This window comes from Perognathus longimembris, chromosome 2 (genome assembly GCF_023159225.1).
Source record: "Perognathus longimembris pacificus isolate PPM17 chromosome 2, ASM2315922v1, whole genome shotgun sequence".
NCBI lineage: Eukaryota > Metazoa > Chordata > Mammalia > Rodentia > Heteromyidae > Perognathus > Perognathus longimembris.
Window position 1 is genome coordinate 81,529,654 of NC_063162.1, and position 144,179 is coordinate 81,673,832.

A 144,179-nucleotide genomic window follows, 5' to 3' on the forward strand; every position below is an offset into this window, starting at 1 on the left:
TCTAAAAAAAAACCCACTAAACTGTATAATTGGAAGTGATATTTGTAGTTTATTAAAAAAAACAAGCATTAGAAATAGAATGGAACTTTGTGAGACAAGTGTTGTAATATGAGTTTAAATATTTCCCAATTGGGAAAAAGCATTCATTGTCAATGAGTGTATCTGCAATTTGGAGCATCATAAAGCTGCCAAACAGCCTAGTAAGCCTGAAGAAATGGACAGAAGAGATTTTACAATAGGAAACCCCAGGGAACATATATAAGGATGAGGCCTATGGAAATTGTCCTACATATCCATAAAATAATTACAACAGAAATGCAAATTCCATTGCTTCAGCTTCATGTATAATGTACACAATCTACTTGTTTGTTACTTTTACAATCATAGATAAATAGATAGCTCATAGGTTATACAACATTGCTGTCATTTATATTAAATTTATTTTTGATTAATGCCAAGTTGCACATCATTTTGTTATAACTATAATGTTATTATATTATAATATGTTATTTTCTAAGCTGCCTTCCAAAGTTTTACAGATATGCAACAGCTCAGAAAGCCACAGCAGGCAGATGGGTGAAATGTAAAGCCCTATCTTTGGACAAACAAACAATATCTTGATAAAAAGTCATAGTGATCCTGAAGGGTATATCACAGCTCCTGCAATAGATGCATCTTTCATCCACTATTCTTTCTGTTACCCATTAGCTTCTCCTTTTGAATTTGGTAGGAACAAGTTAATTTTCCTCTCAGCCTCCCTTGTAACTCGCTACTCCGCGAGGAAGACCACATATCCTGGGCTTTGCATGAGAGCTGATGACACCTGACAGCCCATAACCTGACTCTTTGTTATGCACAGTTGACAGGAAGAGTGGCAGGGAGAGTGAAGTCTTGGGACTAAGGGGCTGCACAGTTAGAAGAAATTATACGACTTAGTGACACCATCCCTGTTCTGCATCATCCTTGTCCTGGCCAATGGGCTGTGATGTTGTCCAGGCATTAACTACTTTCTTCTGTGTAGCCTCAAATCTGGCTCTAATGGTGAATTTTTACATCAATTCATCTGTGAGATAATGAAAGAGATTCTACCTAGAGCCAATAATGAAACAGATGTTTTTGAGCTTACGTATTTATGGCAAAAAGGACAAAACTTTCCTTACCACTCCTAACCACTTAGGTTTCATGTATATCTACTCCCTCCTTTTGAAGTAATAGCAAGGTTTGCTCTCCCCACTTCTTGTGAGCATTTTAACCATCTTCTAGTATTGCATTTCCTTTCAGCATGACTCAGGAATGCCTGAAGAATGTCAACTCTTGGGAAAGAAATTAAATTATCATTAAACAAATAAAACCTTTGTGCCAAGTATATTGAGACGGCTTTATTTTGTCCTTGATAAAGTTATAGAGCAGAACGAAGATAAATAGTATGCAATATATTATACATATTAGCACACCCAAATGTCTTATCTTATAATTAATCAGCAGCAAAACACAATATCAACTTTTGAACCTTGTTTAAAAAAATATATATTTCCATTACAAATTCTTATTAAAGCAAAGACAAGCACAGTTAAAAATAATTCAATTTATTATAGAAAATATGTTCCATAAATCTTTGATTAAAATTAGGGCTGATGTGTTGAAATCAAATTATTTTGCACACAGAAAAAAACAGCTTAGCTATTTCAAAGTCACAAAAAAAGGAAAATAACATTTAAACAAACTTGTGAGCCTATTGCAACAGAGAGGAGGAAAGATTTGTTTTTATGGTCAGCCATGCTAGGAGCATTAGCCTGGTCCTCTCACCATGATGTGGGTAGCATAATGAGAACTTTAAACCTGCTCAATCACTGAGGTCCCTTTCCATAATTACTATAAGGAGCCTTTTTGGAGAAAACAGCAGACCTAAGGAGAGTTATCTGCATAACACAGTAAAATAGTGATGCTTGGAGGGCTGCTTGTCCACCATTAGTATTTGGTAAGAGAAGAGATTGCGTATTAGGCTCCTATAGAGTTTCAATATCATGTGTCTCATTGGCTGAACTTTTGAGATGAAGGTAAAGACCCACTTGTTATAGAGCTATAATCCAATCATGTCAGCTACACACAATAATTCTAAGAGAATTCTTCTCTCTAAGAGAATTCTCTCTATTTAAGAGAATAATTCTCTCAAAGTAGTATTTCATTCAAAAGGAGCCCCATCTACAGCAGTGGCAGAAAATGAGGAGAGGAAAAGCCCATATCTCCTCAGAGATAATGATAATCTTGAAAGGACCAAAACAAAGATCTATCAAACAGGCAAAGGGAAAGATTTATGCACTGTTGAAAATAATTTAATCCACAGCAGCACACAATAATTTCTGTAAGCTATTTTACTTTCCTAATAGATTAATAAAAAATATGATCAAGTATCTGTAAGAAAAAAATAGCATGAGATGGAAAGAATCTGAACTACAATGAATAAAATGTCACTAGAAGGCAGAGTTTGAAAAGGATATATATATATGTATATATTATATATATATATAATATTAGAGATATAGATAGATAGATGTGAAGTGAAAGATGATGTCTTATGTAGTTCAAGGACTTGAAAATTTACCTAAGAAAAGCAGAGAACTATAGGTGTGCAAATATATTTATGTTATCTTGTCTTGTAATATTTGAATAAATGTGCAAGAATAATGTGGCTGGGTCCTAGGGTTTCACTGGATCATTAGTTTTTGAGAAATCTCCAAACTGGCATTGCCATATTACTGATGATGGTATTTGTACAACTATTTAAAAATGAATAAATAAATAAATACATTTAACATAAAGCACAATAATGGATAAAAATCAAAACAAATGAAAGGGATCAAAAAGATGACATAAAACTTTGAAATCAGGAGACAGAAACGAAAATTAATATGAATACAGATCAAGTGCAAACAAAATATGAATACTGAAAATGAAAACAGTAAAGGGTGGAATTTGTGTATAAGAGGCCAAAGAGAACCTGAGAGCTATAATAAAATATACTAAATTATCCTTTAGATTTTTTATGTTTACTTATAACATTCTTAATATCTTAGTGCAAGAATGAATTCCATCATTTATTCAAATTTTACTTCATTAAACAATTTGAAAAATGCTTCTTACAAAATCTATTTTTTAATGTTATATGGCTTTTGTCTGGACTTAAAAAGAAACAAGCTGTGATAGCAATTTGTGCTCTGTAGAACTGTACTCTATAGAGTGTGGTTCCTGACTTCTGGAGGGGCTGTGTGCAGCCCTTCATAAAAATGTAGAAGGCACGACCTGAAAGCCAGCACTTGAGTGTCCATATCCAGCTTGCTTTTCACAGTAATCTTGAACTGAGCATCTGTGAGCTGCTGCTGCCCACTCAGAAGCAGTAGAGCATGAGGGAATTATCTTTATGCAAAGCCACTGAAATTCCTGAATGTTCCTTGCTACCTTAATTTAGCCTGTCAATGTCTGTGTTGGATACACAACCAATGAAAAGCAAGACAAAACAGGATGTATTTAAGAGGAAATGTACAGTCCTATCTACAAGTAATAAACTTCCTAAACATTTTGTGCATTTCTTTCTCCTCTTCATTTGCATGAACACAGATAGATGATAGATAATCTTTTAATTAAAATTCTGCTAATTGACTTTTTGTTTGTTGATCTGTATTGTCCAGCTCCAAGACCTTAATATCTGCCTAACATCTCATCACAAAAGTACCAATCAATTTACATGAAGAAAGAATTGTTTTTAGTTACTTTGTTTTGATGTGTGGTAGGAAATCAGCTTTATTGCCCTGAGAAGTGACTTGAGTGGGCAGATAAATTGCTGTTCCTCTATATAGCTGTACTTTAAGGGCTAATTGCTTAAATCCTGTGATAATTTCTTATTATCTTTGGCCCTAATGACCCAATTGTGACCCAGGGTCACATAGACCTTGCCACTTCCATGGCAGAAGTTCCTCCCCAAGCTAATCTTTACCCCTTTCAAGCAACATGTAAAAATATTTGGTTCCTTTCCCTTGATAGCCAATGTAACAGTAACTCATGGCAAATCCTCAGGGTCTCCATCTAATTCTGCTCCTGCAAGTTATTTCAGGGAAATGTGATAAAGCCCCTTTCTGTTTTTCCCTTGAGTTTTAAATGTGATGTATATAACTGCCATTCTGATTTTGTATTTCTGTTTAAGCTCTCTAAGGGAGTTCATTTTTGATGTAGTGTTGCTTGTTTACCCTTCCTCCATCATTCTCTCAGGTCTCCTTCTGCCTATGTCATAATCTCTGGTGTACCCTTCTAGTTTGGCTAGTTTTATTTCCCTTTCCCTAAGGTGGAAGTGGCAGATTGGTTGCAGAGAAAAAGGAAATAGTTCATTAATAAGTCAAGAGAATAAATATTTTATGTATCGCACATGAAATTCTTATGCAAATAAAATTATTAAAAATTTTATATATAGTTTTGAAGCTTCCCCAGGTTTCCTTTTAATTTTCTCTGCAGCACATTGCAGGTGTCCAGATGAGCTTCTTCATATATATTTCTAATTACTGCTACCATCATCCAGATGGACTGTAATATTCATTCCCATCTCTCTTTGATTGGCAATGAGAAAGACAGGCCATCCATCTTCTCTCTTGACACAAATTCATTCTGTCCTTCTTCCATTTGCCTGGAATCTATATTTGTGGATTCAACTAATAGAGAATCAGACATGTTCTTTGGCCTAAGATAACTGTTCAGTCCGGAGATGGTGTAAAGGTAGATAGAAGTCCTCTTATGGGACAAAAACCAATTTGTTCTTGCTGAAGTTGGTAGGGGACAGAGTAACTGCAGGTGTGGTGGCCATTTATAGCCATATTTGCCCATGTGTGTGTTCCCAAGGAAGGATTTCCTGACTCAAGTAATCCTATGCACTTGAGAGAAACAGTAACTGATGACAAATGATGGCATCATGCGATCAAAGATTATCCTGAACAACAGTTTTGCTTTCAGAAAACTGCTAGTGGGTTCATGAAATTGATCTTCTCTATGTGTTATTTTATTTATTTTTTTTTTTGGCCAGTCCTGGGCCTTGGACTCTGGGCCTGAGCACTGTCCCTGGCTTCTTCCCGCTCAAGGCTAGCACTCTGCCACTTGAGCCACAGCGCCACTTCTGGCCGTTTTCTGTATATGTGGTGCTGGGGAATCGAACCTAGGGCCTCGTGTATCCGAGGCAGGCACTCTTGCCACTAGGCTATATCCCCAGCCCCTCTATGTGTTATTTTTAATGTACATTAAGTATAAGCAAGTAAAGTAGTCTCCAAACACGCATGGTTCTCTGTGTGGTGTGTTTTGACAGGCTCTTTCCCCATCATCTCTATCTTCAAAAGGTGGAGTTCACTAAGGCCAGTCTTGCTATTTTGTCTCCTGCAATCCTGTGGCTCAGTACTGAGGTTATGTGATGCTTGAGGAAAGTGGGAAATATCAGTGGAGCACGGCTTGCTAGGCTGAGCCACATCTTCCCTTCTACCTAGACCCCACAAATTCTCCCTTACTTGACCCTTAGCCTATAAGAACTTGGGCTCTAATTGTTAATATATTGAGGTTGAAAAAAATCAGTATAAGACATCTTAAAAATTAAGTTAACTAGCTAAAGAATATGTAAAGATGACACTTTCCAAACACCTACTGGATGTTTTCTAAATCTACCATAAACAATTAAATAATTCATTTTGAAATATGATGAATCCCTAAATTTCAACATGATTAAAATTCTCTACATCTTTAGAAGTAAAAGCTACTGTTTGGAGCAGTTGAGGGTTATGTCATGTCATTAAAAAGTGAAGGGAATAAAAATGAAGAAGGGATAAAAGGAGGGAAGGATGGAAGGGAAAAACAAAGGAAGGGAAGGGAGGGAGGCCAGATGTGAGAGAGTTAACAGGAGAAAGGAAGCAGAAGCTAATAAGGGCAGGTGGAGGAAATTGAGTCATCCACAGTGTTGTTTCATTCAGCACTTGGCATATTCAAGAACCTTTTCCTTTTCACTGTGAGTCAATTCCATTAAGAAGAATAACTCTAATAATAAGACTGCAGCAAATCATAGTCCTTTCCACTATACTGGTTTGTTCATGGGACTCTGGCATCCTCTTCTTTGCTAAACCAGAGTACTTCTTCATATGCTCCTGGAGAATGTTGGCTTCTGTGTCATAAACACATATATAAAAAGAAAGAAAGAGAGAGAGAGAGACAGACAGAAAGAAAGAAAGAAAGAAAGAAAGAAAGAAAGAAAGAAAGAAAGAAAGAAAGAAAGAAAGAGAAAGAGAAAAAGAAAGAGCAAACAAGTTCCCTGCTGTGGACCTGCCCTAATTCCAGACATCTGCAGACCCAGCTGGGAGCACCTGTAATCTTATTAGCTGTAAGACTTGAAGACAGCACCTATAAACCAAAAGACAGAGTGTTGTGAAATGTAAAGCAGAGGAGCCCTCTAGGGAGTCATACTGCTGGTTGTTTGCAACATGCATATTCAAGCCCCCATAATATCAGCTCAAGCACAATGACTTGATTCAGAGGCTGCATTAGAGATGAAATTTTGCAGTTGAGACAACTAAAGAATCTGTGTATTTTCAGTGAAATTTCTCCCATTCAGTACACATGAAAAACAGAAGTATCCATGGCAGCTGTGGCTCAAAAATGAAAGACCACCAAAAGGATGATCCTTGAATAAGCTAAAAAAGAAAAAAGACTGGAACATCTTAGCCTTAGCAGTACCAAAATCACTCAGCTCCTGGTGTTGAAATTTGATAGTTTTCTTTTCCATACTAATCTTAAAGGAAAAAAAAGTTAAAATGCTATACAAGTTTAAGCTACAATGTCTCTTCCAAATGAAACCACCAAGACTCAAAACAAAACAATTTTCTAAAATTTTATCTTTTAATGTTTACACATATGTAAATATGTGTGAAAGAACAGATGGAAAAATTATTGAATGTGTATAACAGATTATCTATCTATCTATCTATCTATCTATCTATCTATCTATCTGCATTATCCATTAATGAGGAAAAGAGGAACATCATTAAAATAATTGTTCATAGCATGAATGTAAATTCACTAATACGTTATAAATAATCTTCAATATCATTAAAAAATTCCAACCTCACTGAAACACTGGACTTATTCAGACCAATCATTGAAAATAAGACTATTTTAAAATTTTTTATATAATTTATGTAAAGAACAGTGCACTTTAGAATGCTATTTTTGCTACAGATTGTTAGTCATTTACAAAGCATATTGACAAATCAACTTAAACCCCTCTAACTTAGTCATATGTTTGATGGAGCATTTCTGCTTGCAGGAAAAAATTTCAGGAAAATTTTATCTTCAATTGGATTTGTGGCTTTTTTCTTATATTTATTGAAGGAAAATGTTAAAAATCTAAGCCAGTAAGTACTGATTAGTACCTCCTTAAATCTTTCAAGATTATCATAAACTGTTCTTAAATAATATGATGGGTTTTTAGATTTCTTCACCAATATTGAAAACACAGTGATTTTTTTTCTATCCAGTACTGGGGCCTGAAATCAGGGCCTCATGGTTTTCCCCCCTCAGGGCTGGCACTCAGGCACTTGAGTCACAAATCTACTTCCAACTTTTGTAATTGGAGATAAGATTTCATGAATGTAGAATGGATTTATCCACACAAACAGACACTGAATGGCAATCATCAGATATCAGTCTCTGGAGCTAGGATTATAGGTGTGAGCTACCAGAGGTTGACCATAAAGCCACAATGGATTTTTAAAGAATAATCCCAATTCATTCACTTCTTTCAATTCATGTTTCCAGTCTATATTTGTAAGTACATGCAATTTCAAGATGGTATAAATTTAGCTGGTGGTTTTATAGGTTATCCAAATTATATCCACATAATTTACTTAATGAAAGTACAAAACAATTTACCATTTATATGACATGATTTTAGGGTTTCTAAAACAAGTCATCCAAATACATAGGCTTGATAACAGCCATTTTAAGCTTATTCCATAATTCAACCATCTTATACAACATCTAAGACTATATTTGGGAGTGAAATGGAGGTAATAGTGTCGAAATATACAGATTTGTCCTGGAATGAAATGGAGATGACAGTGCAGAAATATTCACAATTGAAATGGATGGATTAAGATATGACCATCCTTTTGTAAGTTCCTCACCTGATGAAAATGTAAGGGAGGGAAAAAGCTCTGTGGCTCAAGTGGTAGAGTACCTTGAGCAAAAAAAGCTTAGGGACAGAGCCCAGGCCTGAAGTTCAAGACAAAGGACCAGCAAAAACAAAAAGAAAACCTGTCTTTGAGGTGCCAGACTTTGAAGTCAGGCCCCACCACGTGAACCCCATTTTAGAATCGAACCCTGAGCCAATCAGATTTGTACCTGTGTTCTAATCTTGCTTGCACAGCTGATTGTTGTAACCTTGTTCTTTGCCTTTATAAGCCCTGTGTAATCACAGCTCGGGGCTTCCTCCTAACCTCCGCTGTGTCGGTGGGTAGGACGAGGCCCGAGTTGGCAGCTCGTTAAATAAAGCCTTGCCTTGCTTTTGCATTTCGGAGTGTCTGAATCTCGGTGGTCTTCTTGGGGGTGGTCTTGCAACTTGGCACAACATTTGGGGGCTCGTCCGGGATAGCCCCAGAGACCCCGAGATCCCAGACTCCGAAGGTAAGAAAACAGCACTGTTCATTTGTCTTGTCCTGTAATTTGTCTGTTTTGCTTTTGCTTGTAGGGCGCGAGTCAGTTTGGTTTTTGGCTGGAACTGACCAGGAGGACCTCCTAAACGAGACTCAACCCGCCCACCTTGTACTTGGGTCTGCTCCTTCTGCTTATCTGGCAGGAGGTTGTGGGCCAACTCGGGTCCACTCCTTCTGCACCCTTGCAGGAGGTTGTGGGCCAACTCGGGTCCACTCCTTCTTACAGGAGGTTGTGGGCCAACTCGGGTCCATTCCTTCTGCACCCTTGTAGGAGGTTGTGGGCCAGCTTGGGAGATCTCCAACTCGTAACTCGGGTCCACTCCTTCTGCACCCTTTCAGGAGGTTGTGGGCCAACTCGGGTCCACTCCTTCTTGCAGGAGGTTGTGGGCCAACTCGGGTCCACTCCTTTTTGCAGGAGGTTGTGGGCCAACTCGGGTCCACTCCTTCTGCACCCTTGTAGGAGGTTGTGGGCCAACTTGGGAGATCTCCAACTCGTAGCTTTTCTTGTTCTCAGGCCTGTGTGTTTTCCTCCTTTTGTAAAATGTATGTGTGTGTGCATGTGTGAGTGTGAACATGTTCAAGACTGCAGTATGATGCAAAACTAAGTTTAAATTCAAAGGTCTTCATGCCATGCAGTAACTGGGACTGAAGAAAAAAAAAAAAAGAGGCTCTTTTGAAACAAGCAGCACATAAGCAAAGGGCGGCACCTGGTTTCAGAATGCCTGTGAGCTTGTTTTTCCGATGCAGATAAAAGCTAAAGTGTTAGTGTTAAAAAGGCTTTGGAAATCAAGAATACATTTCTAGATAAGAAGTTTGGAAGTAAAATTGTCCTAAATAATTATTGCAAAGTGAGAAAGGGAGAATTATGGCTACCAAAATGTTTAATTGCCATTCCAGCTTCTTTGTAGGTTTTTTTGTAACAGTTTCCAGCAGGCCCACAGAGAAGCACAGGTGATTCCTACAAGTTTGTCAAGATCTAATACTGACCCTTAATAAGTTCCAGGTAAGAGAGCATGCTTAAAAACTACTCCTGTGTGGACCACCTTGTTGCTTATAATTGGAGTAAAGTGGCCCCTTATAAGACGCATTGATCTGAATCTGCGGTTCGAAGCCAGCCCGGGCAAAGAAAGGTCCCTGTGAGAGACTTGTCTGTAATCAGCCAGCAGAGTGCTGGGAACGGAGTGGTGTGGAGCTCAAAAGTGGTACGGTGCTAGTCTTGAGCTGGAGAGCTGAGGGACAGCACTCAGGCCCTGAGTCCAAGTCGAAAGTCACTCCTCCTGGGACAAAAGTGATGGAGCATCCAGAGGCAGTAAGCCGCTGCTTGGATGGCAGAGATGGTGTCAGATCCTAGAGTCACTACTGTTGGCCTTTCAAAAGTTAAAGCCGGGAAGTCCTAGAAGAATAGTTCATAAGCATGCCTTTCCAATGCCCATGTCTGTCTACTGGGCAGGAATTTGCCAGTCATCTGTGATAATGGTTAGTAAGGGTAAGTTTGTCAAATGAGAGGATAGCACTGGGGACAGATTGGAAATTGCATTGTGCTTATAGACCCCAGAGTTCAGGACAGGTAAAGAATGAATCGGACTCTAAAAGAGACCTTAACTAAACTGGCCTTAGAGACTGGCGCAGACTGGGTGTCACTCCTTCCTTTTGCTCTGCTTAGAGTAAGAAATTCTCCCTATCAGCTTGGCTTTACTCCTTTTGAAATAATGTATATAATTCTGCTTCTGTCCCTACCCCCCCCCCCCATTTATTCAGACCAGGGGACTGAAATCCTAAGAACCACGGTGGAAGGAACCCTAGACGGCATCGCCACTTGGGTTCATTGCTTCCACGCCAGGCCAGCTGACCCCTTTGCCCTGGATGACAACTACTGTGGTGGAACATGGGAGGTCTCCAAGCACCCAACTCAGCCGCTTCGCCTTCGCCTCAAGAAAAGAAAGTTAGACTGAATATTGTTATAATTTTCTTTTTGCCTTCTTTCCTTACTACCCTGGCTAGTGTTAATGTTATTTTGGCAGCTCACTCCAAAGTGAGGTGAATCCTGCAGTCCCTTGGTAAAGTAGACTAAGGTTATAGGTTCCTGGCTAGGTAAGGTCAACGCCCCTGAGTCAGCCTGAAGAAATTACAGAAGATGGATGATCTTCACCCATCAGCCCCCCTTTAAAACCGAGGGACCAGAGTTATTTTCGGATACTACTTTTGGCCCTACTGGCCCATGCCTTACCTCTATATCATCCCCTAGACATGCAAGCCATTGAAATGGACAGAATGGAGCCATGATTGGCTCCCAAGGTACCAAAAAGAAAAAGGGGGAAATGAGGTGCCAGACTTTGAAGTCAGGCCCCACCACGTGAACCCCATTTTAGAATCGAACCCTGAGCCAATCAGATTTGTACCTGTGTTCTAATCTTGCTTGCACAGCTGATTGTTGTAACCTTGTTCTTTGCCTTTATAAGCCCTGTGTAATCACAGCTCGGGGCTTCCTCCTAACCTCCGCTGTGTCGGTGGGTAGGACGAGGCCCGAGTTGGCAGCTCGTTAAATAAAGCCTTGCCTTGCTTTTGCATTTCGGAGTGTCTGAATCTCGGTGGTCTTCTTGGGGGTGGTCTTGCAACTTGGCACAACATTTGGGGGCTCGTCCGGGATAGCCCCAGAGACCCCGAGATCCCAGACTCCGAAGGTAAGAAAACAGCACTGTTCATTTGTCTTGTCCTGTAATTTGTCTGTTTTGCTTTTGCTTGTAGGGCGCGAGTCAGTTTGGTTTTTGGCTGGAACTGACCAGGAGGACCTCCTAAACGAGACTCAACCCGCCCACCTTGTACTTGGGTCTGCTCCTTCTGCTTATCTGGCAGGAGGTTGTGGGCCAACTCGGGTCCACTCCTTCTGCACCCTTGCAGGAGGTTGTGGGCCAACTCGGGTCCACTCCTTCTTACAGGAGGTTGTGGGCCAACTCGGGTCCATTCCTTCTGCACCCTTGTAGGAGGTTGTGGGCCAGCTTGGGAGATCTCCAACTCGTAACTCGGGTCCACTCCTTCTGCACCCTTTCAGGAGGTTGTGGGCCAACTCGGGTCCACTCCTTCTTGCAGGAGGTTGTGGGCCAACTCGGGTCCACTCCTTTTTGCAGGAGGTTGTGGGCCAACTCGGGTCCACTCCTTCTGCACCCTTGTAGGAGGTTGTGGGCCAACTTGGGAGATCTCCAACTCGTAGCTTTTCTTGTTCTCAGGCCTGTGTGTTTTCCTCCTTTTGTAAAATGTATGTGTGTGTGCATGTGTGAGTGTGAACATGTTCAAGACTGCAGTATGATGCAAAACTAAGTTTAAATTCAAAGGTCTTCATGCCATGCAGTAACTGGGACTGAAGAAAAAAAAAAAAGAGGCTCTTTTGAAACAAGCAGCACATAAGCAAAGGGCGGCACCTGGTTTCAGAATGCCTGTGAGCTTGTTTTTCCGATGCAGATAAAAGCTAAAGTGTTAGTGTTAAAAAGGCTTTGGAAATCAAGAATACATTTCTAGATAAGAAGTTTGGAAGTAAAATTGTCCTAAATAATTATTGCAAAGTGAGAAAGGGAGAATTATGGCTACCAAAATGTTTAATTGCCATTCCAGCTTCTTTGTAGGTTTTTTTGTAACAGTTTCCAGCAGGCCCACAGAGAAGCACAGGTGATTCCTACAAGTTTGTCAAGATCTAATACTGACCCTTAATAAGTTCCAGGTAAGAGAGCATGCTTAAAAACTACTCCTGTGTGGACCACCTTGTTGCTTATAATTGGAGTAAAGTGGCCCCTTATAAGACGCATTGATCTGAATCTGCGGTTCGAAGCCAGCCCGGGCAAAGAAAGGTCCCTGTGAGAGACTTGTCTGTAATCAGCCAGCAGAGTGCTGGGAACGGAGTGGTGTGGAGCTCAAAAGTGGTACGGTGCTAGTCTTGAGCTGGAGAGCTGAGGGACAGCACTCAGGCCCTGAGTCCAAGTCGAAAGTCACTCCTCCTGGGACAAAAGTGATGGAGCATCCAGAGGCAGTAAGCCGCTGCTTGGATGGCAGAGATGGTGTCAGATCCTAGAGTCACTACTGTTGGCCTTTCAAAAGTTAAAGCCGGGAAGTCCTAGAAGAATAGTTCATAAGCATGCCTTTCCAATGCCCATGTCTGTCTACTGGGCAGGAATTTGCCAGTCATCTGTGATAATGGTTAGTAAGGGTAAGTTTGTCAAATGAGAGGATAGCACTGGGGACAGATTGGAAATTGCATTGTGCTTATAGACCCCAGAGTTCAGGACAGGTAAAGAATGAATCGGACTCTAAAAGAGACCTTAACTAAACTGGCCTTAGAGACTGGCGCAGACTGGGTGTCACTCCTTCCTTTTGCTCTGCTTAGAGTAAGAAATTCTCCCTATCAGCTTGGCTTTACTCCTTTTGAAATAATGTATATAATTCTGCTTCTGTCCCTACCCCCCCCCCCCCATTTATTCAGACCAGGGGACTGAAATCCTAAGAACCACGGTGGAAGGAACCCTAGACGGCATCGCCACTTGGGTTCATTGCTTCCACGCCAGGCCAGCTGACCCCTTTGCCCTGGATGACAACTACTGTGGTGGAACATGGGAGGTCTCCAAGCACCCAACTCAGCCGCTTCGCCTTCGCCTCAAGAAAAGAAAGTTAGACTGAATATTGTTATAATTTTCTTTTTGCCTTCTTTCCTTACTACCCTGGCTAGTGTTAATGTTATTTTGGCAGCTCACTCCAAAGTGAGGTGAATCCTGCAGTCCCTTGGTAAAGTAGACTAAGGTTATAGGTTCCTGGCTAGGTAAGGTCAACGCCCCTGAGTCAGCCTGAAGAAATTACAGAAGATGGATGATCTTCACCCATCAGCCCCCCTTTAAAACCGAGGGACCAGAGTTATTTTCGGATACTACTTTTGGCCCTACTGGCCCATGCCTTACCTCTATATCATCCCCTAGACATGCAAGCCATTGAAATGGACAGAATGGAGCCATGATTGGCTCCCAAGGTACCAAAAAGAAAAAGGGGGAAATGAGGTGCCAGACTTTGAAGTCAGGCCCCACCACGTGAACCCCATTTTAGAATCGAACCCTGAGCCAATCAGATTTGTACCTGTGTTCTAATCTTGCTTGCACAGCTGATTGTTGTAACCTTGTTCTTTGCCTTTATAAGCCCTGTGTAATCACAGCTCGGGGCTTCCTCCTAACCTCCGCTGTGTCGGTGGGTAGGACGAGGCCCGAGTTGGCAGCTCGTTAAATAAAGCCTTGCCTTGCTTTTGCATTTCGGAGTGTCTGAATCTCGGTGGTCTTCTTGGGGGTGGTCTTGCAACTTGGCACAACATCTTCTTGGTGGATGTTGGTGGTTCACACCTGTTGTCCTAGATACCCAGAAGGCTGAGATCTGAGGACCACAGTTCAAAGGCAGCCCAGGCAGGAAAGTCTATGAGACTGTTATCTCCATAAAAACCTCCAGATGCTGTGGCTCATAGCAGTAGAGTGCTGGCTTTGAGCCAAAGAGCTCAGGGACAGCACACACACACACATGCACACACACACACACACACACAGTCACAGACACACACACATCATATATACACACACGCATGATGTGTGTGTATGTGTGTGTTTGTGTATATAAAATAAGTGAAATTCAATGTGTTGGATGACTTGCAGGAAGAATCTAACATTGTCTAAATATCTTTACTGGAAATTTATATAAGCAATTTAGAAGCTATCTTTATCATTCACACTCCACTTTTTGTTGATTAACAGAGGGAAATGTTTAGACTAGATTCTATGAACTTAGGAATTCTTGTTTCCTCTCTTGGGAAACGTATTATTGGCTTGGTAAACCAGGAAATTGGGAGACACATGTCACAAAATGATCTCCTGTTGAGGTCTCCACTCTGCTTGTCTCTATTTTGAAATGTTTCTGAGCCAGATGAATCTGTTGTAACAGGTTGAAACAGATTTTTAAAATGTGGTTCATAGGTAGCATAAAGTATTTCCTCCAGACCTTTCCTCACACCTGTGCTTTTCTCCCTCTACAGCGTGGATTGGGATGGCAATGACATTTTAGTGTTTGTAGATTCATGCTTAATTTCATGGTTTCATAGTATGGTCCTCTAAAACCAAGGAAATAATTTTACTGAAGGGATTATTGTTTTGGAGAGTATTTCCCTGTGTACCTATCCCCATTATGGTGTGTTAAATTACATCTCAATACAAGTAAACAAGTTCTTTCTGCTCTAAGTTGCCACAATGTAAGTCCTACCTTTCCACTGAAACTGATCTCTGAATTTAACATCTACTTGCTTTGTAGATATTTCCCTTTGTTCTAACCACCATGCATTGCAAATACTAAAATGAAAGCCCTATGAAAGGAAAAACCTGGCCTTGTGTGTGATTTGTGCCCTTACCCAACAGCACATGGATTTGGTTGATGGGTGTTCATTTAAGGAGGTCAACACATGCTTAGGTTCATAGGTTTGTTTGTCTAATTTAAAGTAACTGTAAGTTAAACCTGTGTTTTGCTCAGAACCTTGGCTTTTGAAGCAGAAGTACTTTAGATTTATTCACAGGATAAATCACTAGCCAGGAATTTATAAATGCAATGGAAAGTTCTATGTAATTTTATTTTCAAAGACCAGGGAATAGGCTTCCATTTTGCAGCCTGGATTATTTAATGAGAATTGTGGAATTATAGGCAGAATTTTTTAAATGAACTGAAATTATAGGAAGAAAATCTTACCGAGAAATCCTACTGAAAAGGTATTTCTGAGTAAATTGTACCATGTGTCCCAATAAAAAATATTCTGTATTCTTAGATAAATCACTCATGTTTCTATAATATTGTAGCACTGAAAAGAGATTTGTATTATCGCATCTAATCCAAATAATAAAAACTCCTTTTAAGAAACATTTTTAGATTTTGTTTCATAGTTAAAGTATTTCAGTTGGCTGCAATTGTCATTCATGCGATACATTATCATATTTTCATAAGAGTTGATGGATAAAATAATTACAATTAATAATGAAGTTATAAATAGGTTCCTACACTGGTAAGTAAAAGCGAATAATGAAGTCTCTATCTAACTTTAAGAATTTTCATGTGCTAGCCTATCTACAGGCAAGAAATTTCATGAAATAGTTTAAAAAGTAGTTTTGTAGATAGGAATTAATGAATTATAGTCCCTCTTTATTATTGTCTATTTTTTTGAAATAAAATTTTCACTCAGAAAATATTATTTTTGAAAGATTTGGAAAATATCTGTACACACATTTACATGTATTTTCCTAAATCATTCTTCCACTCATTCCAAGATGAAACAAGAAGAAACTACCGAAACTTCTCATCTGTGACAAATAGCATACAATTTTCTGAAAATGATTGATTTGCATACAAAAAGGGTAGTATCCTTAGCTAGCATTTCTTGGTAATATAAGTGTGCCAAGAATTCTATTATGGCTGGGAACAGTCAGCATCAGCCACCACAGCAAATAAATCAACAGCAAAAGAAAAATACCTATTTATTTTGACATGTGAATACCTGTGGTTATTTAATATGATGTGTTAGGAGTGTGTGTTTCTACAAATTTCATAAATTATACTTGCTATGACTTTTCCCCAACAACAGATGGTTTAGAGTAAACAACATCAAAATTAATATGTAACTCCAACTACACTCACACACTAAAATTTTAAATGATCAATCTGCTAATATGTAATTCAACAAACAGGGAGTCATTTCTGTACTATTATTAGATCTGGAAAAAAAAAATCTCTCCTAAACAAATGTTCCCCGATGTAGCTTGCGTCTCCCTTAAGATCATTTTATATTCTTCCATTTAATCACTATGAGGTATTAAACTAAGCATCAGTAGACAATACATCATAAAGGAATTTAACATAGTAAACTGCTAAACTATAGAGCACATGGGAGCACGGATTGCTTCCCTTGCCAGTCCCATGACTAAGGATGAATCTGGCTGTCACTCAGCATGGTAATAGAGCATTGTGCCATGAATTACCCATCTGTGATAAGATCAACACTCAAAATTCCACATACCATTCCTACAGAATGTGTCTCACTTTCACACCATCATAAGGGCAAGAGAGTATGACTCATGAGTGAAGAACTGTCTTGAAATAGTCTGGGTTGAAATGTTAAGGATTTGTTTGAATTGTTTGAGTTCAGCAGCTTAATTTTCCTTCTTATTTCTTATCATCTTTAAATGATTGTACAAGGAAGTTGATATATATATGTGTATATATATACACACATATACATACACATATATACAGAGATGATATCACTATAATGGATGTAAACATAGATTAAATGCATATCTATGTGTGTCTATAACATTCTAATATATGTGCATATATGTATGTATTTTTGATCCATTCATGCATTGCAGAGCATCTGGGTTATTTCTAACTTTATTATATTATTACTTTTTAGGAAAGAAAGACTCACTCAAGTAAAAGGATATATTTAAGTGAGGCAAGAACAATATTTCACACTTATGAGTATTGACTATGTTTTTTCTTTGAAAAATAGATTAAAAATAGTAGCAATTTAGTATTTTCTCAGTGAATAAATATGTTTGCATAAAAGTATACATGTCAAGCTTTTACCAGAGTTATTGACACTCAACAAATTCAATAAATATTAGCTTGTATCAAATGACACGTAGAGGAACAAAGGATGAATAAATGCAGCAGTGGTATTCAGTAGACACTATGCTGAAAACAAACTAAGTATGTACAGAATCGAAAGAGAAAAACTATGAGCAAATGAAGGGAGGGTGACCATTACCCAAAAAGAAATGTACTCGTTATCTGAATGATGAGATGCTAACTGCTCTGTACAATAAAACAAAAAAATGATCAACTGGGCAACTTTGTACATTTCTTTGTGTATTGCATTAGCAGGTCTATTTTGAAGTTGCTAAGGATGTTACCTTTAAGTATATTTGAGCAACATTAGTTTTAAAATATTCTGATAATGCCACTAGTATTAGGGAGTAAAGAAATGTCCCCAAGGAAAGGTCTAGTCCATCCAATTCCATTTTTAATTTAACATACATCTTTCAAGTATGTATTATATACTGGTAAACTACAAGAGTTGAGAGGATTAAAATATCTAAAACAAAATAAATAAATAAATAAATAATCTAAAATTTAGCTTCTCGTTTAAAAAAGTTCTCAAGAAAGTTCAAAAACATGCAACTAGGGGCTGGGGATATAGCCTAGTGGCAAGAGTGCCTGCCTCGGATACACGAGGCCCTAGGTTCGATTCCCCAGCACCACATATACAGAAAACGGCCAGAAGCGGCGCTGTGGCTCAAGTGGCAGAGTGCTAGCCTTGAGCGGGAAGAAGCCAGGGACAGTGCTCAGGCCCTGAGTCCAAGGCCCAGGACTGGCCAAAAAAAAAAAAAAAAAACCATGCAACTTCTCAGTTACAGTAAAAAATATATGCCACCAGAGGCTGGTGGCTCATGTCTGTAAACAAGCTACTCAGGATGTTGAGATCTGTTGGCTCATAGTCCAAAGCAAGCATGGGCAGGAAATCCCCATGAGATTCTAATCCCCAAGTAATGACCATAAAAGCAGAAGTAGTACTGTGGCTCAAAGTGGTAGAGTACTGGCTTTAAGCAAAAGAGCTCATGGATAGTGCAAAGGCCCTGAGTTCAAGCTCCATGATCACCAGCACCACTACCATATATATGTGTGTATATATACACACATATATGTGTGTATATATGTGTATATATGTGTATATGTGTGTATATATATGTATATACACACATATATATGGTAGTATATATATGGTATATATGGTAGTATATATGGTAGTATATATACATATGTGGTAGTATATATACATATATGTATGTATGTGTATATACGTGAGATTATATATACAAGATTATATATATACAATATTATATATATGGCATTACACATATACACAAGATTATATATATGATATATAGGTGTATATATGAGATTCACTGAATGTTAGGACTCCTAAATCTGAAGGCCATGAGTTTCAAAGCCTTAATTCATATGCATACCTTATTCTGTGAGTTTTTGTGTAGATTTTGATGTGTCTATAACTTTTAATATATTTTAAAAGAATACATGACGCCACAATAGTTTAACAATTTTCATGAAGTAATAGTTTAATAATTCCAAGAATGCAGAAGATAAGACACATTCATGGCACCAATGTAAGAATTAATGATGGGAGAAAAATCACATACAAACCATATCCAGTCCAGAAGTCCCACGCATCAGAGCACCCAGAAGGAGTAAATTTTCACATAAGAACAGACAATTGCAGACAAGGATGCTGAGGCAGGTCAGTATTATATCAAGCATATTTCTCAGCATAAATACTCTGGAGTTTAACCTAAGGTTAATGCCATCATTTGGTACTTTTCATAGAGTCAAATCCTACTTTATTTTTCTCTTTAAATATATGATTCTTGAAAGCATACTGAAAGTGGCTTAATGAAAAACATTACTCAGAATCCGTTTCAAAGAAGAGGAAGGTGGGACAAAGATGGAGAATATATCCAAAGGAGGTGTATGGATGTAGTACAAGCTTTTTCACATAGAACAATTTGAGGAAATAGAATATGTATCCAGCAGGTGCTCATAATTTGTGTTTTGTGGTCAAGAGGTTACTGAAGTCAGTGATTTGTCAGTGGTGAATCCAGTTTAATGCATGTAGTTAGGGACTAGGATGTGTACTTTGGATCAAGGTAGATTGCAGTCCTTCTTGACCTAAAAAGCCAGTATAATACTAGCCTTTCTCAATCCCAGATTTCCTTTTTTAACAAATAAAAACAGTCTTGTTTCCATTTATGAACCCAGATTTCCTAATAGACAATTAGGTATATGAATTTCAAAATCAAGGTAGGAAATATAGTTTGTAAAGAGAGTTTTTCTCAATATAGAAAATCTGAAGAAAATGACAAATAACATACATAGTATTTCTTCCATTCTGTTGCCACCTCATCATCACACTCGTGAGAGAAAATGTCCCATGATTCTCTTGCGTTTAGGATACATTGCAAGAAGAGCCATGCACTACTTTTGCTCTAGAATAATAATATAAAGTTTTTTATACAGCAAGTAGCCATGGAGGACCAATATAGAGTCTTCCTCCTGAACAAAGGTTAGGCAGGCTTATTGCTCATTATAAAAGATTTGTGTTCCCTAAGCTCAGGATTCCTCTATTGTTAGGTAGAAAATTACATGCATAGGTGTCATCTGGCTCCTCTCCAGTTGTCCTGCTGGAATCAAAGGTCAGACTGACAGCGTAAAGGTGCTAACATGCCAGGTACTATTATTGCTATGATTAATAGAATCCTTTGTTTAAAACATAGGGTATTTCCTGTCTTCTGCTAGAATACACAAAACTGAAGTAGGCTAACCATTTATTTTGCACATTGAGTAAAATCTCACAGCCTTCACAGTTCTTGGCATATTTTGTTTTTTAGCAATCAAAAGATGTTATGCTGCTGAAATGTTGGGGCCAACCTATACCCAAACCCTTTCTTTTCTAGCATCTGCGCTTAACAAAATATTCTTCTGGTTGATATAATGCTCTCAAAACAAATATCTATTCCTAGGGGCATATGTGTTTTGGCATTAGGTGCTTTATCTAATCTACTAGAGGTCAATAATCTGTGCATGAGATTTAGTTGCAAAACAGGACAAAACCAATCTTTTCCTGTAAATCACAAAAAAAGATTCTACTAGATTAGAAGCATTTCAATTTGAATAATTTCCCAAAACATAATTTTCTCATTTTAAGCCGAAATTTTCATCATACAGAAAACGTTTTCATCCTGTGAAAGCAAAGGGCAATTTTGTTTGAAATGATGGAAAACCACAAAGGAAACAAAATATGGAAAATATATATTAGGGTGATACATCTTTGCAATACAAGCTCCAGTTAATATAATACATGTAGAAAATCAGTTTAGCAGACCCAAAGTTCATACAAACAGTTTTAGAAAACTTGCTCATAAAATAATTACATATTTTCTACCTTCATTATCAGAAATGATCAGTGACACCCTTGGGCTCTTGTAACATACTACAGAATCCACAGTACAATATTTGGGCAATTTCTGACCATGTGATAGAGCTAAGGAATGAAATGCCTAGAGGTGCACAAACTGAGTGACATAAAAAGGGACATCAGTGTCATTAGTGCATGATTTAAGGAAAATCTGTGAACTTTTACTTTAGATTCTTTATGGTAATATGTGAAGGTTGAAGATTATGTATTTTTGAAATTTATACTTATATAATATTACATTAAATTTTGACTGTCATCTTTTTCTGAAATAGGTGTCTACATTTCTAAAACCTTAGAACAGTCTTCTATGTGCAAAAGAGCCTTTCAAGTTAACTATGCTCACTTGTTTTAATGCTGGCCCTGTGGTTCATCAACTTCATATGCCTGAGCATTTTGGCTCAAGGCTAGCACTCTACATAGAGCTACAGCTCCACTTCTAGCTTTTATGGTGGTGTATTGGAGACAAAAGTCTCCCAGACCTTCTTTGCCCCCACTGGCTTTGAACTGCAATCTTCAGATCTCAGCCTCCTGAGCAGCAAAGATTCTAGATGTGAGCCACCAGTGCTCTGCACTACCATGTTTACTTTTAACTCAGCTCTCCACTGTCTGAAGAATTGTGCCAGACAAAGGGAAGGCTCATTAAAATTCAATGACACCACTAACTACCTTTGTGCCATAGACAGAAATTATTACTCTCACATTTTCAATAAATATTTGTTATCATTGGAGACTACATTAACACATCTGCTTTCTTAGGGCTTTTTCTTAAATTTCATTTTTATTGTCAAGGTTATGTACATAGAGGTTACAGTTACACATGTAAGGTAGTAAGTACATTTCTTGTCAAACTTGTCATACCCTCCCTCATTTTCTCCCACTTTCCCTTCTCCCAACCCCCTCCCACAGTTGTAAAGTTCATTTCCAACATATTATCTTGTGAGTATCATTGTTGCATTGGTTTTCTCTTTGTTCTTTGTCTCACAATTTTGTTGTTCCCCTTCCCTTCCCTTCCCTAATTCAGATAAATGTATATCAATACCCAGGGTACCAAACTCAAATACGGTGACAACAGAGGAAAAATCACAGAAAAGAAAAGCAACAAAAAAAGAAATAATTTTACATAGTACATTAAAAATAACAACAATGAAAGACTTCTTGTTTCCATATTTTGACGTTCATTTCACTTCACATCATGTTATATGATCATATGTACATAGCTACTGAGCTATTATAATCCTCTGCTAGGACTATCCTAGACAAATACTATTACTAATGAGGGAAACCATGGAATCCATGTTTCTTTGGATCTGGCTGACTTCCCTTAGAATAATTTTTCCCAGGTCTTTCCATTTTCATGATCCATTCATCTACGGAGGATATCTTAGCTATGATAAATAATACTTCAGTGAGCATGGCTGTGTTGTTAGCTTTAGTATGGCTTTGTTTGTGATCATTTGGGTAAATGCCCAGGAATGGGATTGCTGGGTCATAAGGAAGCTCTATGCTTAAAATGGATAACCAAACAAGTCTCCTTCCATCTTTAACTTGATTTTATTTTAGTAATTCAAATACTTTCAATCATCTCCTTAGGGAAACAATAGAAACATATACCCTTGAAAACTACCACTGCATCAACTTCATAATTTATGATAAAACATGGTGTTTCAACTTCTGAAAATAATAAACTAAATATGAAGACTTCATAGATTGTGTTGATATTGTATGGAACAATGTAATTATAAAAATACTAGGTCCAGAAAAAATGTGAAGTAGATATTTTCATATTCCAACATTGACATGTCAGACCTATTGAATGTTTATAAAATAAGTAGAGAAAATTTAAACAAATTTACTCTAAAATTTCTCACATGCTAAGATGTATTTGCTTGAACCTATCCCCAAACAACAGAATAGAATATTAGTGTATCAATATACACAATAATTAATCTTTCAGTCCTTGCTTCTCTCCTTCCTTCCTTCTTCTTTCCTTCCTTCCTTCCTTCCTTCCTTCCTTCCTTCCTTCCTTCTTTCCTTCCTTCCTTTCTTCCTTCCTTCCTTCCTCCCTTCCTTCTCTCTTTCTTCTTTTTCAACCTCCTCTCTCATTTTATCAGTATTAACTTTGAGCTCAGGGACTTGTACTTGTTGGATAAGTTTTTAGTTTTACTACTTGAGTCACACTTCTGAGCTTTTTTGCCTTTATTTGCTTGTTTTAATGTTGCTGTTGTTGTTTACATTGAAGTCTCATGCCCTTTGCCCAGAAGGGTGATTTCCTCCCTCCACATTCTATATAGCTAGGGTTACAAATGTAGCCACACTTAACCACACATTGCACTTATTTATTAAGACAAATAGTCCCACTAATTTTTGTCTCTGCTGGCATCACCTGACAATCACCATATCTCTGTCTCCTAAACAGCTGACAACACAGGTATATACCATGATACTCAGCCCTTTTATAGCAAAATACTTCAGTGTGCACATCCTGAAAACAAGGATAAATGAATGTAGCCATAAATAACAACAAATTAAAAATCAAGAAGTTAATGTCTTTTTTCTAATATGAAGAGCTCCTTCATATGGCACTAATTGGCCTTTGGGTTATCCATTGTACCAGCATCCCCTGCACAGCAGAGGAAATTCTGGATTGTGTGCTGCCTTCCGTTGCATTGTATCTCCTTTTACTTGAATGTGTTCATCAGTCTAGTCTGCTACTGCTGTTGGTGTTGGTATTTTCAAGGAGGAAATAGGAATTATTTGGTGAACATGATCGCCATTTCAATGTGATGCTTTCTCGTGAGTAAACCCAAAGTTATGCCTTTTGCATTTGTATCAGCACCATAGCTTGAACTCAGCGCCTCATGTTCTTGCTTGGTTGGCTTCTTTGCTACCAGTTGGCCCTCTACTACTTAAGCCTCCAACCTAACAGTTGGCCTCTTCTACCTAGGCTAGCTTTAATAGTTGATTCTGCAGCTGCAATGCTAGTAATCGAGAGGCTGAGATCTGATGATCACGGTTTTAATTTAGCCTAGTCAGAAAAGTATTGTCTTCGGTGAACCACTAAAAATCCTGAAGTAGAGCTCTGCCTCAAGTAATAGATTGCTAGTGTTGATCAAAGCAAGCTCAGGGACAACATTCAGGCTCAGACTTTGATCCTTAGTACAAGAACAAAACAAAACAACAACAACGAACAAAGAAAAACCTTGATTCAACAGGCTTTATGCTTCTAAGTATACTGGATTACAGGCTTGGGAACTGATATTGGACTTGGATTATGTATTTGGGGCAAAAAATATTTGGATATGTATAACTTCTTGGTTAAAACAATATTTCTTGTGTCCCTATGTCGATATTATGGTTTTTCCCTCTCTAATTCCTAAGTCTTTTGGGGAGAGATATCACACATAAAATAATATCCTGTTCTCAATTTTTTTATTCACCACTGAAGAATTATGACTGGTTTATTTATTTCTCACATAGTATTAGGTTGTAAGATATCATAAAATGACAAAAGTATGCTAATTGAGAGAATTCTGTGTTGGGGTTAGGTAGTCAAGTAAAGTGTTAGTACATGCAGGTGGAAACTAAGTCCTGACCAGGAAGACACTGAAGAGCAAGCGGGTCACAGGATATGAAGCAATCCCACAAAAATGAGTAGCTTACATGGTGATTAATGATTGTTTTCTAAAGAACACAATACATAGATACCAATTCTATTTGTCTTAGCAAAACAAAGAAGTGACATAAAAAATAGGAGTATACTGCCATATGTTAGGGTACAGAACATTTCTTTAAAATGAAGCCAAACAAACATAATGGGAAAATTGATAAATTAGGTTTCATAAATTAAGGCCTTTGTTCACTATTACTCCAATAAGCAGCAGAGCTAGACAAAATATTGATGTGCATAAATTGAAGAAAAGACTATTCAACTGATGTGAAGAAATTCTATACATGAAAGACGGATTAATCAATACACAAAAGGATATATTCATTTGAAAATACCTTTTTAAAAAAACAGAGCAATAGGGGCTGGGGATATAGCCTAGCGGCAAGAGTGCCTGCCTCGGATACACGAGGCCCTAGGTTCGATTCCCCAGCACCACATATACAGAAAACGGCCAGAAGCGGCGCTGTGGCTCAAGTGGCAGAGTGCTAGCCTTGAGCGGGAAGAAGCCAGGGACAGTGCTCAGGCCCTGAGTCCAAGGCCCAGGACTGGCAAAAAAAAAAAAACAAAACAAAACAAACCAAAAAAAAAAAAAAAAACAGAGCAATAAAGTGACCTAAAGCATTTGAAAATGTACTGGGCTCATTCATTGTCAGGTCCTACCAATTACAAGTATTCCCCCTGCTGGGTGCCAGTGGTTCATGTCTGTATTCCTAGAAACTCATGAACCTGAGGTTTTAGGATATTTTGAATCAAGAAAAATATCTAATAGAATTCTACATGAAATAACATAGAAAAAATATCTCATAGTTGAGTTAATAAGCAAAATATTTTTCTTTCCTACAACCAGGTAGCATATTCTATGTTCTATTTACATAAAGTTGAAATGCAGGCAATTGTGATTCATGAAATGAAGGATGTGAGAACAGTGGTATTCTTTGCTGATAAGGAGTCATGGGCCTGTTGATGCAGGCACAAAGGACTCTCTCTGTGGTTCTATTCATGTCTATTTCTATGTAGGTGATGTGTGTGCACTTACCATTGAAATACAATAGTATAACACATCATATATGTACAGTTTTTATTTTCTTTGTGTTTTGACAAGATAATACTTCAATTTTTTTGGCAATTGTCCAAAACCTTTTTCTCATTCTCTTAGGAAACTGTTGGTAATATTATAACCCATTACAGGGTTGCCTCTTAATGTCAGGATCTGCACATGATTTGTGTCTCCCAACTTCTGTCAGTGTCTCTTCTAAAACACATGACTGGACACAACTTTAGTACTTTAGTAAATAATTATTAATATCGTTGTTGTTTTTCCTACCATCCACCTCTTTTACTCCCTCTTTGATTCTGGACTGAATGCTGATTCTAGAGAGATTAGCCTAATTAATTCTGTCTTCAGGGTGAGGAAGCTCACCCAGGTCTTCCAAACCCAACATGGATTATTATTGTTTGGTCTATTGTTTTGCTGAGTAGACTAAATTTTTCTCTTCCTATATGCTATCATATCAACTACCAAAAGTACACTCAACTGTCACCAGACTGTCCATAACAACCTTGGCTCCCCTATTTCAAGTACAAAATTTTATAAAAAAAAAAAAAAAAAAAGTAGCTCTGAAGAGTTTCACTTCTAGATTTTTTGGTGGGGAACTGGAGATAAGACCTCCATGGATATTCCTGACAGAGCTGGCTTAGAACCCTGAGTAATTGAGATTACAATTGTAAGCCACTGGTATCTGTTTAATTGCTAGTATATATTTTAAATGCATACTTTTAATAATATTTTTCTTATATTTGTGATAAAAATTCCCTTTGTTGAAATAAATATTATAATTAGTTGTTTTCATTTTAACGTTTCTTACAAAGCAAATCAGCCATCACTATAAGATCCACAAACTGTATTTCGATATGTTTATCACACTGATTTGAAATCTGTGTCCACATAAAAATCTCACACAAATGTTGACAACTGCTTTATTTAGGATCATCAAAACCTGTAAGCAACCAGCAAATCCTTTAAAAAGTAAATCAATAAACTTCAATGCAACATGCAGTGGTATATTTGTGAGAAAAAGGAATGGACTATGAAACTGCAAAGTTAAGGGCAACGGCTCAATACATGTCACTCAGTTAGAGAAGCCAGTGCAGTGGCTCCAACTATGACTTAAAACATGCAGACACAGATTTCTCAAGGGTCGGTAAGAAATAGAACTGAGTAAACAGAAGTAGTTAATACTTATAGGCAGTGAAAGTTTTATATATGGCAATGAAACTGTCCTATACATTATTATAATGATGAAAATCAATTACTACTAAATATTTCTCAAAAACCAACAGAATCACAAAAGATATAGATTACCTTAATACTCACAATGTCTTTAAAAATTATCCTGGAAGCCAGGAATTCCAGAACCACATGCAGAATATCACAGCACAGTATTACAATTATATGGAGAAGCCTCTCTGAAAGCAAACAGCAGAAAGTGTTGAGCTAAAGATCTGGAATACAATGGAGTCCAGTCTATAGGACTAAAGGCAAAAGAAATTGCACGATGCTCTGATTGCTTCACCCAGGGCACAGATTAACAGTTAAGAAATTATTCTGCATGCATAGAGGAATGAAACAATTAAGGAAGTGGAGGCAGATGGTGGGAGCCAGTTTTCTAACTGTTGGAGTTGGAGGTTATGGGTAGGATAGGAGCCATTGCAGAAATGGTCCATAAGACAGTAGATTTGAACTAGAGATGTCCATATGAACTCATGTTTTACTTGTAGAAATACAGATGGCCACGTGTAGAAATACTTACCACTTAGTGTAAGTGTATATGTCTGGGGGGGATTAGAAAACATAAATTTTGCTCTGCCAGCTAAGAATTGCCTAAACACAATGATATCCAGTAAGAACCTTTCACACTCAGATTTGTCCCTATAACCTGCTTCAGTCAGAGGAGCCAGAACCCCTCACAGAAATAATCAATTCTGGGGGCTGGGGATATAGCCTAGTGGCAAGAGTGCCTGCCTCGGATGCACGAGGCCCTAGGTTCGATTCCCCAGCACCACATATACAGAAAACGGCCAGAAGCGGCGCTGTGGCTCAAGTGGCAGAGTGCTAGCCTTGAGCGGGAAGAAGCCAGGGACAATGCTCAGGCCCTGAGTCCAAGGCCCAGGACTGGCCAAAAAAAAAAAAAAAGAAATAATCAATTCTAGGTCTGATTAAGAAAATATACAAGATGAACCGGAGCCTCTGGTATGGCTAGAAAGTAAGGAAGTGTTTTACCAACATCTGCAAGGGGAGACTTGAGACAACCAAAAGAGAACCAAATGCTTAATACTGGAGAAATCTCTGAAACAGAATAATTAAAATTGTGTTGTATAATCCCCATGAGTCTGAACTGATATAAGTGAGTGAAGAAATGCATTCATAACTGGAAGAGAATAGACACCCTATGTAAGAAAAAAAAAACAATAATTATCACAGATGCTCTACTTCAGGAGGAGTCCCTGCCCTGTACATCTGATCTGTCGGTTGTGTGCTTTGACCTCTTTCCACGACAAATGATATAAAAAGTGAAAAAAAATTCATTGGCAAATTCTGGAAAGTATTACATTAAAATCCATAGTGGATGGGGCTGGGGATATAGCCTAGTGGCAAGAGTGCCTGCCTTGGATACACAAGGCCCTAGGTTCGATTCCCCAGCACCACATATACAGAAAACGGCCAGAAGCGGCGCTGTGACTCAAGTGGCAGAGTGCTAGCCTTGAGCGGGAAGAAGCCAGGGACAGTGCTCAGGCCCTGAGTCCAAGGCCCAGGACTGGCCAAAAAAAAAAAAAAAAAATCCATAGTGGAAATTCATACTGGATAACCTTGACCCCACTTGGTGAAATGACTCTTTATTCTATGATCTTTCCCAAGATTTATAACCTCATTCAACAAAGCCTAATAGGGACACACTTGAATATTATCAGAAGGCCAGAAACACTAAATATTATCAAACTCATCAAGAGACCAGAATGGCTTAAGAACCTTATGACCCAGAAAATGCCTAAGAGACATGCTATTAAGAACATGACATGATCTTGGAACTGAAGATAGAATTTCACATGAAATTCTTTAATTTGAATAAAGTATGGATATTAACTCATGTTATATCAATATTAATTCTCAGTTATAACAAATGTACTCTATGAATATAAAATGTTAATACTAGGGAATATTGGGACTGGTTTTATTGCAATTCTTTGTGCTATCTCCAACTTTTCTAAAGATGTAAATCTAATTGCAAAGAAAAAAATTTAATTATTAATTGCCATCAACAAAGTTGCTTTTAGTGTTTTGTTTGTATGTATGTGTGTGTGTGTGTGTGTGTGACAGTACTGAAGCTCACAAATTCCAAGGCCGTCTACTCTTCCTTTTCTTTTTCTACTCAATGCTTATGCTATACCACTGAAGACATGTCTTCATTTCCAACATTTTGTTAGTTAATTGGAGATAAAAGTCCCTCAAATTTGGCTACTCAAGTTGGCTTCAAACTACCAACCTCAGAGTTTTACCTAGGATTACAGGTGTGAGCCATCAGTGCCTGGCTATTTTTTTCAGAACATTTTTAAACCTATATCTGTCATGCTTAAATTTCAGAACTATAAATTATCAAAATCTCAAAAATTATTAAAAACTAATATAAAAGACACTGAAATAGACACTTAGTTAATATATTTGAGCAACATAATCCCCTTTTCCTATTTGCATTCCAGTAACTATAGGAAGCAAATAAACTCCAGGAAATGGGTACTTAAGAGGTGAGGGTCATGAGGAGGAGATAGACAAGTGAAGAGAGGAAGGGGAAGAATGGAGTCAGAAAACTCAGTGCATATTCTATGAAATTAAGCAAGCTGAGGAAAGAGTTGGGATCTGGAAGGATGGGGGAGAATGCTGAAAGGGGGAGCACTGATCAAGACACATTGAATTCATAAACTGCTTCTTAGTTCAATGACCACTCCTATGTATAACTACTTAAAGATAACAACAATTAAAATAATAAAAATGTAAGCACATATATTATTCAAGATAATGCTGGACAAGAGGAGCAGTATAATTTAATTAAAAAGAAAAAAATTATGTTCTGATAGATTAATTAGAAAGGTTTCCCAGCTAGGACAATTAAAACACATCTAGAAATAATAGTGCTCTCTCAAGTGACAGTTTGCAAGAAATTTATTTTTGCTTGGGATGAGAACACTGATGACTTCATTCACCTACTCTTTCAAAAATATATACTTTAGTTTACATTCTACAATTTAGATTCTGTAATGCATATATTTTACCATTACATTAATTTACAATAGAGATTATTTTGCCCTGTGATTTGATTGATTGAAAAAAAAATGCAGGTAGAGTGGTACAATTAGGGTGATTCAGGCTAACATTCCAACAGGGAGATCATCAGTTCCACATGCCCATTTACTGGAATGCTCCCATGGGATAATCTGGTATAGATATTCAAATGAGTAAAATACCTCAATGCTATGGACACAGCTTTTGTTGAATTTCTTGAGTAAATATGTCAGAGAAGAACATGTTTCTCTTTGAATTTGGATTCCAGTTGGACTCCAGCAAAGCAGGTACATTCACTGCATGATTGCTCTCCACAGCCCAGACATTTCGAGGTTTCACTGAGAAGGCATGATAGACTAACTCACTCACCCTTTCCACATTAGCAATTGACTCAATCTCCAGTCCTATCCAAGGCTAGTGAAGGGCCTCAAAGTTTTAACCCTCTCATTATGTCCTTTCTGGAAGCTACCTAGGGACTAGCTGCCAGTAGGTTGACTTGACAGAGGGTTTTGGGAAGAGTGGATACAATTTACCTGTAAGAAAAATATCAAGAATATCAATCTGAGTGCTGACTCTAAGCGCTGCAAGTTTATTGTCAGTGCTCCACCTCAGAGGTCAACCTTTCCAGTACCAGAAAACATGACTGGCCCTAGGACTTGAGTTAAACCACTGATTGGGGTAAAAGTGATCCCCTGTGTCTTCTGGAACATGTTTCTTTGGTACTAGAGGTGCGTCTTGTAGGACCCCAGAGGCTATGGAGACTGAGATAAGCATACCAGGCAGAGATTTAATGGGAATGATCCATTTGGATCTTTCACTCAGAGCCAGTATCAGGGGCCATGTGACTCAGTCACCATGCATGTTCCCATGAATGCCATGTTTTCCCATGCCTACAACTCTAGCCAACACCAAACATCTGCTTAAGCCTGGTCATCCTTCATATGGGAGAATCATTAAGGGCAGGTGTCAGCTTCTACATACAGTGGATTGTTGTAACAATAACTGAAGTTTCACTCGTGCATATTGCCTGATATTGTGGAAATTTAAGAAAGTCAAATTACATTGAAAAGAAAATAGAGTTATGAAATCAAAAGTATTTTCAGGTTCTGAAAATTATGTGGAAACAGCTTTAGACAAAACCTACTCGAATAGAAAGTGGCATTTAAATTGCCAATCTTAGACAAGGAAAATTTGACATATCTATACTATAGCCAAGTGATCTTTCTTCCTCCCTCCTCTCCTTCCTTCCTTCCTTCCTTCCTTCCTTCCTTCCTTCCTTCCTTCCTTCCTTCCTTCCTTCCTTCTTTCCTTTCATTGTTTTCCTTCCTTCTTTTCCTTCTTTCTTTCTTTCTTTTTACATTATCTTTAAGTAGTTGCATGAAAGCAGTTTATTAATACAATGTGTCATGAATAATGTCACCCCTTCCAACACATGATATGTCTAATTAGCTATTGTATATGCAAGTCTGGAACTGAGGAGAGGTGTTCCATCTGGAGGCAACAATTTTGGAGCTGTTTGTCTATGGGGATATTTCAAGCAACATGATAAATTGTTGTTACATTGAGTGATAATGCTGGGCGAGAATAGAGTAGAATGCAGCATGGCAGCTATGAAAGGAATCTAAAAGCAAAAATGAGGAAGTGTCCAAGAGAATGAGGAGTGTTGAACAAATTGTCTAGTATAGCAGAAGGAGAGCATGGGACAATGAACAGAGAGATACCATGTGTCCTCGACAGTAAGGTACACTCTAGTTGATATAGCATGGCCTAAGTTATAAAAACAAATGTCAGAGAAAGTATGCAAGTTATAAAGAGACATGTAGAGGATACAATGTTCTCCTGTGGCTATCAACAAAGACAGGAAAACAGAAAAGAAGAGTCTCTACTGCTGCTGGTGGCAGGCAGATTTATTTTGATTTATTTTCTACTTTTTATAATTAAGTAGTTGTTCAAAGGGTTTCAATTCAACATGTTAGTTTATGAGTACAGAGCACCTTGATAAACATCACCTCTTTCATTTTTCTTCTCCATCTTTCCCAATCCCACCCACCCCTTCAATTTTCCTTGTTCCATTTTCACATACATACATTGAATATTATGACTGCCTTTGCCCATCCTTCCTCTTCATCTGTCTATACCTTCAACCTCATCCCATATTCCATGTATTCATTTAGTTATACTATCATTTGGTTATTCAAAGTTATACAGATGGGATTTTTCCCTGAGTGTATCATACAGTAATTGATACATCTTTTTATATATGTATATGTTTACATATAAATTTTTAAGTTAGATATAACTTTCACATACAAGAGAACACTTGGGACCTTTATCTCTTTGAGCCTGACTTATTTCACTTAACATAATTTTTTTCTAGATCTATCAATTTCTCTCTAAGTGATGTAATATTCTTCCAAATTCCAGTAAAATTTACAAGCCACATACACACACAATTTATCTATCCATCCACGTATGTATATACACATACATAATTATATATGTGCACAAACAGAATCTATCCATGCATGTATCCATGTGTGTATGCATATATGCATTCAGTGTGCGTGTGCATGCATGCACACACACATATACATCTCCATTAAGAACATCGGGGACATTTCCATTACTTGCTATGTTCAATAGTTCATCAGTAAACATGGTTACAAAAATTCTTCATTGTATTCTGAATTATAGTCTTTTGGATTAATGCCCAACAATGGCATGGCTCGATCATAGGGTAGTTCTATGTTTCATTTCTGAGGAATCTCCAAGTTGCTTCCCACTGTGGTTACAGATGTTTACATACCCACTGGTGGCAGGTGTATTTAGCTTGCTATGACAGTTTATCTGTGTAGCTTGGAGAACTTCTGAATACCAATATTTCAGCTTTCAAGGAAGAGATTAATTGGCACATGTTTGTGTGTGTGTGTGTGTGTTATGAAATGGTATGATATATTCTGACGTGCTAAAACTTCTATTTTAAAAACTACCAAACAAAAACCAAAAGCTATTGTTCATTTTTTTATAAGAAACTAGAACTTTATATGAATTTGAAATTACTGAATTAATTTTTGTTTGTTTCTGTTTGTGGGTGGGTGTGTCTCTCTCTCCCTGTGTGTATGTGGGGGCGAGGGGGTATATGTGTTTGCTTTTTCTGGGCTTGAACTCAAGCCCTGATCACTGTCTCTGAGCTTCTTTTCTGGCTTTCTGTTAGTTTATTGGAGATCAGAGTCTCCTTGCCCAGGCTGGCTTTAAACCTCAATTCTCTGATCTTAGCCTCCTGGGTAGCTAGAAATATAGGTGGGAGCCCCCAGTGTCCAGATACTGTATTATGTTTTTATCATGTATAATACCATTACACAAAAATATTCCAAATTTAATGTCTCTCCTGGAAAGAGGCTGAGGTACAGATGTTGTGCAAAATAGGAAGGTGACCGAACACAGTTAATTAAATTTACTGAACCATCTTGACAACAGAGTTGATTCTATTTGCATGATGTGTTTAGAATAGTCAAACTCACATAACTAAGGACTACAGGAGTAGTTGTCAGGGGCTTGAGGCTGGGAGGACGGAGTGAGTAAAAGTTCACTGTGGCTGCACAAGAGGAGAATGTGAAACAATCAGATCAGGAGAAAGGGGGAAAGAATTCTAAACATCCTTGCCTGCGTGTCACATTAAAAAATCAAAAGCTTTATTTAAGGCCAATTAGATAGCATTGAAAACTTTTAAGGGCATAGCTGCCTAATTGGATCCTCATTTATGAATGAATATCCTTTCAGGAAACAAAAAAGTAACTGTATAGGAGTAAAAATTAGACAGAAAGACAGAACTCCTATCAGGCCAGTGATATACATGGGAATTAGTTACCAATTGCTAGGTGACTAGCTCAACCATCAAGCATGTTCTGAAATTTCACATACTCAGGTGGAGCCAAGTGAATCGGGAATAAGATGAGCTCCTACCTGTGAAATCCATCTGTATACATGTGGAGACATGCCTCTGAATTCAGAATACTGCTGGGCTGGTCCACAGAAGGCATACAATAATCATATATGCATCCATAAGCCATTCACGCATGTCTGGGAACGGACTTCCCTGCATGAAACTCAGGGAATGTGTATGACTTGAAAAAAAAAATGAAACTGGGTCCATGAAAGAGGTATTAGGAGCTTCCAAATTTAAGGATGGCAGGAAAGGTGAAAGCAAGAGGAGAAAAACATCCATTTATGATGGATTCCAGAATAGGAAGCAGGCACCCCACGCAGCTTCAGAAAGATAATACTGGGGAGACTGAGTGGCTCATGACAAGGATAAATATAAAGATGGCAAGAACTACTCAACCTGAAGATATATAATACTGATTTTCAAACATCCTGGTGCTGAAGGTCGTCAGCAAATCCTCCATAGTAATATGTGGGGTGCATGTTATGAGGCCAAGTAGGAGGAAATCACTGATGTCTGGACGAATGAGATGTTGGCATCAATGATGTCATCCACAGAAATTATTTTGAATCATTTTTATATTGGATAAAATATTTTATCAGCATATATTAATCACACAATGTGGGAACTTCACTAGGATCTTATGATCATTTATATAATATACTTTGATCACATCGTCCCCTTTTCTCCCTCTTTCTTATCCTTCAATCAACCATTTTAAAATCTTTATAGCAGTTTTATTGTGTGTGCTAGGACTAGGACTTGAACTCAGACCTTGCATGCTTGTTTGCTCAAGTCTGGTGCTCTACCACTTTAGCCACAGTTCCAATTCTTCTGGTGGGATTTTGCTGGTATTTTGACAAGAAGAGACTCATGATCTTTCTGCCTGAAATGGATTCAAACTTCAATCATCAGGTCTCAGACTCCTACAAGATAGGATTGCAGGTGTGAGCCACCATAGCTGGCTAACATATTGATCTCGTATGTGCATTTAAATAGGTTTAGTTGGTAACAGAAGTAATCCTACAGAGAATAACTGCAATGGAAGAATGGAGTTAATTGCTAAGATGACCAGGCCTTTAGAGTCTAGGCCCTATATTAGAGAGTTGGCTTTACATTGGAAACTTTAATCTATGGTTTATTTTATTTTATTTTTTCTACTTTATTTTATTACACGAGTGTGGGACAGAATTTGAACTCAAAGCCTTATGCTTCAGTTTGGCTCTGTCTCAAAGCTGGTATTCTACCACTTGAACCACACCCCTACTCTCCTTAATCTATAGTTCACTCTTATCTCTATTCATATTTAGTTCTCATGGTAGAGATTTTTATCATGCTCTATTTAACAATGTAGTCCCACCATATGGAATATATTCTTCATATTATTATCCTGGTTTTCATTGTAAATATGCCCGGCTTTGCCTTGCAAAATTTAACTTACATTGCAAGCTGTCTACTGTTCTGCCTCATCCTGGGTCCTCATCCCTCCCACCACAGCATCTACCCACAGAACAATACATCTAAAATTGTCATCAGGATAAACACACAATTAAAAGATAGATAGATAGATAGATAGATAGATAGATAGATAGATAGATAGATAGATATACACATATATACATGCATACATATATATGTTATAATTATAGGATCTTGTGAAGATAAACGTATTATTTAGTTTTATTAATCCCCCTGTGAGTTTATCAGCTAACTCACAAAGCAAAGTGCAAAAATTAAAAAAAAACAAAACGAGGTTATTTGATTCCACATATCTCCTTTTCATGGTCAACATGAAAACGTGTAAGTGCAGATGAGATGAAAATTATCAGCTAGTTTCCATCACTTCCTTTGTTGCTGCTGTTTATAGCAATTGATCAAGAGATGGCCCAAATCACAGGACATAAGTCACACACATTTGATACTAGGCATAGCAACAAAATTCATTAGGAAGAAGCCTTTGGGAAGTTAAGAAACTGAAATATGCCTCTTATCATTTGAAATTTTTATGAAACGGTGCTTTTGCCTTTTTGTCTTGTACTCTCGCTCACATATGGTTTTAAAATTAGTCCTGTATTTTCTCAGTAGGTGTTGTCATTCTGGCAGGAGTCTCTGTCTTCAGGTCAGCCTGTGTCTCATGCTGTTATATCTTAGACAGTGTTCTCACTGTGTAACAGATAGATCTCTATTTCAGGAACTGATGTGTTTCTCCCACCTCTGTATTGCAAGTCAGAATTTCTTCTCTTTCTAGTCGTTTAATTGTAAGCTACTTAATAATAAAGTTTATTGGATTATTACTAATATCAGTAGAATGGTATGACTGTTTATCTTGAATCTCTGTCATTTCTTCTTATCAATATTATGCAAGCTGACAGTTGATTCAGTTTGGCACAGTATCTCTCACAAAGCCATGCCTTAAGACATAATTAGGAACTTGGCAATGGTACCATGATAAATGTTCAGTATTCTGAAACGATCTTCTTCTCTCACATCAATAATCTTTATGCTGCATCTGAAGGCAGTCATTCAAAATTCCTTAATGATGGTGATTGCAGCATTCTGCTGACTATTCTGTAGTCACTATAGCTCTGAGAGCTGACAATTAACTTCAAAAAAGCTAAATTCATGTCACAGTTTACACTAAGCATAATCCACATGCTGTCCAAATTGCATATGGGCAATTCAGACCTGAAAGATTACTTTGAGTTTTGCTGTGTTGGCAGCAGTTCTAATAAACAAAGAACTCAAATATCAAATAAAATCTCAAGATTTGAAAACATCTGGCCCAGTGACATATGGATTTGAGTAGGTACCCTGGATCCAAGGCAAAGTAAAGAAAGGAAAACCATGGAGAATAGCTTATGAGACTGTTAATGACAGGAAAGAAGAAAAAGACAGGCCATAAACTAGATTTCCTTTAATAAATCACACTTTCCTACATCTAATTTTGTTCTATTTCGGTAAATGAAATATGAGCTTAGTCATTAAATCCATGACAGCATCCTTTCTTAGAGGAGAATGCTAGAACTATCTATGATACCTTCCTGCTTACCTGCAGGATACTAAAACAGAATCACACAGTCTCTTGCTTAGAAGGGCTCAAGGTATATAACTGATGTGAGAACTACTTCTCTGAAGCCTTTATGTATTGTTTGTGAGTGTTTGCAGGTTGTCAGCTTCAGAGAACTCAACAATGGTATCATAGGATGAGCAGGTTCTTTGGGGTTAAAAGAAAATGAACGCAAGTTCTTGAACAACTTTTCTGTAAATAAACTGAAGAAAGTAGGATAAAATCTCTGATTTCCTCATTTTTGAATATGGGTAGAATCTCAAGCTAACAACCATATTCTGTGCTTTTCGAAAGTCTTGTGTTATTTTTCTCTTTGGCTAGGATCCACTGGCTTGGGTCTGATATGACCTACTTTGATAATATATGCTGTAGACAAATAATGGTTTATATGTCCTTCCTACATTTAAAATCACCCTTCAAGAGATGAGTTATTAAATAATGATTTTAATTCATCATTGATTATTACTACAATCATTATCAGCTAGGCCTAAAATTCTCCCATGTCTGGGATAGTGATAGCACTAGTTGTTATTTTGATCTAAGGTAATAGTAAACTGACTTAAGGGAGAGGAGAGATCAAAGCCCTGATCTCAGATCACCTTTGTACTTCAAAGAGGAGCAAGGCAAGAGGAGTTGCTAGCCCCTGATGTCAGTCGTGAAGAAGTGACTCTTGGAAGCCTGCATTCTAGTGAAGAAGAGCTTAGATTTCTATGTGTTCCATACCTGATCAACTCAGCAGTCCACTAGCATTGGGATGCTGTCTGCTCTACCAGTGGCTAAGGCAACTAAGCAGGCTGTCAGGGTGATTCCTCATTTCTGCCACACGTCCCTGGAGACTGACAGGTTCTTTTCCAAACATGATTTGTCACTGCACAATTTGCTACATTTCTGTTTTTTAGAGCTACACTCAGTCCAGGATACATTGTTATGGCAGACAAGTAATTTAGACATAATTCTGAAAGAAGTGTTCTTTTTGCCTTTTTCTGAAAGCAGCAACTGCAGTGTCCTCTGGTAACATTTGCAAGATTTTTGTTGCTTTGGGAATCGTCACCTATGTTGAGTTTGGAATTTTAAAAGTACTTGACTTTCAACATTTAGTGTTTTCTTTGTATTTGTTTTTTGGTAATGGTAGTAATTGGTTATTTATGGATTTTTTTGGTTTTGGTTTTGGTTTGTTTTTGCTGGTACTGAAGTTGAAACTTGGGGCCACAGACTCTCACTCAACTTTCTTGCTCATAGCTGGAACTCTCCCACTTGAACGATGCCTTCAATACATTATTTTTCTTGCTAATTGGAGATAATCTCTCATAGATTTGTCTGCCTGGACTGGCTATGAACTGTTATCATTCAGGTCTCAATCTCCTTAGTAGCTAGTATTACAGGTGTGAGTCACATGTACTTGGCTTGAATTAGTGTTTTTAACTTTGCATTGTACCATTTGCTTTTAAATATTGTCCAAGAAAAAGAAGATGGAAGATAGTTTCTTCTCATTCTCACTTTTCTATAATTCTACCATATATTTCCACAAAGAATTTGGCCTCAAATTACTCAATAAATAAATCTGGCACTGATATAATCCCAGCTACTCAAGACGCTGAGATCTGAAATCCAGCGCTGAAGCCAGCACAGCAGCAAAGTCCATAGACTCTTATTTCCAGTAAACTACCAAAAATCCAGAATTGGAGCTGTGGTTCAAGTGGCAGAACACTATTCTTGAGTAAAAAAGCTAAGGGGAGAAAAGCTGAATTCAAGCCCTAATTGCAGTGCACATACTCAAAAAAGAAAAACAAAACAATTTCCCATTATAAATATTTATATGTTCTCTTCACAACATGCTAGTGATGTTATCAGTCTTTAGGATATAACTTATGGTATTTTGCTCTCTTACTGGCATTTTGGGCAATCAAATATCATTCCCAAGTGTAATTAATATGATATATTTCTTGCAAACACCCATCTGCTCTTGTTTTATACATGAGATATTCTCTATTTCTCTCCTGTTCTCTTTTCTAATATGAGGGCTATGAACTGAATTTTCTTTTCTGATTCCTTATTTAGCTAATTATAGTATTCCTTATTTAGCAAATATAGTATATTACTCCAACTATTGAAGTACTTTCTTTTTTTCAAATTATCTGTTTCTTGAACTTCTGTTCACACTCAGAATGAAAAAAAAAATGATTGGCAAGTGGAAATAGCCATTGCACATGCCCTGGTTTTCTCCTCTCCAGTCACGCTCATAGTGGTGCAGGCTCTCTGAGCACACAGCCAGCTTTACAGTTCATCTTTCTACTGGGTCTCTCACCAGTCTAAGATGATCTATTCCACATTATCAGTATTTTATTAACTTGACCATTACTTCACTGAGAGCTTCAGAGGGACTTGTATAGATGCCAGATTACAACTTTCCATATGGACCTCTTTTCTCCATTTCCATCTCATAAACTGGGGGCTCTAGCTCCAACTTCTTAAGTCAGAAAGTCTTTCAGCTTCTCCGTGTTTTATTTTTTTTCAAATTTTTATTATCAAACTGATGTACAGAGAGGTTACAGTTTCATATGTTAGGCAAACAATTGTTATATCACAGTTGTAACTGTATCTGTAGCTTCTATTATTGATGAGGTTCTTGTATCACCTTCCAGTGGTTGTACCTACACTATCTCTGTAATCTTATCTGAGTATATTGGAAACCGTGTATACTGGTATTAGAAGTAGGAAATTGAAAGGGAATACCAAAATTGAGTGACACAGGGTAAAAAAGGACAAGCAACTGCAAAAGCAATACTTGCAAAACTGTTTGGTGAAAATGAACTGAACATCTCCGGGTTTTAAACTGAAGAAATTTAGTGTATGTATATAAAACATACCCAGGTACTTACTCAGTCTGGACATTTTTTAGTTTAATCAAATTACCTGATACAAGTTAAGAATGGTTCAGACAGGAGAAATACACATTGAATATTTAATGTTGACAACTCCCATATTGTTAACAATCTGTGCCTTTAGACTGAAAGGAAAGAGAAAGAGAATAACAGAAAGAGAAAACAGAAAGAGAATAAAGAGAAGAAAGGCAGAAAGGAAGTGATTAGGAAGGAATCAGGGGAAGAAGGAAGGGAAGAAAGAAGGACAAGAGAGAGAAATGGAAGGAAAAAGAAATTCTGCTTCTTAAGAGCATTTCAGAAAGCTTGAGGTCCATCTTCTGCCTATGAGAATATAGAAACTCATTAAAGAATATCCATCAATCTATCTATCTATCTACATATGTTTGTGTGTGTGTGTGTGTGTGTGTGTGTGTGTGTGTGTGTGTGTGTGTGGTGTAAGTTCTAAGTCTGTTTAAAGTCAACAACAAGAAATTCTCAGGTATAATGAGGTGGAAATGTGTTAAACAAAAGTGAAAGTTGGGGCTGGGAATATGGCCTAGTGGTAAAGTGCTCGTCTTGTATACATAAAGCCCTGGGTTCGATTCCTCAGCACCACACATATATAGGAAAAGCTGGAAGTGGCACTGTGGCTCCAGTGGCTGAGTGCTAGCCTTGAGCAAAAAGAAGCCAGGGAACAGTGCTCAGACCCTGAGTTCAAGCCCCAGGACTGGCAACAAAAACAAAACTGAACAAAAGTGATGTTTTCCATTTTTTTAAATAAATACTTGTACAAGAAATGTATCCAATGCCTAATGTATGAAACTGTAACCTCTCTGTAATTCAGTTTGATAATAAAAAAATAAAATAAAATAAAATAAATACTTGTAATACTGTTGTGGCATTGACAGTTATAATCCTTGTTTAAGCTCATTTCATTTCTATTTAATAACTTTTTGTCTTCTACATCATATTTGACTGTTGAATATACCATCTTCATAAACATGGAAATTCTTTCAAATCATCCATTCATCTTTAGTAATGACCACAAATCCAAGTCCTGCACAGAGAATGAAAATGAAAACAAATACCATTAGCAACCAGAGAACAAAAGAGAAATATGAGAGGAGATTTAGATAGGTAAAATAAAAGGCTAACCTAAATGATATGCACAATTATCTGTGTCAGTAAGATTGAAGTGCTCATATCATCAATCTAATCTAAGAATTTCTTCTTTCTAACTTGTACTGTTTTAGTTTCAGAACATACATAAGCACTATTGGAGAACTATCTGAGTTTACTTGATGGATCCTACTGAGTGTGATAGGTACAATACAGAATCGGCCTGCTGGCATGATGGTTACAGATTGGATTCCTGCCCAGGAAATTATTACCTTTAAGCCTAACAGTGACTGTGATAGTAAAAAAAAACATAGCTCTTGAAAACAAAACCGATATCCCAATGCTTGAAGTTAAATTGGTCTGGATTTGAGACCTGTCTTTTACTTACAACCCTTAAAATATTAACCATCTATAAGAATACTGACATTTCATGCAAGTATACATTATAATTTCAACATCTCAATTTTCTTCATAATAGGAGTTCTGTTATATTGTTTATTTAATCCTCAGTTATTCCATGAACCTAAAATATATATGAACCAAATATATGTATAACTTATACAAATATATATCTTACATAAGCATATGTATAATAGAATATACAATGCTTGGAAGGTGTGAAATTTTCTTTTAATGTCTATGTTTACAGACAAACTAAATAATAGAGCCATAATATACTGCATAAGAACATATGTTGTCCATGGGAACAAAAGGAATGACTCAAAATCACAACCTGCTTTTGATGAGATTACTGTAATTATGAAATGAGCCAAGGACAGAATATTGAAAGATAAGCAAAATTGTTATCGACAATGCCTCTTCCACAATGGGAAATCAGTGTGGTATAAGGATATCAGGTAGAAATTCCTCTACTCTATGTTCTATAAACACATTTAGGTTCATAGATATTCATTGTACTTATACACACTGAAATACCCAAATTACCAATAAATAAAGGAAATTTCTTTCATCTATTGAAGGAAAACAAGTATCATAAACCAAGAGAAAAAACTGGCAGCACTGGATACTAACTTCTGAGATATATATAGATAGATAGATATAGATATAGATATCGATATCGATACAGATATATAGATATAGATATAGATATAGGTATATAGATATATGGAATATATATATGGAAAAGAGAAAGAGGCAGTGATTATGATATGCATGACCCTAAGAATATCACAAGTTAGTAAATTCAGTTAGCATTCCAAAGTGCCTGGTGCATGTCGTTCTGACTCAAAGAGATTGTGCTTATACAATGCAAAGTTACATCAAGAGAGAATATACACAGGTCTATAGAGCAATATAAGCAAGGTATTTTTGGAACCAAGGAAAATGAATATTCTAAGAAGAAGTATACCTCAGTATATCCTAGAAAAGAAAAATGAAGCCAATGTATCCTGAGATGCATCTAAGAAAATTGAGTAACATTGATTGCAGTGCCCAGAGAGTGTGAAGACGTGATAGAGAAAACAGCTCAGTGACAGCACTGTAAATGTACTACAATACGATACCTGAAACAGTAGGGTAAAGTGATATGTCATAAATCTCTGTCTAATGAACAAGTACTAAAGAAAGAAGATAAGAAATACTAAGGTGGTCTAATTTAATAAAAGTGTTATTAATATGCTCATTTACTATCAGAAACTTATATGTATTCATTAAAGAAAGATTTATTTACCTGATATGTTTTAATTGCTTGGTGTTTTATTGTGGGGATATGAAAATCAGCCATATATTCCAGATAAAGCGATATATGCAATACATGATTTACGAATATTTCCTTCAATGGGTGTCTTCTTCACTTTATGGATGGTATTCTGTGAATTTCTTATTTTAAAAATGTTCAGTTTATATTTCTTACTTGGCCACTTTTGATTTTGAACAATTTTCAACCATTTTATCTTTTCAAATACAAAATTGTAGGGCTGGGAATGTGGCTTAGTGGTAGAGTGCTTGTCTAGCATGCATAGCCCTGGATTCGATTCCTCAGTACCACATAAACAGAAAAGGCTGGAAGTGGTCCTGTGGCTCAAGTGGTGGAGTGCTAACCTTGAGCAAAAAGAAGCCAGGGACAGTGGTCAGGCCCTGAGTGCTGCCTGAACCCCAGGGTTGGCTAAAAAAAAAAAAATGCCTGTTACAATGACAGAAGCTCTAGTTCTGTTCTGTTCTAAGAATTGTATGATATTTACCTTGAATTCAAGTCAATGGTTCATTTAAGTTCATGCTTGTATATTCGTTTAAGGATCCAAGTTCTTTTTTTTTTCATTCCGTTATTATCAAAGTGATGTACAGAGAGATTACAGTTTCATAGGTCAGGCAGTGAGTACATTTCTTTTCCTCCCTCATCCCGCACCCCCGACTCCCCCTCCCCTATTTCCCTTCCCCCCCCCCCCCATGAGTTATAGAGTTGATTTACACCATAGAGGTTTTTTTTTGTTGTTGTTGTTGTTGTTTTTTAATAAGTATTGCTGTTGCGTTGGTTTGTCTTTTTTTTTTTGTCTCAGGACTTTGGTATTTCCTTTCCCATCCCTAGTTCCAGTACACGTATATACAACATCTAAGGTACCACAATGAGTTACAGTGATATCAGGGGTAAAACCACGGGAAAGAAAGACAAAAGAAAAGGGGCATACTTTCACATGGTATGTTGAAAATAACTAATCATTTAAAAATAGATATTAGTTTTTGCAATCTGGTTGGGTTTATGAGCTTTGTGGTTTTCTAAGGATTTTGTATAAGCACAGGCGTATGACCTGTATCTGCACAAACTTTTTGTTTGTTCTTGTGCTGATCTTGAGGCTTGAAATCAGGGCCTAGACACTGTCTCTGAGCTTTTGTGCTTAAGGATGGTGTTCAATCACTTGAACCTCAGTCCACTTCCTGCTTTGGGGTGACTAATGTGAAGAGTATCACAGACTTTCTTGTTTGGGATGGCTTCAACCCTCTATACTTAGATCTCAACCTCCTTAGTAGCTAGGATTGGCCTCAATGTTACTTATTTCTTTTAATTTTCCAAGCTGAGTTATTTACCTTAATGTTGAATAGAAATAGAAAGGATTGACATCCTTGTCAAGATTCTGAATTTAGGAGAGAAAGTCATTTAGTGTTTCATCATTGTGTATAATGTTTGATGTGTGATTTGTGTAGATGCCTTTAAACATGTTTCAGAAATCTCCATTTCCTATATTTTGTGTGTGTGTGTGTGTGTGTGTGTGTGTGTGTGTGTGTGTGTGTGTGTGTCCATGCCAGTTCTGGAGCTTGAACTCAGAGACTGGGTGCTATTCTTGAGCTTCTGCACTCAAGGCAAGTGCTCTGCCATATGAGCCATAGCTTCACTTCTGGCTTCTTCAGCAGTTTATTGGACCTAAGAGTTTTGTGGACATTCCTGCTTCAGTTGTCTTCAAGCCTCAGTCCTCATATCTCATCCTCCTAAGTAGTTAGGATTACAGATGTAGCCACCAATCCCCAGCATCATTCATGACACAGTATTGGAGCAAATCAAAAGTCTTCAACTGAAATTATCATTTTTCCCTTTAATCTATCAATATGATAGGTGAATATGTTATTTTGGGGATATTAGAGCATTTCTGGACTCTTCATATAAACTTCATTAGAGTGGTAGCATATCATCTTTTCATAGGCTGTAGGACTTCATTACTTCTAATTCTGTTGAGGATTTTGTGCCTATTTTCACCAGAGATCTGGGATGAAATTCTTTGCACTTCTATTTTCTCATCAGGCTTTACAAAATGAGTGGAAAATATTCTGTTTTCTTCCAGTTTGGGGCAGAAGTTTGCAAGGGATTATTGCTAATTCTGTAGACATTTGGTAGAACTAATTAATGGAGCCATCTGGAACTGATCATTTCTTATTTTACACGTTTTTAAAAGTTTATTACTAATTAAATCTTATTTGTTATTTCAAGTCAGTCTAAATGTTCTATTATTCTTCATCTGTTTGTGGTGGTTTATGTATTTCTAAGAATCTATTTATTTCATATAGGTTATATTTATTTCTTCCTTCTTTTCTTCTTTCTTATCCTTTTTCTTGCTTGCTTGCTTTCTTTCCTCCTTTTTTCTTTCTTTCTTTTCCTTTTTTCCTTTCTTTCATAAGTTATGTCTCCTCAAAATAGTTATATTTACATTTTTCATATCAGTGTTAGCTAGTGATATTTTTAACTTAATTGGTCTTTTCCAAAACTAACTTTTGTCTTTCAGGATACATGATTTTCTGTTCTATACTCTGTGGTTTTTCCTCTAACTTTTATTATTGCTTTCTTTCTGCTTGCTTTTGACTTAGTTTGGTTTTGTCATTATAGTTACTTAAGATGGAACATTGTTAAATTATTTTTCATTTTAGCTTGAAAAAAATCTCCTTGTTTTGAACTTTCTACCTATTTTTTAATTACAGTGCACAAGCTTTGTTCTGTTTTCTTCACATCTCACTCATCTCAAAATATTGTTCTAATTCTTATGTGACATATCTTTGACTCATTGACTCTTAAAAGGTGCTTTTAAATGTTTTTAATATATGTTCTAATTCCCCAAATATTTTTCATGTTTTTATTTCAAATTTCATTTCATTCTGGCAAGAAGATATAACCAATATTATTTGAATTATTTTGAAATTATGGAGACCAGATTTGTGCCTTAACATATAATGTGTCCTGGGGAACATTCTATGCATGAATGAGAAGTATTTTGCTTCCTTTGGAGTAGTGTTCTACAACCTTCTGTTAGATATGTTTGCAGAGTTATTTGTTTCCATTATTGACCTTTGACTACTTGTTCCACCCATTATTGCAAACAAGATACTTCAGCCAAGAAGTATTGGTTTTTTTGTGGGGTTTTTTTGTTTGTTTGTTTTTGTTTGTTTGTTTGTTTTTGCCAATCCTGGGGTTTGGACTCAGGGCCTGAGCACTGTCCCTGGCTTCTTTTTGCTCAAGGGTAGCACTCTACCACTTGAGCCATAGCGCCACTTCTGGCCGTTTTCTGTATACATGGTGCTGGGGAATCGAACCCAGGGCTTTGTGTATACAAGGCAAGCATTCTTGCCCCTAGGCCATTTCCCTGCCCCCTTAAGTTATTTTTTTTCACTTCCTTAAGCTCTGTCCATTTTTGCTTTGCTTATTTATTGCCAATTCATATGCATTTAAAATTGCTACATCTTCTTTGACGACTTGAGTTTGTTGACATCATAAAGAATCTTTTGTTGTTTCTAGAGACAACTTTTGTCTCAAGTGTATTTGATCTTACATTACTGAAATGTTCCAGCTCTCCTTTTTATTGCTCATATGGTATGTCCTTGCCATTTTTTTTTTTTTTTTTTTTTGGCCAGTCCTGGGCCTTGGACTCAGGGCCTGAGCACCGTCCCTGGCTTCTTCCCGCTCAAGGCTAGCACTCTGCCACTTGAGCCACAGCGCCGCTTCTGGCCGTTTTTTGTATATGTGGTGCTGGGGAATCGAACCTAGGGCCTCGTGTATCCGAGGCAGGCACTCTTGCCACTAGGCCATATCCCCAGCCCCTTGCCATTCTTTTGTTTGTAATATATTTGTGTCTTTGAATATAAAATTAGAAGAATTTGTGGTGCATGCAGTTGGGTAAGTGGGCCTATTACCTGTAACTCAATTCAGTTGAATTGAACAAACATTCAATTTAATGTAAATATGTAAGTAAATGTATTTATGATCCAAGAAATTTGTCTTCACTATTGACAATTGTATTAATACCATATTCTATTTTTGTTGTTTCTCTGTTGGTAAATCAATGCGTGTGTGCGTGTGTGTGTGTGTGTGTGTGTGCGCACGCAGATGGTCATGAAGTTGTGGAGTTTTAGCTCAGGGCATGTGCCTTCCCTGAGCTTGTTTTGTTGATGGCTAGTGCTTCCCCACATGATCCAAAGCTCTACTTTCGGCTTTATTTATGGGGGATTGGCAATAAGAATCCCATTGACTTTCCTGCCTCAGCTGTCTATGAACTGCAATCCTTAGATCTCAGCCTCCAGAATAGCTAGGATTAGAGCCATGAGCCACACACTGGTGCCTGTCCACTCAATGCCATTTTCAGGTTAAATAGGTACTTACTAGTACACCATTTGAATATCCTGGCTGTTTGTTGTTGTGTTTTTTGTTTTTTGTTTGTTTGGTTGGTTTTTTGCCAGTCCTGGTGCTTGGTTGGACTCAGGACCTGAGCACTGTCCCTAGCTTCTTTTTGCTCAAGGCTAGCACTCTACCACTTGAGCCACAGCACCACTTCTGGCCTTTTCTATATATGTGGTGCTGAGGAATCGATCCCAGGGCTTCATATATATGAGGAAAGCGCTCTTAACACTAGGCCACATTCCCAGCCCTGTGTTGTTTCTTTCGTTGTTGCTGTTGTTGTTTCCTATATTACTTCAGTTATTTCTCTATTTCTTGCAAGGGATATTATTGGAAGTGAAAGTATGTCTCAAATGGTAGCAGGCCAGCCTTGACTAAAAACGCCAAGAAGGATCTGGAGGTCCTGAGTTCAAGTCCCAGCCTTGGTAAAATAATCATCATAATATTTTTTTAAAAAATTGAAAAGGAATACCATAATAAGCATTTCAATTTATAAAAACCTGATTTAATACTAACTAAATGGAAAAATTATATGTAAACTTTGCTTAATTTTTCCTCCCTCCTTTCTTACTCTGCTGTTAATATGATTATACAAAATTCGTATGAATTATCCATACATGGAAAATCCCTCAACAAAGTGTTATACTCAGGGTTTTATGAAGTTAACTTTTCAAATAGAAGATCAATAGAGTATGAAAAAACAGCAATGATCATATATTTCTTCCTTATCTTGAATTGTGCTATTTTTTTCAAATGAGTTTGAATTACTCTCTAGCCCTCTTCCATTATAGGATTTACAAGTTGGATAAGTAATGTACTTGCCGTACACATGAAACTGTAACCCCTCTGTACTTCACTTTGACAATAAAGAAAAAAAAGAATTTATTTAATTCTATACAGTAATAGTCTCTGCCAGACGTATACCCTGTCCCTTTTGGTTTATCTGGTAATGTCTTCACCTGTGTTTCTTTTTCTTTGAAAAATTGTGCTGAATATTGAGCTGTCAGCTGATATTCCATTTCTTTATCATTGCCTCTCCCCATTTCTTCTGTCTTTGTTTTTTCTTTTTTTTTTTTTTTTGAGAAGTCAACTCTCCATCTTAGTTAGGAACATTTGTATATCATGCCATTGATCCTTTGCTTTATTCAAGTTTGCTTCTCAACATTGACTAGTATTTTATTTTTACATTGTTTGCTAATATTCATTGGTTGTAGAGAGGGATTTCAATGTATCTATATATGGTACAATGTTCCCTGGTTAAAATCATCCTCTCTAAACTCATTCTATCACTCTCACTAATTCAAACACATTTCCCTGTCTTATTTTTATACATACACATAGATAACTTCACCAATTTTCATCCCCATTTACCTTTCCTTTCAATTTAGGCTGCAAGTGTAAACTTAGAAAAGTTATAAATTGACAAATACTTCTGAATAATTTATAAATAGAATTGAGGCCTGATTAAAAGAGCAATCAGAAAAATTTAAATGTCATTTCTACTTACTTATTAAAGGTACTAGATATATACAGAATTATATAAGGAATTTATGTTAATTATCAGTGAAAAGCTCATTTCTTTAAAATTATTCAGAAAATATAAAACCAAAAACTTTCATTTCTTTAGATGAGTATTGTGTAACATCAAAAACTATAAAGTAATAAGAATTTTTTTTAAAATAGAAAATTATGGTACAACCTATCTTAAGACAATGGATGAAAAAATTAAAGAACATTAAATTAAAATAAGCAAAAAAATCATTACAAGTTAAAATTGGTTCCAGGTGTGAAAATTTTTTAAATGATCAATATACAAATGGAAATCATCACATTGATGAATTTATATGGAAGTAGAAAATGAGGCACAATAGAGAAATAGCCATCCATGAACACAAGACTCAGATTGAATAGAGTAAAGAAAGCAGAGTTAGGAGGTAGAATATGGAAATTGTTGAAGGTACAAAGATTCTTGCTGGGGCTGGGGATATAGCCTAGTGGCAAGAGTGCCTGCCTCGGATACACGAGGCCCTAGGTTCGATTCCCCAGCACCACATATACAGAAAACGGCCAGAAGCGGCGCTGTGGCTCAAGTGGCAGAGTGCTAGCCTTGAGCGGGAGGAAGCCAGGGACAGTGCTCAGGCCCTGAGTCCAAGGCCCAGGACTGGCCAAAAAAAAAAAAAAAGATTCTTGCTGGGCTGTTTGTCAGGCTTCATAGTGAATTCTGACCACAAGTGTGACCAGATAAAAAAAGTAAGGGAAGTTGTGTATCAGTGGCTAGTGCTTACAATCCTAGCTATTCTGGAGGCTGAGATCTAAGGATTCAGATTTGAAACTAGCCAAGACAAGTCCAGGATATTCTCAATTCTTATTTTATTTATTACAACATCTTCTCTTGTCTTATATATCTTGTTCTTGTTTTTAGCACTTCTATGTGCTCTGTTTTGTTTATTTACTAAAACTGCATTTGCGATGTTCTGCGGTTTGCATGTTCATCCTTAAATAATTATAATCTGCTTCAAGCTCATATTACACTATGTATAATACAAAGGCTTACTTACAATGTTTCAACTCATTTGCATCTTCTACTATGTTTGTGGTAGTACACTTGCATATTTTGCTGCTAAACAGTTTTAGAAAATCAGTACATAAGTTGAAATTTTTGCTTAAAAATGTCAATTGTCACCTTCTTTAAAAGAATGAATGAAAAAAATGAACATGATTTAATTAGTAAGAAAGATAGTAACATTTTTTGAAAGGCCATGTCAAGAGCTTTTCAAAATAGGAAATGCTTTAGGAATTTTTTTGTATCATTACAAAATAGGAAGGCAGAAAGGAGAATGTTACAGGGTAAAAAATACCAAAGGACATTGCAACTGTAAGGGAAAGTAGAAAAAGAAAATTCACTGCAACTTTTGAATAATAGAATGAAGTGGAGATTGGGGAAGAAAATGAGAGGGCTAAGAGGATTGAAGTATTATATATGCATATATGAAATACCAAGGTAAAATGCCTTTATACAATTAGCATACAGATCTAGTAGCTGGTAGCTTCTGCTTGACATCTAAGCTACTCAGCATGCTATGATCCAAGGATCATGGTTTGAAGCTAGAGAGGCAAGAAAGTCCATGAGACATTTATCTCCAACTAACTACCCCAAGAAAGCTACAAGCAGAGCTGTAGATGAAGTGGTACCTTCATCTACTAAGCTTGAGTACAAAAGCTCAGGGACAGCTTCTGGGCCCTGAATTCAAGCTCCAGGACTGACAGACAAATGAAAACAAAAACAACAAAAGACAATTCACATATAGTAAAATAAATGAATTACAGGAATATAAAACAGGTCTTGTACTATAGAGGTATTAGTCAGCGATGAAAGCAAAAAGAGAGTAAAGGAAGGGAAACATTAATATTTACATATATGCATGAAAATGAAATAAAACTTGTATAAGACTATAGACCAATCAAAACATTTTGCTATCTTTTATGTCTGGAGAAATTAGTCAAAGAGATTTTTTGCTATTACTTAATTATTAAAAGTAATATATACTGGCAGCTTGTTAGTATCCAGTATGAATCTATTTAGTTATTATGTGATGGCATTTCTGCTATAAATTTCCATTCACTAGTAACTTAAAAACATTAATATAAGATTCAATTCATCATAATGTGTGATTTCACTGAATTGTGAATTTTTAAAAATGCTGTAATATAGTTTGCAATGTGGGTTTACTCTTGAAACAGTTTGATATCACATTGATTCTTTTGTTTGTGAGATTTATTGCATGTTACTTCTCATGTCATATTGATTCTTTTATTCATCTGATTAGAAGGCTTTTAAACATTCTAAAGACACTATCCTACAGTTTTACTGTGCTTGTCAGAAACAAGGTGTACCTCTCCCATATTAATCATATTAATTAATCTTATATCTTCCTAGATTTTTCATTTTATTACCAAACTGTTTACTTATGCTTGATAATTTCTTGGCTTCATTAAAATGTTTTAAGTGAGAATTGTGTACAAACATAATTCAAATAACTCAATGGGACATCAGTGCTTAAATTTTACTGTACAAAAGAGTTTCAAAAATATATTTACAAGTTGAGTGCCAGTGCCTCACACTTCTAGTCCTAATTAGGGGGCTAAGAGCTGAAAATTGTGGTTCAAACTTAGCATAAGCAAGAAATTCGATAAGACTCTTATCTCCAATTACCCACCAAAAAGTAGAATGTGGAGCTATGGTTCAAGTGGTAGAGCCTATAGTAGGGAGGAAGAGGAGGAGGAGGAGGGGGAGAAGGAGGAGGGGGAGGAGGAGGGGAAGGAGGAGGAGGAGGAGGAGGAGGGGGAGGAGGGGGAGGAGGGGGAGGGGGAGGAGGAGGAAGAGGGGGAGGGGGAGGAGGAGGAGGAGGGGGAGGAGGAGGAGGAGGAGGGGGAGGAGGGGGAGGAGGAGGAGGAGGAGGAGGAGGAGGAGGAGGAGGAGGAGGAGGAGGAGGAGGAGGAGGAGGAGGAGGAGGAGGAGGAGGAGGAGGAAAGAAAAAAAAAAACTAAGGAACAGTACCCAGGCCCTGAGTTCATGACTCGGTATGAGCATAAACACCATATATACATACATACATATATGCATATATATATATTTGTGTGGACACGCACACACACACACACACACATATATATACACACACAGAAAAAAAAATCTTGAAGACCAATATAAAACATGCTGAATTAGTGGCTCAAACAATATAACTTATTGCCCTGAAAATAAATATAGCAAAGCAATGATAGATGCTACAGGTGGAGTTATAACATTATACTGTACTAAATTTCTGGGACAGCTAACAGTAAAGATTGAATTCTTTAAAGTTGCATATTCATATTTATTTTAAAGTAATTTTTATGTATTTTCTATTATTTCTCTCATTCTAGATTTTGGCTATCATTTTAATATATATGTTTTATTTTTGTATGCTTGAATGCATATGTAACTTTTATATATGATTTTTGTTTTTTCTTTGATTGCTTTATTTATTTTTCTGCTGAGCCAGCCAGCAGCAAAGAGGGAATCCTGATTGAGGGGGTGAGGACTAAAGAAAAAGAAAGCTAGATAAGAGAAAAAAGAAGACAAGAGACAAAAGATGGGGTTCAGGAGGTCTGCATCTCGAGATTGTAACTCAAGACTGCAGTCAGGTTTATTCTTAACTTCCAGCTTATATGCAGTTTGACAACCAGGAAATAGCATAGGATTAACTAAAGTTTAAGAAAACAGGAAGGCCCTGAAATTGGTAAATAACAACAGGCAGTAAAACAAGATATGGTTGAATGGTTTACATAAAACAGACTCTTGTGGACATAATAAAACATCTCCGGATTAGTACTGTCCTTCAAGTAAACCATGTCCTTGCAAGTCCTTTAGATAACAACATAGCCAGAGGTTAGGATGAACTTTGTTGTTGGCTCCCTAAGCCATGACCTTGCACGCCCTTGAGAGTAAGCCAGAAGTCAGGGTGAATTTCGCTGTTGGCTCTCTACATATTTTGTTGCATAAAACATAAATATTGTCCATATTTATGATGTGCCCTGAAGATGTTTTAATATTTGTACACTTTGTATAGTGTTTAAATCGTAGCAAACATACCTATCTTCTATAACATTTCTCAACATTTTATGGTAAATCATCTGAAATTCTTTCTTCTAGCCCTTTGAAATCTACAGCACCTTATCTATAGAAACCATATTCTGAAATGAGGATGGGAATAACAAATAAGAAATGTACTCACTACCTTATTATGTATCTGTTCCCACTCTGTACATCACCTTGTCAATAAATGTAATTAAAAGAAAAAGAGAAACTATACTCTTCAAACACATTGGAACCTTCCTATCACTGAAATGTAACATTTACATGTGGTTTACATAGATAAGGTAAAGCCTTGGGTGGAGATTCCCATCATTTATTCCTCTATTTCTGGAGGTTTTCTGGAAGAACCTACTCAAACTGCCAGTATGTTCCTAAAGCCCTAGATGTCATCATGGTATCAAAGAGACACCTCTACCTGGACTTGTCTAGTTTCCATGGGTGGGTGGGGACTGTCTCTGATTTTTACTACCCTCTACCATAGACATTTCTCATCTAGGGTTGTAGGAAGAGCAACCAAATCTTTTTCAGCCACATTACAAGCAGAGTGACTTTCTTCTAGTCTTTCCTGTGACCTGGGCTTGGGTCTGGTCCCTCCTACCCCTGTGACCTGTTCTTTCCCTAGATGAACACAATTCCTGGGCCAATACTAGTGTCCATGAAACCTGAAGTTCTAGCCCATTTATCTTGAGGAAAAACTTTTCCCAAGCCTAAAGTTCCCATTTCAATTAAGTGCATATAAAATTTAACACAATTAAATCTAATAGATAATTGGTGTTTACAGCAGATTTAGTATTAATGATAGGAAGAGCTGCTGATGACTTTATGTTTTTATAAAAATCATTGAGCTCTTTTGATAAGAAAACAAGATTAGGTGCTTTTTTTCACATTTTTTAAACCATTTATTTTTTTTTTCTTTTTTTTGTTTTGTTTTGTTTTGCCAGTCCTGGGCCTTGGACTCAGGGCCTGAGCACTGTCCCTGGCTTCTTTTTGCTCAAGGCTAGCACTCTGCCACTTGAGCCATAGCGCCACTTCTGGCCATTTTCTGTATATGCAGTGATGGGGAATTGAACCCAGGGCTTCATGTACTCAAGGCAAGCATTCTTGCCACTAGGCCATATCCCCACCTCCCCACCCCCATTTCTTTTAATAAGACATCATATTGTATACTATGTTGCCATTATTCACAGGATACCTAAAGGTGAAGAATATCAATAAATAATACCATCAGCGATCATTAGAAACATCAAAGGATGAAAAAAGAATCTCTGTATGCACAATAGAAATATTAAAAACTGTCTTCATATTGGCTATCAACATTTTAAGCATACAAATCCACATCTAATAAACAAATAAAAGTGTCCTAGACAGAAACCTATGGGACAGACAGCTCTCCAGATAAGTCAGAGACCAGTGCATTGCTACTGACAACAACCTGACAACTCAAGCATTTATCTTTTTTTATACAAAGAAGAAAAATAGTCATTTTCTCATATGACAAAAGTGGTGTTTAATATAGCAAAAAAAAATCCTGATATCAAGAGGTCTTGACTTCTTTGTACATTAAAATCAGCAATCATATTAGTGAAATGTTAGATGAAGCAAGGTGGACTATCCCAAACTGTAAAGCTTCTCTTGAATGTAAAAATGAACCAACACTTGTGAAAGCAACTGTTTTAGAAGGCTTCAGAGCCAAGGAACCATCACCTAGAGATTTCCAGTGGGCAAGTGAGGTGTTCTGTTACTCAGCCACCATGGCTTCTGTTCTTCTGCTTGTTAGAAGATTAAATAGAGGATACCATGCAATACTATTTACTCTTTTGCCTGTAGGGGTGAAAAGATTTTTTAAAAAAGAAACTTGCCTAGAAATATTTGTGATAGCATATGATCAAAAAATGTTGTGTTGGTCTTTGATTTTCAAATTAAATCCCTCTTTAGTGACTTAATCTTCTCTTAAGATCTTCAAAAAAGGGCTGGAATGTGGCTTAGTGGTTGAGTGCTTTCCTTGCATGCAGGAAGCCTTGAGTTTGATTTCTCAGCACCACATAAACAAAGCCAGAAGTGGTACTGTGGTTCAAGAGGTAGAGTGTTAGCTCTGAGCAAAAAATAAGCCAAAGACAGGGGCTGGGGATATGGCCTAGTGGCAAGAGTGCTTGCCTTGTATACATGAGGCCCTGGGTTCGATTCCCCATACAGAAAGCGGCCAGAAGTGGTGCTGTGGCTCAAGTGGCAGAGTGCTAGCCTTGAGGAAGAAGAAGCCAGGGACAGTGCTCAGGCCCTGAGTCCCAGCCCCAAGACAGGCCAAAAGAAAAAAAAAATCTTCAGAAAAATGAATGGTACAACTATAACAATTATAGAATAGTAGCCCTAAATCTCTATTTTTCTTTAACCTAAGAGGTAAAACCTGCAAATGGTACAATGTGGCAGTGATCTCAAAGATAATAAGTTTATTTTAATGATGAATGCTATATCAAAACGAATTCATATATTATTAACATAAATAAGTATATATTAGTCATGAATTCCAAATATGTAGAATGCTATATTTCTTGATAGTTCATGAAAAGATACAAACAAAATATGAACAATTACTCATTTTTAAGCTATTGAACTTGGTCCTACTATACTTCTTCATTAATATTTAAAACATAAATTAGAAATCTATGTGTTTTCATCTATAGTGATACATTGCAGTCACTGATTTATGATCTTAAATTCAATGTTATAAACTTTCTAAGTCCACAAGTACAGATGATGATTAGGTGGCAGGTAGCAATACATTGTAGATGTCCAAAATCAGTTTATGATTATGGAATGTTACAAATATCTTAGATAAAATAGCAAATGATTTTCAGTTATTAAAGAACACGGTTATATGTATTTACAATATACTAGAATAATATATTATCATTAATCAGTTCATTAATGAATCGCTGGGATTTTATGATGAGTTTTTTTATTCACTAAGTTGTCTGACACCTTTGAAGATTGCTCAATGTTCTCCTTTCAATAATCCAGGTCAAATTAGCTTAATGAAGGTGTGTGTGTATGTGTATATTATATGTGTGTGTTTATTCCTTTATAGTTTAAGTCTATAATTTTAAATTCATATCTGTCTGGAAAGCATGATTTCAAATATCAACAGTGTAAAACTGACCAAACACAATCAGGTAAAGTCAAATGACCATGATGGATGGTTTATTTTCACTTTTATAGAAGTGATTTCTATAAAGAGCATCCCTAAGTATCAACAAGGTCTTAAAAAAAAGTAAGCATGGCAGCTAATTGTATTCAATAAATACATATGATAAAATGCTAAATTCAAAAATATGAAATAGATACCTGCAGATCTCAATGTCCCCAGTAACTAGGATTTCAGGCATGAGCCCTCTCATCTGAAAGAACTCCTGGAAAATTGAAAAGACTAAGACCAGCAGTTCCTTATTTGATGACAGTTTAATTCAGATTAATGATCTGTTCCAGGTAAACTGATTGCAGAAAGCATATGGCACCCTTAAGGATCCTCGTGGGTATGTTGATACAATCATCTACAGGAATCAGTGTGTTTAAAAATGCTACTGGACACAAGGATCATTTGTAAGTCATAATTACATTTGTAATAACATTTTTTAAATAAAAAATACTATTTACACTTACTTTTAAAGTATTTAACCATGCTAAGAGTTTTCTAAATTCATAGTGGTGTTGAAAACAATCTAAGAGAAAGTTAACTGTATTCAAGATTTGGAAATCTCGTTACAAAAATAAAATAATCTTCTACATTATGATTTACATATTCAATTTATTATTATCCCCAGAAGAGATATTATGGTAGAATTTAAGAAATTGGTCCCAAAATTGGTTAAGGCCAACAAGCTGAGGGACATGTTTTTAAGAAATCTAAGTTAAAGGATTCTTTAAAAAAAAAAATCTTGTTACAAAACCACAGTAATTAAAAGAGCAAGGAGAAAAAATGTTGAAAAATAAGTAAACCAAAAGAACAAGATTCAGATTCTCAAAATATGTCCACACAAACTGAATCTAAATTTATGAAAACTTTGCTAGTTCATGGCAATGGAACAAGAATCTTCTTAATTAAATTGTGCTGTGGCTTTGGATACTTATCTTTAAATATAAGTAAAACACCATACACAAATAGCAATTACAAATTGGTTAGTCCTATCTATATTTTTAAAAACTAATAAAGCTTAACAAAAATGTAATATAACATTTATGTTATATCAGTTTGTAAATGTTTATAGAACACACATAGTAAAAGGTATAAAATGAGAGAGTAATATATTTAACTATATCCTTAAAAATATTTTTGCCAAATGATACCATTAGTTAAGTGAAAATGAAGCAAGAGATTAGGAGAATATATTTTCAGTACAAAAAATATGATCAAGTGGCTTATATTAGTACTTATAAAATTTACTGACAACTACACAATTAGGCAAGCTAATCACACACATGCACACACAAACACACACAAACAACACACACACACACACACACACACACACATCTTCCAGTCATTTCTCCAATGAAAATATCTGAGAGAACAACAAAGTGTGAAAGGTGGTCTATCTCATTTCCAGCCAGTGATAAGCAAAATAATGTGACAATGTATTGTCTCTGTCAGAAATCCACCAAAATCAGTGTGACTTAAAATGGAATGACATTGCCAAGAACTTGAAAGAAGAAAATCTATTCCCCTGCTAGTGGAACAATAAATGGATACTATTTTGGAAAACTACTTGGCCTAATGCCTGGTGTGTTCAACACATTTCTAGTGACTTGACAAACCCACAGATAATAGAAATGAAGGCAAATAGGTGCCAAGAAACATGGTCAAGAATGTTTATAACAGTACAAAACCACTGACAAATAAGTTATATAAACAAAATGTGACACTTTCTTTCAGTGGCACGCAAGAAACATACACTCAACACCATCAGAATTTCAAAGTTTTGAAACCAGTCACCCATGTTTTAAAATTCAGTTCCAAAAGATTCCTGCAAATGGGTAACTGCCACCCATTCCCAGAGCTGACGATCTCCACAATGATGCTAGAGTGTATGCAAAAGCAAATCAGTGCTTACCATGACATTTACACTAATAGTAACTTTTAGTTGGAATGGATTTTACTTATGAAGAGTAATGTGAATAGCTTCATCAAAAGCCAATACAGGGCTTTGATTGCTGGAGGTAAAGGTTTTGCTTGTAGTGAAAGCTAGTATGTTTATACTTTAGAGTTACAGTAAACAAAATATACTTCACAATTGAAAGATTAAGTATTAGCCAGGCACCAGTGACTCATGCCTGTAATCCTATAGACTCAGAGGTTACAATCTGAGGACAATTTGAAGGGGAAGGGGGGGCGGCAGTGAGGGGAAGAATTTATGTTTTACTCTTATCTCCACTTAACCTCCAGAAAATTTCAAGTACAGTGGTGGCTCAAGTGACATTGTACCACACATTAGAGAAAGGGCTAAGCCTGAGTTCAAGTTCCAAAACCAACATATAAGTATCAAAACACAAAGCTATGTGCCCTAGAAGAAAGGATTACTGTCACATTATGAATTCTCTGCCTTGCCTTTGCTGGCATTTATAGTTTGACAACAGCCTTACCTTTTCTGTTATACAGAACCATTTTTTTTTGTTTGTTTGTGAGTAGAGGAAGAGCTGATGAGAGATGTTTTCTTGTTTCATGATTGAGCTCTGATTGCTACAATCAAATTAAGGCAAAACCTCTGGTTAGATTCTGACCTAATCTATCAAGATTTAGCCTTCAACATGCAGAATTACCTTGACTAAAAGAATTAAAATGAGAATTGGAATCTGACCCAATTAAACTTAACTATGAATGGACAGATGTGCCTTTTGTAAAATAGCTTTGGGGCAGTCATTTTAAATAACTACCTGAAGTCACATTTTCCTATCATTGTAATAATCTATCCTTAAGAAAAGAAAAAGAGAAGAAAGCTTGTCATGGTGAAAGGGAGAAATAAGCTGGATTGTTAACCCACAACAACAAAAATATAAGAAAACTAAAGCTGGCTTCAGCTACAGATTTCACAGTCATGAATAATTAAAATAATTCTTAATTGTTTAAACCTCATTGGCATCATTGTTAAAACTCTTGATTGCTTGCAGCATTTAAAAGCCCTAGTTGACAAATGTGAACTAAAGAATTGTATGTAGTTACAATACTTTTTCTGAATGATTCAAAGAGTAAATAGAATACTGTTTTGAGTTATATATGTATCTATGGAAAGAATATTATTCTAGCATTTAAAGCTATTTTAGAACCAGCTGTTAACCGAATTGAAATGTGACCTGGGGCAAGGACATAACCTTCTTTTGACTTTATTCTTCATCTAGAAAATGTGGTTAAGATTAGAAAGCTGTCTCACTAGCTTTTCAGATAGTAATGTTCTAGTTCAACAGTTAAGAACATAAACAAAAAAGCTTAATGGATTGTAGCTATAAATGCAGCTATCTGGATCCTGAAATTTTATGAAAATGATAATATGTCTTTCATGCAAAGTATTTATAAAGTATTTACTATGTTCCATAAAAATCTCTATTATTATTCTTATTAACATAGTTTCACAAGATAAGGGAATTTGGCATATACATTTCAAACTTTTCCACCTGAAGTTTAGTAATCAGAAATTTATGGAAAGGTATGGAACCCAGAAAAAAAACTCAATACTCCACAAGTATTTTTCAAATACACATACTTATATCAGGACAACAAAATTAAAAGAAATATATCACCCAGTTTTGTATTCTCATTGAAAATTTTCATGTGGCAGCAAAATTCCTTAGAAAAATTAATAGTCCAACAAGATGAATGCCAGGAAACTAACAGATGAAAGGTGGTGTGGGGTCATAGTCTAGGAGAGAGGCATAGATGAATGAAGAGAGGAAGGGGAGGGGAATATTCAATATATAACCTACAACACTAATAAAATTGATAGGAGAGGTTGGGTTTGGAGGAATGGGGAAGCATGATGAATGAAAGGGTAACATCAATCAGGATGCCTTGTATTCAGAATTTGAATTGTTGAATGGTAGCTCCCTCTACAATCACTTAAAGATAATAAAAATATAATTTAAAAAGACACTACAGCACTATTTCTGTTGGGGAAATATGGTCAAAAAGATTTCTGTGGTGGCTAGTTTAGATCAGAAGGGAGCTTGTTAATGTAGGGATGACTTAGCAGAGGTCCAAAGCAATCTAAAATTATTCTTCCCATTCTACTACTGAGTTGATCCTACAAGGCAACACTGTTGCCACTTTCACCCAAGCCTCTTCTAATACATGGCTTGTGAAATGGATGACCAAGCATGAGAAAGCTACTGAAAGGCTGTTTCAAAACATGCAACAGTAAGTTGCATCTTTCATCATCTTATTTACTTGGTAGAAATTAGAATATAGGATATAATAAGAGTTTTATTGGTAACTTTTATGATTATAGTTTTAAGGTAATAGTTTTTATTATTTTACTGATAAATTGTCACACAAAGTTCTTGGTAAACAGGGTAATTTTTTTTTTTCCGTATTGTCAAAGTAAAGTACAGAGAGGTTACAGTTTCATATGTAAGGCAAGTACATTTTTTTTTTTTTTTTTTGCCAGTCCTGGGCTTGGACTCAGGGCCTGAGCACTGTCCCTGGCTTCCTTTTTGCTCAAGGCTAGCACTCTGCCACTTGAGCCACAGCGCCACTTCTGGCCGTTTTCTGTATATGTGGTGCTGGGGAATCGAACCCAGGGCCTCATGTATAGGAGGCAAGCAGTCTTCCCACTAGGCCATATCCCCAGCCCAGGCAAGTACATTTTTAACTTAAGTGGAAGGAAAAAGTAAGCTGAGAAGAGTCTTTTATCTTAGACTAGTAAAGAAACTCCTTTTCCAATTCACTTCATAACTTTGCACTGGATTTGATTTATCTTTCCTTCTACTTCTAATTTACTCAATGCCCTACTTTTTAGATCACCCTTTAAGTTAAAAATTTAATGAAATCATAGTAAATTTTCATATAAATGGCATGTCTCTTAAACTTAATTTGATTTCAAGACAGGGATTTAATTCAAAACAATTTATGTTTTTAAGAAATTGCTGATACAGAAAGGCTCAAATATATATCTCCAGTATAATCTGAAATTTTGGCCATCACAGCTATGAAATTTTTTGGTAATGTTTATGAATTCTCCTGTGGTACTTGCTGTGATCAGCCTTGCTGGCTTTGATTTAGAAATCATAGACAAACACAATTTAAGTAATGGGAGAGAAGATTTGCAAACTGTACTGTGATAAGAGGTCAAGATCCAAAGTTTACCAGGAAGTCAAACAACTCAACAACAATCCTATTAAAAGGAGTAGGGAACATAAACTGAGATTTCTCAAAAGTAGGCAAAGAAAATGCCAATAGGGATAGGCAAGTATGTTTAATATCAGTAATGATCAGAAATGTAAATCAAAAATCCCAGTGAGCTCCTACCTCATGCCTGTTAGAATGAGTCTTATCAGAAAGACAAAAGATAATAATGGACATGAAGAAAATAAAACAGTTACTGTAACTGAGAAAACAAATTGGCTAAGCCATTAGGAAAAAAAAGTATTTATGTTCCTCTGAAAAATAAAACAGATATCAATTTTATGATCCAGCAATGCCACTTTTGGGTAGCTGCTCAAAGGAAATAAAATCACTATGTTGAAGTTTTTTTAATGCTAAAAATAAATGTGAAGAAAATTTTAAACACTTGTCACCAAGAAACAAATACATGTCTAGCCCATGGTATTTTTTTAAAAGAAAAATGTGACTACTAGAAAATGAAAGGCTGTCCTTAAAGTCAATCCTAATCCTGAATCAGTTGACATTTGTGGAAAGAAATAAAATATTTTATGACTAAAACAACATTATTGGTCAGGGAAAGTGGCTTAGTGGTACAGTTCTTGCCTAGCATTCCTCAGTACCACATACACAGAATAAGATGAAAGTTGAGCTATGCCTCAAGTGGTAGAGTGCTGGCCTTGAGCAAAAGATGCTCAGGGACAGTACCCAGACCCTCAGTTCAAGCCTCAGAACTGGCAAACAACAACAAAACCATTAGCACATGTTCAAATCAATATGTCTGTTCATATAACTACAGCAATCCATGCATGCTCCAATGACATATGAAAATTGAAGGAAAGACTGGATCTTTCATTTTTTCAGCCAAATCACTCAAGAAAAAATTACACAGAAAAAGAAGGGAAAGGAATTCCTTAGTGAATTTAAGGCATTGGACATAGCAAATTTAATAATTTAAATTTCAAAATATGGGATCATTCCCTTGTAGGAAAAGTTGTTCTCTGCAGAAATAGAACAAGTAAGGTTCCCAAGGTGAACTTCTAGAAGCACTCTATTATTTAAGAACTCTTAGTACAATATTATCCATTGAGTACAGTGATTTTCTTTTCTATTTCTGTCTTCCATTGTCCTTTCTCTCAGAGGTAAAAACCCACTGTAGATAAATCTAAAAAAGCAACTTCTACATTCCTTTCCATAGAAATGACTGCTAGTGTTTACTGTTAAATTTTTAGCTTTTCATTGATATATTTGCTGTAAATTGACATCCAAATGAATGTTGATAGGCAAATACAACAATCTCTATTTTCCAGGCTTTCATCAAAAATGCCTATAACAAGCAAAGGCAATAGAATGAGTATTATATACTTGAATGCTGGAAATGTTCTGTGTTAGGCTGTTTTGATGATTAAGCTTGGCTATTTTTTCAATGCTGATGGTTACACTGTGAACACATTCACCCTGTTAAAGTTTTGCTGCATTCAAATCACAGTATCTATATATTATTTTTCAAGTTTTTATACAAAGGGGTTTTCAGTTTAACATGCCCATTTACATGTGAATTCAATTTTAATCAGTGCCCTCTCTTCCAACATTCACCCATCAGTTATCCCATCCCCACCCATCCCTAAAGTATCCTAGTTCTATTTTCATGAACGTATCTCCAACATTATGACTGTAGGACTCACTATTTTTCTTTCCATTCCTCTGTCTCTGCCATTTAAACCTAATTTGAAGCAGACATGTTTCAGCTTCCTGATATTAATTTATCAAATGCTTAATTTCTCAGAGTGGCTATACCATGGAAACTTAACTCTTAATATATTATATCTTAGTCAATTTAATCATATATAGGCATATATACATATATGTGCATATATGTGTATACACACACAAATGTTTGTCTATGGAGCTTGATGTATTTGCACATATGTTTTAAGTCTATCATCTAACATCTATGAGCAAAAGCTTACACCCTTAGCTTCCAGAGACAGATTCACTTCACTCAACACAAAAAATCTCTAGGCACATTCATTTTCCTGCAAATGGCATATTATTCTTTCCTATGGAAAAATAAAATTTCATTTTATAAATATATAAAAACATTTCATTATATGTAATATATATACACATACAACAGTATACACACACACACACACACACACACACACACACACACATATATTACTGTATAGCCATAAGTATGGGGGGGGGGTCGTATGTCTGTGTCTGTGTAGGTTCCAGAATGGATCTTGAACAAGTTCTTGGTTGTCCCTTAGCTTTTAAATTGAAGGCTGATGCTGTATCACCTGAGCCACAGCACTACTTCTGGCTTTTTGGTAGTTAGTTTCAGTAAGAATCTCATGGACTTCACTTTAGGTTGATCCTTAGATCATAGCCTCTTGAGTAGCCTGGATTACAGGCATGAGGACTTAGGGTGATTTTTATTTTATATACATTGTCTCATAATGTCTGAAAAAAATCTAAATATTCAAGCTGCTAACAATGTACAGCAATCTCTTTTCCTCATTCCTTTAACACATTTTAAGTCCATTCTTATATGATGTGTATCTGCTAATTTCCTGAATCTCATAGGAATTTTATTCAAGTCATAGGTTGCTTTTGCATAGATACATTTGAAATGCAACCAGAAAAATGTGTTTCTTTAGTACATTACTTGTTCATGCTTCTGTGTTTTAATTATGGCTGGTGGTCTTTCTCTAAAGGATCTGCAAGAAAATTTTCATTAAGAATGCATCTTCTGTTGTGTATATATCACAGTTCCCCAAATTGTCATATGATTTTTTTCTGCTAATTATGTTTATCTAAGTGCAAAATATTTGGTGTAATTGTTTATATTTTTAGAGAAGGCATCTTTTGCTTTAAGATTATAAAAATATTAGTTTATTTCTGTTTATGTTTTACTGTTATTGTGTTTAAATGGTGAGCAATTTAAACTATTTTCATTTCTCCTGTGCCAAGGAACCTTTTTAAAATGGGATTGCTTTTGAATATTGATTGTACAGCCTGAATTTCTCATGTCCATAAACACTGTCTTTGTGATATGGTAAACACTTGCAAATATGTAAATAAATTTACATATTTGTGGTATTTTCAGATGAAAGAAAAGGCTCCCCATTTTACATAAACTCACTGATGGTTTGAGTAGAATGAGAGTATGCATGAATTTACATCTTCTCATACTTTGTAAGACTAACATTTGCACTGAATTCAGTATCCTTAACACTGACCTATAAAGAAAGGCACTGATTTTGTCCATGATGGGAGGTAGAAAGATGGCTCTTCTTAGAAAATAAAATACACTTTTGTGGGGAATGGCTATGCCTTTAAGAGAGGATGGCCCAGTTAGCCGGTCCTGCCTCCTTTCCGGGTTCTGTCGGAAGAGAAGGAAACCAGCCCCACCTTCCGTCTCAGCCACGTGTGCCACCATGGCGGCCGGAGACCCCAGAGACCTGGTCCTTGGGGGGCTGTGGTCTTCGCCCATAGAGGAAGTTCCGTGACATCACCATGATGGACAGTTCACTAGCCAATCATTAATACCCAGTTAGTCCCTCCTCTTCCTGCCCGCCATTACTGTTATATAAACCCCTCCCTTGAATAAAATCCTTTGAGGCTGGTAGTCCATCGGACCAGCTCCCCGAGATCTTCGTGTCTGGTGTCTGCTCTTAAACGTAGGAGGGATTGGGACTGGGGGTTTTGACAGCCCTAACGCATATCAGTTTAGCCCAACAGGGACACGCTCCACCCCTCCTGCTGGCAGGAGAAGCAAAGCCGAGTGTTCCTCACAATTGGGGGCTTGTCATCTCCCCAAGGGGAGACGTGGAGATTGAGCCCGACACACTTTATCCAATAGTCATTAAAAAAAAAAAAAAAAACCAACGTGAGGATGGTCCTTTCATTTGGGACTGTGTAAACACAACTAGAGACTGAACAAACATTTTCAAGCAAACTACAGTTACAAAAGCTCATGTAATGAAATACAAATGGTTTAGTTTATTAAAGTAGGTCTTCAATTCCTTCTCACTAAGTAACAGATGGTTTTTCTTCCTCACAAAGGGGAAAGTCCTTCTCAGTCTAAATTTCTTTTGTAGGTCTTTATGGTGATGCTTGGATACAATTTTCTGCATTCAGTATTTGCACTGTTAGTGTCCCTTGATGCTTTAATTTGGGGGCAATCTAGGGAATGTTTAGACAATTATGCATCTCTCTTGCTTTAGGTGGGCTCCCTTAAGTCAATCAGAATTTGCCTTCTCTCTGCACCTATTTTATGTGTGGGATAATCAGGTCCAACAGGTCCTTGCAGAGGTGGAGGCTGGAACCCTCTTGTGCTAGGATGAGTCCCTTCCTGCTTAGTGGTTTGGCCGTGCCTAAGCCCCTTACTGAATTATTCTATTTATGACATTATAAAATCTGCCAGTCAGCTTCTTACATAATAACACATCTTGCCTATTATTGTATAATATCTGTTTTAATTTTTCCCTTATAAATATACCTGTTTATTATATATAAATATATTTTATATGCATTATATCAAAATACATATTTATTATAAATGTATAATTATATAAATTTATTATAAACACATTATGTATAAATTTATGAAATATAAGTTTATATAAATATATAATTACATATAAATATATGAATTATATATAATAAAATTATACTCTCTATATATATGCTTCTGCTAGATCTCAACACTGTCCAAAACCCTCCTGAAAGAACAATGAATCCTCAAAGCTCAGTGTTGGTCTGTGTTCACTGACAGCTCACATTATTAAAGAAAATGTTTTGTTGGGTATTTTTTGTTCCTCTCTGTCAAATCAAAATGCTTCCAATATGTCAAGTGGTTGCTTGTTTCAGTGCCTGTCAGATTTGCCACGGCTGTTAGATTAAGGTCAAAGTTGAAGACTGAACATACATTGATAACACTTCCCAGTAAGCAGGGGGCATAATCTCCCCAGCCTATTTCAGGACGGAATCTTATTTCTTACCAAGTTTTATTTCAACACTTAAATATTGTACCAAGAAGGAACACACCTGCTAAGCATATAAAGAGGCAAATTTGGCATTTAACAAAGATTAAATTCTTTAAAAACATTCTAACACAGGCGATTGTCATCATTAAAAATTCAAGCCAAGTGTCGGCAAATATTTAATCCATGTGCAACTAGTGAAAAGGAAGAGGCTTCCAAAGTCTGTTTGTTGTAAGCACACATCTGTTCGGTACAAAAGACTAGCTTATGCTATCTTGGGGCTTATTATATAAGAATTCTAACCCCATATGTCATCATTATGCAATATTTGGATGGACAAGTTGAAATTTTAAAATATTGTCCTCTCCTAAACAATTCAAGTAATTTTTTGCACAATAGGAATGTTGTCTTACCCTGAGATAACACCTCACTCCAGTTAGAATGGCCTCTATTCTGAACTCAGACAACAACAAATGCTGGAGGGGATGTGGGGAAAGAGGAACCCTTCTCCACTGTTGATGGGAGTGCAAACTAGTACAACCACTTTGGAGAAGAGAATGGAGGTTCCTCAGAAAGCTCAGCATAGACATACCCTATGACCGAGCCATACCACTCCTAGGCGTCTATCCTGAACAACAGGTCTCAAGGTACCATAAAGACATCTGTACATTCATGTTTACCACTGCACAAATTCACAATAGTCAAAATATGGAAACAACCCAGATGCTCCACTACAGATGAACGGATTAAAAAAATGTGGTACCTGTACACAATGGAATGCAACATAGCGATTAGAAATGATAACATATTGATATGTGCAAGGAAATGGTTAGAGCTTCAACAAATAATGTTTAGCGACACAAGCCTAGAACACAGAGAACAAAGGCACATGGTCTCCTTCTTATATGACTGTTGGGGGCGAGGGGTAGAACAGTAGAGACCAGGTCTGCAAAACAACAAACTTCTTTTCAAATGGTATTTCCACATGTTTGGGTCAGTGACTTTACATTATGTATCTAAAACCAAACAACTACTAAACCAAAAAGGTCTAGGATAGCCCTATGAGAGGATCACAATAGCTCAACAGCTATGTACACATGATTATATAAGATGAGGATAAGCAAAAGAACTCTGAGAGAAGGACACAGGAGGATTATATTGTTGTCATTATGTTTAATGTTCTAGGTGAATTTCCTTTGACGTACCCCATGTGGTTACTGTATATGATTTTGGTACACTGAATATTGTATATATGCTTACCTGAACTAGGGAAGGGAAAGAAAAATGAGGAAGGGGGTAACAAATATGACACGAAATGTACTCTCTACCTTATTATGTAGCTGTACCCCCTCTGCACATCACCTTGTCAATAAAATTTAATAAAAAAAAGTTTAAAACAGAGGAATGTTGTCTTTTTAATTATATATGCATGATGAAGTTAACATTTGTGGATTTGATGTCAGAGTTTCCTCAGCATAAACTTGATCAAAGTCAAGTCACGTAAATGTCATTTTATAAGACTCAGCAACAAAAACAGAATGTTTTGTGATTTAAAGAAAAAAATTCATTTCTCACGTCTTTTAACACCTGCGTTGTTTGAAATATTTTTCAATAAACTACCTTTATTTTCAAATCAATGGTTTTCTAGTAGAATGAATGGAAAGCCTGATCCAAATAATAAATATTAAATGTACACGTTTCTTACTAAAAATCTGTAATTCCACTGGGTGCAGTGGCTAATACCTATAATCCTAGCTACTCACAAGGCTGAGTTCTGAGGATCATAGCTTGAAGCCAGCACAGGCAAGAAACTCATGTGTCTCTTCTCTCCAATTAACTACCAAAAAACTGGAAGTAGAGCTATGATTCAAGTGGTAGAGCACTAGCTCGTGGACAGCACCTAGATCCTGAGTTCAAGCCTCAGGACTGAAGTGCTTGAGAACACGCGCCCCCCACCCCCCCAAACAAATCTGTAAATCCCTTAAAACCATAACAGGTTTATTTTTATAGCACAATTTTGTCTAGTTATAATGTATTTAATTATATAATCTAATTCACTTTTATTTGCAATTTATCAATCCCATAACTTCTCATCTACAAATAGATGATTCACAGGGCTACACAGAGCAGCTTGATAAAATGGGGGATTTGGCTATTATTCTTTGGAATATAAAGTAAACAACTTGGTTTCTGTCTTGATGATGTGAGACTTGCTCTGATCTATAAAGGTCTCGTGATGGAGCTCATCCCAAATCCACAACTTCCTGTGAACTTTGACAATTTTATCCATATCTGTAAATGAAATTGCATAGACAGCATTGCAAATAATCATCATTTTTGTTGATATATATTTAAAAGTAAAGCTACTTAAATACCGTTCATCTGAACCTCCACGTCTGGGGTTACAGTTGATTTACTTATACTTGAGAAAGAAAATCTCTGTTTGAAATGAGCCTACAAAGATTCTTGGGAACAATGGCCCCTCTTTGGAAATTTCCTGTGGGCTGTGGAGTCACAATAGCCTACTGTAGACAGCAGTTCCTACTGTGTGTATTTCTCTTTGATTAGACACCAGGAAAGTCCCTGCATTGCAAGGACTGAGCAAGTAGAGCTTTATCAAAAGGAATACTCTGTTCGGCAGTATAGATTTCAGGTAATTCTAGTCAGAGTTGAAAGTGGAATTTTTCTTGTATTTTTAAAAATAGCAACAGAATTGATTTTCTTTTATTTTTTCAACTTTCTCTAGTTTTCAATGCCTTCTCATACTTCATAAGAATTCAGGAAACATGTAACTGTATGATTTTATACTCTTGTTGATTAGTTAGAGATATAAGAAATGAATACTTGGTTATGAGTTTCATGCTTTTATTTAAAACGCTTTATATTTTATTTTCTACAAATGCTACTTTATACTGTAGTTTTAGAAGCAAAATCTACTGGTATATTAGCATGATAACCACATCACACATGTGTACAGAATTGAATAAATCATAACATCTAGAACTATTTATGAAAATCTCTTGTTTGAGAGAGATACTCAGTTAACACTGTTGATTTACTGAATTAGTGAACCTGACTGACATTATTTCTGGGTTAATAACAAAGTTCTTTTTTGTAATGATAGTCATTTTCCAGGAAGAAATAGCATACTTTTGAACACTAATGATGCTAATTATATGTAGGTCTTAGCACAGAAAAACACTAAGTAAACAACTGTTGATTTGAACCAACTTAGAAAATCTCTGTGTGCTATTTACATGAAATTCCTTTAGTATACAATTAACCACTGAGAGCATACAGTTCAAGGCAGTTACTGCATTCAAGATGTTGTGCAACCACTATCCTTCTGTAAGGTCAAATATATTTATCAGTCCACAGTATACCTGGTACACCTCCCTTCTCCATGTCCTAGAAACCTTTAATGTATTGTCTATGAGGATTTGCCAGTCCTAGATACGGCATATGATATACTATGGCATATAATACAATATATACATAGATATCAAACATAGCACATCATATCATGCACAGTATTTGACCCTTGCTGCCAGACTTCTTCACTTGCCATGAGGGTTTTGAGGCCCATCCAAGTTGAAGTACTTGGAAATCAATACATTCCAATACATTCTTTCATTTATGGTTTGGTAATATTACATTGTTCTCATATTTTACTGTCTATGTGTCTATTCTTGTTATCTATGGAACAACTAAATTTTGGCTCTTATAAATAATGCTGCACACAACTGTGTAAAATTTCCATTACAGACATAGTATTCTCTGGTTTATCTTTTATTTGATGGAAATACTGGGGTTTGAATTCAGAATTTTGTGTTCCCTATGCAGACTTCTGCCATATGAATCATGCCCCTGGCCCTCTATATGATGCTCTCACTTATGCTTGTCATGTATCCCTGGGATTACAGATAGATACCACCATGGCTACTTTATTGATTAAGATGGGGTATGTCTACCAATTTGCTCAAGTAGCCTCAAACCATGATTATTCCAATTTCCACATCCCAAGTATCTGGCATTATAGACATAAATCATTACACCTAGCCACTTGACCCTAGAGATAAGTTTGCATATCTCTTATACATATACCTACAGAGACAGCTAGTTTGGGTGGTAATTTGATGGTTAGCTTTTGGGGGAACTGATGGTAATTTTATGGTTAGCTTTTGGGAGAACTGCCAAAATATTTGCTATAATGGCGGAGTCATTTTACATTCACAATAGCAATGTAGGCAAATCCAGTTTCCCCACTCCATATCCAACATTTCTCAATTTTCTGATAGTCATCTTGGTGGAAATAAAATGAAGTCTCATTCTGATTTGATTGGCATTTCTTTAATTACCAACAATGTTAGTAATGTTGGAAGTCTTTTTATTTATTTTGTGCTGGTCCTAGGATTTGAACTCGACCTGGATGCTGTCCCTGAGCTTTTATTTTACTCAAAGCTACCTCGTGAGCCACAGTTTTGCTTTGGCTTTTGGATGGTTAATTGTAGATAAGAGTCTCATAGACTATCTTGCCACGACTGTGTTTGAACTGTGACCCTCAGATCTCAGCATCAGAAATGAGGATTATAGGACAGAACCACCTGTGCCAGGCTGGATACTTTTTAATGTGTTTTTGGCTATTAAAACATTTTCTTTGGACACATGTCTATTTAAACCCTTTACTGGTTTTCAAAATAAATGGCTACCAAACAACTGTTAATTCTTAATAGTATTTTCCTATGATTTTTTTCTTTTTCCTTTTTTTGGGAGGGGGAGGGAGTGTTTTGAGGATTGAACATAGGACCCAACACAATGTTAAACTAAGCCCACACGACACCAATAATCTTCTTGATTTAGTTGCTCAAGTTTTTGGTGTCAGATTTTAGACTCTATTACCAAATCTGAGATGACAAAATTTACTCCTGTATTTCTTCTAATGTTGTATAATAGTAACTGTAGTGTTTTCCTAGTCTTTTGGAGCTCTTTTTTGTATGTGTAGTGAAATTAGGGGCTCAGCTACCTTCCATTGTCCATGCAGTGGTCTTTGTAACCCTCCTGGTGGAGAATCCTGTTGTTTCTCAACTCATAGTTCTATGCCTTTGGTCAACATGTGCCCAAGTCCCATCACTAACCAGTGATTTGTGTTGTTTTAGAGTTTAAGTCTTAAAATCAGAAATTGCGCATACATCATCTTTTCCAAAAGTGTTTTGACTACTTAACAGTCCTGATAATTCCAGGTGAGTGAACTACTTATAATTACAAAAGAGGAAATTGATAGACGTCACAAGACATTCACACAGAGCTTTTAAAGACAAGCCATGTGTTGCTTCTTCACTGGATAAGATTCCATTTTCATCCTTTTGAATTAGAGGTGTTGATAATTTCATCTACAGACAAATTAAAAATGGTTTTATTCATATTTTGATTTGGGGTCACATTCACAAGAGTCCATTTATTTCATTTTCAAATTAGGGCTTTTGATTATTATTACCAAAAGGAAGTTTTTAAAAAAAATAGTGGAAGAAATACATCAAAGATAACATAGGGCTAAAATTGTATTTGGTGAAGAGTAGATGTGATGAGAGGAGGTTGGCAGAAATGAGCATTTCCTGGACTGGGTCTAATGTGCAGCAACTGTACAGTGGCCCTGCTTGTCAAGAATCTTTGCTCTGAATCCTTGTGGGGTGGCTGGGGACTCTTTTCTCCAATTTTGCTGGTTCTATGATATAACACAGAGCAGGAATACAGGAAGCTTTTTTCTTCATACTTGAAATTTCACATATCCAAGATTCAAACCTGTTCTTATCATTTAAATTTCAAATATAGGATGAGGTAAATGACTGTAAAGGGTTCAGATGAAAGAAAAAACATTGTAGATAAAGAAAGAGAATACAAATTTGGAGGACTGAGTCATCTTTAAAAAATTAGTAGATCCTGCTTTTATAAAAATTTCTTCGAGAAACTGTGAGGACATTTGCCATAATGGAGAACAGCTATTATGTCAAGGACATAATCCAAGAACAAGGAAATTACAAAATAGCTAAATATGAAACTAGAAGGTTTACAGAGCTAGATGCTCAAGAGTGAATCATTTTTAAAATTTTAAAATTTCAGGATGCCAGAGGAAAAAAAGAGGTACATTCATGAAGGGGTATTTAGAACATGAGTCAAGAAATTTAAGTCTATAAGAAGATCATCAATAATAGAAGCTACACATAGCACATTGAAAGTAGTTACAACAGAGATATAACAATCATTTCCATAACATGGAGTTCATTTCACTTAGCATCATCTTTTGTGTTCATAAGTGATCCTCTGCTGTGACTTGCCTAAACCTGTGCTAATTGTTCCCTATGAGGGAGACCATAGAGTCCATGTTTCTTCTTGTAACCCCTTCCTGTGGTGTATCTGCACTATCTCTGTATCTTATCTGAGTATATAGGAAACCGTGTAGACTGGTATTAGAACTAGGAAACTGAAAGGGAATACCAAAATGGAGAGACACAGGGTAAAAAAAGGCAAACGACTACTAAAGAAATACTTGCAAAACTGTTTGGTGTAAATGAACTGAACAACTCATGGGGAAAAGGGGAAAGGGGGAGGGGAAGAATGAGGGAGGAGGTAACAAACAGTACAAGAAATGTACCCAATGCCTAACATATGAAACTGTAACCTCTCTGTACATCAGTTTGACAATAAAAATTAAAAAAAAACTGTCCTAAAAGAAAAAAGAAAGAAATTTAAGTCTACATAAAGTACAACTATAAAGGAAAATAATAATGAAAATCTTTAGCAAAAACCTTTCTACAGCAAGAAAAAATTATATATAATATATTTAGGAAATGAATAGGTAATAGTAAGTACACTAGTACAAAAAACAGTTTGGTGAAAGCTTTCAATTTCAAGGTTGGGCAGAAATAGCAAAAAACATGCCATAAGACTTGAAAACTTAGTGCCTACTTTGTTTATCAGAACAGTAACAGAAGAGCACTGTTTCTAGAAATAATAGACTATCAATTAGACTAGAACTATTTGCTAACTGAGTGACAGAAAAAGCTAAAGTCAGGAAAGCAAATGTCTAGCACAACTTCCACTAAATTCCATTACAGAGATTTTGAAATCACTGTGCATGCAACAATATGAAATCAGATGAATATTATTTGAGGGAAATTAAAGGTGCAAACTCCAAACATACTAGCCAAGGAACATTTCTAAAAACATACATATACATATATAAACTTCTTAAAATCATATGCCCAAAAGTTATATATCACCCCATGAAGAGAAATTCTAATATTGACAAAAGAATGAAAAATATGATTAAACTGATCATTTTAGTTTCAGTAAGATATTACACAATGAACATCACTAAAAGGACAAAAATAAAGCTGTGAACAAATTTGGGGATATCAATTAAATTCAAAATTTTAATAGCAGGCATGGATAAATATAAAACCCTGGCAACATTTTAATTAAGATTTGATTATTGCTGGTCACTAGTGGCTCACACTTATTATCCTAGCTACTCAGGAAGCTGAGTGCTGGGGATCACAGTTAAAAGCTAGTCAGGGCAAGAAAATCCATGAGAGCCTTATGTCCAACCACCAGAAAACCAGAAGTAGAATTGTGGCTTAAAGTGGTAGAGTGCTAGTCTTGAGCAGAAAAAGCTCAGAGATAGCACCCAAGCCTTGAGTTCAAGCACCAGGACTGACATTAGAAAAAAAAAACAACTTGATTATCTGGCTCCATTTTTCTCCTGTCTACTTCAATTTGGATAAGAGCCCTCATCTTTAATAACATGACATTTTTTAGGAAATTTAAATATTAGGAATTCTAGTATCCACATAGAATATGTCCCCAATGAAGGTTTCTGTGGTATGCCTTCTCACTGCTTCATACTTGAATCTTAGAAGTGATATTATTGGCTTTGATCATTTTCAATATGCAGTATCTGTCATTTTCTCCTGTAAGTTTTGCATAAGTATGTCATAACTAACAAGTGTTAATCACCTGTGGATGGACACTTCAAAGCTGTGTCAGCATGGTGCCTCTCATCAAAGGTTTGTCTAAGCTAGAGATCAAGGTTTGGAAGGTGGCTTTGAGATGGTTCTCCTTATACTAGAGAATAGGAAGACAGAAGGTGAAATTGAACTATCCGGCCCCACAGGAAAGCCCTGGGCTGTCTCAGGAAAGTTGAGGCTGGGATGCTCATCATTGACCTAAAGCAGTCATTATCCATACCTGCTGGCCTGTCTGCAGCAAGGCTGCTTCTGTGGAGAGCCATGACCCTAACCACAACAGTTCTTACCACTGAAGAATAATTCCTGGAAGAGATGGAAGAGGAAAAGCAGAGCCCTAGCTGAGCTCCCTCCAACATCGCAGTTTTCCCATCCCAGAAAAACTTTTACTCCTATATAGACAGCCAGAGTAACTTATAACAGTACAGAGATTCCAGGGAGGAAGGAAAAATCGACTTCGCTGGTCTGAAAACACAGATTTGAGCTCCAGGCGGTGTCCCACCACCACGCCAGTGCCAGCGCCGGCACAACAGCCCGCACTGCCCGCAGCTAAAGCACTCAACAGAGACTGGGAAGAAACCCTCCAGACAGCAGCATACAGACAGATCGCAGGCTGAGCACGGACAGGCCGAAATCACAGAGAAAGCGTGAGTACCCCATGAAAGACACTCTCACTCGCGCCTATAGAACAACTTTTGGGAGGTAGCCCTTCCCCCACCACCAGAGCAAAGCGCCATCTTTGACACTGGCATAGGGTCAGACCAGACTGAAGCTAAAGCCTGCCTGGGGAAAGCGAGGACAAAGTGACCACCTTTGAGAAGGGCAAGAGGGACCAAACAGTGAGAGCCAGCTCCGCCCAAGAGAACGACCCCTGCCCAGGTTGGGGACTCAGCTAGAGGTGCCCGCCCTGCCCGCCAGAATATCTAAATTAAAAGCAAAAGCAGTGAGCAGATACCGGTGGCACGGACCAGCCACATGGGAGAACAAACAGTTCCCGAGACAGATAAAAAGTCCTGTTTAGAAGCCCAATTCCCAGTCCTAAATGGAGCTGAATTCGATAAGCAGCTCTGCCCAGAAGCCTGCCCCACCCATGAGGGAGGAACCTCCCCCAGGCAAGCAACTCTTCCCTGGGTAAACCAGACCAGAGGCGCCCTGCCCTGCTGAGTCCACAGCCTATTCAGAGCCAGGCATTAAAGGCAGCAGCCCCACAGCAGACAGGGGAGCCGCAGTTCCTAATACTGCTCAAGTCCCCATCTACAGAGGACGCCCAATTCTTACCTGCAAGCTGTGGGAACCACAGAGACCCAGGATTTCACTAACAGGGGGAAGAGGGTCAAAGCAGATCCACCCCCTGTGAGCTGAAAGCAAGTCAAACCAGCCAAAGGGCAGAATAGACTGCAGACCATTGCAAGGAAACCAGAGTCCATAGAAAGCCCAACCAAACAAGGAAGACTTTTTTTTTGTCTCAAAAGTTTTTTAAGCTTTCTTTTTTCTTTTTATTTTTTTCTTATATTTTCATTTCTGAAACATCTTTGGTTTGTTTTTGTTTTCCATTTTTACCTGTTGGTTCTATCAAGTTTTTGTTGTTGTTGTTGTTGTTGTTGTTGTTCATTTTCTTTTGGATTTTTTTTTCTTTTTATTTTTTTAAATAATTTTTCTCTGTTATGTGCATCTGTATTCCAGTATTTTTTCTTTATTTCTCTCTTTGCATTCTCTTTCTTTAAAAATTACTTTCCTATGAATAACACCTCCACCATTTACTGCAAACTCTCCATATCTATCATTTTAACCTTGTTGTTTCTACTGATTCTACTCTCCACATTTCCAAGTCACTGAATCCAAACCAAAATCATCACTCCCCCCAATACATTTTACACTATTCTCTTTACTACCTCTAACTTTCCCTCCTGACTTACTGCCAGGAACTCCAGGTTCCATTGACTCATGGTTATTGGATAGAGGGTATCCCTGCTTAATCTGAGTGAATCAAAGGGGTTCATAGAGAAAGCCAGTACAAAAGAAACGTAATGTAAGAACAAGAATTGCTCACAGGGTTGTAACAGTAAATAAATAACTACTGAACACAGGGCTCAGGATTGGTTGTTATACTGAAACTGTATTCTTTAGGAACACTAAATCTAATTTTATAGACAGGTATACAAGGTATCTGTATATAATTGTGAACTTATAAGATTTACACAACAATGCTTGGTAAGGGCTGCTTTGGGTCTTAAATGGAGCTCACAGGTGCTTGTAGATTGGCATTCCCAATCCAAATGGGCAGAAGAAACACAAGAAAGATGAAAAAAAATGGAGTCTTATCTCCCACTCAAAACAAGCACGAAGCAGAGCAGTCAATCAAAGACATAAAAGAGAACCCTCAAAATGCTCTACAAAGTCTACTGATAAACATGATGAATGAAAAGTTTGAATCTCTTCAGTCAATTATTCTAGAGTGTGAGGAGGCAAAGGAAAAATTAATGGAGAATTTCATAGCCTCCACAAATAGAAAGATAAATGAACTTCAAGAGTCAAATGAAAAGATAGCTACCCAGCTAAAAGATTTGAGAGACAACACTCAAAAGCAAATTAATGAAGTAAAGAAGTCTATGCAGGACCTAATAGATAATTATAGCAAGGACATGGAAATCATCAGGAAAGACCAGTCAGAAGCAAAAGAGATTTGAAATCAAGTAGCTAGCCTACAGTCCGACTAACTGAAGCAGAGGATCAAATCTCAGGAGCTGAATATTCCCTAGAATCTATGGAGAAAGATAAAAAGTCAATACAAAACCAATCCAATCGACAAAACAGATCGCTCCAGGACATTCAAGATACAATCAAAAAGCCCAATTTAAGAATAATAGGTATTGAGGACAACCTGGAGAAGGAAGTTAATGGAATAGGCAACCTATTTAACAGAATATTAGCCAAGAACTTCCCAAATATCCAGAAAGAAAGGCCTATACAGATACAAGAAGCATTTAGAACCCCAAACCGACCAGACCAGAATAGGACATCCCACCCACACATTGTGATCAAAACAGGATCAGTAGAGTACAAGGAAAGAATCCTTAAAGCTGTTAGAGAGAAGAAAACAATCACATATAAAGGAAAAGCAATCAGAATCACCCCAGACGACTCAACAGAGACCATGAAAGCAAGGAGAGCCTGGAATGAGGTATGCCAAACCCTAAATAAAAATAACCAAGTATAGTGTACCCAGCTAAACTCTCATTCATAGCCGAAGGTCAAATAAAAGTCTTCCACAGTAAGGAAAAACTGAAACAACATATCTCCACCACACCAGCTTTACAAAAAATCGTCTCATACGTAAAATATATACAGAACTAAAAAAATGACCTTCCTCCAAAACAAAACCACAAAGAACCAATAGCCCCCGCATCAAGTGGGCTAGAGACTTACAAAGAGACTTCTCTGAGGAGGAAATGAGAATGGCCAAGAGACATATGAAAAAGTGCTCTACATCACTGGCCATAAAAGAAATGCAAATCAAAACAACATTGAGAATCCATCTCACCCCAATAAAAATGTCCTATATCAAGAAAACTAACAATAACAACTGTTGGAGGGGATGTGGCCAAAAGAGAACCCTACTACATTGTTGGTGGGAATGTAAACTGGTTCAGCCACTCTGGCAAGCGGTATGGAGATTCCTCAGAAGGCTAAACATAGAACTCCCCTATGACCCAGCAGCCCCACTTTTGGGTATCTATCCAAAAGACCACAAACATAATCACACTAAAGCCATCAGCACAACAATGTTCATCGCAGCACAATTTCTCATAGCTAGAATCTGGAACCAACCCAGATGCCCCTCAGTAGAAGAATGGATCAGGAAAATGTGGTACATATACACAATGGAATTTTATGCCTCTATCAGAAATAATGGCATTGCCCCATTTGTAAGGAAATGGAAGGACTTGGAAAAAATTATACTAAGTGAAGTGAGCCAGACCCAAAGAAACATGGACTCTATGGTCTCCCTTATAGGGAATAATTAGCACAGGTTTAGGCAAGTCACAGCAGAGGATGTGTATTCTGTTATTGCAGGGTGGAATATTCTGTAGATGTCAGTTAAGTCCAGTTGGTCTATGTAATTATTTAGTTCTGTGGTTTCTTTGTTCAGTTTTTGGCGTGTTGATCTGTCCAGAGGTGATAGTGGAGTGTTAAAGTCCCCAACTATCAATGTGTTTGGGTCTATGAGTGTTTTTAGAGTCAGTAGTGTTTGTTTGATGAAGTTGGGTGCTCCTGCATTTGGTGTGTAGATATTTAGAATGGTTATAACTTCCTGTAGGAGAAATCCCTTTACTAGTATGTAGTAATCTTTGTCTCTTCTTACCTTTTTTAATTTGAAGTCAATTTTGCAATTCCAGCCTGCGTATGGGGGCCATTTGCTTGATAGATTTGATTCCAGCCTTTCACTTTCAGAAAATGTTTACTTTTGCTGGATAGATGTGTCTCTTGGAGGCAGCAAAAAGAAGGATCTTGATTTTTGATCCAACTTATGAGCCTATGTCGTTTGTTTGGAGAATTAAGTCCACTAACTTCGAGAGTTAGGATTGAGAGATGATCATTTGTTCCTTTCATTATAACTATCCTGTTAAAAGCTGTCTCTTCTCATTTCTTGAACTGATGTTTACTATTTAGGGTTCATTTCTCTGTCTGTATTATGATCTTGATTATTTTCCCTGTATAGTACATCTTTAAGGATTTTCTGTAAAGCTTGTTTGGTGGAGATATATTGATTCAGTTTTTCCTTACTGTGGAAGACTTTTATTTGACCTTCGGCTATGAATGAGAGTTTGGTTGGGTACAGTATTCTTGGTTTGTAGTTACTTTTATTTAGTGTTTGGTATACCTCATTCCAGGCTCTCCTTGCTTTCATGGTCTCTGCTGAGAAGTCTGGGGTAATTCTGATTGCTTTTCCTTTATATGTGATTTTTTTCTTCTCCCTAACAGCTTTAAGGATTCTTTCCTTGTACTCTACTGATCCTGTTTTGATCACAAAGTGTGGGTGGGATGTCCTATTCTGGTCTGGTTGGTTTGGGGTTCTAAATGCTTCTTGTATCTGTATAGGCCTATCTTTCTGGATATTTGGGAAGTTCTCAGCTCATATTCTGTCAAATAGGTTCCCTATCCCATTAACTTCCTTCTCCAGGTTTTCTTCAACACCTATTATCCTTAAATTGGGCTTCCTGAACGTGTCTTGAATCTCCTGTAGCGATCTGTTTTGTTGATTGGACAGGATTTGTATTGATTTTTGATCTTTCTCCATAGATTCTAGGGAATCTTCAGCTCCTGAGATTTGATCCTCTGCTTCAGTTAGTTGGAACTATAGGCTAGCTACTTGATTTCGAATCTCTTTTCCTTCTGACTGGCCTTTCCTGTTGATTTCCATGTCATCTCTTAGGTCTTGCATGGACTTCTTTACTTCATTAATTTGGTTTTGAGTGCTGTCTCTCAAAACTTTTAGCTGGGTAGCTATCTTTTCATTTGACTCTTGAAGTTCATTTATCTTTCTATTTGGTGAGGCCATGAAATCATCTATTACTTTATGGAAGGATTGCTGTATTGGTTCAAACTTTTCATTTAACATGTTTATCAGTAGACTTTGTAGAGCATTTTGAGGGTTTACTTCTATGTCTTTGATTGACTGCTCTGTTTCCTGCTTGTTTTGAGTAGGAGAAAAGACTCCATTGTTTTTCATCTTTCTTGTGTTTCTTCTGCCCATTTGGATTGGGAATGCCAATCTACAAGCACCTGTGAGCTCCATTTAAGACCCAAAGCAGCCCTTACCAAGCATCGTTGTGTAAATCATATAAGTTCACAATTATATACAGATACCTTGTATACCTGTCTATAAAATTAGATTTGGTGTTCCTAAAGGATACAACTTCAATATAACAACAGATCCTGGGCCCTGTATTTTGTAGTTACTTATTTACTGTTACAATGCCATTAGCAATTCTTGTTCTTACATTAAGTTCTTTTAGGACTGGCTTTCTCTATGAACCCCTTTGATTCACTCAGATTAAGCAGGGATATCCTTTATCCAATAACCATGAGTCAATGGAACCTGGAGGTCCTGGCAGTAAGTCAGGAGGGAAAGTTAAAGGTAGTAAAGAGAATAGTGTAAAATGTATTGGGGAGGGGGGTGATGATTTTGGTTTAGTTTCAATGATGTGGAAATGTAGAGAAGAGTATAATCAGTAGAAACAACAAGGTTAAAATGATAGATAATGAAGAGTTAGCCGAAAAGAGTGGACGTGTTATTCACAGGAAAGTAATTTTTAAAGAAAGAGAATGCAAAGAGAGAAATAAAGAAAAATACTGGAAGACAGATGCACAAAACAGAGAAAAAATACTTTTTTAAAAAAATAAAAAATATTAAGGAAAAAAACAGAAAAATGAACAACCAAAAAAAAAAAAACTTAATAAAACAAACAGTTAAAATGGAAAACAAAGAACCCGATGACGTTTCAGAAGTGAAAAAAAATTTAAATTTTTTTTAAAAAGTTTAAAAAATGTTTGAAAAGAAAAAAAATGGAGTCCTCCTTGTTTGAGTGGTCTTTCCCCAGTCTCTGGTTTCCTTCCGATGGTCTGCAGTCTATTTTCCTGATTGGCTGGTTTGACTTGCTTTCAGTTTGTGGGACGTGGATCTGTTCTGACCCTTCTCCCTTGTTGGTTGGTTGCAATCCTGGGTCTCTGTTGTTCGCACAGCTTGCAGGTAGGCCTTGGACATCCTCTGTAGATGGGGATGTGAGCAGTCTCAGGAACCGTGGCTCCTCTGTCTGCTGTGGGGCCGCGGCCTTTAAGCCTGGCTTTGACTAGGATGTGGACTCAGCACAGCTGGGTGCCTCTGTCCTGGTTTACCTGGCTGAGAGTTGCTTGCCTGGGGAAGGTTCCTCCCTCCTGGGCGGGGCAGCAGCCTGGCAGAGCTGGCTATGGAATTCAGCTCCTTTAAGGGCTGGGAATTGGGCTTCCTCTGTGACAGTACTGTTTATTCGTCTCAGGAACTGTTTGTTCCCCCGTCTGGTGTTTCTGTGCCACCGGTAGCTGCTCACCGCTTTTGCTTTAAATTTAGAAATTCCGGGGGGCAGGGCGAGGCACCTCTGGCTAAGCTGCAGCCCAGGATAAGCCTCCCACCTGAGCAGGGGGTGTTCTTCTTGGCAGAGCTGGCTCTCACTGGTTGGTCCCTCTTGCCCTTTTCAAAGATGGCTCATTTGTCCTCGCTTTTCCCAGGCCCACTTTAGTTCCAGTCTGGTCTGACCCTATGACAGTGTCAAAGATAGTGCTTTGCTCTGGAGGTGGAGGAAGGGTTACCTTCCAGAAGCTGCTCTGTGGGCGCAAGTGAGAATATCTTTCCTGGGGTACTCACGCTTTCTCTGCGATTTCAGCCTGTCCGTGCTCAGCCATCGTCTGGAGGATTTCTTCCTGGTCTATGCGGTTTGCTTTAGCCGCTCGGAGTGAGGGTCGCTGTGCCAGGTGCTGTGCCGGCACCGGTACTGTCGTGGTGGCAAGAGGCCGCCCAGAGCTCAAATCTGTGTTTTCAGATGAGCAAAGTCAATTTTTCCTTCCTTGCCAGAATCCCTGTACTGTTAGAACTTACTCTGGCTGTCTTTCTAGGAGTAAATGTATCTATGGGGTGAGAAAACTGCGATGTCAGAGGGAGCTTAGCTAGGGCTCTGCTGCTCCTCCACTGTCTTCCCGGAAGTTCGCCGGGATCAATATATTTCAATACATCTATATAACCACAGGTTATAGCAGGTTGTATTTGTTCAATCAACATTCATGAATGTATGAGCGGGCATTTCTCTGGCATTGCTTTTATGACTCATTTGCCTCTTTGATTTTATCTGACACTAGTTATGATATGAATGAAAATATCCTCAAAATCTGTATAGTTTAATAATAAGTTTAATAATAAGTTTAATAATAGTTTAATAATAATAATAGTTTAATAGTTTAATAATAAGTCATTATATGCCACCATAAAAATTAGGTTTTAAGGAAAATAAGTGTATTTCCCTAAAGAAAGTATAATGAAGGAGAACTGACTTACTGCTTTATACTTTTGCAAATCCTTTATGCCTACCATAAAGAGGTCAACTGTTTTCTGCATTCAATCGTTAGCCAAATGGTGCATTGTTTGCAAAACAGGAAGAAAATTCAACCTTCTGCAATTACATACTGGGCGAGGAAAAATTTTAAATTAAGATTTTTACTTTGAGATCATTGAAAGTTCATTTACAAATGTTCACAATAATACCAAGAGACCCTGCATAACCATTCCCCAGTTTTTACCTCACAATAGCAAGTTGTAAAACTAAAGCACCTATCACAGCCAGGATGCAGATGTTAATGAAGTCAAAATAGAGAAGATCTTTCTTTTTTTTTTTTTAATTTTTGCCAGTCCTAGGGCTTGGACTCAGGACCTGAGCACTGTCCCTGGCTTCTTTTTACTCAAGGTTAACACTTTACCACTTAGCCACAGCGCCTCCTCTGTTTTTGTTTTTGTTTTTGTTTTTGTTTTTGTTTTTCTGTTTATGTGGTGCTGAGGAATCAAACCCAGGGCTTCATGCATGCAAGACAAGCACATTACCACTAAGCCATATTTCTAGCCCGAGAAGATCTTTCTCACCACAAATATCCCACCAGAACTCTTCTCCCTTTCTGTAGTTATATTCTTTGGGTTATGTTATATTTGTGAACATAAACTTTTGGAGATTTGCTGTTTGTGCTCAGTGAAATTCTCTATACATCCATTGAGTTTGCAATGCATATTAATACTTTCCTTTTTCTTACTGTGTATTACTCAAAGGTATGGATAGGTAGTGGTGTGCTTTGAAGGGCATCTGGATATTCTACAAGATTCTGATCCCATGAATAAACTTCCAGAAGCATTAGTGTGCAGGCTTATGTGTGAATGGGTACCTTTTCAGCCTGTGTGGTTATTTGGTAACTGCCAGAATGTTCACAAGAGAGGCTTGACCCCTGAACTTTGCCAGCAGCAATTTGTGAGTAATCAAATATCACTTCAACACTATCAGAATTTGTTTCCACTTTTTTGTTTGTTTGTTTGTTTTAACTGGGCTATCTCATTGTAGAATTTAACTGTATTTCACTAGGGGTAAACGAAAGCAATAATGGTAATTATTTACTTTCTTATGTCTTCATGATTCAAATATTGATCATATGTTTCACACATTTTTGGTCATATTGTTGTTGTTGTTGCTGTTGTTGTGTGTGTATGCACAAGTGCGCATGCCCTGGTCCAATGACTTGAACTCAGAGACAGGGTACTCTCCCTGAGCCTTTTGCTCAAAGATAGCACTCTATGACTTGAGCCAAAGCTCCATTTCAGTTTTTTTGGTGCTTAATTGGAGATAAAATTCTCTTGGGGTTTTTTGTCCCAGGCTGGCTTTAAACCACAATCCTTAGATATCAGCCTCCTGAATAACTAGGATTACAAGCCCCTGATTCCTAGCTTATATTTATTGTTGAGTTAAAAGAATTATTTAGAGATTCTTCATGCCAATCTCCTGTTGGATATGTGTTTTGTCATATTTATGATAAAAGCTTGGTGTTTTTTTTCCTTTCTCTAAATGTGGTCTCTGTCACAGTAGAAGCTTTATAGTTTGATAATATCAATTTTAGCAATTTTTCTTCTATGAATTTTCTGACTGTGAGTAGATCCTCATGACATTCTCTGTATTTTTTCCTGTAAATGATTTGTATTTTGTATTTTATGCTTAAATCTCTGACTACTTTTTTTGTTTTGTTTTTTTGCCAGTCCTGGGCCTTGGACTCAGGGCCTGAGCACTGTCCCTGGCTTCTTCCCGCTCAAGGCTAGCACTCTGCCACTTGAGTCACAGCGCCACTTCTGGCCATTTTCTGTATATGTGGTGCTGGGGAATCGAACCCAGGGCTTCAAGTATACGAGGCAAGCACTCTTGCCACTAGGCCATATCCCGAGCCCTCTGACTACTTTGAGTTAACTTCTGTATGGTTATTTTGTAAAACATTGTTTAATAATTCTATCTGTGATATATGATGAACTTCCTTTCTTCCATTCTTTGTTTCTTCATTTTCATTTTTTCCTTCTTTTTGTTTCTTTCTTTCTCATTCCTTCTTTCCTTCATTTTTGCCTATGTGTTTCCAGTTCTACAGAGTCATTTATTACAATAACTAGTTTGTTGGCCATGAGTTGTTTTGGACCTCCATCAAAGTTGTTTGGGCATATGTATGTGCATCTATTTCTGCTTTGCTGTTCTTATATCCCTCCTTTCACAAGTATCACACGAAATCTTGACTACCTTAATTCTGTTTTAAGTTTTCATATTAAGTAGAGCAATTTCTCACATGTTATTCATGTTTTTCCCCCCAAATCATCTTGTATAACCTATTTTCTCAGAGTTCTTAGCCATTCTGAGTTCCTTTCCTTGCTCATATAAATTTTATAATAATCTTATCTTTACTTACATAAAATATTGCTAGTGTCAAGAGTTGTGTTAAGTTAGTATGTGACATTTTGATGAACAGATATCTTTACTGGGGTAAGCCTTCCAATGAGTGTTAATGGAATGATTTCCATTTACACAAATTTTAGATTTCTTTCATCTGGGTTTTGCAACTTTCTGAATATAATCTGTGTATAAACTTGTAGAACTTGTGCCTCTTTTATAGTGTATGCTATTGTAAAACGTCTTGTCTTTTAATATCAGAATCCATGTATTTGTAACTACGGACAGCATGCTACTGAACCAGTTTCCACTGATGCTGACCTTGCTAAACTGAATGAATTCTAAGAATTACTGTGTATATTTTTGTGTGTTCTTTGTGGACAGCTCTCTCATCCTTATACAGGGATATTTCTTCATCTTCTTGAAACTGGGCCATTTTTGGCTTTTTTTCTGACTGGATCTTCACACCTGAGCCTGAACTCAGCATCCTCTGGGACCAGCTGTGGGGGAGTGACAGACACTATTGAGGACCACTGGTTTTCCTTTCCATTTAAGTCTCTGTTGACACATGTAAGAATGGTCCTGTTTTTCTTCTAATAGTACTTGGCTGGAGAATACATAAGATTACCCCCAGAATTTTTTGCCTTGGCAGACGGGAAGCCCTAGCCTTCTGCTTTAGCTAAAAAGAACAGGCTTTGTTTGCCCCAAAGGAGAATAACAACAGGGTCACGTCCATGTTTCTTCTTTAATCCTGAAGGCCAAACAGACTCAACTTTTCAGAACCTTCTTAGATTGGTTTAGTCCAGGCACTCTACAGATCTTTCTGTTAGTGGGAAGAAACAAATATATGTACTGTGTATGTCCTGAAGCAAAATGTTAAAGAATGTAGGAGGCTGTTCTGAAGATACTCTCCTAGAAAGAAGTGGTGGGGAGGATGGACAGAGAGAGAGAGAGAGAGAGAGAGAGGGAGAGAGAGAGAGAGAGAGAGAGAGAGAGAGAGAGAGAGAGAGAGAGGAGCCCAAGCAAATAATTTAGCAAAATAATATATGAAACAAATGACAATTATTCTTTACACTTAATATTGATTATGTTTGAAATTTATTTCCTAAGTGTTTATCTAAAGACTTTAAAAAAACTATGGCTCATTAAAATGCTTTTCACATAGTACTTTTAATCATATTCACTAGATATGAAAATCTGATTATTTGAATTCATAAAATTTATAGTTAAAAGGGAATTGCATTTAAAACCATTATAATCACAACCCAGTTTGGTCACTTGAGGGTTTGTGAAGCTCAGTAATGGAATTCTGGCTAATCTTTTAGTACATATTGCAGGGTGCATATCGAATGCTTTGTAATATAAACATGATGTTATCAGGAAGCTATGTAAGTTTAAAAGTCATTGCAAAGATTGCTAATGTTACAATCTTTCAATACATACATTTATTCTTTAATGAATCATGAGTTGTGTGTGCATTAAAAGTTAGAGAGATATGTCTAATGTGTAGTTCTGCACTAATGTCAGGGAAGGAATTAATACTGGCCCAAATTCTCTAAAATAACATAAACAGAGATGCAACCATCCATGTCAAATGTGATTAATTGCAGTTTAGTAATTGTTGTTTTATATTCTTCCAATAACACTTTACTTTTATTGCTGAAGTGTCAAGACCATATGTACATTGGAATCTTCCCCTAATTACTTGAATTCAGCATCTCATTTTTCAATTGCTATCCACTGTATAGATGGAAGAGCAGACTTCCTTTCCAGAATTTAATTCTAGCTTGGGTCTACCCAAGAGGGAAGAAGCATGATAAAATAATCAATAGTAGCCACCATTCCTGCAGTATAATTATAAAACTGTCTGATATTTATGTTCACATAAAGAAGGAAACCTTTGCAATGCCCTGAGGAAACATTAAAAATAGAGCACAGGACATGATGAAAGAGCTGCAAACAAAAAGTGTGAAAGGAATAGATGAGTAGAAGTAAAAAGAAGCCCGATAAGAGCAAGGACAGGGACAGAAGCAGGGATGTCCTGCCCCATACAGCTGGGGAGGATGGGGCTACTGAAGGTTGAAGCCCACAGAGGGAAAGAGTGGTAAATAGGAAATGATCAAGGTGATAAGCCCCAGAAGCTCTCTCTGCAACAGAATGCTCTCCATCCAGGGAGTTGGGACTGTCTCCCTGGAGTCATTTCCTGTAGTACTCTTGGTACATATCTTCTTCTACTCCCTAGGATATTCACTGGCAGAGAGCATTTCAAATCCAGCTTCTGGCTGGTTGTCTTGGAGGACTTTCAAGTTGACTCACATTTTTGGTCCCTCTTCTCATCTGAGGGTTCCTTCACCCTCAGTCAGTAGAAGTTAGTTCGTAAGCCTAAGTAACAGCAGGCCACTCTTTCACTTTGAAAACAGAAAAAAAGAAAAGAAAAGAAAATCTTAGTAACTACTGATTATGTCCAAAAAAGCTGATTAGGGAAAGTGACCTTTTCTATTGCATGCTCTATTCCCATAGCCTAGTTTCATTTGATTAGAGATCAAGGAGGGAACTATTGCTTCTGCCAGCCCCATTGAGCCAAAAAGAACACCACCACCTAAACTGTCAAGAAAACTGAAGATAAGAAGCCACAATTTTTCAGAGTTGGGGAAGACTTTGTTTTCTAATAACTACAATGCAGATAAAAATAAAATGACTTTTAAGATCAGTGCCAATAACTAGTATCTTATGTTTCTCACACTCTGAAATACAATACCAGCACTATGAATTAAGAAAAGAAGACTCCAGTGCATCATGGCACATGTGACCTTCACCAGAACTAAGGCAAGGCCAATGCTGTGCCCTTGAACTTCCCAAACTATAATCTAACTAAGCCATTTTTATACAGTGATTGATTATAGCAATGGCTATTGTTTATAGCAATGGAAAACCCACTGATAGAAAGTTTTATATCTTGTTTTATGATAGCTTGGAAGTCTGAGTTCTAAGCCACTCATAGGAGGCAGCCACGCTACAATTTAGAAGTACTTTGCCTTCAACATCCCCACCTAGGAATGTCATATTCCAGTTGACAGTACACTAAAAAGAAAAGAATTAGTGGTGATTTATTCTATTGCAAGATACATAATTTTGTATGTTGTACAGTATATAATTTATGCTGATTTTCATCACTGATTTTTCTAAAATATTAGATAAGCTCTCATATTTTAAAGCACTTTGGTATTTTTTAATCAATGAACTATGTGGTAACCAAAAGAAGATTTTGAGTTTTGGCAAAGCCCTAGTCTGCATCTGTGATAAAATTGGTACTAACTCATTATAGATGGAAGGCAGATAGTCCTCAAATGTGTTGTGCCTGGGTTTTGGCTTTCTAGGGAGAAACTTGTGGGGAGTCACAGCATTTCAGAACTCAGGGTAGATCCACATTCCATCAGCGAGATAGCTGGTCTCTGTTGCTTCTTTTATGGAAGGGAAAGCATGATGGTGGCCAGAAGAAAGATAACAGATATTAGGCACTGAGATTCAAGTATAGAGCTGTCTGATTTTAGGTGCATCTTCATAACATGAGAAGTTATAGAAAGAGAGTAACATACACAAATGCATTCCTCAAACAATCTCATGTGAGTCTTTTCAGGTGATTCCACACATAACCTACCACTCTCTGTCCATCCCCTCATCAAATATATCCACTCCTGTTGAAGCCATAAATTTATTGGTTTCCTCTTATGTAATTTTGGAAGAGGGAATAATTTTCCTTTTCACACTGCTGTCTCTTCACGAACCAAGAGGACTCTGACTGTGTTTCCAATAATACAAAACACACATCCTCAGCTATTGAATAGGTGAGACCCAGACAAATGCCTGCCTAGGATTGGTACTTGGATGACTGTCCATCCTTCTTCTTCTCCTGCTCCTTTGCTCCTTCAGTGCCTCTTCTGTACACTGAATGTTAGAATAGTGTGATTTATGGTTGTTGTTGTTGTTGTTGTTGTTGTTGTTGTACTCAAGACTTCAAGCTTGCTAGACAAGTGTTCTAGTACTTGAATTGAGTGTCCAGTTCTGCTGCATTGGGGGTTATTTTCAAAAGTTCTCATGCTAAATTATTCAGGCCTTGGATAGTGGTCCTTTAATCTCAGTTCCCCAGGAAACTAGGATTACAGCTATGAACTAGGACCTCTACGTCACTTAGATATTTTTCTTAAATCTCACTTACTATGTGAGTGCCATGAGGAAATAAGGATGTCAGATTGTCACTAATAGCCCATGAATTCTCAAATTTAATGGCCCCCAAAAGCTCACAGAGAAACTATTTCATACTCCTGGGGTTGCTTAACCTTCAGGAAAGTTATCCAGTCTCTATTCAGCTTAGCTTCATCAGTAACAGACACAAAGAAACAGTAACATGGTCAGTATTGACTAGAATTGAACAATGAGTTGTGTACAGATCCTTTCTCATATTAGTTACTTACAGAAAGGCATGTGTGGTCAAGCAGAAATAGAGAATCTCAAGAGTATGATTCCAAATTAGTCTTGAACTTGCCATTTTTCTGCCTCCAACACCCCAGACCTGGGACTATTCGTATGCTCTGTCACATCCTGGACTATCTTATTACCTAACAGCATATATACCAATCACCATACTATAAATAAATTTCTTAATGCTGTCCTCCCATCTAGTTGCAATTTTATATCCTTTGACCAACATCTCCCTAATGCCCTACTCTAACCCATGGTAACTGCCTTTCTACTTTTGACTTCTGTGATCTCAACTGTTTAAGATATCACCTTGTAAGTGAGATCATACCATCATGTCTTTGTTTCTGGCTTATGTCACTTCAAACAATGGTATCCATGAGCATCCACATTGATCCTTCTCTGTACTGATGAGCCACTTACCTATTCTTCCCATTATTTAGGGCTCCAGTGGCCAAGTGCAGGAGCTTAGGTTAGTCTGTTCAATGTCAAGATCGTAGGGAATACCCCTTGCATTCCAGCTGCTCCAGCTGAGGCAACAACTTTCTTCTGTCTTTTTCAGATGCCTTCATTCACTGTAGTCAGTATCAAACATGCCTTAAACTTGCCTCTCCTGTGGACAGAAGTGAGTAAGTTCTCCCTGGACATCCACTGCTCTTTGTTTGGAGTAGCTACCTACAGGAGGATTAACTCTCTACTGCATTGCTTTCCCTAGAAATGACAAAAATCCAAAATACTCCAACAGTTGTGTATCTGTACATTGAGAAGTTACCCATGTACTTTGCCTTTATTTCTTCCTACCCAGATCAACTTTTGTTCACTAGGGTGCAAAATGCTTATTTTCAGAAGGAAAGTGGAGAAAGAGGTGAGGCAGTAGGATGGAATGAAATGAACGCCTTGAAAAAGACAGTAGAGAGGAGGAGGTGCAAATAGACTGTGGCTTAGTGTGAAGGCATTGCATCCATGGTTTTCTTTTCACTTCAGGGCCTCTGTTCTCTCCTTTGTACTTGATACTATTTCAATTGTTTAAATTTTTCTAGGAAAGCCAGGCAATGGTAGCTCAATGAGATCCAAGGATTATGGTTTGGAGCCAGGCCAGGAAAGACTGTGGAGCTGTGGTTCAGGTTGTAGAGTTCCAGCCTTAAGCAAAAAAGTGAAAAGAGATCAACCAGGCCCTGAGTTCAAGGCACAAGACCAACAATTTTTTTTCTAAGATCTCTCCTGGAAGATGTTCTACGTACACTTGAGAGAAATATATATTCTATTTATGTGGAAAGGATTATTCTGTGTGTGCCCATTTGGTCAAATGTGTTGTTTAACAAGTAAGATATTTTTGTTATCTTTTATTTGGACATTCCATCCATTATTGAAAAGAATACAGATGTAAGTGCCCCCTTCAGATCCCAGATGTTTACTTTTTATTTGCAAATGCCTTGATGTTGCTACTCATCTATTAACAATTTTTATGTTCACTATATGAAATAACCACACTGGTTCTCTCTGGCAGACACCATGATGGTATAAAGAAATACTCTAAACATGATAAGTATGGCCAACAGAGGTGAGGTTGAGCCTCTGAGACAGAGCCAGTGAGCTCTCAAGACTTCTCAGTCCTCTGGTTGGTAAGATAGTATGTGTCAGCTTGAGAGAGTTACTGTTTACAACAAAGAGCACATTCAGTATGAGATAAGAAGCAGAATATCAGAATGTGGTAGAGATTAGGCACACAAAAGAACAGATATGTTGTAAACTAACTGTACAACTTGGGGAGGGAGTTTGGAGCGCAGGGAGATTGGAGAGGAGGTATGGTAGGAAAAAAATGAGGGAGGAGGTAACAAGTTTGACAGGAAATGTACTCACTGTAAGGTCCACCCTTGGGAGGGCTCTGTGCAGATGCCCCCCACCTGTTTAAGTCTTTGCCCAGTATCTGCATTACCTAGGTAACTGGCACACCTGGAGGCAGTTATCTCCTCCTTCTCTGAAATCACATCCACTCCATCTGGTCATACCTCCTGCTTTTTCCTATATAATCCAGGTCAACATGAGTCCCCACTATCATTCATTTTCTCTCTTTCCTTTTCTCTCTTACTCTCTTGTTCTTTTCTCTTTTTCCCTTCTTCCTTCCTCCCTGTCTCCTCACACCTCCATCTTGTGTGAGCTGGCAGTTTGCTTTCCCCCCAATAAACTTCTGAACCATGTGGTGGGTATCCTTTCTGGTGAATCTTACACTCACTATCCTATGTATATAACTGTAAACCCTCTATACATCAACATGACAATAAAAATTAAATAAATAAGTAAAATTTTAAAAGAACAGATATGATCATATCTATAATACCATGTACTTAAAATCTGGTGTCTTTGCCCCTTTTGGCTCACATGTAGGATAGAGCATCACAAGCCAGCAGTTTGCCGCTGGCATTAGGCTTTTGCTGCACATACTATCCAATTCCTGCTACCATGAAAGGAATCGTAGCTATTATGACATGGGAGACACTATTTCATATGGTAAGGTATAAATTCACACACATATCTATATCCATGTATGCACATGTATATCTATCTGAATATATGTGCATGTATATGTATATATATAAATATTAATGTGTATATTATATTCTTTATATGATATACTATACATGTAGCATATATACTCTTAATTTTAATATCTGATCCATGTTAAAAATTGGTGAACATTCCAGTTGGGCTTTGGCCTAAAATATTCTCTACACAATTTGGCTACTCATTGAGACTATCTCTCCAGTAATGATAATGATTATTATCTTCACTTTCATGAATACTTTAATAGAACTCCCAGAGAAAGTAAACTAAAAATACATTGTCTACTATTAACCTTATTTAGTCTTTTCAAGCTATGTTTTATATAACATCATTAAGTAGAGGACATTCACCTTGATCAGGTTGTTATAACTCTTTATTAAAATATCTCTCCCACCATGGACTTCGTTCACAATCTTCTGCCATGAAATGGCTCTATCCACCATTGCCGTAAGACATTGAAACCAATTCTTTTCTCATTGTTTCCAGATAAGTCACCCTAGCATATTGAAGAATGGCACAAAATAAACATGTTTCTGGGCTGGAATGTGTAATTCCAGACCCAAGTAATGAGCCCCTGCAGGTGAGTAACTCCATCATCAGTAGAGCTCAAGGTACAACTTCATCTCCTTTTCCTCCATTGAATATCATTCAGGGTCCAGTCTCTTTCTGTGAATAGATTGCATTACATTTGGATTTTTAACACAGCTCATTTATTAATCTGTTTTCCAGAATTTTTTTATCATTGTTATCATTAGCATCAACTTTATTATTGCTTACAAAATTATCAAGATACAATATTTTTCTAACCACCTTACTCTGGCTGTGAGTTTCACTAGGTGACTTTCTGTTACATAAAGAGACCTCTATGTCACTATGCTCTGAATTTACCACCCATTCTATTTTCCAGTGGGTCTCCATGACAGAGTTTATACTCAGGAATTTGTGGGGCAACATTCACTGATCCTGCTGCTCATAACTCATTTAGAAACCATAATAATATTTACACTTTTTGCCAGTCAATGGAGTACTTCCTCAGAGCTTAGGGGGTTTAAGGCTAGGTATTAAAGCAACAGCCAAAATGTTTTGGCACCTTATGGGTTCTTTATCTTGCACATGAAGTTTCCTTTTTTCAATCCATGTGGAAATGGTCAAATTGTTACTCCCATTTGTATGTTCCAGACGGGTTGTTCACAAATATCTCAAACTTCATCTGCTTGAAACTAAACATGTTTTCCTTCTTGCCATCTTCTAGACTTTCCCTTCCCCCAGTAATCCATCCAAATAACTAAGCAAAACTAAAGTTTTCCACTAACAACTTTGGCTTCATCCTGATGTAGCCTTCTATGCAGAGAGCCTTGGGTCACTGTGGCTTCTCACACACCAGTTGCTTCTGGGTCATGTTCCCCACCTTCTCTGCATCCTCACAATGTGGTCCTGGCTGAAGCAACTTTTGTATTTCTATCTAGTCACCTTTTATTTCTCCAGAAATTCTTCCTCTAGTTTGCATACAGAAGACTTTTTTTAATGTAAACTTTGAGTTTTCCCTTACTTTATAGTCTAATAGTCACTAAAGGATGAAGTACAAACAAAAGGGCCAGAGCTGTGGTGCCTACCCAGGGCCCCTCCCATTCTTGGACTCTTACAATATTGCAAATTATCAAATTATACTGTTTGCTTTCTCAATTCAAATTATCTTGTTACTTATTGATCCTTTATCCTGTTTCTTCTTGATTCCTTTATGATTCCACTGCTTGTTCCATTAGTTTTCCTGTAGTACTCCTCCTTGTTAAGTGATCCAGTAAATAGCTGCTGATATTTTAATGTTCATGTCACGAAATCCACAGCTATATGTAGGCACCTCCCCCTTCCTCCTTCCTCTGCTTGTTTAGAATTATTATTCTGTGTCTTTATTCATTCTTATATACATTGAACTTTATTTATAAAAAAAAAATGTGTCCCTCTTTTTCTGTCTCTGTCTTTGTCAGCCTGTCTGTGTGTGTGTGTGTCTCTCTCTCTTTCACACACACACACACACACACACACACACACACACACACACACGCTTTGTATGCCTCTTCTAGATTTTGAAATCCCCTAGGGCAACCCATACCTAGTTAGTATAATTATATCACTAATTATTTTGTATTCTTTTACAAAAATGTTGAAAAAAATAAAGTAAAAAGAGACTAATTTTGTATATGTTGAAGTGAAAGCATTGTTTAACAAACAACAACAAAAATTCACCCAATAAATATGTCTTAATTTCAAGTTTGAATTTGTTAGGCCAGACATTGAAACAAACAATGGGTTAAGCTGAACCTTACATTAGTTATATGATATTGATTGAAGAAAAAATTTGTTTAAATTTTAAACATTATGATTTTATATGCCTAAGCTTACACAGCTCATTTATTATGAGAAAATTCCCTACATTTTAGTAAGGAATCATCGCTTCTTACAAAGGAAGGTATCCCCTTCCATGTTCATGTTGTCCTCAGTACATTGTGTTACTTTCTTTTTTTTAATGGATTCTGAGAAATGCATCTGCTGATTTATTGGAAGGGATATGAGGAAGGATACAGAAGAGCAGCCAGATGAATACAAACAGCTCTATGCCCATGAAGGTCTAAGAATAGGCCCTTCCATCCTGAGGAGTTGAGGTATACCACCTTCTTAACATGCAGATATGTAGCAAACCAGGAAGCTTTCTGGGCTCCATCTTTCAGAGATAATTATTTGCCTTTATCATAGAGGCATGATGCATTATTAGCTCACCACCTGAATTTAATAATGCATTGTGTTACTTTCTGTAGTTGAGTGCCTTACTCACTTGTTACTAAGAGAAGGGCAATCTGTTTGGGTGAATTTATGGGGCTCCAAGATTCTTGTGGGAGCCATGACTGGATGCAGAGTGTCTGATTGGATGCTGAGCGCAGAAAAAGCTTGATGCTGGTAGAAAACTGCTAGTGCATGCCTCTTTATGTCTCTTTTATACTTTTCATGAGAAAAGACAGTGGATTCTGAGTGCTTGAAATTCCAGAGATCCTGTCCAAGGATAAGATGAGTGCCTATTCATCTGTGGGCCTAATCTTGTCAACATCCTAATCTATCCTGTTATCCAACCCTTGGAATGTGCCCATTGATCTGAAAGTCATAACTGCCCCAAACTAATGTGTGCTGACTCATTAAAACAAAGGAGCTTGACAGTTTGGGGGATCCATTCTAGAACTTTCCTTTGCCTCTCATACTTTCTTAGGTGTCTAGAACAATACTTTTCTGTCATCATGGTATCCACTGAACAGAAATGGCATGACCTGCTGGGAAGTAACCAAATTTCTAATCCATTCCCTATGTCTATCGACTTGAGTTTACTGTTTCTATGGTAGATGTGTTGGCATTTTATGGAGCTGTTGAGATGACCCTCCTGGAGGAAGAGCTGAGACTGGTGATGATGCAAGGATTCTTTCAACCATGTTACAAAAACATAGTAAGAATAAGCTGAGCATTGGTGGCTCATGCTTGTAATCCTAGATATTCAAGAGTTTGAGATCTGAGGCTTACAGCTCAAAACAACCCAGGCAGGAAAGTTCCTGAGACACTTATCTCCAGTTAACTAAAAGGCTGGAAATGGTGCTTGTGGTTCAAAGTGGCTGAGCACTAGCTTTGAGCACAAGAGCTCAGGGACAGTGCTCTGCCCTAATTTCAAACCTCAGGACTGTCTCTCTTTCTCTCTCTCTCTCTCTCTCTCTCTCTCTCTCTCTCTCTCTCTCACACACACACACACAAACACACACACAGAGAGTAAATAAACAGATATATAAACAAACAAGTAATTAAATATATAAATAAATAATTTCAAGATAGAGGTAGCCATTAAGTCCTCTACAGGTCTCTCTTCCAAGATTCCACTACTGCTTTACATTGCAAACAATTATTCTTTGCATTTTTGAGTAGAGGTGAAAATATTCCCTTAGACCATTGGTCTCTCTTCTCTCTCTCTCTCTTTCTCTCTCTCTCTCTCTCTCTCTCTCTCTCTTTCTCCCCCTCTCTCACTTTCCCTCTCTTTCTCTCGCTCTCCCTCTCGCTCTCTTGCTCTCACTCTCACTCTCTCTTTCTCATTCTATTCCATAAAAATATTTTTGTCTTGATGAATTTAGGAAGATAACTTAGAATTAGCTCAATTTAAAGATTTTTTACAATGTGGCGAGAAGAGCACTGTGCTTCACATCAAAAGACCCAAATGGTATTGGTAACCCCACCAGAATAGTACCCACATAGCCTTAGAATTTTCATTCTACTGTACATTCCTTGCTTGAGCTTCTTCATTTCTAACACAATGAGAGTTGCTCCTGCTTTATTAAATATCTCAGAAAAGTTGTGACCATAAACCTAGAAATTATGGATAAGTGTCTTGATTACTAACCAAGTGTCTCTATTAGGTGTCATTGTGTGGAAGAGTTGAATGAGATGGAAGAATAGGTTTTCAATAAAAAACTAGGTCAATCACCAACACGAAGCACATGAAGCTGTACAAAATTATATTTAAAAAATTAGAAGATATCAAATGTTTTTTTCTCAATGAGATTTGGGTTGTATTTTTAAGTGCCTTAAGCACCTAAGCACCACCTAATCCCTCCAAATTTTAATTTAACAATTTCATTTTAGAAAATAATTTTTATAAACAGAACACGAAAGATGCAAAAAATTTACATACCAAACAAAAACTGTAACTAAATGCTAATTTCGATTATTAAAATGTCTCAAAATTGATAATCATTTTATATGATATGATAAACATCTTTGTTCTGGCATTAAAAATATGTTTAGAGATTTTAAAGGTCCTACATAACATTCATTCAATAGCTACCTGTAATTATCATAATGCAGGCTTTATTCTTTTTAACTTGTTTAATACTAGCCTGCTGGTGTTTAAGCCATCACCAATATCAGGAGATTTGCTTGACATTGGCTTATAGTAGAGCTCCCACCCTCCCCATCCCTCCCCTGAGGGAACAAAAGAGGCCCATATGTGGTGGCTCTAGTACCCTACAGCTCCTGGGAGGACACAGAAGCTAGCAGCAGGCAGAGCAACTCCCAACAAACTGGCAGGGAGACACATTAGGCCAGCATCGCCCAAAGCCCCAGCTGGGGAGACTGAATCTGGCCGCACCAGCACCCCCCCAGCAGCGACCAGGGACTGGTAGGCATGTGACCTCTACCTGAGGCAATGGGGTTTGTGTGGACTTTGTGAACAACAGTCACACGAGTACGAGTGTGAAATACCACCCAGCAAGGAGCCCGCGCACATGCCCATCCCTCACAGCAGAGGCGCACAGAGGCCATGGGCACCAACCCACGCCCAGACACTTGAACCTGCTGGGGGCCACGCATACCATGCCAACAGCAGAATCGCAAGAGGGCACAAGCATCCTCCAATAATCTCAGGCAGTTTGACCCCCAAAAGAAGCAAGAGAGCTCACCCACATGCACCTTCCAGAGGGCCCGCATGGGTCAGCATTCCAGCCTCCAGCAGGAGGGTCCCGCACCCGTTCACCCATAGAAGCAAACAGGTGGGCAAGCTGACTCTCAAAGGCAACACCTACTTTTATAGGCACACTCTACACAGTGGACAAGCCGCCCTTTAGCTGCAACACTCACTCTGAGAGGCAGGCACTCTTGACCCCCAGCAACTAGAGGAGAAAGGAACAAAAAAGAGAAAAGACTCTACTCCCTGATGAATCAGCAACCCGCGAACCCCCAACAGGGTCTCACAAGGGGTAAGCACAGCATGGCAGCAGAGCACAGACCAGCAGAGAAAGCCACAGAACCTACCCACCCCTAACTGTGGCAAGGATAACCGCCTTGGCAGCAACCAAGACAGTCACATTCGCCCATAGGGCAGGAAGGTTCAACAGCAGAACTCTGGATACGAAGAAGTCCCCGCTGGCAGACCAGTGGGAACCAGCACAAAGCCAAGCCAACACCGCCACCTACAGGCCGCTGAAAAGAAGTGCAGGAGGGAATAAAAAATCCATAACTTCTTCATTCCAGATGCGTAAATCACAAAGAAATATTACAAATTTTATGAAAGGTCAAGCCAACTTGCCAGCTCCAAAAAACAGTACAACCAAAGAGGAGATGGAGAATAAAAAAATACATGAGGCTAAGAATGATCGAAAGCCTCAGGAACGAATTCAAAAACCAATTCCAAGAATTTAGAATGGAATTCTCGAAGGAACTTCATGAAGTCAAGAAAGAAATGGAAGCAAAAGTAGATACAGTCCACTCCTCATTTAAAGAACTTAACATCCTGAGAAATGAAATGCATGAAAAAAATGGAATTAAAATGCAACTCATTAAAAGAAGAAATTACCACAATGAGAGCTGATCTGGCAACCATAAACAGCTCACTTGCCTCCATGCAAACCACACATGAAGCCAAATCACAAAGAATTGGTCATCTTGAATCTCTAGTCTCTCTTTTGGATGATGATTCAGCTGATAAGGACCAGAAGATTATCGCACTCCAAGAAACTGTCAAGTTCCAGGGCAGACTAATCCAGGAGATAGTGGACAGGGAGAAGAGATATAATCTGTGTCTAATTGAAATAGATGAAGGAGAGGAGTGACAGAGTAAAGGTACACAACACATATTCAACAGAATTATTACAGAGAAGTTCCCCAATCTCATCAGGGAAAACCTCACCCAAATAGCAGAAGCATATAGAACACCTAGCAGACCAGACCCTAGAAAAAACACCACCAGACACATCATAGTCAAGGCCTCAGATTTTAACAACAAGGAACATATTCTGAATACAGTCAAAACAAAGAAAGAACTATGCTACAACAGAAAAAAGATCAGAATCATGCAGACCTCTCCACACAAACTTACAATGCACAAAGAGCTTGGAAGAACACCATCCAAGTCCTGCAGGCCAACAATTGCCAACCCAGACTTAGATACCCAGCAAAATTAGAATTTACTTTTGAGGGAAAAAAACCCAATCTTTCCATAGAAAAGAGAAACTAAAGGAATATGTGAACAAAAAAATAAAGCAGCCTTACAGACAATCATAAGAGGAGAAAAACACCCAACAGAAAATGTACAGGACCTCCCAACAGAAACAGAAAGAAACTACAATAGACAGAGACCAATAGGAAGAACAGCTCAATAAAGACAAAAAAGAAAGGAAAGGAAAGAAGTAAAACACAGCCTAACAGGAAAATGGAAGAGAAAAAAACCCACACCTATCCATAATCTCTTTAAATATAAATGGTTTAAACTCTCCAATAAAAATGAAAAGATTGGCGAGTGGATATGCAAACAAACTATAGCTATCTGTTGTCTTCAAGAGACCCATTTTACAGCAAAGGACAAAAACAGTCTCCAAATGAAAGGATGGAGCAAGATCATCCAAGCAAACACATCTACCAAAATGATGGTGGTAGCCATCCTGATTTCAGACAAGCTGGACTTCTCATTAAAATCAGTTCAAAAATATAAAGGACACTACATATTAATACAAGGAAAAATCCAGACAAACAAGTCATAACTGTGATAAATTTATACTCACAGAACAAAAGAGGACCTAAATTTGTCAAACAAATTCTTTCAGAACTAAAGAACAAGATACACCCAAATACAATTGTAGTGGGAGATTTTAATACTCCACTCTCTACAAGAGGCAGATCCAACACACAGAGGATTAGCAAGGGAGCTTAAGACCTAATTAACACCATATCCTATATGGATCTGACAGATCTGTTCAGATTTTTTCACCCTACAGAGACTCTCAATACACATTCTTCTCAGCAGCCCATGGAACATACTCCAAAATAGATCATATCATAGTCCACACAAAGAACCTCAGCAATTACAAGAGTATTGACATTATCCCATGAATTCTACCTGATCACAGTGGAATCAAGGTAGCCCTCAATAACAAAGGATACTACAAAAACTACACAAATACTTGGAAGCTAAACTCCTCACTGTTATCTAATATTTGGGTCACAACGCAAATTAAGGATGAAATTAATGAGTTCATAAGTGACAATGACAATGAGAATACATCACAAAGAAACCTATGGGATACAGCAAAGGCAGTGCTGAGGGGCAAGATCATTGCCCTCAGCTCAGAACAGGTAAATAACCTCATGATGCAGTTAAAACAACTGGAGAAACAAGAAAAAATTGAATATAAAATGACTAGGAGGAGAGAGATCACAAAGATTAAAGAAGAGATACACCTGATTGCAAATAGAAAGACCATTCAACAAATAAATAAAAATTAAATGCTGGTTCTTTGAGAAAATAAATAAAATTGACAGACCCCTTCCAATCTTACAAAAAAAAGAAAAAGAAAAAAAAAGAGAAGCGACTCAGATCCATAAGATCAGGGCCTCCACTGGAAAAATTACAACAAATAAACAGGATATTCAAACAATCATAAGGAACTATTTCCAGAAACTTTACTCACTAAAGAACAAAAATTTTACAGAAATGGCTCAGTTCTCAGAGAAGTATAAACTGCCCAAACTGAATTAAGAAGGAATAAATAAACTAAATAAACCAACAACCTACAGTGAGATACAGGATTTAATGAAGAGCCTTCCAACAAAGAAAAGCCCAGGCCCGGATGGATTCACCAATGAATTCTATAAAAACTTCAATGAGGAATTAATACCAATACTCCTCAAACTCTTTCATGAAATAGAAAAAGAGGGAGAAATCCCAAACTCATTCTATGAAGCTAATATCATACTCAACTCCAAACCAGGCAAAGACCCAACAAAAAGAAGAGAATTACAGACTAAAATCACTGATGAACACAGATGCAAAGCTCCTCAACAAAATATTAGCTAACAGGATCCAGAAACTGATCAAGAAAATTATACATCACGATCAAGTAGGCTTCATCCCACAGAAGCAAGGATGCTTCAACATCCACAAATCAATAAATATAATTCACCACACCAACAGAGCTAAGACCAAGAACCACATCGTCATCTCAGCCAATGTCCAAAAAGTCTTTGACAAAATACAACACCCATACTTATTAAAAGCCCTGGAGAGAACAGGAATAGAGGGAACATTTTTTAAAACAATAAAAGCCATACACAACAGACCAACTGCTAATATCATATTAAATGGGGAGAAACAAAAACCATTTCCCCTAAACTCAGGAACAAAACAAGGATTCCCACTCTCCCTGCTTATATTCAACATAGTGCTGGAATCCATAGCCACAGCAATAAGGCAAGAGGAGGACATCAAAGGGATCCGCATTGGTAAAGAAGAAATCAAACTATCCCTATTTGTAGATGATATGATCTTATATCTGAAGGATCCAAAAAACTCAGTCCCCAACCTCCTAGAACTAATAAACCATTTTGGCAAAGAAGCAGGATACAAAATCAACCCACAAAAAAACAGCAGTTTTTTTTTGTACACCAGCAATGTGGAAGCAGAAAAGGAAATCATGGAAATAATACTATTTGCAATAGCTAAAAAAAAAGAATAAATTACCTAGGGATTAACCTAACTAAAGATATGAATGACCTATTTAATGAGAACTATAAAAATCTGAAAAAGGAAATCAAAGAGGACACCAGGATATGGAAAGACCTCCCATGCTCATGGGTAGGCAGAATCAATATAGTGAAAATGGACATATTGCCAAAATGTCAGATAAATTCAATGCAATCCCCATCAAGATCCCAGCTACATTCTTCACTGAAATAGAGAAAACAACCCATAAATTCATATGGAACAGCAAAAGACCTAGAACAGCCAAAGCAATTCTAGGCAAAAAAAAAAAAAGCAGTGCAGGAGGTATCACAATACCAGAATTCAAGCTCTATTATAGAGCCATGATATCCAATACAGTCTGGTACTGGCATAAAAACAGACCTGAAGACCAATGGAATAGGATAGAAGACCCAGAAATAAAGCCACATTCTTACAGTCAGCTGATATTCAACAAAGGAGCTAAAGGCATACAATGGAAGAAACAACCTCTTCAACTATTGGTGCTAGGAAAACTGGGCAGCCACATGTAGAAAACTCAAAGTGGACCCTAGCCTATCACCATGCACCAAGATCAATTCAAAATGGATTAAGGATCTCAACATCAGACCTAAAATCTTGAAACTACTGAAGGACAGAGTAGAAAAGACACTAGAACTTATAGCCACAGGTAGAAACTTCCTGAACATAGTCCCAGGGGCACAACAGGGGAGAGTCTTGACAAATGGGACTACTACAAAATAAAAAGTTTCTGCACAGCTAAAGACATAGCCACTAAATTAGAAAGACAGCCAACCATATGGAAAAGGATCTTCACCAACACAGCAACAGACAAAGGCCTAATATTCGTCATCTACAGAGAACTCACAAAACTAACCCCCACAAAACCCAGTAAACCAATTATTAAGTGGGCAAAGGAGCTAAAGAGAGACTTCACAGGAGAAGAGATAAAAATGGCAAAGAAACATATGAGGAAATGTTCAACATCCCTGGCAGTAAAGGAAATGCAAATAAAAACAACCCTGAGATACCACCTCACTCCAGTTAGAATGGCCTATATTCTGAACTCAGACAACAACAAATGCTGGAGGGGATGTGGGGAAAGAGGAACCCTTCTCCACTTGATGGGAGTGCAAACTAGTACAACCACTTTGGAGAAGAGAATGGAGGTTCCTCAGAAAGCTCAGCATAGACATACCCTATGACCCAGCCATACCACTCCTAGGCATCTATCCTGAACAACAGGTCTCAAGGTACCATAAAGACATCTGTACATCCATGTTTATCACTGCACAATTCACAATAGCCAAAATATGGAAACAACCCAGATGCTCCACTACAGATGAACGGATTAAAAAAATGTGGTACCTGTACACAATGGAATACTACATAGTGATTAGAAATGATAAAATATTGGTATTTGCAGGGGAATAGTCAAAATTTGAACAAGTAAGGTTGAGCGAGACAAGCCTAGAACAGAGAACAAAGGGGCATGATCTCCTTGATATATGACTGTTAGGCAGGGGGGGAAGGGGTGGGGGACAGTAGAGACCAGGTCTGCACAACAACAAACTTCTTTTCAAATGGTATTTCCACATGTTTGGGTCAGCGACTTTACATTATGTATCTAAAACAAAACAACTACTAAACATAAAAAGGTCTAGGATAGTCCTATGAGAGGATCACAATAGCTCAACAGCTATGTACACATGATTATATAAGATGAGGATAAGCAAAACGAACTCCAAGAAAAGGACACAGGAGGATTCTATTGTTGTCGTTATGTTTAATGTTCTAGGTGAATTTCCTTTGGCATACCCTATGTGGTTACTGTATATGATTTTGGTACACTGGATATTGTATATATGCTTACCTGATCTAGGGAAGAGAAAGAAAAATGAGGGTGTAAGATATCTCAAGACATGTACTCACTGCCTTATTATGTAACTGTATCCCCTTTGCACAATACCTTGTCAATTAAATTTAATAAAAAATTAGTATACTTTATATTTCCTAAGTAATAAAAAAATTGAGAAAGTTTTTAGCATAAAAATACAGATTTTAGGCTAGGGGCCATGTCTAACACTTAAAGTTCTGGCTACTCAGAGTGCTGAGATCTGAAGATGGCAGTTCAAAGCCAGCTCAGCCAAGGAAGTCCATGGGACTCTTATCTTCAATTAACTACTAACAAGCCAGAAATGGAGTTGCAGCTCACAGTAGTAGAGAGCTAGCCTGGAGCACAAAAGCTCAGGAGAGCATGTAGGCCCCAAGTTCAAGTCCTAGGAATGTCACATGGCTGTGGAGGCGTATGCACGGGTACACACACACACACACACACATACACACACACACACACACACAGATTTGGTATAGAACATAACTATTTAGAGACACTGAGGCAGACAGACAGATTTTAGTTCATAAAGCAACATTTTTACACTTGATTTTTCTAAAATTCTAAGATCTTCATTATTTATTAATAACTTTAGTATGCTTTATATATCTGTTTGTAGTATTTATTATTTAAATACTAAGCTACTTAAAATGTTAGTATTGACATTTTATTTTGCAAGTTATTGTAACTGCATGGATATAATTATATTCAATTTATGAAAAAAATCCCAGATGGATGCATGTTCATAGTTAACTGCATTTCTTTGTTTGAAATCATGATTGTTGCAATGCTGAGTGAAGTGAGAAGTAGAACTTACACTCTCACTATCAATATATTCCTTTATTCCAATTTGCAGTGACAATACAAACCATTTTTATGTGTCTTTATATTTTAAAAAATAGATACATACATTATTTTACTCCCCTATGCATCTGCATCCAACTTTGATATATATTACAAGAAAACTGAAGATGAATCAAGATTGTAATAAGAAAACAGAAAACTGGCCATATGGTAACTGACAATAAAACAATAGCATTTGATTCAATGCTTACAAAGAGGAAATGGAGACCTTTACTGATACTCGTTGTCACTTCATTCAATCAAGTCAAAGCATTTGTCTATAAGCCTCCATTGTCTTGAATCTCCTTTTTAATTCTCACTAACCAATATCTAGCTCTTTTCTTCTTCAACCTGAATCCCTCCTATTTTACACCTTGACTCTGTGGGCCAACCTGTGCATGAAGCCATTAAAATCTGGCCTTAGCCCACTCTAATGAGTTGTTGTCACTGTGTACACGAACATGCTATTGACAGCACCCACTTCCTGGGAGCACCTCTCAACATCAGAGTCACCAAACAGATCCAAGAGCTTCCTTATGTCCACATTTGTCCATAAGTCAGACCTGATCTCTGTGTCTACAGTGTGTGAGCCCAGACACAGAGCCACCATCACTACATATTAGTGTACACCCTGCACCACTGAGCCACAGTGACTGTCACCTGCCCACTCTGCATTTCAGTTCACCACCTGTCCTGCAAGTACCCATGTCTTGCATACCATTACTGATTTGGCTGTAGAGACCTTCTGTCTTTAGGCAGTAGTGCCACCATGACTCATGTCCTGTCATGTGTGGTGAAGATTTCAATCCACAGGAGGAGGAGCCATCATCATGGTCACAGCTACAAGTCAAAGCCAGTGCCAAGAAAAGATCTCTTGGTTAGAATTTGCATGTTGGAAAGAAGAGATAAGTAAATCTCAAGGGCTATTTCCAACAAGACTTCTAAAGTCCTTATCACTGGTGTAAAAACCACTGCCTCGGTGTTTCCAGTCTTCACTGAAGCTGATCTCAGCCAATGGTGCATCACAGAAATTATACCATTGCGCCTTGACCACAACCCAAACTGCCATACCTAACTTAGCTGTCAGTCTCACAACAACCTGCCAGGGAAAGCATTTTCTGACTGAAACCCTGAAATGATCACCTTGTCAAATGTACTTATATCAATCAAAGCAGCAAGAAAAATGAAATGTCAAAAGATCATACTCATTTTCCAGGAACTGACTCTAAAGAAAAGGAAATCTGTAAGTTTCCCTGACAAAGAATTCAAAACAATTGTCTTAATGAAACTCGGCAAATTTCAAGAGAACATAGGAAGTTCAAGAAAATTCTATACGAACAAAAAAAAAATTGTTTATTAGACAGACATCCTGGATCTAAAAAATAAAATGAGTGAAAGATTTAATAAAATTTTAACTGCAGACCCTATTTAATGGTAAAATGGACTTGTGTTTCAAAGGCAAGTTATTAGAACATTTACAGTAAATAAAAAGACAAAAAAATGAAAGGCATAAAAAAAAAACTCATGGGATTTATGTGCAGTATCAAAAAATATATTTTTACCATTATAGGAGTTAAATGTTGAAAATACAATGGTGGGGGCTGGGAATATGGCCTAGTGGCAAGAGTGCTTGCCTCCTACACATGAAGCTCTTGGTTCGATTCCCCAGCACCACATATATGGAAAACAGCCAGAAGGGGCGCTATGGCTCAGGTGGCAGAGTGCTAGCCTTGAACGGGAAGAAGCCAGGGATGGTGCTCAGGCCCTGAGTCCAAGGCCCAGGACTGGCCAAAAAAAAAAAAAAAAAAAAAAGGAAAATACAATGGTGTAGAAAAACAATGTGCCAAAATATTATATATGTATATGTGTATTTACATATTGCGTTCACATGCTTGAATGTTAGAGAAATGTATTCTTTTTTTTTTCTTTTTTTTTTTTTTGGCCAGTCCTGGGCCTTGGACTCAGGGCCTGAGCACTGTCCCTGGCTTCTTCCAGCTCAAGGCTGCTAGCACTCTGCCACTTGAGCCACAGCGCCGCTTCTGGCCGTTTTCTGTATATGTGGTGCTGGGGAATCGAACCTAGGGCCTCCTGTATCCGAGGCAGGCACTATTGCCACTAGGCTATATCCCCAGCCCCGAGAAATGTATTCTTAAAGAGAAAAAACATTGTCATACACCTAAATTAAATTTTCTTTCTATAATGCACTATATTTCAAAATAAATAAAATGTTTTGAGAACATATTTATAACATATAATATATGTCATCAAATTCTATATAACCCTTTTATAACTTGATATAAAGTCCAATAATTAAAGTATACATTATAGAAAATCAAGTAAATAATAAAGAGTTGCATACAAATTTAAAATAATATCACCACAAATTAGCACAAAATTTATAACAATGAAATGCTATCGTTTGTCAATAAAATCACATCAGGTTGAAAAATAATCAGATTGAGTTTTGATTTATGAAAGGGTAAACTGAAGCAAGCTATAAAAAGCAGTTTGGAAGTACTAATGAATTTGTCCCTATAATTTAATTTCTACCTACCCATCCTACATAGATGTTTAGAAACACAACTATGCACAGACAGGAAAAAGAGAGCCTAGAAAAGCAGTGAAGTCTTGGATTTTGTTGTTCTCTTAACGGGGCTTAAACTCAGGGCCTAGACACTGTCCCTTTGCTTTTGTGCTCAAGGCTGGCACTCTACCACTTGAGCCAAGCCCCACTGCCAGTTTTTTTGGTGATAAATTGAAGATAAGAGTTTTATGGACTTTTCTGTGTGGGCTAGCTTCAAACCTGGAATGTTAGATCTCAGTCAAATGAGTAATCTGGGACAATGGCCACAAAAGTGCTTTGTTCATATAATGGAATATTTTCCTACAGTTGACCAATAGGAGTTGGGTCTACATAAACTCTGCTTAGGGTGCATCATGAAAAAATAAATAATGTATTACAACATGGAACATATAACAGCACCTCCTAGGCACAATAACCTAATTTGAATGTGATTAAACCTACATAGGCATGTGTCAGAAATTTGCATATTCAGCTTCTTTGAAGAAGAAGCATATGACTATAATTGGACTAGAAGCCAGCAGTCAGTTAACAATTCTCTACAAAGGGAGATTTCTCTTGTATAAGTTTCTTTGTGTGTTAATTATGTAGTTAAAATTCATTTACAAATAAAAGTTTGTAGCATGAATGTAATTGGACACTAAATTTAGCTCTGATGTTTATTTTTAAATATATCTTCCAGCGTACGTATGGTAATCTTGGCTTCATATTGCCAAATGTAGGTAATACTGAGCTCTTCTGCTTAATGGCAAAGTGAGTGATACACTTGCCGGTGTCCTCCACATCATAAATACAGAATACGCTCATCAGGGGGAGCAGGGGAAACGGTAATAGAGACACGGAGCTACAGCCAGCTAAAGTCAGGCACTTGGGTATGAAGCATCTCTTCAGTGTGCACAGGCAGATTGGTGGTGTCACACAGACAACTGATTGTATTCCACAAAGCCCTCTTCTACATTCCTTTTGAAGGCCACGAGGTGAGGTTCATGGGTACCAGCTCAGTGAGGATTAATATGCTGACTTTTTGGTCCGGAACACTGCATTGTCCACACAAATCCGTGTCAGGGCTGCTTATTTAAACAAGCAACTTGTTTGCATGGATTTACAATACAAGACATCTATATGCAGTTTGCAAGTTTAAAAAAATAAAAGTTTTTCCACATTAGAAAAGTGTTATTTTTGTCTCAAAAAATAATTGAAATGTGATATGAATGTGTTTTTGACATTGGAGCAATCGGGGAACCCTCAACAGACACGTGGAGACAGTGACCTGGTGAAATCTTCCTGACAATGCTGGGAAAGCAGAGATTGTCCTGTGGTTGGTCCTTGTCTTCTTCCTGAAGACCATGAGGAAGTCAAGATAATGGCATGGAGAAAGCAAAGGCCCTGAGAAGGAGGAGCAGCCCTCCCCTGGCAGTGCTGTGAGCAGGGATACATCCAGATGCCAGAGCAGCTGAGGCTCCCTCAAAAGGCCCAGGCAAGAGGGACCCTAGGGCCCTACACAGAGCTACCAATTTGGGGGTGGGGGGGAGGTGTCTGCCTCCTCCTCCCTCCTCTCTTCCCCTTTCTTCTTTCTCCCTCCTCCCTCTTTCTCTCCCTCTACTTCTCCTCTCCTTCTCTTCCCTCTCTTCCTCTCCGTGGACAATATCTCATATGGCCTAAGGGGGTCTCTAGTGAGAGGTCCAGGCAGGCTTCTAACTGACCTGCTAATGGCTAGGAGGCTTTCCTCAGTCTGCTTGGCACCAGAATCTTTACTTGTTTCATTTATGTTTGATCTAATTTTTCCCCATGCCTTTTCTCCTTTTCTTGGGGGGAAAAAAACCTTCAGTTTTCTAAGAAATGTGTGCTCTCGTTGACCTCTGCTTTGTAACAAAGGGAAAAAAAATTGAATTTTCTTAGTGATTTGTCACTTGAAATGTTAAAAACATATGCAGACTCGAATGTAAAAGAGCTAATTTAGTTAATCCATTTAAATTCATAATGCAAGTGCTACATATCATTAATGCTGTTTCCTCCCATTTGTTTAATGGATTATCTAATTGACTAAATATAAAAAGAACTAAAACAGAATTACATTCGCATGTTTAAAGATTTTACTGAGAGTGCAGGAAAGAAAAGAATCAACATGGAATTCTGTAATAACAAAGCTAAGACATGAAACAAGTTCAATGCATTTCATAAACCTTTAAGCAGATTTAACAGAATTGTGCCATTTAAATAATGTTTTGCCATATTCAGGGATATAAAGGACCTTAAACCCACATGAAGTGCACAGAATAGAGAAAATTTAACCTTAAGATATGTGATTCCAAGTGCTGAATTGGATGTCTATGCCTCTTTCTCTCAATCCTTTGATCCATCATCAAATTAATATTCAACTGGAAAAACCAACTATTAAGAGGATGTCTTCCCTACAGAGTGAGAATATAATGGACATCTTTTGTTCCCTCCCCATTACCCATCTCCTCTCTCTCTCCCTCTCTCTCTCTTTCTCTTTTACACACACACACACACACACACACACACTCCCCATTTTTTAGTTTTCATACTTGGAATATGAAAATAGGTATTTGTGCAGGGTAATTTTGAGCTTTTAGAATTCTAAGTATTGTAAGTATAAAGAAAAAATCTCTAAAGAATTTGGAGTTAAAGTATAATGTTTGTTTTGTTTCATGGGAGAAAATAATTCAGGAATTATATTTTCATTATATTGAATACCAAATGGGTCCCTTTACTTCATCTTAGTATTTCTGTTGTCTCAATTTAGCTAGGGTATGCAGTAGGTGGTTTTGTAAATTCTACTTTCTTTGTTTTGTTTTCAAGCAGAATAATTACACATTCTTGATTTTGATGTTACTTTAAATCTTTCACATATTTTGTATGTTCTCTTTCAAATACTTCATCTTGGAATAGGCTGTAGTTTAAACTATTTTTGCATATCATTTGTATTCATTTAATGAATATCCTCCACATTTTATAAGTAATGATTAGTCTACACATTCCTAACAACTACACGTACACCTGGCACCTATGGCTCATGCTTGCAATTCTAGCTACTCAGGATGTTGAAATTTGAGGATCATAGTTGGAAGCCAAGATGGGCAGAAAACTCTGTGAGACTCTTGCACCCAAATAAACACCAAAACCAAGAAGTAGCACTGTGGCACAAATAGTAGAGCATTAGCCTTGAGCAAATGAAACCCTAAAATAGCACCCAGGCCTTGAGTTCAGGCCCAAGAACTGGCACCAAAAAGGAAAAATTTTTAGTTTTAAGAGTTTTCAAAAATTTCCTCACAAGCTCACACATACATTGTTAAATCTGGAAACATAAACACCTTCTGATACATCGTAGCAGCACTTCCTTGGACAGAGGACAAAGTGTCAAAAGACAGAGGTGGTGACCTACACCCTGATTCTCCTGAATTTAAGCTTCATCACCAGACCATTTTCTGGCCATATCATTCAAGGTCTGTGTGGCTTTCCTCTCATCTTCCTGTCCTAGCTAGAATCCAATGCTCCATCATCCTAAACACAGAAATTGCTTTGACCTACTCATCATTTTCTCCAGATCTGTTTAGTTAGTATGGGCAGCATATTTGCTAATTGATTCATTGTCATGTCTCTTTACTGAAATTGGGTTCTATGAAATTTTCCTTCATTTACTCATTTTAAAGTTTTATTTTTGGCTAGGCCCCAGTAGTTTATCCTTGTAATCCTAGCTAATCAAGAGTCTGAATTCTAAGAATTGTGGTTTGAAGCCAGCACAGGAAGTCCATAAGACTTATGCTTAATGACCAAAAAGCCAGAAATGAAACCATGTCTCAAGGAATAGAGTACCAGCCTTCAACAATGAAGTTCGTGGACAGTGCTGGGCCTTGAGTTCAAGCGTTAGTACCAACATACACACACACACACACTCCAAAAGAATGTGTTAAAGATTAATTTTCCAAGATATAGAGAGATAAGTTTACACAAAACATCAAGAAAACAGATTTTGTTTTGTTTTGTTTTCAATTGCTTTTCCAATTAGCAAGGAATAAAAGAAAATTGATAAAGTTGGCAGTGAACTCATACTTTGAATAATTAGATTGTAAAAATAGGTTATTTATGAATTTAGAGTATACTTTACAAAATACTCACATTTTGAAACAGTTTCTAGGAGCTGTACAAAAACCTTAAAATATAAAATAAATTATAACTGAGAAACTTACAAGGAAGAAATCATTTCTACTTGAACAACAGGCTAGGCTGGGAAAATTAAACTACTACTTTTTTTTAACTGAGTATTGAAAAGTGAACTAAATAATATCAACCAAAAGTAAAAAGAATAAGAGATTCTTAACCCTGTCTCCATCAACTAAGGATGGAGACTTTCTTGGCACAAAACACATACCTGGAAGTCAAGCAGGCAGAAGGCAACATGGCTAAGCACCTGTGTTCATAAAAGCAGAGTCTAAGATCCCCTAACACAAATTCATGGTTCATAAGTGTCAGGCCAGACACTTGCTGCTATATGCCAAATAAAAAGACATGATGAAAGGAGATTACTATACTTATTGCACAACACAGGAAGCTCTAGGAAGATAACAGTTCAGCCTTAGCCCCAGGGTGAAATATTTGCCTTAGGTTAAATAGGAAGAATTAGAGGCAGCTGGTGAGAAGGTATGCACATGTAACATGTGTTTAGAGGTGGACGGGGGTGTCCAGACATGGCACTAAGGAGTGTGACAGTTCCCTGTTTCAGAACTGCTCAGGGGGCCCTTGTTAGAGTACCAATCATTACACCTAGTAAGCAGTCGTCTGCTCCATGCTGGATTCCATGATGGTGGTGAAGGAGCTGCAGACGAGAATGGCTCAGGACAAAGGATGTAAATATAAAATAGTGGAGGCTGGATGCCAAGCCTTATCTAGTTCATTTCTGGGCCAAAAGAAGGATTGAATGTATCACAGAAAAAGCAATTTAAGTAACTCAAAAGTTAGTTCCCCTGTACAACTGACTAGAAACTCTCAAAGCATATAGGACACTGCATAAACGATAACTGTTAAGGTATAGGATTTGATATTGTATGGGGAATACTTAGCATTTGACTTTTGTGGAGCCTGACTGAAATTTTCTAAAAGGGAGAGAATCATTGTATGTCTTCTGTGGCACCAAAACCACAGAAGGAAAAAATATTGGGTGGCACTCAGCTCTTACCAAGAACAGGTTTGCATGGTTGGCACTTCATTTAATTCAAGGTCAAAAGTTAGATAAAAGTACCAAATGAAATAATACATTAGGGTTAAATTCATTCTGAAACTTCCTTTCCCTCCTCTTACACATACTGACACTTTCACTCAATATACTCAGGACATCACTTCCAATCACCAAAACCTGTGAGGGAATAGTTTCTCCTTGCAACACAGTAGGTCTCTAGTAGACATTGGAAAGAGATGAATAGCCAAGTAGGATAAAATATGTGAGATGGGAAGGGGCACTGAGTGTTCTTGTCTTCTCCTGGAGCAAACCCTCCAGATTCACCAAAGTGGTCGGTAATTTGAATTTTCTGACAATGGTTTCTTAGGGTTTTCATGGAGGAGTATTTTAGTAAGCATGACTGATTAAATCATGATAATTAAGGATGAATTCAAACTTACCCTTTCCCCTCCCCAGGTGACTTGGGTGTGCCTGAAAATCCCAATCATCCGACCACATCTTTGGTTCCCTAGACCTCTGGGCTCACACAGAGGACATCCATACTCAAAACAAGAATCGCTTAATTAGGACAAAAGACTAAGCCATCACTGAGAACATAACAAAGGTCCTGGAGCTCTGAATTGAGAACTTTGTCAGAGAAAAAATACTAGCTGTAAAGATTCATCTAGCAGTGTTAAGTGCATAAGATAAAGACAATGCTGCAAGGATTTTTTTTAATCTTTCTTTTTCTATCTTGCCTGCCTTCCTTCCTTCCTTCCCTCCCTGTCTCCCTGTCTCCCTCCCTCCCTCCCTTTATTCTTTCCTTTCTTCTTTCATTCCTTCCTTTTTTCTGTCTTCCTTTCTTGTTGTTTTGTGGTTTGTGGTGGTGTGGTATGTGTGTATGTGTGTGTGTGTGTGTGTGTGTGTGTGTTCAGGTGTCTGTGTGTGTGTGTGCAATCATGTGCGTGTGCTGGTATTGGGGCTTGAACTCAGGGTCTCAAGCTCTGGATCAGCTTTTATCACTCATGGGTGGTACTCTACCACTTGAGCCAAACCTCCAGTCTAACCTTTTCTGGTTAATTAGAGATAGAATCTTGCAGACTTTTATGTTCAGGCTAGTTGCAAATGAAAATCCTTAGGTCTCATCCTCTTGACTAGCCATGATTACAGGTGTAAGCCAATAGTTTCTGGATCATGTATATATTTTTTACAGTAGATGCAAATATATTTTTGGTAAATTAATATAAAAAATTTTGTGAGTGAGGAATTATCACTTTTAATGCATTAAGTTTAGATATATAGAAATACATAAACTCTTTAGCCTAGACAAATTCTTTAGAAGGTATTTTGTGTGAATAAAATATTTTATAGGTATTTGACTACTTATATTTATTTTATTCATTTATTATTATAAATATATATGTACTATATACATATTTATAAACATGCTTAGTTTATATATTTATTTATGTTTATATACTACATACTTGTTGTACTGCTATATATGAGGTGTAAAACATGTATATTCTTCCATATATATCCATACATAATCTACTTATAATGTTTAAAATAATTCTCTAATTCAAACATTAAAAGATTAATACTTGGGAATAAATAAAAGAAGTCCTCCTCTACTCAATATTACCATGCATATACACTCAAGCTCATCAAAATCCTCAATTTTCTCTAAACTCAACTAAGGAAAGTTCTCATTTAATAGCTTAGTATTTGGAAGTTTGTTTATAATGTTAAGCTTAGAAGTTACTTAGGAAACATCAGTTGAGGCTGTAATGAGCCTAACTGTGCTCGTCTTTTTAGACAGATGATAGCTATTTGAATAAGCAAACAAACAAAACCCCATGACAGCTATTGAAGTAGACACAGAAACCCATTAAAATTTTAAGCTAAAATGTAGTAAAACTCCCAGGCCAAAGATTAATATAAGATTACTCTGATTGTATTTTTGGTTTCTTTTATAGGAGAAAATGATATACTTCAAATCTTCACATTAAAAAGAACATAGTTTTCTTTAAATCTTGATTTTGTAAAAATTTTGAATAATTTGGCAAATTTAAAAGCAAGAAACAGAAGTTCTGGATTATGTAAAATTAGAGTTCATGTATGTGTAAATTTTGAAACTAGTATTTAAATTTTTAATTCAAATTAACATATTTCTTATTGTGATATGAACAGTTGTACTACAATAATTATTTCTGATAGTGTACGTACCTCATGTAGAAATATATTTTAAAAATTATCACTTAAAATCTGCTTCCTGTTGGGCACTCATATTTCACTATATCTCCTATTTACTCGGGAAGCTGAGATCTGAGAATTGTAATTTAAAGCCAGCCCAGGCAGTAAAGTCTGTGAGACTCTTATCTCCAGTTAGCCACTAATATCAGAAGTGTAGTTGTGACTCGTGGCAAAGCACTAAATAGCTATGTGCAGAAGATCATATAAAATGATGCTTATTGAAATGAACTCTAAGAAATAGAAACAAGAGGTTTTTGTTGTTTTGTTTTTTTTCACTTTTTGTGTGTTGTTGTTTTTTCTGTCTCCCCACCCCCACCCACTTTGTCACTGTTTTTGACTTCTGTACCTTTTGTCTTGTATGTAAGTTTATCTGATTTGGGGAGGGGAAGGGGAAGTACATAAACAGGACCAAGAATGAATTCAACAGTGATATTCACTGGACACTATTGGAAATTAACTATACAAGGAGGGAGGGAGGGAGGGAGGAAGGGAGGGAGGGAGGAAAGGAAAAACCTGGTTGAAATGAGGTAGGGTGTGACACGGTTCAAAAAGAAATGTACTCAATACCTGATTCATATAACTGTAACCCTTTTGTACATCACCTTTACAATAATTTTTTTTAAAGCTCAGGACAGTTGCCAGGCCCTGCTCAAGCCCCAGGACCAACACACACACACACACACACACACACACACACACACACACACACACACACATTAAAAACTCATGATTGCTAATATGAAAATCATTTTCATTTTTCCATAAATATTGAATTAACAAATTATTCTATTTCACACAATTGTTAGATTCTATCATTTTAATTACAGGTAAAAAGAAAAGCTCATAGTCTCTTGTCCTACCCTAACCTACTGTGAGGTACAGATGGAAAACTCCATGATTACTTAGAACATTTCAATCTGAATTGTTTTCATCCTAAATCTCTCACAGGAGTACCTCATCTACTAATTCACATTGCTAAAATCATTTCAGAAATTGTCTCCAGAGCCATCAGAATAAAAATGGAATAAAAACCTATGAGCCACAGATATTTAACATATAAATATGTAATTTATAAGCAACTTATTTTTACACTCTGAAATTTTAAGGTGAGGTAATGGTTTAGGATAAGAGATAAACATTTCAGCTAATGGACCAAATGCTTTGAGGGACATAATATTCCAAAACGTTCTGCTTCAGAGAATACTGTTTCTGAAAATCACTCTCAAGGAAAGGGCCTATTTTCACTCACTGTTAAATGATTGCATTTCCAGTTCATTCATCTGATAGCCACAAGACTTCTAGAATGAGAGAAGCTGAAGCAAGCTGCAGTAAATCTCTCAGGAGACATAAGAATGAAGTATCCATTTAAATAGGACCTATACAGATCTGTAAGTATGACCAAGAACATTGGGAAGTTTTGTATCATGCTGAGAAATATAATAACTTTCTGAAAGCAAAGAGTTTAAGTACTTAGAATGCCACATGCAGAATTTATAAAGGAAATGTTCAACTGTGGCAACAGAGCAAAGATAATCTATTAAATCTGAATTAAAGCTTATCTGGAAAATTGTTCCAAAATTTTAAGCCTATTTCATAAGAAAAAGTTTGTATTCATCTTTACACTAAAATAAATAAAAGCTGCACCTAATTATGGGGCACTGGTGGCTCATACCTGTAATCCTACCTACTCCAGATGTTGAGATTTGAGGACCACAGTTCGAGACTAACCAATATAGCAATGTCCATAAAACTACCAAAAAAAGCTGCAAGTGGAGCTGTGGCTCAAGTAGTAGAGCACTAACCTTAAGTAAAAATATGGATAGCACCCAGACCCTGAGCTCAAGCTCCAAGAGAAGCATAAAACAAAAACAAAACAACAAGAAAAGGCAACCTGCATTTGATTTTCAGAATGTAAACAATGAGGCAATAAGGATAATCTTGTAATGACCTTGTGGAATAACTAAATAAACTTCAAGTGGCTTTTAGATTTTATTGTATTTTCAAATTATTAAATACATCAAGCATACACAAGACTTTGACTAGTATATACCAAGCTTGAAGGATGATGTGAAGACCAGGGTGCCCATGTTAAGCAATACTGTCACCCTCTGCAAACCCCTTTCTGTCAAGCCTCCCTATTCAGAGGTGATCAACTACAACAATAGATGACTGGGAAACAGGGTTCCTCTATGAATGATTTATCCAACAGTAAGCTGCTCAGGTTCATCCTCTGTGGCCTGTCAGTCTTCTGTTACTCTTCTTTAATTAGCTTTTTCCTCCCTAATACTGCATTATTAAGTGTGTCTAGATTCCAGTCTTTAGTTGTAATTCACCAGCTTCCCCTCTCAGTCTGTTAGGGGAGGAAGCAAAAATGTATTCCTCATGTGGTCAGATATGCTGTTCCAAGTATATCTGTATATCTGATACTTGAGACAGTATCAATACTGCTAAATGTTGCTTTACATCTTTCAAGACATATAGATAGAAGAAATGCCCCATAGTAAATAAATAAGTGGCATCTTTCATACTCACAAAATTTGTATGAAACTTAATTTTTCTATTCCATGAAAGAATTTGCATAAGATTCTCATTACTGTTGTGGATGTATGCTAAACATTTAAATTTAAGCTGCAAATGTCTTTGGGGACAAATTTATAATTTGGCATTTGCCTGTTTGGCTTCATAGTTGAAGCACAAATGGTCATACTTCCTTTGGATGCGAGATACTTGGCTTCTGTGTCCATGGTACTTGGCTCTGAGTGCAGGCAGACAGCAATGGGTGTGGGGTTGAGACCACACCTTCTTTCCAGAATGGTAAGATTCACTTCTTGGGAGAATTCGCTTCCTTCTCCTGCGACTATGGCGGCCTCCTTGAGCCCACCTGGCATTGCTGCCTCTCCACAGTCATGGTCCATTAACCTGCAATATCTGTTTCTCCTGGAGCTGCAGATCTTCTTCATATATCTTAATAAAGAATAACTTTTCCTTTGAACACATGGTTTGTAAAATCTCAGTTGAGTTTTTTCTATGGTAATTAGAATTCACATCTTGACTGCATTCTACTACTGTTGGTGATTTGCAATCAAATCATGACCTCCAAAAGCTAGCAGATCAACTGATCAATTTGGAAACAATTCTATACCTTTGTATATTTTCTTTTCTTTTTATTGTTGGTCCTTTTGGTTTTCTTTTTTTTAAATTTTTATTGTCAAACTGATGTACAGAGAGGTTACAGTTTCATACGTTAGGCACTGGCTACATTTCCGTACTGTTTGTTACCTCCTCCCTCATTCCCCCCTCTCCCTCCCCCTTTCCCGTTCCCCCCAAGAGTTTGGTTTTCTTTTTTTGAGACAATCATCTTGTCTCAGCATCCTGAGTACCTCAGTTGCAGGTGTGTACCACCACACTGAACTGTGACTTCTCAGTGATATGTTTAAATGACTTTTCTACTAATTGTTGACTGGTAGAAAAATCCTATCTTCTTTCACCCTATTTCCTTTTTCTGAATATAATTTTCTGTCGTCATGTTTTGTTCTACACATTCAACATGTGATTAAACTTTTCATTTCAAATTGTACTACAGATAATAAAACTACAACTCAGAACAGTCAAGGCATTGTACTTGGTTACCATGCTACTTAGTGGAAGTTTAGAAATCCATTCTGTGGGCAGAGCTTTGGCACGGCACTGTAAGCATGGCAAGCAGAATGATGCTATGTTAGCTATGTAGTGCCCGGACTTTCTCTGGAACTGGGCAATTCAAAGTCTTTGAACATCAATTACAATGACAATTAACTGCAATAAGGATCTGTGTTTCCTTTTATAAATAAACATGGATTAAAAATAAAAGGACATATTGGGGCTGGGGATATAGCCTAGTGGCAAGAGTGCCTGCCTCGGATACACGAGGCCCTAGGTTCGATTCCCCAGCACCACATACACAGAAAACGGCCAGAAGCGGCGCTGTGGCTCAAGTGGCAGAGTGCTAGCCTTGAGCGGGAAGAAGCCAGGGACAGTGCTCAGGCCCTGAGTCCAAGGCCCAGGACTGGCCAAAAATAAAAAATAAATAAAAAATAAAATAAAAGGACATATTGGAAAGTAAACCTAGCAGAAAGTCCAGAAATATAATAGATAGGAAAATAACATGTGAAACAATGACAACAAAAACAGGAAGAGAAAATATTACTGAATTGGAAGGTGGAATTGAAAAAAAATCGAAAACATAGAATATTAAAAATTATCTGTATGAACAAAAAGTCAAAATATATGGAAAAACTTAAAATGTCGAGGTAAGGGAAGTGGTGGGAAGACGGCGGAGGAGAAGCAGAGCCCTAGCTGAGCTCCCTCCGACATCGTAGTTTTCTCACCCCATAGAAACTTTTACTCCTAGAAAGACAGCCAAAGTAAGTTCTAACAGTACAGGGATTCTGGCCAGGAAGGAAAAATCGACTTTGCTGGTCTGAAAACACAGATTTGAGCTCCGGGCGGTGTCCTGCCGCTGCGCCAATGCCGGCACTGGCACAGTGCCTGGCACAGCAACCGCACTCCGCACGGCTAAAGCACACAGAATAGAAAAGCGAGAAATCCTCCAGACGGCGGCTGAGCACGGACAACCTGAACTCGCAGAGAAAGCGTGAGTACCCCACGAAAGATATTCTCACTCACGCCCACAGAGCAGCTTCTGGAAGGCAGCCGTTCCCCCACCGCCAGAGCAAAGCTACATCTTTGCCACTGGCATAGGGATAGACAAGATTGGAACTGAAGCAAGCCTGGGGAAAGCGAGGTCAAAGTAGCCATCTTTGAAAAGGGCAGGAGGGACTGAACCGTGAGAGCCAACTCCGCCCAGGAGAACACACCCTGCCCTGGCGGGAGACGAGTCCTGGGCAGCGGCTTAGCCAGAGGTTCCCCGTCCTGCCTGCCGGATTTTCTAAATTTAAAGCAAAAGCTGCGAGCAGCTACTGGCAGCACGGAAACACCAGACGGAGGAACAAACAGTTCCTGGGACAGCTAAACGGTCCCGTCACAGAGGAAGCCCAATTCCCAGCCCAAAATGGAATTGCATTCCATAGTCACCTCCGCCAAGGAGGCCGCCTCCCCCAGGCAAGCAACTCTCAGCCGAGCAAAACAAGCCAGAGGTGCCCCGCCCTGCTGAGTCCACAGCCTATTCAAATCCAGGCATCAAAGGCATTGGCCCCACAGCAGACAGAGGAGCCACAATTCCTGAGACTGCTCACGTCCCCATCTACTGAGGACGCCCAAGGCCTGCCTGCAAGCTGTGCGAACCTCAGAGACCCACGATTGCACCAACAGGGGAGAAGGGTCAGAATAGATCCACCCCATGCATACTGAAATCAAGTCAAACCAGCCAAACAGGAAAATAGACTGCAGACAATTGCAAGGAAACCAGAGACTGGGGAAAGACCACCCAAACAAGGAGGACTCCATTTTTTTTTCTTTTCAAACATTTTTTTTTAAACTTTTTGAAAAAAAATTTTCTTTTAAATTTTTTCACATCTGAAACATCATTGGTTTTTTTTTGTTGTTTGTTTTTATTTGTTTATTTGTTTGTTTGTTTTCCATTTTTACCGGTTTGTTTTATCACGTTTTGTTTGTTTGTTTGTTTGTTTGGGTTGTTCCTTTTCTGTTTTGTTTTCCTTTTTATTTATTTTTTCTTCTTTTTTAAATAATTTTTCTCTGTTTAGTGTACCTGTCTTCCAGTATTTTTACTTTATTTCTCTCTTTGCGTTCTCTTTCTTTAAAAATTACTTTCCTATGAATAACACTTCCACTCTTTTCTGCTAACTCTCCATTGTCTGTCATTTTAACCTTGTTCTTTCTACTGATTCTACTCTTCTCCACATTTCCAAGTCACTGAAACTAAACCAAAATCACCACCACCACCCCCAGTACATTTTACTCTATTCTCTTTACTATCTCCAACTTACCCTCCTGACTTACTGCCTGGACCTCCAGGTTCCATTGACTCCTGGTTATTGTATAGAGGGTATCCCAGCTTAATCTCAGTTAATCAAAGGGGTTCATAGAGAAAGCCAGTCCTAAAAGAACTTAATATAAAGACAAGAATTGCATATAGGGTTGTAACAGTAAATAAGTAACTACTGAATACAGGGCCCAGGATTGGTTGTTGTATTGAAATTGTATTCTTTAGGAACACCAAATCTAACTTTATAGACAGGTATACAAGTTATATGTATATAATTGTGAACTTGTAAGATTTACACAACAGTGCTTGGTAAGGGCTGCTTTGGGTCTTAAATGGAGCTCACAGGTGCTGGTAGACTGGCATTCCCAATTCAAATGGGCAGAAGAAACACAAAAAAGATGGCAAACAATGAAGTCCTATCCCCCACTCAAAACAAGCAGGAAGCAGAGCAGTCAATCAAAGACATAGAAGAGAACCCCCAAAAGGCTCTACAAAGTCTACTGATAAACATGATAAATGAAAAGTTTGAATCACTTCAGTCAATTATTCTAGAGCGTGAGGAGGCAAAGCAAAAATTAATGGAGAATTTCATGGCATCCACAAATAGAAAGATAAATGAACTTCAAGAGTCAAATGAAAAGATAGCTTCCCAGCTTAAAGATCTGAGAGACAACAATCAAAACCAAAGTAATGAAATTAATAAAGTAAAGAAGTCCATACAAGACCTAAGAAATGACATGGAAATCAGGAAAGACCAGTCAGAAGCAAAAGAGATTCGAAATCAAGTAGCTAGCCTACAGTCCCGACTAACTGAAGCAGAGGATCGAATCTCAGGAGCTGAAGATTTCTTAGATTCTATGGAGAAAAATAAAAAATCAATACAAATCCAGTCCAATCAACAAAACAGATCGCTACAGGAGATTCAAGACACAATCAGGAAGCCCAATTTAAGAATAATAGGTATTGAGGAAAACCTGGAGAAAGAAGTTAATGGGATAGGCAATCTATTTAATAGAATATTAGCTGAGAACTTCCAAAATATCCAGAAAGAAAGGCCTATACAGATACAAGAAGCATTTAGAACCCCAAACCGACCAGACCAGAATAGGACACCCCACTGACACATTATGATTAAACAGGATCACTAGAGTATAAGGAAAGAATCCTTAAAGCTGTTAGGGAGAAGAAAACACTCACATATAAAGGAAAAGCAATCAGAATTACCCCAGACTTCTCAGCAGAGACCATGAAAGCAAGGAGAGCCTGGAATGAAGTATACCAAACACTAAATAAAAATAACTACCAACCAAGAATTCTGTACCCAGCCAAACTCTCATTCATAGGCAAAGGTCAAATGAAAGTCTTCCACAGTAAGGAAAAACTGAAACAATATATCTCCACAAAACAAGCTTTACAGAAAATCCTCAAACATGTGCTACACAGGGAAAATAATCAAGATCCCAATATAGACAGAGAAATGAACCCTAAATAGTAAACATCAGATCAAGAAATGGGAAGACACTCCTTTAAACAAGGTAGTGATAATGAAAGGAACAAACGATCATCTCTCAATCCTAACTCTAAACATTAATGGACTTAATTCTCCAATCAAACGACATAGGCTCATAAGTTGGATCAAAAATCAAGATCCATCTTTCTGCTGCCTCCAAGAGACACATCTATCCAGCAAAAGTAAACATCTTCTAAAAGTGAAAGGCTGGAATCAAATCTATCAAGCAAATGGCCCCCATAAGCAGGCTGGAGTTGCAATCCTAGTATCAGACAAAATTGACTTCAAATTAAAAAAGGTAAGAAGAGACAAAGAAGGCTACTACATACTAGTAAAGCGATCTCTCCTACAGGAAGATATAACCATCCTAAATATCTACACACCAAATGCAGGAGCACCCAACTTCATCAAACAAACATTACTGACTCTAAAAACACTCATAGACCCAAACATATTGGTAGTTGGGGACTTTAACACTCCACTATCACCTCTGGACAGATCAACACGCCAAAAACTGAACAAAGAAACAACAGATCTTAATAATTGCATAGACCAACTAGACTTAACCAACATCTACAGAATATTCCACCCAGCAACAACAGAATACACATTCTTCTCTGCAGCACAGGGAACATTCTCCAAAATAGATCACATCTTAGGGCACAAAGAAAATCTGTACAAATTCAGAACTATCAAAACCATTCCCTGCATTCTCTCAGACCACAATGGAATAAAATTAGAGCTCAACTCAAACAGACACCACAGAATCTCCTACACTTCAAGGAGACTAAACAACACACTGCTGAACCATCAGAGGATCATTGAAGAAATTAAAACGGAAATTCAAATGTTTATGGAATTCAACCAAGTTGAGGACACAAGGTACCAGCTCCTTTGGGACACAGCAAAGGCAGTACTCAGAGGAAAATTTATATCTGAGTACATACATAAACAAACTGGAGAAACAGCAACTCAGTAATTAAGGAAGCACCTTAATTTTCTGGAGAGAGAACAACAAGCCAAACCCCAAGTCAATAGACGGAAGCAAATAATTAAAATCAAATCAGAATTAAATCAATTAGAGACAAAAAAAAAAAACCATTGAAAGGATCAACAAAACAAAGAATTGGTTCTTTGAAAAAATCAACAAGATAGACAGACCCCTGGCAAACCTGGCCAAAAAACGAAGGCAGCACACTCAAACAAGATAAGAGATGAAACAGGTAACATCACCACAGAAATAACCGAAATTCAGAAAATAATAAGGGACTATTTTTCAAACCTTTATGCCAACAAATTCGAGAACTTAGAAGAAATGGATGATTTCCTAGAAAAAATTCATATCCCCAAACTCAAACATGAAGATTTAAACCTTCTAAACAGACCCATATCCAGTATTGAAATAGAAATGGCAATACAAGATCTCCCATCCAAGAAAAGCCCAGGTCCAGACGGATTCTCTGCAGAATTCTACAAGGCCTTCAAAACAGAACTCACACCAATATTTCTCAAACTCTTCAATGAAATTGAAAGAGAACGTTCACTACCAGACTCATTCTATGAAGCCAGTATAACCCTCATCCCAAAACCAGGCAGAGACTCATCACGGAAAGAGGACTATAGACCGATCTCCCTGATGAACATAGACGCAACAATTCTCAACAAAATTCTGGCCAATCAACTTCAACAGGTCATCAAAAAAATCATACACCACAATCAAACTGGATTCATCCCAGGGATGCAAAGTTGGTTTAATATACGCAAGTCAATTAGTGTAATCCACCACATCAACCGGAGCAAGCTAAAGAACCACATGGTTTTATCTCTGGATGCGGAAAAAGCATTCCATAAAATCCAGTAGCCATTTATGCTAAAAGCCCTGGAAAAACTGGGATTCCAGGGAACATTCCTGAATATAATCAAGGCAGTTTATGACAAACCAACAGCTAGCATAACTCTAAATGGTGAAAAACTAAAGCCATTCCCTTTAAAATCAGGAACAAGGCAGGGATGTCCACTCTCTCCCCTTCTCTTCAACATAGTACTAGAATTCCTAGCCCGAGAAATAAGGCAAGAAGAAAATATAAAGGGGATCCAAATAGGAAAATATGAAGTTAAACTTTCTCTCTTCGCAGATGACATGATCCTATACCTAAAGTATCCCATAGTCTCTACCCCCAAGCTACTAGAGCTGATCCAAAACTTTGGCAAAGTTGCAGGATATAAAATAAACCTTCAAAAATCAACGGCCTTTGTCTATGCTAATGACCCGAAGACCGAGGCTGAAATAAGGAAAGCAACTCCTTTTGCAATAGCCCCCAAAACATAAAATACCTGGGAATAACCTTAACCAAAGAAGTGAAACACCCCTTTGATGAGAACTTTAAAAGCTTGAAAAACAAAATTAAGTCACAACTACGGAAATGGAAAAACCTCCCATGCTCCTGGATTGGGAGGATTAATATAATCAAAATGGCAATATTGCCAAAGGCTATCAACAAATTCAATGCAATACCCATTAATATCCCAACACCATTCTTTAATGAAATAGAGGAAGCAATCCAGAAATTCATATGGAACAATAAAAGACCTAGAATAGCAAAAACACTCCTCAGCAGAAAAAACAGTGCTGGAGGAATTACAATACCCAACTTCAAGCTGTATTATAAAGCTATAGTAATAAAAACAGTTTGGTATTGGCACTGGAAAAGGCCTGAAGACCAGTGGAACAGAATTGAAGACCCAGAAATGAACCCACAGAACTATGCCTACTTAATCTTTGATAAAGGAGCTAAAACAATAGTTTGGAAGAAAGATAGCCTCTTTAACAAGTGGTGCTGGCAAAACTGGCTCAACACATGCAACAAACTAAAACTAGATCCTTATATATCACCCTGCACCAAAATCAATTCCAAATGGATTAAAGACCTTGAAATCAAAACAGACACCCTGAAAACACTAAACGAAGGAGTAGGAGAAACACTTGGGCTCCTTGGCGCAGGACAAAACTTCCTTAACAAAGACCCAGAAAGGCTGCAAATCAAAGAAAGTTTGGATAAATGGGACTGCATCAAACTGCAGAGCTTCTGCATGGCAAAGGACATAGCTCGCAAGATAAACAGAAAGCCCACAGACTGGGAGAAGATCTTTACCGGCCATTCAACAGATAAAGGCCTCATCTCTAAAATATATGCAGAACTAAAAATATTGCCTTTTTCCAAAACAAAACCGCAAAAAACCAATAGCCCCCTCATCAAGTGGGCTACAAACAGACTTCTCTGATGAGGAAATGAGAATGGCCAAGAGACATATGAAAAAATGCTCTACATCACTGGCCATAAAAGAAATGCAAATCAAAACAACATTGAGATTCCATTTCACCCCAGTAAGAGTGTCATATATCAAGAAAACTAACAGTAACAATTGTTGGAGGGGATGTGGCCAAAAGGGAACCCTACTACATTGTTGGTGGGAATGTAAACTGGTTCAGCCACTCTGGCAAGCAGTATGGAGATTCCTCAGAAGGCTAAATATAGAACTCACCTATGACCCAGCAGCCCCACTTTTGGGTATCTATCCAAAAGACCACAAACAAAATCACAGTAATGCCACCAACACAACAATGTTCATTGCAGCACAATTTGTCATAGCGAGAATCTGTAATCAACCCAGATGCCCCTCAGTAGACGAATGGATCAGGAAAATGTGGAACATATACACAATGGAATTTTATGCCTCTATCAGAAAGAATGACATTACCCCATTTGTAAGGAAATGGAAGGACTTGGAAAAAATTATACTAAGTGAAGTGAGCCAGACCCAAAGAAACATGGACTCTATGGTCTCCCTTATTGGGAATAATTAGTACAGGTTTAGGCAAGTCATAGTAGAGCATCACAAGGCCTAATAGCTATACCCTTATGAACATATAAGATGATGCTAAGTGAAATGAACTCCATGTTATGGAAACAGTTGTAACTACTTTCAACGTCCTACGTGTATCTGTAGCTTCTATTATTGATGATGTTCTTGTATCACCTTCCTGTGGTCGTACCTACACTATCTCTGTAATCTTATGTGAGTATACTGGAAACCGTGTATACTTGTATTGGAAGTAGGAACTTGAAAGGGAATACCAAATTTGAGAGACACAGGGTAAAAAAAAAAAGAGAAACAACTACAAAAGCAATACTTGCAAACTGTTTGTTGTAAGTGAACTGAACACCTCTGTGGGGGAGGGGGGGAATGGAAAGGGGGAGGTGAGAGGGGGGTATGAGGGACAAGGTAACAAACTGTACAAGAAATGTATCCAGTGCCTAACGTATGAAACTGTAACCTTTCTCTACATCAGTTTGATAATAAAAATTTGAAAGAAAAAAGAAATGTCGAGGTAATGAGGTAGTGGCCGGGTGTGAAGTACATTAAGAGATGGCAGATGCGAATTCTTTTAAATTAATGTACAAAAATGAAGTGCCGAGATTCGGGAAAATCAATAAACATTAATCTAGAGAGATTTAAAAAAGGAGTAGGGGAAAAATGACAGCTGAAAAGGGAAATAAAATGATTTTACTCAATGAGTAAGGAAAAATCATAACTCAAACAGCTTTTAGTGCTTTCCCTTTGTTTACATAGACTAAAGTTCATTTCTCATGATTCAGGGCTAGCCTCAGACAAACAAGCAAGACACTTCCTGAACTAAAGCAAGGATGGTAAGGGGCAGGGCATGGGTATTCAAGAAGTAGAAGGTTTATCTGGGGAGCAAGAGTACCCAAGTTCAAATCCCTGGAATACCAAACCAAAGAAGAACTTTTTTTGGGGGGAGGGGAGGTGTCAATCCTGGGGTTTAAACTCAGGTCTGGGCACTGTACCTGAGCTTTTGCTTAAGGCTAGCCATCTACCAGTTGAACACAGCTCCATTTCCCAAACAAAACTTTTATGTTATTATTTCTTAGAAGACAGATATACTGGAAAAACATTTCTGCAATTTTTAAGGTATTCTGTATTTCTATGTGCTTTATTTTTTCTTTTTTGTTAATTCTCAAGACTTTTCATGTAAACTCTCTTGTTCTTTGAATGGTTTTGGAGAAGTCAGATGCAATCCTTGTGTTTGCTTCTCTATAAACAGACCTTTCCTCCTGTGGTTTAAGCATTTTTCCTATTATTCAGGTTTGCATAGTTTGAAAATTATAATACTGTGTGTTAATGATTTTGTTTAGAGGGAGCTTAAGGAAGCATTTGTTTTAGTTGATATTCCCTTAGCTTAATTTGTCTGTGGTTTTGTACTTGACATTATTCTGAGAAATTTCATTTTGAATGTTTATCCTGTTTAATTCATTCTTTTTGTTTTCCAACTACATATACTTTATGTCTTTGGTATTTCTCCCATAATTCTTGCATATTTTATCCCAATTTTGTTTGGTTAATTTAAATTTACTATTTTTTAGTTTTGGGAGATTTTACTAAAACCTCTTCAAGCTTAGAGATTTATTAACTGTGTCTAGCTCAATAATAACTTTGTTGTAATAGCTCAACAGCTATGTACATATGATTACATAAGATGAGGCTAAGCAAAATGAACTCCAAGAGAAGGACACAGAAGGACTTTATTGTAGTCCTTATGTTTAATGTACTAGGTGAATTTCCTTTGGCGTACCCCACGTGTTTACTGTATATGATTTTAGTACACTGGATATTGTACATATGCTTTCCTGAACTAGGGAAGGGAAAGAAAAATGAGGGAGAGTGTAACAAATATGACAAGAAATGTACTCACTACCTTATTATGTACCTGTATCCCCTCTGTATATCACCTAGTCAATAAAATTCAACTAAAAAAAAAACTTTGTTGTATAAGTTAGCTTTCATTAAACTGAGAACTGGTGATTCGTGCATGTGTTCCTAGCTACTCAGTAGGCTGAGATCTAAGATCACAGTTTGAAGCCAGTCTGGACAATAAGGTCCATGAAATTCTTATCTCCAATTAACTACCAAAAAGCTATAAGTGGAGCTGTGTCTCAAGTGGTAGAGCCACAGCTAAAAAAAGACTAAGCAAAAAAGCTAAGGGACAATCAGGACCTGAATTCAAGTCCCAATACTGATACCAACCCCTCCCCCCCAAAGTTAGCTTTGCTTTACTACATTGAAATACCTGACACAGGCTGCTTAGTAAGTAATGAGAAATTAATTTGGGTTCATAACCTTGAAAAATCAAGTCTAAGGAAAAGCATCAACAATAATTTGAGCTTCGGATAAGGATATAAGGACAATCAAGCTTTATAGGATGTTTTGCATTGTTGTTGTAGATGTTATGGAAAATATAACATGATGTACAAGTACTTTCTCATGGAGATTTATGCTAATGGCTTTCTGCTTAAAGATTTCTGCTGTATAAATTGTAACTATACTTTATTTCCAAAGTGGGAATGGCATCTTATACTGTGACCACTTCTCTGACAGGTCTGAGTTCATTTTTAATTACACAGATTTTCACATAATAGAATAGATTAATGTGCTTCAAACTCATTATATTGTGGACCAAAGGGCAGAACATATTTTCGAAGAATATAAGATAGAGTCTTTGTGTGACCATACATTTTTGTCTCTCCTATGTAACTCAAAATGACACATATTGTAGCTCTAATACTTGTCCTTAATATTTATTTCAGTTCTAAAAACATTGTTAAAAATTTGTCATTATTTCACATTTAAAATAAATTATATCTGGTTTGGCATTTAATGTTTTAGTCATTATCCTTATTTGTAGATGATATAGTAAGTTTCTGTTTACAAAATCCTACTAACCATAAGCTAACTATAAGGAACAACTAACTCTGTGATATGTCTAAATACAACTGCACATGTAAAAAACACAGTAGTTTTATAAATGTATGTGAAGAGTCCCCTGTCTGCTAAGTGTCATTCACTTGTAGCAACATCTGGCAGTGTTCTATGGATAGCTTAAGAATACCATGGGACTGATTCATATTTACATAAGTGAAAAATCTCTGGCTGTAGCTGTCCCTCAAGTTCTACAATACAATTTTGAGAGTAGGCACCTTTTGTGGTTGCAGGACTAATAAAGCTATGAAAACATATAGCAGACATGCCGACTTGGAAATCATATTTCAATTATTCTGCCTACCGATCTGAAATAAAATTGCCTCTCAAATTAATTATACTTTGCTTATAGCACTATAGCAAAGTACATTAAAAGCCATAATGTGAAGGTAATTTACACTGTGGTTATCATTACAATAATAATCCTCATAATCCCACAGTACACACAATGATGAAAAACATGGACTCTTTAATATAATTAGAAAAAATAAGTTGGCAAATATATTTAACTGTTAATAATGCTGCCAGGACCCTATGCTTAATCATTACATATCAATTTAAAGTCACTAATTACAGATTTGATTTGATTCTCATGACTTGTAAATTTTAAGAAAAAAATGGTATACTTTTCTTCAGTTAAGAAGTAATATTGCCGGGGCATTAATATATTATCTCTTGATCTCCCAGGGCTTTGTGAATTTGAGAAGACAGTGGAAACATCTGAGTGTGTAGCATTCATGCAGAAAGAGAAAATAACTAGAGACAAGCTACTGGCCAGCTATCCCAGTTCTTGAAGAGATGTTGTGAATTCAAATTTGATTTACAGGTTTGTCAGTTCTGTTTGACAAGCACTACTGTAGACAATGCATATAAAAAGCAATGACATTTTTTCTCCTTGATTTTATATTTCTGTTGCACTATCTTGTTTTCTTGAAATAAATTATTTTTAATAATAATTTTGTTGTATTCGTCAATGAAAATATGCAAATTAGTAAATGTGATATTTAAACTTTTCTCTATGACCATAAGTCAATTGAAGTTAAAATAGTATTATCCATTTTATGACAATTATTACAATATTAATCTAACAAAATACTTTGAAAATACAAAATTCAAGAGGGACATACAAACATAGGGACACACAAAGAGAGAGTAGGTATTAGGAGTAGGAAAATGAACAAAACTTCAATGGCATTAATGATAACCCTGAAGATAACAAGGTAGAAGAAAGAATTGTAAAGAGTCAGAGTAACTTAAATGTAGGAAAAGTGTAAGTACTGGTACCAAGAACTAGCAGGAACACTAGCAGGAAATAAATGAGTAAATGATACAAGGAAAAAGAAAAGAATAACCCAAATGGCTGAGGATTTTTCACAAATTAAAGAATGATTCATTCAAAAACCTTAGGTGGAAGTTATTTATAGTAACATGTGCCAAAGAGAACATACCATTCGAACAATACAAAATAAAGTTGAAATAAAAATTCCTGGGAAGCAAGCAGAAAAGATGACAGAGCCCCCATTTTCATGGCCATTCTGAGAGGAGAGATGGAACAGGGTTTGGGTATTTCATGAACAGGAATCCATCAAAAGAACTTGTCCCTTGTCATCTCACATGCATGTGTAGGAATGAAGGTATAGGGAGACCCAGGTGCCTAAAACAATGGAAACTTCCTATTCAAGATGGATATTGGGAGGGGGGTGGGTAGTGAAGTTTGGGGCATTCAAGTCTGGAAACATTTGTTTTATTCTCTTTTTTTTTTCCTTTGAGCTAACTCAGATACCATAGTAAACTCTTTGGGGTTGAAGGCATGAACAACCTTCAGGTCTGTTTGACCTGATCTTCCATCATTATGATTATACTTACCATGTCTCTTACTGTTTCCAAGTTAAGTATGCTTTGTCTGGAGACCATGTCTCCCATTACACCAATTCTTTGTCATGTCCCAAAACACTATCAACATGATAAAATCTTGTTTGGGGTTAAGTTTTAGCAATGACTTTTCTTATCTTCAAATATCCCCTCTGTTTACTTTCCTCTACCTGGTCCCTTTTATTCAGCTTCAAACTGAATCTTGTCACTCTCTAAAGAGTTCTTCACTGACTTCCTAGTTAGAGCAAATCTCTAATATAGTGTTTGTTTAGTGAGCTATTACTATATCTTAATTGGTTATTTGTCCAGAATAGTGTGAGTGCTAATGTGTATAATAAATATAGAAGTTCCACAAAATGTATGTTTGTCATCTTATAATTTTAGCCATAATGTTTTATTTTGGATCTGACATACAGTTAAAAAATGAGTGAATTACTTCATGACAGAAATAGATGTATGTGAGTGGTTATCTTTAAAAAAATTTGAGTGAGTTACTAAACCCAAATAAACGTGAGAAGAATGTGAGTATAATGTGTGATAAACCTAAACTTATGCTAGGCCCCCTGCCTGGGTATGGGAAAGAGTTTATAGTTAGCAACTGAATCCTACAATGGGACAATCTCACAGAGCACTGTCCTAGTCTGCAATGGTGAGACAGCCAGCTGAGGGAAACTTTTTTTTTTTAGTCCTGGGGCTTGAACTCAGGGCCTGAGCACTGTTCCTGAGCCTCTTTGTGCCCAACGCGAGGACTCTACCACATGAGCCACAGTGCCACTTCCAGCTTTTTCTGAGTTTACTGGAGATAAGAGTCTCACAGACTTTCTTGCCCTGGCTGGCTTCAAACCTCAGATCTCAGTGTCCTGAACAGCTAGTATTACGGGCACAATCCACCTGTGCCCGGTGGGAAAAGTATTTTAATACACCCTTATCCTAAAGAAAGAAAATCCTTACAAAATAACGATTTTGTTTACAAATCTGCCTTTTCAAAGAAAAATTTTGATTATCTTTGCTTCTCCAGTAACCAGCACTACAGACTCATAACAATTCATTTTATGAGTTAACATCTCTGTAACTATGAGCTTAGCAGTTAAAATTTGCTTTTACTCACTAACATTTTTTTCATCCCAGCTAGACAGTTGAGGAAGTTAAGACTACAATATAATTATGTCTTTTGATGAGTTGAATGTTTACCTGTAATTTGCAATGCTTCTTGGGGAAAAAATAAAAACTCATTTCTTGGAGCTTACACTATGCATGTTAATTGGGCAGTGATAGATGTGCAGGCAAAGGCAGAAGCCATTGGCTCCAGAGTCCACCTCATTCTGCTAGCTGATCTTAAGTGTGCTATTGTATTATTTGTTTGTTTTTTCTTTTGATGTGGTCCAAAAACTTTTGTTCTTACTATGGGCCATTTTAATAAGTGAATCACTAACACAGTCACTTAGAACGTTATATGTCTATTTTTGATAAAATCTATACTTTTCAAAAAATACCATTAGTCCCCAAACCAGTTTCCAAAGTATGTACATCATCAGTATGAGGAATTCTTATTTTTTTACTTTAAAGCTGTAGATACAGGAGTTACCAGTCTGCTCAAGAAAATTAAATGTACTTTTCAGAGATATAAAATTAAAGAATTAATTAAGGATTAATTTTCAATTAACCCACAACATGGAAAGACATTCTTAATCCTTAATTTCTCAGCTAACACACCAAACATGTTACCAGAAGTTTAGAGCAGAACTTGACTGTGGGTCTCTGTGTCAAGAAAGATAAGAATTCAAATTCAAAGGTGATAGAAGAGTTTAACAGAAAAGAATTATAAACATGAAAATGACTGTGGCAAAGGTATACTATGGGATGTAAGCACTTTAGCTTATCTTGGCCCTCTTGCACCATCTTCCCCATCTTCTACAGAGCTGGGTTTGGGGCTCAAAAGAGACATCTGGAGTCCATGAAGACAGTCTTCTGATTGATGGGTATACCATTTTCTATAATGTCTAGGTTATGGATGCCAAAGATTTAGTGCTGAGTCTTTCTTTCCTTATTCTTTTGTCCTACTTATTTCCTCACCTTTGCAGGTTTTATTTACCAGCTTATCCTGTCTTTTGCAAGTTCTATCATTGAAAATTTCCCAACTGTCTGCTTTTCTAAGTCAAATCATTTCCAAAGAGCACAGTTTAGAACTTAATTTGCATAAAATGCCCAATATTAAATTCATGAATTAGCCTAGTACAATTAAGACTTCTATTCTCATGGAACTATAAACCCTACATGAATATATAAACAGATCAACAAGAATTTCAGTTATACAAGATAGTGTACACACACACACACACACACACACACACACACACATTAGAATTCAGAGTATTTCAGAATATTCTCTTCAGTAACTGGGAGAACTGAAACAGTTGCTTGTTTCTTAACTGATTTCTATTTATTTTTGATTGACGTATATAATTGTACATACTTAGAAAATGCAATGTGTGAGCCACTAGCACAACTATGTTCATTGCAGCACAACTTGTCATCGCTAAAACATGGACCCAACCTAGACGCCCATCAGTAGACAAGAAAATGTGGTACATATACACAATGGAATTCTATGCCTCCATCAGAAGGAATGACACTGCCCCATTCGTAAGGAAATGGAAGCACTTGGGAAAAATCATACTAAGTGAAGTGACCCAGACCCAAAGAAACATAAACCCTATGGTGTCCCTCATAGGGAATAGCTAGTACAGGAATAGGCTAGTCATGGTAGAAGACCAAAATACCCCAATAACAACACCCCTATGACTATATAAGAAGATGCCAAGTGAAATGAACTCCACATTACAGAAACAAGAGATATACCACTGTTGTAATTATTTTCAACTCGCTACGTGAACTCGTACTGTTTTTTCCTTGTCTGTTTGACTGACTGTCTAGTTTTGTTTCTCTTGTGTCCCTTCCTGTGGCTGTACCCTCGCTAACACTGTACTACATCCAAGTACCCTGGATATTGTCTGATATGGGTAATAGAACTGGGGAAGGGAGAGGGAATACCAAAATCAAGAGACAAAGAACAAAAAGACAAACCATTCAAAAAGCAACACTTAGAAACAATTTGGTGTAAAGCAACTGCACAAGTCTTGGGGAGAGAGGGGAAGGGGGAGGGGGAGAAGGAGAAATGAAGGAGGAAGTAACAAGTAGAATGAGAAATGTACTCACTGCCTTTCATATGAATCTGTAACCCCTCTGTATCACATTTTGACAATAAAGAAAAATGCAATGTGTGTTTATATATACATTATATAATAATCAAATCACAATAGTTAGTATATTGACTTTAAACATATACCTTTTTTGTGGTAAGATCTTCTTTACTAACAATTTGAAATTCAAATACATTATTTTAACGATGTTTCCCCTACCTTGCAATAAACACCAGAAATTGTTCCTTCTATTTACCTGAACCACTGTACCCATTGACTAACCATCCCCTCACTCCCCAAAAATCTTCCCAGCTTCAGTAACTACTATATTTCTCAAAATCATATAAGTGTTGTGATTCTATATGGTTAGAGAAACTACATGATATATCTGCCTTTCTGGGCCTGCCCTTCACTTAACATAATGTTCTCCAAGTTTGTCTCTGTTGTTGTACATGACAATATTTCATCTGTGTAATAGCTGAATAGTATTCACTTGTGTTACATATGTCACATTCTCTTCATCCATTTACCCACTGATGAACATTTATTCTATTTCCTGGTTATTACGAATAATGCTGAAATAAATTTGGGAATGAGATAGCTTCATTTTCAACAGATACATAGACACTATGAGATCACAGGTAGTTCTATTTGTAATTATTTTTCTAGTACTCAGATCAAATGCAATGCCTTGTGTATAGCAGCAATCACTCTACTACTGAGCTATAATCTTTCAGCCTATTTTAATTTTGAGGAAACTATAGACTGTTTTCCATAATGGTGGTACTAATTGTAGTTCCTACCAACACTGTATAAGTTTCCCTTCTACATGATCTTACTGACATGTGTCATTTTTCTCTGTCTTAAAACTAGCATGTCTAACTGCAATGAGTTGGCTACCAATTGTGGTTTGTTTTCTGAGACCTGAAGTCCCTTTATGTATCTGAGTATTTCACCTGTTTTGAAATTGGATTATTTGGTTTGTACTACTTAGTTTTTGAATTCTGGAATATTAATCCCCTGTCTGATATATATTTTGCAGGTATTTTCTTCCATTCTGTAAGCTGTCTCCACACTCTTGCTGATTGTTTTCTTTTGATGTAATCTTATTTGTCTATGTTTCTGTTTTTGTGCTTTTGCAACTTGACTTAAAAAATTCCTACTCAGGCCACTGTCATTTCAAATTGACCCTACTATTGTAGCAATTTCATACCTTTAAGTTCCACAATTACACCTTTAATAAATTTTGAGCTGATTTTTGCATATGGTAAGATATCAGAATTTAGTTTCATTCTTCTCCATCTGGATATCCAGTTTCCCAATACCACTGACTAAAGAGAAATGCCAATTGTAGAGTGTTTGCTCCTTTGACAAAAAAAAAAAAAAAAAAAAAAAAACAACTCATCAAGCCAAGCACTGGTGGCTTGGGCCTATGATTCTAGCTACTCAGGAGGCTGAAATCAGAATTATGGTTCAAAGCCAGCCCCAGAAGAAAGTTCATGCTACTCTTACCTCCAATTAACCACCAAAAATTGAGGAGATGTGGCTCAATTGGCAAAGGATCACACCTTGAGCAAAACAGCCCAGAAACAGCACCTAGGTCTGAATTCACACTTTAATCATGGTTTACACACACACACACACACACACACACACACACACAAACACACGTCAGAAATTATGTAAGTTTAATTATGGGTGCTAATTCTGTCTAATTATCCTGATTGCCTCTTTTATGCAAATATCATCTTGTTTTGGTTACTACAGTTTTCTAGTATATTTTGAGTAGGTCGCATGTTGCACACAACTTTGTTCTTTTCGAAAAAGAAATCTTCAGATAATGAGGATCTTTGGGGATTCCACATGAATTTCAGGATTAACTTTTTTTCTCGAAATAGTGACACTGGAGTTCTGTTAAGGTTTATAGCACAACTGTAAATTCTAAGTAGAATGTGTATTTTAATTTTCCAAGAGGTTTGAGCTGGATTTTGGGTATAAACCATCTCCACAAATACATAAATACAGAACAATATATTGAATTTCACTCACAATGTTCAGGTTACAATACTAAAGAACTTGATTTCATAGAACAGTGCCAGGTACAAAATTGACACTTAGAAAAAAAAATCAATATAAAGCGTTGAGTTTGATCATTAGGGGTGATTTTCTACCTTTAAAACCTGATGACCACTTTAGTGTGGACCCCAGTCTCAAGTCAATGTTATTTAGAATGTCAAATGAATTTATATTAGAAATTAAATTATTTAAAAATCCAATGTCAACCTTCTCTCTTAGGGGTTCATGAAGAATACTTGTGTGGGTATAGTCTAACACAGTTACCAAAATTCAGTGTAGCTAATTAACTCAGTCCCTGTGTTCTGCACAAGAGAGAATAATTCAAGCAAGACTTGAACATAGTGCAAGTGATAGGGAAGCTTATTAGGAATAAAATATGGCAGAGAAATAAATTATGTAGTCTGATACCTGGGAAAGATATCACTTTAGTATATATTTTGTTATCTTCTGGTATATAGGCATTGACAGTAGCTTAAACAGGGAGAATTTGGAAACAATAAATGAGAAGCCATGAAGACATAGCTAGATGTAGTCCCATATCACCAGTATATTTTGAGGTTGTCAGAGGCTCAGTCAGGTGATCCGTTGTCTCAGCATTAGACAGGTGAGGTCACCATTGACATCTGGCAGGTAGCCTGATCCTTCCTGGATTCAAAGATAGCTGACAAATGACTGCAGTAGAAGAGGGCTCAGGAACATCAAGTCCTTCCCCAGAACTAGCCCATAGAGTCCCTGAAATTTCAACTTTTACTAAACTCTATCTGACCTCTATGGTATGATTTCTGGCTTGCTTTGCTAAGTTAAACACCTACTTTTTGTTGAACTATTGGTTGATCATGTTAGGCCGGCAGGAAGACTGTCATTAATAATTAAATAAGTGGAGTACTAAAAAATTACATATTGTAAAATAATTTGGCATTGGTAGCCACATAGGCTAGTCATCAAGAAATCAGAAAGCATAATTACAATGCTTTATCTAAGAGACTTGTGATCTTATCTTCTGTGTTAGGTTCCCCTTTGCATTTCTGTCACTCACTGCTAGCTGCTACCTATTTGTCCTTATTAAATACCATTATCTGGAATTGGGGAAGTGCCTTAGGTAATAGAGTACCAGTTATAAGCAAAACAAAACAAAACAAAACTGAGCAAGAATATGGGGTTCAAACCTCAGTATAAACAATAAATAATATGAACACATTGATCTCTTCTGTACATGAACCCATAACAGAGGAAACATAGGTTGGTCTAAGTGACAACGTTGTATGGTTCCAATTGCCAGTTCAAAGAAAAGATTACAACATATAATTGAAGGAATGTCACATGATTTTGAATTTCATATGGAACCCAAGCGGCACAAGGTGCATTCTGATCAATCCAAATGAAAATTACAGCCCTGAGCTGCATTTCTACCAGAGAAAAGCAAAATGTTGTGATTTCTCAACTGAAATCAAATTTAACAGGGATGATTCAATAAAATGATGGTATCATTATGAATGTTGCACTCTTTCTGAAGGTTTGATTAGTCTAGACACCTGATCTGAGAAATGACTGTTGTGTGATACTTCACAGAACACTTAGCAACTTTGATTAAATATTTATGTTAAATATAGATGACTTACCATGTTTCAATCAAGACTCTAGCAAGCTGGATATAGTGTTGTGGCAGTTGTCAAAGCATTGGTTTAAGGCGGCAAAATGTGATGTTCAACAAACTTAACACAGTGCACACTTATCTTCCACTTCTCAAATGGAGGTTCTGGCCAGCCTTTGTTTTTGTGGTGTACCTAAGCAGCTCAGTATCTAGGAATTGCCAACAATCTTCAAAAAGAATGAAAAGAAAGTCAGCTCATTCTCTCTTCCCTTCTTGTAAGTCACCAGAAAATCCTCTTACATTTCTTCTCTCATAAACATGAGTTTAAAAGCCCATTTACAATAATACCAACTGTTAATCTTTTTTTTTTACAAATGTTTTTAATTACAGTTCTTATTCTGGATTACTTGGGAATTAATATGTATTTGTTCAATTTAAAAATAATCCTAATGCATTTTCTTTTGAACTCAGCTAAATCTGTAAGATATGTTCTGTGGACATTCTGGGAGAGGATTAATATCTATTAATTACTTAAGTGAGGAAATTTGATGTCAAGTTTGTTTTCACTTTTGATCTTATAAAATACCATTTATAAACCACCTACTTAGAATCAATGTCCAGGAGAATTGCATCTAGAACACCCCTGGATACCAAAATATGCAACTCATACAAATGGATAGTACACAATTCAAGTCATATTTCAATGGCTTATAATACCTCATATTTTCTAAGTAATGTCTAAAGAGTTATGATTCTTCACTGTTTAGAAATAATAACAAGCCCATACATATTCAATACATACAAAAATGTTTGTTTCAAAAGTTCTTGACCTACATCTGCTTGAGCATATGAATGCACAGAAAAGATGGGTCAACTCTGTTGTTGAACTTCCCCAATCTGTTCTATTGTCTGCCTTCCCAGCCTTTTACCCAAACTCACTGTCCAACTACTATAACAGTTCAGGGGTCTGCTCAAATGCCAGTATTTCCTCTCACTGGTTCTTGCTCTTTGGGAAGGTCTAAATATCCACAGTTTATCCACATGATCCATAATGATGTCAAGTAAATCAAACTGGATATCTCTGAATCCACATGCTGATCTTTAGGGTACTTTAAAAAACTTCTTACACTTTTATTCCATTTCCTCATGCTATAGAGATTATATGGGAGCCTTTTGTTTACTAGAAATAAATTACAAGCTTGCTTTCAATACTGTATATATGAAAACTGTATAAAGACCTATGTCCTAACATCACTCATTCAAGACCAATGCAAACAGTGTATAAAATCCCTCCAAGAATTTAAACACCCATTACCTTCTATTGCTGACAGGATAAATTATACTTGCCTTGAATTCTATTGTGTACTTTCCTTCCCTTTTTCTCCTATAAGTGAGAATACAGATGAGATACTGTGAAGCAAAGGTGCACTGCATCTGCTTTTGTTTTGTTCTTCCTATTCACTTTTCAAACTTCTGATGAAACAGTTATTTCTCTAACAAAATTTTGTATTGGTTTCTCTTTTAATTGGAATCTTTTAACTAAAAAGATTCAAGCCTACAAAGTCGCTGTTACTTTTCAATATCTATCTGGTTATTTGAAAATAAGGACTTGTATTTTTATAGATATAGTGGAAATTGAAAATTGACAGAGGCAGCACCACGACCCTCTATCAGATTGTCTTTGTTTTTATCAAGCATCATTTTATGCTCTCTAACATCAAGCTCTTTTTTTCAATAACAGAACACCATTCATCATTTCCTCATGATTTTAATTTAGGTGTAATTTTGATTACTTTGCTTCTGGCTTAAATTTACACAAATTTTCATGCTTTTGCCTCTTTGGTGGTTTATTGCAGCTTTCATATGTCCAAATTTCAAACTCCTGAAATGAAAATATTTTACTATTACTTTGGATGTGATTTTTTTTCCCATAAGGATCATAGATATAACTGCTTCCAGGCCTGATCTGCATTCTCTAAAGTTCCACTTCTCACTCCCACTCCACTTAAGGAATGCCAGGGTACTGAAGATGGCCATTGGACCTGTGGTCCTTGGCCTGACTGTAGGGCATGTGATAGTCATTGTACGTGTCATCTATGCCAGGTTATGCTATGGTGTTCAATTGTTTGTTCAAACACCAGTTTTGATATTTATGAGTAGGTACTTTGTAGATGTGATCACATTTATTTCAAGCAACCTTAAATCAAGGAGATTCTCTTTTATAATGGGAGTATCCTTACCCTAGAAGTTTAAGATAATAGCAAAATTACCTTTTCCAAAAAAGGAGTTCTGACATGCGACGAAAGCATGGAAATTTCTAGGCTGTTGGTCTGCTCTATAGATTTTACACTTGCCAGCCTCCCCAACCATAGTAGCCAATTCATTTACTTGAAATACCTATTATTTATCTTTCTGTTAGCTATTTAGCATCTGTCTATCTACTTATCTATATATCTGAAAATTCTGCCTGTTTTACACTTGACTTCATTAGAGAGCCCTTACTGATATTGAAAATAATGCTGGGTTGGAATTGGGAATTGTTAGTTTGACAGTACTCTGTATTAATGGTAACAATTAATAGCAAATTCACCTTACATCCCAGTTCCCCCCACGGAAATGTCAACCTTATTAACACAGAGCCCACTGCCTGTATGTGGTTGGATTTAACACTGTGAGGGTCCCTCAGCTTCTCCATCAGGTCTTGGCCTTCCACTAACAGCCTTTGTTACCTCGTATCCAGATGTTGGGTGAGACAAGAGAAACCATACCTGACCAGGTTCCTCTATCCAGGACATGGATCACCCCCATGTTCCATTGATATAAGAGACATCAATCCCATGAGTTTTCAAGAGAATCTGGGACATGGAGGTCCTTGTCATGTCACCACACCTGAGATGCACATCTATAATAAAGGAGAGAGTTAAAATGAATATGTATTCACACGTGCTCTTTTCCTCGTCTTGTATAGTATTTTAACAATAGCAGCAATAATGACACTTTAATTCTACACAGTGATATTTTATATCAATGTATTACTTATGATCTACTAAATATTCCCACTTTTAACCTATTGGGTTTTAAATGTTTTAATCAATAAATAAGGACCTCATGCCAGTTATTTTAGCGTCTAGAAATTTTAATATAACAAACTAGATTGTACAATTATCTTACAAATTGATTTTGTTGTAAGCAATAGTAGATGCATGTTAGTTTTTCTGATGATTTGAGCCAAAGGAAAACTAACGCAATCTTGAGATACAAATCAGACATTATATCATAATAGCAGAGCATCACACTTTACTTTCTAACACTTTCCTGTACCCTAAATACTCTGTTCTGGGTGGATGACTCAGGGGTAGGAATGATGAAGTAAATTAGGCAGAATTCAGAGAACAGAGGAAAAGATAACAGAGTTGATGGGATTGATTAAGAAAAGAGTAAGAGGAACTAAATTGGTGCTGCCAAGTTACTAATGATTAGCTTCCACAGTGAAGTAATTTAATTTTGACCACTACTTACAATTAAATCTGATTTTACTTTCCAATATTTTAATAGGATATCTTTCATTAAAAGTGAATAACATTCCACAACAGTAAATCATGAAAGAGGACTCAAACCTGTAATTTTAATTACCATATTTTGAAATTTTTCTAATTTGTCTGCATTTGATCAAATTTTCTTTCTTTTTTTCTTTTTTCTTTTTTTATTTTTATTGTCAAACTAATGTACAGAGAGGTTACAGTTTCATATGTTAGGCATTGGATACATTTTTTGTACTGTTTGTTACATTTGCAATGAACTATCTTTTTCCTTTACCATGTAATGCTTGACATTACTACTTCTTTTTTTAATGAAATGCCAATGTTTCATAAAATGTGTTATATATATGACATGGTTTTTCAGGAGGTTTTCTCCCTCAAATATTTGTGTAATGGAAACTAAAACAGAGAAAATTCATATCCTTAGGTGAAATGAAGTTTTCTATTATTGTTTGTCAATGTCTTCCTTTCTCATTCAGTGTCCCCTTCTTCTTAACTTGTTGGGATTGAGACAAATGCTAAGTACCCCATTCATTCTTTCTCTCCATTGTAAAGGGTGCTGCATGTATGCCTGTATCCTTGTTGTTGTAGAGGAGCAGATATTTACTAACGGACAGGAAGTAAAATTGAGATGTGAAAAACCGAAACAAATATTAAAACTATGTAACATTAACAAACACTAGTTTCTTCTTATTGGCAAGACAGTTATCAATTTACAATATGTTTTATAGAAAAATGTTTTCTAATTGGTTCTGATTCTTCTGGATCTATGCACAGAAAGCCTGTGATCTACGCATCAAGGTTGCTGATCATGCATGTCTTCATATAGCCAGTTAGCCAAGCAGCCAGCCAGGAATGTAAATAAATGATTAATAGTACATACATTATACATACAGTTTGTGTCTATTCTGTATATACTATATTTTTTGTCAGTCCTGGGGCTTGAACTAGGGGACTGGGTGCTATCCCTGAGCCTCTTTATGCTCAAGGCTAGTTCTCTACCATATGAGCCTCAGTGCTACTCCCTTATTTTTCTAGTAGTTTACTGGAGATAAGAGTCTCAAGAACCTTCCTCCCTGGCTGGGTTTGAGCCCCCTGGGTAGCTAGGATTATAGGCATGAGCCAGCAACACCCAGTTTGTATATACTGTTCTACAAATTCAACCAACCAAAGTATAAATATTTAGTAAAAGGAACTGCACCTATACTGAAAAGACTTTCTTCATAGTCATATTAAACCATTTTTATAATGTATTATAAGAAATTCAATATATATTACATAAATACAGACTTGGAAGTTACTTTTTTTAGATATTGGAAGTTATTTAGAATTCAACAGTAGATGCAAGATGATATGCCCACAATTTGAAAATACCTCTCTGAATACAGACCTGAGTCTGAAAATTTGCATGTGAAAGATGATAGCCAAACCAGGTGCCAGTGGCTCTAGCAATTCAAGAGGCTGGGATCTGAGGATAGTGGTTCAACACCATCCTGGGCAGGAAAGTCCATGAGACTCTTACCTATAATAAAAATTACTCAGAAAAAAAACAGAGGTGGTGCTATGGCTCAAGTGGTAGAACACTAGCCTTGAACAAGAGAAGTTCAGGGAGAGTACCCAGGTCCAGGTTTCAAGCCTGAAACCTGGCAAAAAAAAATTTAAAAAGATGATAATGGACCTGGTTCACATGCCTGCTAAAGAAAGATATTTTGTTAAATCACCTACACCCATAGACTTGGAGAATATAGATCATTTTATTTCTCTGAATACTCCTTGTACTTAGTGTGCACTCAATAAATATTTTTCTGGCCAAGAGGACATTAATAAAGATGCCAAAGTTTTCAGGGTTAAAAATATTTATAGTGAGGCACTGCTGGTTCATGCCTGTAATCCTAGCTACTCAGGAGGCTGGGATCTGAGAACCATGGTTCAAAGCCAGGCTAAGTAGAAAAGTCCATGCGATACTTACATCAAATTAATTACCAAAAGCCAGAAGAGGTGATGGGACTCAAGTGGTAGAGCACCAGCTTTGACTATAAAAGCCAACAGAGAGGATACAAGACTGGCACATGTGTACACATGTCACACACACACACATACACACACACACACACAATGTATAGGCCTTCAGACACAAGCATCTTCAACATCTATTCCCTTTCCTCCAGAGTTTTTTGCACTATTCCACAGCTCCCACATTCTGAGAGGACAGAGGCCAACTCATGTCCACATCCAAAGTAGATTCAAATTGCAAATTGCAAATCACTCACTCTGAAGAATTCATCAATTCTGGGATGGTAACTTGTCCTAAAGGAAGATGAGGAAGGGGTAAAGAGAGAAGGGAGGAAGCAGATCCACCACATCTGGGGGAAAATGAGAGGATTCATGTGAGGAAGATCCAGGTGCAAGGAAAGATAAACTGTGCATCACAACACTGGGGTCCTGTGAATTTTTCAGAATTAGTATGATTGTTTCTTTTTAATCAGTAAGGGTGCCCAACACATTTGTGCCTCCTTGCTTTTTTTGCCTGCAGTTACTTGTGATTAAGATAATTTTGTTAACATTTTCACTTGTCAAAAAGAGGCTTATGTGTAAAATGAAATATTGAAATATTACCTTGGTTATTTTCCTGATCGCTTTTATAAGGGAAAATATTGCTTCTTTCCCCCAAATCTGTTCTTTTCAGTAGAATAACTTCTTTATTATCATTGAGCTATTTTACCTTGAAATGATAAGAAGTGAGGTGTACAGCAATAGTTTGGCTTGCAGAAGCCCTTTGCTCACTACATGAAAAGTAACGGGGAGAGAAAGTAAGTGTGGAAGGCAGGGATAGAGACACATGGAAACAGAAACTATAAAATTGAGGTTACATAATTAATTATGTTCTTTAATTTACTGAAAAACTAGACCAGAATTTAGTTTTACATTGCATGATTCTGTATAGTCAATGCACAAATAAGGAAATTTTTTAAAAAACTATTGTCTTTGTCTAGTACTAATTGTGATTGTGAAGGTAAGTTGTTTGATATAATTTCCAACTCATTCAATTTAAAATCACTTTTTATCAAGTTGAACTTTGACTTCATATAATACTTTTTCAAAACTAGCTTTTGACTTAACATGTAAGTAAACATGTAAAATACCATATGCGCATGTCCACAAACAGCTTAATTAAAGTACAGTATATTCAGGATAGAATTCAGTGGTGTAAATCCATTGCACAACTTACAGTCTAACAAAATGACTACTTGGAACTGGTACTTGAAGTGGTGAGGAGAGTATCAAGCGGAGACAAGATCAAGGGTGGGACAATGCAGTCAAAGTATTAGATGTACATATGTGAAAATTAAACTAAAAAACTTGAGGGGATGAGCTGGAGCTGGGTCAAGAGAAGGGGTAGATGAATGAAGAGAGGAAAGAGAATGAGGATACAGGCATAGCATTCAATGAATATCCTATGAAATTAGAAAAATTGAGGGAAGGGGTGGGGGTGGACAGGATTGGGAAAAATAGGGAAAGGGATGACATTCATCAAAACACATAGCATGCTTAAACTGAAACATTGAATTATAATCCCTTTGTGCAACTATGTAAAGATAATAAAAAAACATATTCCTAAAAAGTATCCTTTAATGTAGTTCAATACAGGTGTTTTCAGAAATAATTCAGACAGAAGTGATTTTGACACCTGTTCACAGGTACAGAGGGAAAGAGAATTTTCCCTGATATCTGGGTCTACTGTGCGAGATCGCATGGTAGAAAGGAGAGATGCAATACCTCAGGGGACAGACACAATTAGCATAGTCCTTCCACAGAGCAGAGGACATTTCTTGTTTACTGCAGTCATTGGCTTCAGAAGGTAAGTAC